At 39.1% G+C, this 107,194-nt stretch overlaps 3 protein-coding genes, 6 long non-coding RNA genes and 1 other non-coding gene across 11 annotated transcripts; 6 read left to right on the top strand and 4 right to left on the bottom strand.

Moving 5' to 3' along the window:
* The first annotated feature begins 9,758 nt into the window (after nt 1–9,758).
* On the top strand, nt 9,759–13,702 carry LOC120744368. The gene is made up of 2 exons (XR_005698347.1): nt 9,759–10,728; nt 10,803–13,702. It is a non-coding gene; the product is annotated as an uncharacterized LOC120744368 (long non-coding RNA).
* An 855-nt stretch (nt 13,703–14,557) lies between these two features.
* LOC120744379 lies at nt 14,558–17,600 on the top strand. The gene is made up of 4 exons (XR_005698352.1): nt 14,558–16,110; nt 16,241–16,269; nt 17,367–17,396; nt 17,474–17,600. It is a non-coding gene; the product is annotated as an uncharacterized LOC120744379 (long non-coding RNA).
* Nucleotides 17,601–17,640: 40 nt separating this feature from the next.
* On the top strand, nt 17,641–20,144 carry LOC120744378. The gene is made up of 4 exons (XR_005698351.1): nt 17,641–18,331; nt 19,216–19,264; nt 19,434–19,497; nt 19,899–20,144. It is a non-coding gene; the product is annotated as an uncharacterized LOC120744378 (long non-coding RNA).
* Nucleotides 20,145–25,643: 5,499 nt separating this feature from the next.
* Nucleotides 25,644–27,173, top strand: LOC120744317. Its single transcript, XR_005698339.1, has 2 exons — nt 25,644–25,757; nt 26,304–27,173. It is a non-coding gene; the product is annotated as an uncharacterized LOC120744317 (long non-coding RNA).
* Nucleotides 27,000–27,162, top strand: LOC120744414. Its single transcript, XR_005698357.1, has one exon. It is a non-coding gene; the product is annotated as a U1 spliceosomal RNA (small nuclear RNA).
* Nucleotides 27,174–30,798: 3,625 nt separating the features above from the next.
* Nucleotides 30,799–75,127, bottom strand: ror2 (receptor tyrosine kinase-like orphan receptor 2). Its single transcript, XM_040048616.1, has 9 exons — nt 74,669–75,127; nt 50,369–50,440; nt 46,078–46,365; nt 45,820–45,850; nt 42,580–42,701; nt 42,157–42,471; nt 40,957–41,211; nt 33,414–33,619; nt 30,799–33,280 (listed from the first exon to the last, which is right to left on the bottom strand). Exons 1-9 carry the CDS (start codon nt 74,730–74,732, stop codon nt 31,820–31,822), a joined length of 2,814 nt encoding a protein of 937 aa, XP_039904550.1. The 5' UTR covers nt 74,733–75,127; the 3' UTR covers nt 30,799–31,819.
* On the bottom strand, nt 61,060–67,271 carry LOC120744319. The gene is made up of 2 exons (XR_005698341.1): nt 66,440–67,271; nt 61,060–63,534 (listed from the first exon to the last, which is right to left on the bottom strand). It is a non-coding gene; the product is annotated as an uncharacterized LOC120744319 (long non-coding RNA).
* Nucleotides 75,128–80,659: 5,532 nt separating the features above from the next.
* Nucleotides 80,660–94,970, bottom strand: sptlc1 (serine palmitoyltransferase, long chain base subunit 1). Its single transcript, XM_040048620.1, has 15 exons — nt 94,849–94,970; nt 91,909–92,016; nt 91,739–91,833; nt 90,010–90,103; nt 89,568–89,640; nt 87,709–87,841; nt 86,339–86,468; nt 86,099–86,188; nt 85,732–85,839; nt 84,415–84,510; nt 83,382–83,478; nt 83,169–83,223; nt 82,819–82,936; nt 81,491–81,564; nt 80,660–81,177 (listed from the first exon to the last, which is right to left on the bottom strand). Exons 1-15 carry the CDS (start codon nt 94,900–94,902, stop codon nt 81,081–81,083), a joined length of 1,422 nt encoding a protein of 473 aa, XP_039904554.1. The 5' UTR covers nt 94,903–94,970; the 3' UTR covers nt 80,660–81,080.
* A 770-nt stretch (nt 94,971–95,740) lies between these two features.
* On the bottom strand, nt 95,741–102,312 carry LOC120744315 (chondroitin sulfate synthase 3-like). 2 transcript variants are annotated; one of them, XM_040048617.1, is made up of 3 exons: nt 101,722–102,312; nt 101,047–101,330; nt 95,741–99,967 (listed from the first exon to the last, which is right to left on the bottom strand). In XM_040048617.1, exons 1-3 carry the CDS (start codon nt 102,284–102,286, stop codon nt 98,393–98,395), a joined length of 2,424 nt encoding a protein of 807 aa, XP_039904551.1. In that variant the 5' UTR covers nt 102,287–102,312; the 3' UTR covers nt 95,741–98,392. The 2 variants fall into 2 exon arrangements, with proteins under 2 accessions (XP_039904551.1, XP_039904552.1); XM_040048618.1 differs by having other exon boundaries at nt 101,842–102,312.
* Nucleotides 101,863–102,642, top strand: LOC120744318. The gene is made up of 2 exons (XR_005698340.1): nt 101,863–101,971; nt 102,194–102,642. It is a non-coding gene; the product is annotated as an uncharacterized LOC120744318 (long non-coding RNA).
* Nucleotides 102,643–107,194: the final 4,552 nt, after the last annotated feature.

The following is a 107,194-nucleotide window of genomic DNA, read 5'->3' as shown; positions in this document are numbered from 1 at the left end:
GGTCTCAAAATTGAGGAAGACAAAAAATTTTCGTTTGAAAGGGTGTTGGAGGATTCTTACTGTAAGAAATACCTGGGTGTGCAACTGCTTTTATTTGAAAAAAGTTGAATTTTATTTAGTCACATTGGAAAGGGAAAATTGAGGATCGGGACAATACTGTGGCCAGATTACTGTTTCCTTAATCAGAACAATAATTTTGATCTGAACTAGAAATTTTGAAATGGGTTATTTTCTTTCTTCTCTACTGATCACTGTGTTTAAGGTTGAGTTACTTGTCAGTCTACATTTATGTTAAAGGTACTTTTAAAAAATGCAGTTTATTCGTAATTTTGTAGAAAAAGGCTCCGCACCTGTGTGAAAAAAAGAAAACAGGTATCCACACCCCCAAAATTGCTGTAGATCAGAGTAGCTAAGCCCTGGTTAACTGCAATTATATAACAGGAGATGAAAAATATTGGAATGATTGAAAGAAACAAAGATTGCTTTAGGGTTTGAAGATTTGACTTTCTTATTGAAAGAGACGAAAACTAATCCATGTGTGACACTGAGAAAAAAAACTGAAAGCTTAAAAGATCTGGAGGTCTGACTACTGTTATTCAACTGTGCAAACTTGTTTTAATGACATTAGAAAGAAAAATGGGATGTTTAAAAAGGTAATATATAAAGATGATTTTTATATTACTTGAAAAAATGATGTTGGTTAGCGCTTCTGTACTTAGAAAAATGCTGGGTCACTAGTAAACTGAGATTTAATGTGGAAAACTGAGGAAAGGTAATATAATCTACACACTCGCTATTATTGTTGTAATCCATACAACAGTTAATATTTAATCAATCATCATTCATAATTGGTGATCTATGCATGTTTTAAGGAATAATATTTATTTGCATTCCCAATTAATTTGCAAAATCTAAAAGTGAATCTTGGTTTTTTAAGAAAAAAAGACGTTTCTAACTGACTTCAAACTTTTTTGAGCTGTAGAGTAGATTGATGAGCATGCCATAAAGTGAACATGCTAGGGAGAGCTTGCCATGAGTAGTTATCTATTACAGAAGAATATATAGAAGTATGAGGACAGGGAGACACTGTAAAAAAGTTATGAGCTGTCTTGCTGCAGAGAAAGTGGAGTCTGTCATCCTTGAAAAGCTCCCAAGATAGGCAGCTGGCAGGTTGAATGATGCTCTGCCTCTGTGCTCAAGTACAGACATAGGCCTTAAGCAACCATGAGCCACTGATAAGTGTGAGAAATTAGTGCACTTAATGCATGTTTCCTAATTATATACGTATGAGCCACTAATAGGAGAAAATGAGCACGCAATAAAGTGGACTTGTTAGGGAGAGATTGCCATCAGAGTTAAAACACTCCAACTCAATTTTTGATGATAGACACAGCTAAAAAAATGAGCGTTTTGTTGACACTGATGACAAAATCCTGATCAGATACAGACAGACACATGCATACAACACACACTGCTGCTCAAAAGTTTGTGGCAGTTAAACAGTCGTCTTTTAATTAATAATTTTACATCTAACATAATATTACATGAAAATACTAGAAATGTACCACTACCAATTTTGTAAAAAATACGCATAAACACATACATTAAACCACAAACGAAATGGACCACAATTCACGGCGCCCACGTAATAAAACCGAAATGCGCAACTTGACTAGTGTATAGCGTACGTATTAACAGAGGAATATAAATAGAAGTATAGGACAGGGAGACACTGTAAAAAAGCAGAGATAGCTAGTCCTTGTCAAGAATGTCTTCATCCTTGAAAAGTCCCAAGATGGCTTTTACGCAGAGCATAGCCCACTCAGGACACCTAAATCAACAACAGCAACACACTAACACAACTATACCAAGCTAAAATCGAACACTACCATACGAACTCCACATAAAAGCAACAAAACTTGGCATCACCTAAAAGACAAACCTATACACAATAACCCTCTCACAACTCTCTAAAATGCAACAAAAACATCCGAATAACAAAACCAACTGAAAACATGAACACAACAACAAACTACACGCCTTGACAACAGTTCATACACATCTATATCAATGGGCCCATTTTTAGTAACAAACTCCTTGTGGACGATCACATGTTATAAACAGGTGAAAATTGACAATTCAAACTTTTGAGCTGTAGTGTAGATTGCAATGATAGTGTATAGTTATCTATTACAGAAAATATATAGAAGTATGAGGACAGGGAGACACTGTAAAAAAGTTATGAGCTGTCTTGCTGCAGAGAAAAGTGGAGTCTGTCATCCTTGAAAGCTCCCAAGATAGGCAGCTGGCCGGTTGAATGATGCTTGCCTCTGTGGTCAAGTACAGACATAGGCCTTAAGCAACCATGAGCCACTGATAAGCGTGACAGATTAGGAAACATGCATACAGTTCATTAGTTAGACTCCTATGAGCCACTAATAGAGAAAATGAGCACGCAATAAAGTGGACTTGTTAGGGAGAGATTGCCATCAGAGGTAAAACACTCCAACTCAATTTTTGATGACAGACAACAGCTACAAAAAATGAGCGTTTTGTTGACACTGATGACAAAATCCTGATCAGATACAGACAGAACATGCATACAACACACACTACTGCTCAAAAGTTTTGTGGTCAGATTTCAAACAGTTGTCTTTTAATTAATAATTACATTAACATATATTACATGAAAATGATCAGACATGTTTTCACAGATGTGTGTTTAATGAATCATTTAAGTTAAATCACCCATGATGCATTAGGAAATGTCTACACACTTATACATGGGCCCACTTTTTTAGTAACAATCACTCTGTGTGGACCGCGATCACCAATCCTCGCGTCTATTCAAACCAGCGTGCAGACACTAATTAGACCCTTCCCATCCCACTCCCTTTTGAGCCTGTAGTGTCCGCGATCTGCCATGATACGTTGTAGTCGTCTTATCATACTAATCACACAGCCCACCAACCGTACCACCACCATCCTGTCCCCTAATATTATCTACCCAAAGTATGAGGACCACGGAGACCTCACCCTGTCAAAAACCATGGCACATGAGCTGTCCCGTACATCTCAACCGCCCTGGACGACGAAGCCACCCTTCAAATATGTGGAGTCTGTCATTCCTTGAACGCGATCCCAAGCGTATGCAGCGGCACGTTCGCATGATGGACCTGTCACGCCCTGTTGGTTCATATCACCCGGAAGTATCAACCACGACGCACAGACTACCCCGGCCTTAAGCAACATGCAGCCCCTCGCCTCAGTCATAGCACGCACCATTCACCGTACCATAACCTCCTGTGACACAGCTACCTCTTCCCGAACAGCACCCGCAACGCTGTACAATCCCCCCCCCCAGGCCCCCCTCGGACCGCGGACTCACGCGTGCTTCGTGAGTCGTTGGTCCCCGTGGGGGGGGGGGGGGACGGTCGCGATGTTGAGCGGCTGCACGCAGCTACGACGCACCCCAAGCCACCTGTACTTGCCTGTTTTTGCCTAGCCGTTATCCTTTTTGTATCTCATCTCCGCTCCCCCTCTCGCACTCCCTGCTTCTTATCCTACTACTCCGTTTCTTTCCACCCCCCGTTCCGTCACCTACTCCCGCCCCACATTCCCCGCACGTCCGGCACTCCCGTTGTGTGGTAGCCGCCCCTCCCCATAGCCCGTACGACCTGCTCCCTTAGCCTTTACTCCCGCACCCCCACTCACCTCACCGATCCCCCCTTCTTTCTCTCACCCCCCCCCCTTCCGGCATCACCCCCCCTGAATATTTAGTTTTGTTTGTATTTCCTCCGCGACACCCTTAAAGGCCGGTCCGTGAAAATCTTGTCGGCTATAAACCGGTCGTTGCGCAAAAAAAAGGTTTGCGGACCGCTGACTAAATGCCATGTTTCTAATTAAAACGTATGAAGCCCCTAATCGGAGAAAAATGAGCACGCACTTAAGTGGACTTGTAGGGAGAGATTGCCATAGCGTGAAAACACTCCAACTCAATTTTTGATGACCGACACAGCTAACAAAATGAGCGTTTTTGTTGACCACTGATGACAACATCCGTCACTGATGACAAAATCCTGATCAGATACAGACAGACACATGCATACAACACACACTACTGCTCAAAAGTTTGTGGTCAGTTTCAAACAGTTGTCTTTTAATTAATAATTTACATTTAACATAATATTACATGAAAATGATCAGAAATGTTTTCACAGATGTGTGTTTAATGAATCATTTAAGTTAAATCACCCATGATGCATTAGGAAATGTCAACACACTTATACATGGGCCCATTTTTAGTAACAATCACTCCTGTGTGGACCGATCACATGGTTATAAAGCAGGTGAAAATTGACTTCAAACTTTTGAGCTGTAGTGTAGATTGCAATGATAGTGTATAGTTATCTATTACAGAGGAATATATAGAAGTATGAGGACAAGGAGACACTGTAAAAAAGTTATGAGCTGTCTTGCTGCAGAGAAAGTGGAGTCTGTCATCCTTGAAAAGCTCCCAAGATAGGCAGCTGGCAGGTTGAATGATGCTCTGCCTCTGTGGTCAAGTACAGACATAGGCCTTAAGCAACCATGAGCCACTGATAAGTGTGAGAAATTAGTGCACTTAATGCAGCGGTCCCCAACCCCCGGGCCTCGGACCGGTACCGGTCCGTGAGTCGTTTGGTACCGGGCCGCGAGAGTTGAGGCTCAGGTGTGAAATGTATGGTTTTCAGGGTTTTTATCAGTTTTCAGCGTTATTTTTTTTATCGTTTTTATCGTTAACTCGGTGTCCCTGGGTCTTTTCAAGTGTGTTATGAATAAATCTTCTTTTCTTCGGTACCGGTACTAGTTTTATTTTGTTGTATTTATCCCAGCACCTTAAAGGCCAGTCCGTGAAAATATTGTCGGGCATAAACCGGTCCGTGGCGCAAAAAAGGTTGAGGACCGCTGACTTAATGCATGTTTCCTAATTATATACGTATGAGCCACTAATAGGAGAAAATGAGCACGCAATAAAGTGGACTTGTTAGGGAGAGATTGCCATCAGAGTTAAAACACTCCAACTCAATTTTTGATGATAGACACAGCTAAAAAAATGAGCGTTTTGTTGACACTGATGACAAAATCCTGATCAGATACAGACAGACACATGCATACAACACACACTGCTGCTCAAAAGTTTGTGGTCAGTTTCAAACAGTTGTCTTTTAATTAATAATTTACATTAACATAATATTACATGAAAATGATCAGAAATGTTTTCACAGATGTGTGTTTAATGAATCATTTAAGTTAAATCACCCATGATGCATTAGGAAATGTCTACACACTTATACATGGGCCCATTTTTAGTAACAATCACTCCTGTGTGGACCGATCACATGGTTATAAACCAGGTGAAAATTGACTTCAAACTTTTGAGCTGTAGTGTAGATTGCAATGATAGTGTATAGTTATCTATTACAGAGGAATATATAGAAGTATGAGGACAGGGAGACACTGTAAAAAAGTTATGAGCTGTCTTGCTGCAGAGAAAGTGGAGTCTGTCATCCTTGAAAAGCTCCCAAGATAGGCAGCTGGCAGGTTGAATGATGCTCTGCCTCTGTGCTCAAGTACAGACATAGGCCTTAAGCAACCATGAGCCACTGATAAGTGTGAGAAATTAGTGCACTTAATGCAGCGGTCCCCAACCCCCGGGCCTCGGACCGGTACCGGTCCGTGAGTCGTTTGGTACCGGGCCGCGAGAGTTGAGGCTCAGGTGTGAAATGTATGGTTTTCAGGGTTTTTATCGGTTTTCAGCGTTATTTTTTTTATCGTTTTTATCGTTAACTCGGTGTCCCTGGGTCTTTTCAAGTGTGTTATGAATAAATCTTCTTTTCTTCGGTACCGGTACTAGTTTTATTTTGTTGTATTTATCCCAGCACCTTAAAGGCCGGTCCGTGAAAATATTGTCGGGCATAAACCGGTCCGTGGCGCAAAAAAGGTTGAGGACCGCTGACTTAATGCATGTTTCCTAATTATATACGTATGAGCCACTAATAGGAGAAAATGAGCACGCAATAAAGTGGACTTGTTAGGGAGAGATTGCCATCAGAGTTAAAACACTCCAACTCAATTTTTGATGACAGACACAGCTAAAAAAATGAGCGTTTTGTTGACACTGATGACAAAATCCTGATCAGATACAGACAGACACATGCATACAACACACACTACTGCTCAAAAGTTTGTGGTTTAAAACAGTGCTTTTAATTAATAATTTACCATTAATATTACATGAAATGATCAGAATGTTTCACAGATGTTTGTTTATGAATCATTAGTTAAATCACCCATGATGCATTAGGAAATGTCTACACACTTATACATGGGCCCATTTTTAGTAACAATCACTCTTGTGTGACCGATCACATGTTTATAAACCAGGTGAAAATTGACTTCAAACTTTTGAGCTGTAGTGTAGATTGCATGATAGGTATAGTATCTATACAGAGAATTACAATTGAGGACAGGAGACACTGAAAACGTTTGGCTGTCTTGCTGCAGAGAAGTGGGTCTGTCATCCTTGAAAAGCTCCAGATGGGCAGCTGGCAGGTTGACTGATGCTTGCCTCTGTGCTCAAGTACGAATAGGCCTTAAAACCATGAGCCACTGAAAGTGTGAGAAATTAGTGCACTTAATGCGCGGTCCCCAACCCCGGCCTCGGAGGTACGGTCCGTGAGTCGTTTGGTACCGGGCCGCGAGAGTGAGGCTCATTGTGACTGTATGGTTCGGGTTTAATACCTTTCCGTATTCTTCTTTTTATCGTACCGGTTTTTTGTTCGGGTTTCAACTGTATCAATACAATTCGTACCGTCCATTTATTTTGCTGTATTTTAGCACTTAAGCCCCCTATGTAGCTATCTGTGGGTAACCACCATGTTCTGTGATGCCCTATCAAACACTAAAAGTTTGGATCGTGAGACGCTTTCTAGTACTTAGCATGTATTCCATATGCATAGTTGCTCACTCATGGCAGCAATGGCACCAATATCGTGGAACTTGTTGAGATTGCCTATCGCGTTCCAATCATCACTCTTGATGTGTATCACAGAACAATGAGCGTTTCAGGAATTGATCTACATGACGCACTGACAACACACTCTACTCTCAAGTTTGTGGTGTTTTGTTTCTTTATTTCAATATTGAGGACATGTAGGCATAAATTACAGTATACGTATGTTAGAGCATGATCACCAGTGTGTTGTTAATCTCACATAAAGTTAATCATCCCAGGTCGCTTGAAATGTGCCTTTACCCGCACATTAAATCCCCATTTGTTCGTACACAGTTTGTGTTGGCGACTCCATGTGTGTATCACAGTAGCAACTACTACAACACTTTATGAGCTGCAGTTGTAGCTCTATTGTATGTTTTATACTTATTTATTCAGACTTTGAGATACATTTACATATGGCGACAGGGAGCTCTCTAATTCCTGCTTGTGTCAAGTGTCATCGCGAGCGTTACTACAGAGAAAAGTGATTCTAGTTCCTTTAAACAGCTCCAGTAGGCGCTGGGTTGATTTGTGCTCTTGCATCTGGCATCAAGACATGCCGAATCGGCTTAATGAATGAAAAGCCACCGAAGTTGTGAGATCGCCTTACAGCGTCCCCGGCCATCAACTCGTACCGTCTAGTCATGTTTACCGGCGCGAGAGGAGCCAGTGAAAAGTGGTTTAGTTTATCGGTTCAGCGTTTTTTATGTTTTCAAGCTCGGTTTTTTTGGTCCTTGTCATTTGCTGTTATTACAATCATTCTTTCTCGTCCACACACAACCCCCCCCAGTACTTATTTGCTTAGTCCTCAGGCCGCTTACTACTGCTACGGCACCTGATCTTGATCGAGAGAAAGGCCATTCTTCGGTCCACGTGTCGTCCAACGGAAACGGTACGGTAGGCCCGCCGCTTTTGCCCTTTCTTGCACTAATTTCTCCCACTATCAGTGGCTCATGGTTGCTTAAGGCCTATGTCTCGTACTTGGACCACAGCAGGCAGAGCATTCATTCAACCTCGCCAGCTGCCTATTTCTTGGCGAGCTTTTCTCAGGATGACAGACTCCCCTTCTCTGCAGCAAAGAGCAGCTCATAACTTTTTACAGTGTCCCGCCTGTCCTCATACTTCTCTATATTCTTTTATGCTTAATAGATAACTATATCATCATTGCACTCTACACTACAGCTCAAAAAGTTTGAACGGTCAATTTTTCACTGTTTATAACATGTGATCGTCAACCACATAGAGTTGGTGGTGACTAAACATTGGGCCCATGTTTAAGTAGTTGTAGACATTTCCTAGATTGCATTCATGGGTGATTTAAATTAAATGATATAATTAAACACCAACACAGTTCTGAGCTGCCTGCCTGAGGAAAAGTGAGTCTTCTCCTTAGTCCCAGACGCTGCGTTTCCTTGAATTGCTGCTCTCCTTGCCGTCAGACGGCTTAGACCAATGATCCACGATAATGTGAGAATAGGCACAATGACGGTTCCAACCGCCTCGGGCCGGTACCGTCCTGAGATTGTTTGGTACGGGCGCGAGAGTGATGGTCGATGAACAGATGTCAGGTTTTTATCGGTCTTTTAGCGTATTTTGTTATCTTCCTATACTCAACTCGGTTGTTTCCTGGATGCTTTCACGACACATGATTTATGAATAAATGTATTTGCGCACTTTTGCTGGGACGACTAGTTTATTTGTTGTATTTATGCATAAAGGCCGGTCCGTGAAAATATTGTCGGGCATAAACCGGTCCGTGGCGCAAAAAAGGTTGAGGACCGCTGACTTAATGCATGTTTCCTAATTATATACGTATGAGCCACTAATAGGAGAAAATGAGCACGCAATAAAGTGGACTTGTTAGGGAGAGATTGCCATCAGAGTTAAAACACTCCAACTCAATTTTTGATGACAGAAACAACTAAAAAAATGAGCGTTTTGTTGACACTGATGACAAAATCCTGATCAGATACAGACAGACACATGCATACAACACACACTGCTGCTCAAAAGTTTGTGGTCAGTTTCAAACAGTTGTCTTTTAATTAATAATTTACATTAACATAATATTACATGAAAATGATCAGAAATGTTTTCACAGATGTGTGTTTAATGAATCATTTAAGTTAAATCACCCATGATGCATTAGGAAATGTCTACACACTTATACATGGGCCCATTTTTAGTAACAATCACTCCTGTGTGGACCGATCACATGGTTATAAACCAGGTGAAAATTGACTTCAAACTTTTGAGCTGTAGTGTAGATTGCAATGATAGTGTATAGTTATCTATTACAGAAGAATATATAGAAGTATGAGGACAGGGAGACACTGTAAAAAAGTTATGAGCTGTCTTGCTGCAGAGAAAGTGGAGTCTGTCATCCTTGAAAAGCTCCCAAGATAGGCAGCTGGCAGGTTGAATGATGCTCTGCCTCTGTGGTCAAGTACAGACATAGGCCTTAAGCAACCATGAGCCACTGATAAGTGTGAGAAATTAGTGCACTTAATGCAGCGGTCCCCAACCCCCGGGCCTCGGACCGGTACCGGTCCGTGAGTCGTTTGGTACCGGGCCGCGAGAGTTGAGGCTCAGGTGTGAAATGTATGGTTTTCAGGGTTTTTATCAGTTTTCAGCGTTATTTTTTTTATCGTTTTTATCGTTAACTCGGTGTCCCTGGGTCTTTTCAAGTGTGTTATGAATAAATCTTCTTTTCTTCGGTACCGGTACTAGTTTTATTTTGTTGTATTTATCCCAGCACCTTAAAGGCCGGTCCGTGAAAATATTGTCGGGCATAAACCGGTCCGTGGCGCAAAAAAGGTTGAGGACCGCTGACTTAATGCATGTTTCCTAATTATATACGTATGAGCCACTAATAGGAGAAAATGAGCACGCAATAAAGTGGACTTGTTAGGGAGAGATTGCCATCAGAGTTAAAACACTCCAACTCAATTTTTGATGACAGAAACAACTAAAAAAATGAGCGTTTTGTTGACACTGATGACAAAATCCTGATCAGATACAGACAGACACATGCATACAACACACACTGCTGCTCAAAAGTTTGTGGTCAGTTTCGAATATTCTTGTCTTAATTGTAAAATTATATTTGCTTTAACATAATATTACGCAAAGTTTACCAGTAATGTTTTCACAGATGTGTGTTTAATGAATCTTTTATTGGTTAAATCACTCATGATGCATTAGGAAATGTCTACACAGTTATACATGGACCAAATTTTAGTAACACTCACTCTTGTATGGACACATGGAACACATTTGATTTAATCAGATTACAAACAGAAAATGGGATGATCCATCACAAACCTCGATAATTTACTGTTTTTAATACGCACACTGATTTTGGTTTGTGCTGATATCTTTGGAAACAGGTTTCTTGACTGACAAGTTTGGATGTAACATCACAAACTGACATCTGGTGGCACGATGTACCAAATGAAAATGGGCCTCAGTAGATGTCATGGTTCCCTTGCCCTCTTTTTCTGGCCTGCTTCTTTCTCTCTCTCCTCTTTCGGTGTATGCCTGTGTTCTTGTCCGTGTTCTTGTCTTTTTTAGGGAATGCTCCTCCACCTTCCCATCCCTCAGTCACTTGTGAAGAATCAGCTGATTACTCGCCTGTTCCTCGCGAGGTCTTCATGCTGGCTTCTAAACAACCAGATCATTGCAGTACCAAGGTAACGTATCATGCCACAGTCATGTCACATTTTCCATCAGTTCTTGCCTTTGCTCACTCTTTGTTTCTGTGCAGACGTTTCAGCGTTACGGATCTCCACGACCTTCTGTGACAGTGTCTGAGTGTGCCTCCAGACAACCTTCACTACCTCTGCCCTGTCTCCTGGAGCCCATAGTGTTTATCCTGTATTGATAACTATCTGCAAATATACCTGTAAGACTTTACCACAGTGTCTCATCATCATTCTGTTGTTTTCATAACAGTACACTGTAGAAATAATGGACTGTGTAATAGGTATTGAGGTCATAGTGAATGTAGTTTATTAGTGTGTGTCGTAGTATGATTTTGTTGTTGATAGGATTTAAGATTACAAAATAGAAAATAGTCCTGGGATGGGAACAAAGAACTGGGGTGCAGGGAAGTGGGGCAGTTAACCCCCAAACACAGGACAGTAGCAAGATTTACTGAGGGTGAGGGGCAGACAATTGCCAATGTACATTACCTTAAAAGGAGATGGGGGTCAGGGTGTCAGCACCCCAGGCCACTTTACCAGTGTTTTTCCATTGTGGGGGATTTACTGTAGAAATTGGAGACCAGAGACTATAACTATAATTGTTGTGTGAAACCCTTCAGATCAGCCTTTAGAGTAGGACTGCACAGGATGCAGTGTGCTGATCTCCAGATGCATCTGTAAGGAAAATGGGTAATAAAAGGATTGTGTGAAATTTGGAAACATCTCTGCGTGATCTCTACCAAGACAAAAAGAATCGGAGAGACCGACGTCTCAACAACACTAAGTAGATATTCCACTAAATCTCATTTGTGATTTATGATAAATGTTACCGTTAATTATTTATATTTCTTCACGCTTCTGATTAATTTAGTAAAACATCAAAAGATTTTCACTGTTGTCAGAAAATAAGACATTTCTAATTCTCTATAGACTTTTGAGCTGTAGTATAGATTGCAATAATAGTGTATGGTTATTGTTTATAGCAGATGAAATAGAAGTATCAGGACAGGGTGTGAATAAAAGTTATGAGTAGTGTTGCTGCAGAGAAAGTTGTTCACTCTGGTGAGGTCTAATGAGTCTAATGGGAGGCTGACCCTTCAGCTTTCCTGTCCCTGTCCTGTTTAACCAGAAACGCTCTCGTCTTTTAACATTAAACTCATAACTTTCCTTTTTGATCAGTCTTACAGCTGCAGCTGGATCAGCTGACCCTGTCCCATCCTTTAGTTATGCTGTTATTGGCCACAACTGCTGATTAACTTCCCATCATGCACTGAGCACTTCTGTCTTTTACTCTGTGTGTTAATATATCACTACTGCGTGTCAGTAACGTTGGTCCTTTTCCTCCCATCATGTGTTTTGTCTTGTCCTCGTATGCTCTTGATTTTTTTCTTATTTTGTCTTTTCTGTCATCCCCAACCAGTTGCTCGTCCTTGAGCCTCATTCTGCCGAACATTTCTTAAAAGGGTTTTTTCCATCCCACCATCCCCAAGTGCTTGCTCATAGGGGATTATTTAATTGTTGGGGTTTTGTCTCTATTATTTTTAAGGTCTTTTATTTATTATATTTAACAATTATCATTGTAAAATGGTGCTACATAAATCAGCCAGTCCAGCCTAAAAGAATACTACAATATCAACCAGAAATTAGAAGCATAGCCAGCAGCTGTTATATCATGTATATATGAATAATTCAGTCATAGAAAAATTAATGTACTGAGATCCTGCGCTCTTACATGGAGATATAAAACTATTTTTGTTAAACAATGACCTCTTTATTGCTTGATAGTATAAAATCAAACTATTTTGTCCATACTTATACTCCATATGAGGACATACTTTTAAAAAACTATGTAATGGCACCAAAGTAACAACTTCCTGTTAGAAAGAGGTTTAGTTTTTAGCTTTATGAAACCGGCTGTCACTGTACACTCGCTCAATCATCATCATCCTTTTCTAATTTAGAGATGTATCCTGTTTAATGGTGCCAATCTGAGGATGTAGCAGTTGTAGCTCCAACTGTCAGAAAAAAGGGCTTTCACATTGCATGAGTTTCTAAAACTCTGTGCCTCTGTTTCCTGTCACACTGACTGTGAGCCTTTAATGTATTTCCAATGTAATTTAGAGAAACAAAGAAACATATGTCAATACTAAGCTGTTAAGAGGCTGCTTACAATAATCTGTCTCCTTGAACTGAAACCTGTATACAGTCTGTGATCAGCTGATTTGACCTGAGGTTTACTGCTTTTTGTGTATTTACACATCTGAATCCAGCAAGATGTACACAGATGTTTCATGATTTCCATCCCATACACTGTCTTTACACTGTTTAAGCCAGAGATGTTAAACTGATTTTTACATCGAGGGCTACATACATGCCACCAGTGAAAATCTCCTGTGTAAAGTAGTTGAACTGCACATTTCACTTCTGAGCTATCTCAATATTGGAAAAAGAAGTGCAATTTCAACAGTATGTCTCAGTTTTCTCTACATGATAAAAAAAAAAATGCTGTGGTTACTAACGAAAGAAATCTCTCTTGTCCTTTTGTGCAATAAAAAAAAGGAATTTCAATATCCAGGCTGTATACTGCGCTAACATTTTCCTCCCCTGGTGCATGACCTCTAATCAGCTGGTTGTAGCTGAAATGCAAGTGAAACCGGTAAGCAGGTGTCTTTATTAAATGTTTTTGTTACTACAAAGTCAAAATGTTATGATGGTTTCAGTATTTTAATGATTGCAAGCCCTGCATGTTTTCTGGAAGAAGAAATGAAGATATCGTTAATTAGATTGTACGACATCCAAATCAGATTTTAGAGGAAGAATTCGCTCCAAAACGAAATTTTTTCACTTTCCTATGTCCTATAATGTTATGGCTTCATTCTAAGACATCTGCTAAGGAAATGCCGGCCTTCTCTCCAATAAAACTGAAAAAAAAAAAAAAAAAGATTAAAATGCTATTTCCTCCATGGCTCTCAAAGCAGCAAAAATCAAAAAATTAAAAAACATCTGTTAAAACTGAGCAGCAATATCTCTTTGCAGAAATGATAAACTGGTGACTTAACATTTAAAGGCTGGGGATTGGGTGGGGTGCTCCAGATAACTGTCTTTATTATGTAATTGGATTGCACTTTGTCAGGCTTCTACAGACCTAACCAACTTGGGTGTCGCACCTGAAGGCTAAGCTTCCGCTGATCTAGCTTTTAGGGTCACTGAGGGACGCAAACCCCCTGCGATGGATCGGTCATTGAAAGAAAGTCAGGCACAGGTTAAAGTACAGTGGCCCTGAGAAGCCAAACGGACTGCAACCAGCTGTAAGAAAAACGCTGCCAAAGCACACAAAACACAACGGAAATAGAAAAAAACCAAAACAGAAATAGGAAAAAGACAAGGGGGAAGGGAAGTGTTTCTGGGGAGACAATAACCTGACGGACCAGTTGCAGGAAGCGAAAACATGGTAGGCGTGTTTTATCATGATTCATACGATGACGAATTTTTAGGCTAATAGTTAGGCTAACACACTTACCTCTCATCTTTTCTTTCCTCACAAAACCGATAGATCCTCCACTTCTTTTAAGTGTCTCCCAGCGCAATTCTTACCATATTTTGGTTCCTGCAACTGGTCCGTCGGGTTATTGTCTCCCCAGAAACACTTCCCTTGTGCTTTTGGAAATCTATTTTTTCCTATTTCTGTTTTGTTTTTCCTATTTCTATTGTCGTTTTTCCTATTTCCGCTGTGTTTTGTGTGCTTTTGCAGGGTTTTTCTTATTGCTGGTGTTTTCTTAAGTTGCAGTCCGTTTGGCCTCTCAGGGCCACCGCAGTACAGTCCCCCCCAATTTTTTTTAAATTTAACCCAACAACATAGTTGGTTAAATTATACAAAAAAAAAAATCATATGTGCCCATAAAAGAGGTCAAAATAACAGAACTCTACTCAAAGTTAACAACAACCAATACTGATACCTCAAACAAACTGACCTCACTAAAGAAGACAAAGGGGGAAACTTAAATAGTGGCTGATCAGCCCACAAAAATCACAAAAAGGGGTAAAACACACAAAAACCTAACTGAGACCAAAACCAGTTATTTATTATCCTGTAAATTAAACCTTATATTTAAAGAAAGACCAATGTGGATGCAGTGTTGTGTGTAAGCCTCTACACTGATATTACCACTGTGTGGCTGTAACTGCAGCCATCACACCGCCTGACCACGTTAAGGTGGTAATCTCTCAGGGGGAAAACAGAAAAACAAAACAACAAAAAATAAAATAAAATAATGCTCATCAGATTCTAACAAAACATGACATTTACCTTAACTGGATGACCTATATAATAAATATATTCGAACCCAACAATAGTACTTCACACTATTGCCAATATTAACAAAACCAAAAAGGGTAAGCCAAGTTATTTAAAAAAAGACAATTCACAAAGTCTTGAAAAATAGAAATAAAGAATAAAAATCCTCAATCCACTCTATAACAACAGTCTCCTGCTCCCCTGCAGATCAACACGTTCTCACTCCTAACTCGTCATATGTGCGACGCCCATACAGCATGTATCACTTCTCAGTTATTTATTGCACTTCTTGCTCGTCAGTGAGGCACTTTTAGTGCTTTATCTATGTTTGTGTGGGGACTTGTTATAAATCAGTCTTCAACCTTTAATCTCTCTCTGAAAATGACTGGGATTAAATGCAGTATAATAAACTTTCCTGAACGTGTGTCTTGTCATGATCTCCAGTGCTGCCATTTCATAGGATCTCCTGTCCAGGGCTTCTCAGACGTTGGTTGTTTTTATAACTCCTCTCACCTTCTGCTCTTGTGTCTGCTGTGATAAGCCTTTTATACTCACCCATTTTATTTCCATTTCTGTTTCTCACTATTTTTCTTAACAAGATTAAACCAGAATCAAGGTATGACTCAAGTATGTGAGGAAATTCTACACTAATTGGTACCTGCGGTCTTTCTTATGTTACATACCACACCCCAAAGAAAGGGCACACATAATGCAGACACATTTTCAGTGACCCAAATAACATTCAAACACGCTCCGTATCATAACCTCCTTTTTGTTTGTGTTTATTTTAAGCAGTTGATTTAACATAAGGATTAAAATAGAAAGAACAATCCTTGAAATAACACATGTGTGTGAAATACATAATAAAAAACATAAAATAAATAAATATGTCAAATCCCCTGAGATCCAGCCTCACAATCACTTGTTCTATGACGACTAAAGGAAGTTTATTTACTTCACAGACCCAGTGACGCCCATTCAGTTTCATTATCCAGGAAATAACAGCTGATGCTCACTTCTGTTTAAGACACAGTCCAATCTTAGGTTCCTCATCCTGAGTGGAACAATGGGTCTATGTGAGTACAGCTGCCTTTTTCACATCATCTCTACATTATATGAGTTGATGATTCTAGCATTACAGAAAATGTCTTAATATTTCCAGACTGAGCTGTGGTGAGATCTTTAGTTTTCTTTCTTGTGTTTCAGTGACAGCCTTAGCCATCACAGCCGGGCAGGTAACAAACCTATTTGCTTATTTATTTATTTTTTATCTCTAAAACTCATAGGTAAATACATATCAATACATGTATTCATTGTGAAGCATCCTGATGATCAGTAACCAAGTGTTTCTTCCTGAAACAATTACATGTAACTGTGCTGCAGTCAGGATAATACGATGTAGTATTAGGGCAAAGTTAAGAAAGGTATTATCGATCATTTTGAGAATAAAGTCAAAATGTGGAGATTACAGCTGTCTCAAGGCAAGCTGCCATGGTTGCTACTGTATATCATCTGAGTTGGTGAAATCGTACTTCAGAATTGGTTTTAGCAAGAAGGAAACATGAGCTAAAATAACCAGAACACAACTTTAAAATGCTTTTCACCAGGAGTTTTAGCTCATGAGCTAAAACTCCCTGGTTTTAGCTCATAAACGCAGTGTGGTGATAAGTATTAGGTTGTACCAAAAAAAGGGCTGGTAATAATAATAATGGATTGCATTTATATAGCGCTTTTCAAGACCCTCAAAGTGCTTTACAATTCCACTATTCATTCACTCTCACATTCACACACTAGTGGAGGCAAGCTACAGTTGTAGCCACAGCTGCCCTGAGGCAGACTGACAGAAGCGAGGCTGCCATATCACGCCATCGGGCCCTCTGGCCTCCACTAGTAGGCGGTAGGTGAAGTGTCTTGCCCAAGGACACAACGACCAAGACTGTCCGAGCCGCAACCTTGAACCGGCAACCTTCCAATTACAAGACAAACTGCCAACTCTTGAGCCACGATCTAATGGACAGATGCAAGGTTATCGATGGTTACATCCTCGTGCAATAAAGAGGTTGAATGTTGTATCACACAATGGCTGATCAATTTGTTTCACTAACTCATCTAAATAAGGAATTTTGTAGCAGAAACAGTAATTATAGCAGTTTGTTGTGGAACAGTAATGTCCATATCAACAACTTTTTTCTTGTGGCTCTAATACTCCATCGTAGCATAAAGCCTCCCCGTCTTCTCTGTAGCTCAGTTACTTGATCTAAATCCTTGATCAGCTGTGTGCTGAGCTATGGCCCAGTTAGATGTTAATGTGTGTTCTTATGTTGTGTTATAGTGACAGCTGTGTGTACTGCTGCAGGAGCAAGTAAGCAGTTTATTTATCTTTAGCTAATTTGAATCAAAGCCCGATCCATGTCTGATACATGTCTTATCTTCCTGCAGTAGGTGCTGTAGTCACTGCTCCTGCTCTTCTGGGAGCTGCAGGTTTCAATTCAGCTGGAATAGCTGCAGGCTCCTGCGCTGCAGGCACGATGTCGTCTGCTGCAGCTTCTAATGGAGGAGAAGTGGATCAGCCCAGCCGGCATGGAGACCAACTGAACCCGCAAACCTGAAGCTGCAGACTCCAAACTAACCAAATTTAATGTTTCCTTAATCAGCACAGTCATTTTTAAGTCTTTATGTGTTATGTTTACTCACAGTTTTGATGCTTGCTTCTTCGACTTGATCCACGATTAGCTTTGCACCATCGCTCTGCTGTTTTCTCTCTCCTCATGCTTCTCCTTCATGGGTCCTGTCCTCAGATATAATCCAACCTGCCTCCTTGTTTCCTCCTTGACTTGCATTCGCAAAATTTCCAGTTAAATTAAGAGTAATCCAGAAAAGTTTTCCTGCTTCAAAAGCTCTTCCACTTGCCTGTCTTCTTGTCCTCCTTCAAATGTGCATTTTATGAATTTGTATTTATTTGACTTCATATTGCCATGACAACATAACACAGAGCATCATGGTAGATTAAAGCAGGTGGTTCTGTCCTCTACAGAAATGCTGATAAACTCAATTTATTTGAGTTGTCTTAACTTAGAAAAACTAAGTAAGATGGAAGTTTTTCTTCTCAGTGTGGAAGGATGAAAGATGTGTTTTGAAAACTACATGTCACTACCGTCCTCCTCCCTAGCACGGATCAGTCCGCATGTTCATGGTGCCAGCATTTTTTATGGAATATGTTGAGCAAACCTAGAAAAGCGTCAGCTCAAGAGATTATTGTTGTCATTGCTGTGGATCTTTACCTGATACACTGACTTGGTGAGTAAATGTTTACTCTTATTCAAACTGATTTTGTGGCTTCTCTTAGTTTAGCACCAGGTTTATAATCGTGCTAGCTAGTTAGTGTTAGCCTAGCGTTGCTGCTGCGGCTGGGCTCATGTTACTTAAAAATTAACACCACAGCCTTAAAAACCTTATATAAAAATATGTCTGTGAAATTTTCTGTAGATTGTTTGAAATAAAAAAGTGAGATAAGAGCCCAGACAAAATTCTTCGGGGGGTGAAAACAATAAGCCAGGAGTTAGCTGTGCTCGCGGACTCTTATCAAGCCTTGACCTCCCGGTCAGCTATCGCGCTGGTGGATGACAGAGCTCTCCGAAAACGTGGAAGAACTTTTGCAAATATGTGATATTTTGATAAATTAAGTAGATATTTGAGCATTACACAGCTACATTCTCCGCTGAAAATATCTTAAAAGGTTATTTTGTGACCCAGAAAGGGTAGTCTGGGGGAAAGGAGGATCGCATATGTCGGCCACGGTTGTCGGAGCCTGTGCGTACTTGTAAGCGCGGCAATGGCGGAGGAGCGCGGCTAAAACACTTATTACTTTTTCTGGGTCACAAAATCAACTTTTAAGATATTTTCAGGCGAGAATGTAGCTGTCGAAAGTTCAAATATCTGCTCGATTTATCAAGACATCACATATTTGCAAAAATGCCCCGACGTTTTCCCAGACGTCCATTTATTTTCATGCTTTGTGGCACCTTGAACATCTGTGGCATCTATTAATGTCAAATCTAGCCTTTATTTAACAACATAAGCAAACTCTATGTTACAATGATTGCACAGCCATTAAGGATCAAATCGGTTTCTGAAAAATGTTCTGTTTTTTCTCCCTCTGCTTGCTTCATACTGTCTTTGAGGCTGGGGACCAGCACTCCTGCTGTTGGACAGAAAGACATCAACTCAGTGGTAAGTATTTTGGTTTTCCAATATATTAGCAACTGTCAGTGACATTTATATTAATCAGGCTGAACTTTAATCATACTTTAGATCAGCCTGTTTTACTTATTGTTTTATTTGTTTTTTTGGTTTGGGGAAGTTGTTTCTTTACTGATCTTTTCCTGTCTTCTGTTATTAGACTTGAGATATGACTGCGCGATGCTGTTGCTGGTGACTCCAGTTAATTCTACAAGACGTGCTGTGTAAGTAAACAAACAACAACAGTTTGGTCTGCATTTCTTGAAAGATCACATCCCCTAAACTTAGTTTAGAGGGTCTACACTGTATATAGTGAAGTCTGCAAGTTTTCTAACAGCAAAATTTGTTTTGTGCCCAAATCATTTTGCACATCATTAGAATGAAAGTTATTGGCCATGTTTGCATAGCCCTTTTTAAAATGATGCTTTCATGACATTATTGTGTGTCGGGTGGGGGTCAGGGCTATCCAGACTGACAATTGGGACATTGAATGTCACCTCTCCGGTGGGGAGGGAGCCTGAGATTGTCCAAATTGGAGTCTGTTTTATACCAAATGCAGAAAAAAATGTTTTAAGAAAGCAATTCAGCAGTTCATGTTCCAAAAAATATGATTGTTTGCTTGTAGGACACCAGGAGAGATGAGTCCTCCGTCACAGATGGTGTGGTCAGTGAAGATGGTCGCCTGCAGGTTCAAGCTCATTGCATCTCCAACCCACATCCACTGCCACTGTACTTAAGGGAAGTTAAAGACTTTCTTCTGCACCTACATTTGGATCACCTCGATCCATGATAGTCATTCAGGCAGTAATGCCTGGACTGGAAACAAGCCATCCTTAAAATATTACAACATTCCAGCTCATGTGTTGGAATGCAAAACAAATGTGTTGTTTAAATTAGAGACTGCATTTGTGACAGAACAACAAATATTTTATTTTGATTATATAAGTAAAACAAAGTTGTGGTAGGCCTAAACTTATTTTCAAAATAATTACATCTGAGACTTTGTTTCATTGTAAGATTGTAACAGTGATGGCAATATAATTGTTTGTTGTTCAGCAGAACAGTGTCCAGTATGTTGGCTGTTATACTTTGTTGTATTTGAAAATAAAAGTTGGGCTGATTTTAACATCATTACAAAAAGTGTTGTTAATTATTTTTAATCATATTCAGGTTACCACAAATTGTTTTTTCATTTAGTTGAACTTGAAATGTTTGTCAGTAGGTAAACAATTAGCACTGTACAGTCAGAAATATCAAGTTATTCTTAATACTGCAGACTTGCAATATTAGTCATCTTAAGTAAGCTTTACTTAGTTTTTTTTGAGGCAACGAGTTTCCTTAATTTTTTTTAGTTCTGGGAACTAACAAGGCTGTACAGTGTACTCAAAATGAGTAAGTTGCCCTAACTTGGTCATCTTACGTAAACTTGATCCAATTTTCTTGAGTTCTGGGAACAAATGAGCTTGTACAGAGTACTCAAAATAAACAAGTTGTCCTAATTTAGTCATTTTTAGCTAAGCTTTACTCAATTTTTTTTGAGACAACGAGTTTCCTCAATTTTTTTGAGTTCTAATTAGATTTTACAGTGTGTAAGAGCAGGAATTTAACTACAAACCCTCATAGTTCCCATCAGTATCATTCATTCTGCTCTGCCTCAATGGTCACAGTGGCTAGTTGAAGTACGTTTGCCCCATAGAAATCCATTGAGTCCCTTTGATACATGTTTAGACCTTCATAATTTTCAGGGTGCATGAGTGTTATATCTCCATCTCATCCTAAACATTTTACCAACATGTAAAAGGCACACGTCCACAAGATTTTGATTTGTTTAATTTTAATTGAAACTTGTTTTATTCTGAATAAATGTGTGAGATGGCCCTCAGGCCTCTAAATCCACGTCCAGGTTTGGGTGACTACTTGGATTAGGGGAGTATTATTTAGAGCAATGTTTGTCACTTTGGTTAATTGCTAAACTCAGGCCGTTTTTGTTCAGTCTTTTTCTAACTGAACTTTCACATTTAACATGCTAACTGAAGCCTGTAGAGTCTGAGCTGTAGCTCTTTTATTTTCTGTATTGTACAGTCTGACTTAGGGGTGGATTTGCTGGGATTGGTGACTGTGTTGCATGTTTTGAATAATCTTCTTCAGCGTAGACTTTTGGTGTAAGCTGATAGTGAATGAAGAAAACTATAAAAAGCTGCTGTGGTTTTAATTTTCCAAGAGAGTTAGTGCACATAATGCAGAGACGAGCGCACGGGGGATATCCAAATTCTAGGAAGGCAGCCTGCTGCTGTACACAGGCGGATTCTTCTCAGTCATAGTTCTTAACAACTTGACTGTTTTCTCCAACCACACAAAGAGTGCTGTTTCCATTCTGGGAAGTCTACTCATTGGTGTAGGCAGTTCTTCAAATTATAAGTAGCTATATATGAGCAGCTATATTAGCTTTGACTTAATATATGTTAAATATTATACTTTCCTGGTTTAAAATTTATGATGGCTCAAAATTCAAACCTTACAAATTAAAACCCTGAATCATCACCACCTGTGTGAACTACAAGGGTGCCATCATTTTTCTTTTCAATCCATTAAGTACCACATTTTACACACTGAGCAAGAAAGGAAGTAAGCTCTTCATGGTGACCCCAGAAATTTTAATGTATCACTTTCTAGCATACTACTGACACTGCTCGACATCTCTTTTTTTTTTTTGCCTGTCCCGTTTGGTTCTTTTGCCATCAGAATTATTGTGTAAAGACAAAGAAAGATGCCCAACAGGTTTACTTTACCAAATGGACCATCCCAGCCTTGCCGTAATGATCTATTTGATTCACCTTTGCTCTTGTTGTTTATTTTGTTTTATTTTCACTTGCTAAACATGGGACAGATTTGACTGGGGGAAAGAAAACGGAGAAAGAAAGAGGAAAAGAAAAACAGCGGGGAAGAGGAACGTGATAAAGGACAAAAAAGAAAAACCAACAAAACAAACAGACAAAAAAATACATATATCAATCACCTGGATCACCTGTCAGGAAAGAAAAAAGAGAAAACGAGCAAAAAAGAGAGAGCAATTTAATAAATAACATCATCGCGATGATCTATGTGAATATAACAGTAAACACTAAATATTGAATATCATTGTGCAGCACGTAAGATCGACAGCGCACAGTGTGCTTTGAGGTAGGAGCCAGAGTGACGGGGGTCACTGCTCGACATCTCACAGTACAGTATAAGAGTCCCGCCACAAGGAGACACTAAAGGCTTTCAAACCAACAGTTTCAAAGTGGCGCCAGCCGTCACCGCTGATCATCATACTTATGTAACATAGACTGTGGATGCATGTTTAAGTTGATACATCACTTAAAGCCACCACTGTTCAGGCATCACATCTGCCCATTAGGTTTCCCTTTCATACTCAACATTTTTATCCCTGGGTACTAACTTTTTTGTTTTTGCTGACTGTTTATTTATTTGTTTGTTCGTCTAATGCTCTTGTTGCACTGCTAAATAGGCTGTAGCCAACATGATTTATAAAGGGATTATAAAATCTAAGAAATTACTGCATTATTTCACCTACTCTTATTAAACTCACTTTCCTAAAAACTGATTGCAGCTTCTACTTTGTTTAGTCAATGTTATGTCTCTAAATTATTTCATATCATTCATGGGAGATATGCTTGATAAATGATAAGTTAACAGGTCACTGCTACCAGCTTAATCAATTCATTGGGGCGACCTGCGTGTTGTGTTGCATTGTCTGATTTGGTCGTAGTGTGTAAACACCTCTAGAGGCCACTGTTGTATAGCTGCTGCAAACTGAACGTGCCCGTACCAGAGGTTATACTTAAAATGGCAGCTGCCAGGAAGTCTCTTTGGACATTTGTGTTCGCCCTTTATGAAATACATATGTTGTATTACAAGGGACTAATGCACCCTTGCATTGGTAAAATAAATTCTACTAGAATAGCTGATACTCCCTTACAGAAGATTTATTTTGACCTTTCTAAAGCCTTCTTTAAAAATTAGAAAATAAAATGAAAACAGGCATATCAAAACCAGCCTACTAGAAATACTTCTCTGCATTACATCCTAACACTTGGCTAAATCCTAATATGTAATTCTGGTTTAATAGTTTATTACACTACATGTGATTATGCACTGAAAAAAAAACATGTTGGGTTTACTTAATTCAATAGTGGACACTGGTTGCACACAGATGTTTTGCTTTGGCAGGAGCTTAAACAACTGAGGTGAAGTTATTCATATTCAATAAACCTGTGCAATTTGTGTTGATAAAATATGATTGAAACATGTTTTGGTGAAGTAATTTGAGCTCCTGGATATTTTAATCCTTCACAATTTTCACACTTTATTCCAACACTATTCAGTAACTTTTACCCAAATACTATTTGGTCACTGAAATACTATATGTTATCTTCAAATGACATGTTGGTATTACATTCCAAATACACAATTTTCCAATGAAGGCCTTATAACATATTGTATTGTTCTCTTCCAAGATTGTTGCCAGCATCCACTAGTAACCTTTCAAAACAAAAACAGTAATTTCACTATAGTGACAGTAGGTGAATCAGCGGTCTGAAACACACGGCCCGGGGGCCGACTTGCGTGAGGCCCACATCACCCCTACTTGCCACCCCTACTGTTGACGTGAGGAAATATTGTGCATTTTGGCCCTTGAAGTTAGTTTTTGTTACGGGGGATTTTGTTGTTGAGTGCAATTTGAAAATAACTTCTATAAAAAGCAAAAAATGATTTAATATGAAGGCAATATGAGCAGAGAGTAAAACCATGTTGAGGGATTGGCTGTGTTAGTTCAGTGAGAGTTATTTGTAAAGAAAACAATTTTCACTAGTAGACATAAATGTACACTTATGTCTGCATTTTTATTTTGTTAAATAAAACAAAAATTATAGCAAAGTGCTGCCACATGTCTGAGTGTCAATTCTTTTTTTATTCAATGAAAGGTTTTAGTTAATTAAGAGTGAGGAAAAAGAATTTGCATTCACATTTGCAGTTTTGCCTTGTTATACAATATTTGAAAATTAAAACAAACAAAACACTACATTTTCTGAAATATTAGTGAGTTTTTTCTTGTTTAAAAACAAACTTTTTTATACTACTTGAACACTAAAGTGACCCTCCAATGTGATGACAGTGCCAGCAGTGGCCCACAGCTCTTTTAATGCTTTCTCCTAATTGACTCATAATAGTCTCTCATATGTATGAACTATGTAGGCTATCTCTATTTTAAAATAATGAGTGGGCAATGAGAGCATCTCCTCACTGTGTACAACAGGAATACAGAGAACTGACTGAGGACTTTGTCAACTGGTGCCAGCAGAACCACTTCCAGATCAACACTCTGAAAACCAAGGAGCAGGTAGTGGACTCCACCTACACCAGTGAACATCCAGAGAATGGGCATTAAGATAGCTGACTCATATAAGTGATCTGATTAATAAACGGATCTGGAGTAACAACAGAGAGTCCATCTACACAAAAGGATAAAGACCGTTGTATTTGCAACAGAGAAGTCTTTTGGAAGGGAGCAGGGAGAGCTCCTGAAGACCTTCTCAGACGCTGTGGTGGTATTGTCCATGTTTTATGGTGTGGTCTGCTGGGGATAGGAAGAAACTGAACAGGTTCATCAACAAAACTAGCTCTGTTCTGGGATGTCCTCTTGACCCAGTGGAGGTAGTTATCCCTGTCAGATAACAGCTCCCACCCCATACAGGTCACCCTTCAGTGACAGGCTGTGTTCCAAGTGGACATTTTGGAGGCCTTTCCCTCCAGCTGCTGTCAGACTGTACACTGCACAACAGCAATGAATGTACACCACATATTCACACACTGGGGTCTTTGCATATATCAGTGTGCAATACCTGTCAATACCTATTAACACCCAACCACTGCACTATGAAATGACCATGCCAAGCAAACAAACAATGTTTGGGTGCTGCAGATGGAAACAGATCATAGCTTCATGGTGAAATTCCTCACAAAGAGCAGAATCTACCTTGTCCTTTAAAGTTTTTATGGCCACCACTTGGGTCTGCTCACCAGGTACTGTGCCATATAGGTGGCCCTTGTACACCTTGCCAAACCGGTCCTCACCGAGCCCCTCCATAAATCGCACTGCTGACATGTTAATCTCACGCAGCTTCGCCTGCAGCCATGAAACAATAAATACATGTCACCAAAAACTCTGGCCACCAGAATTCAACAATACTTAAACAAATGTATGTAAATCACATTTACTGTGACCATATTTAATGTTACCTTGTTATTATTATTGCTACCTGTTGTTTTTGATGATTCAGGGGCGACAGCTCCGTGTCCTGGGAGGGTGAGCTGCTGAGCTGGGAACGAGGTGGTGTGTCATTTGAAGCCTTATGTTTATTGCGACACAAGCAAACCAGAAAGAAGAGGCAAGCGATAACCAATGGGATGGCAACTGCAGGTATTAAAATAAACAGGATCTCCTTCCTGGGGTTTTCTTGTGTTTCATTCTTCTTCTAATAGTAATCTGTATTATTACATCATATATAAGTATATGTATGTATGTAGATATATATAGATAGATGGCTATGGATATAGATATATAGACTTACATATATAAGTACTTATCTATTTCTTAGTCTATATTTCTTCTATTTTTGCATAGCATTATTGCTGTTAGGTATGCTGTGTGTGTTGATTTGTTCCTGCCTTGTGTACTCTGCTGCAGTAACAATTTGAATTTCCCAACTCTGGGACTAACAAAGGTTATCTTATCTGAAATGTATCTAAACCCAGCTGATATCTGGCTACATTTTCTGCTGAGCATCCAAATCACACTGAAGTTTACACACTGTATAAAGCCTGATTTCTTGTAAATATTTAACGATGGCCTTATGAAATATATATTGATAAAATGTTTATCAGGCCACAGTGAACAATGAAAAATAAACAAAATTAAAACAAATAATTAAAAACACTGAAAAACACTCAAAAATATATTTTTTAGAGATGTCTTAACCTGGTTATGCTGTACCATCCAGACGTGTATGTGCGCCGGACCCGCGTGATTTGAGACTTCCTGCCATCTTTAGCAGGTAATAAACTCCCGCCAAAGCAAAAATTTGCTCTGAGTGAATTCAGTCGTTGTTAATGAGTAAATTTTTAGTTTTTTTTTATTTGGATTGTTTTCTGGTTGTTTGTTGCACTCGGACATGTTCACAGACGTGTTTTCGTGAGCAACGCTGTTCATACTCCGAGACCATAGCGGGAAACTGTTGGTTGCCTAGCAGCAGTTAACGAAAAGACCGGAAGTGACTGTGCTTCAACTCGAAAACTTTTACGTTTATCCTCTTTTCCCCGAGTATCAGACAAACTCGTTTAGCAGCGTGCTTGACCTTTGAGTTAGCTGAACTTCCTGGTGGTCTGTTGGTGGATTTAAGGAGGTTAAATGAATGAAAAAAGTTATCTTTCAGCTAGCTCTTGTTGCGCAGATACAGCAATGCATGATGGGAAATTCTCCCGGTATTTGTAAAGCTAAATAACCTTATGGGGCTCTGTTGGAAACTGCTTCATGTGTATATATAAATAGTGTGTAGTCCCAGCTTCCTATAGGCTGTGTTTGTGTTGATTTTGAGATTGTGAGTACCGTGAGTGTGCAGGGTTTGTGTGTGAAAGACTACCCCATGCGTGAGCTAAGGAACTCATACTTACCTGGTAGGAGAGATACCATGATCAAGAAGGTGGTTCTCTCAGGCCGAGGCTCAGCCATTGCACTTTGGCTCTGCTGACAGCCTGCGAATTCCCCAAATGTGGGAATCTCGACTACATAATTTCTGGTAGTGGGGACTGCGTTCGCGCTCTCCCCTCATCATATGTTGAAAAAAATTTGTGGGAGTATTTGTGCTTAGTTTGAATAACGAGGTCATTTAATCTTCTGGTTTTGTCCAAAATCACTACCCTTTCAGCTTGTTCGTGGCCAAAAGTGGCCACCAACAGATTAGGTCTGTAATTTTTATTATTTTTATGTTTTTTTTGCCATTTTATCTGCATAAAGCTTTTAAGTAACTTCAGTTCTTTTCATAAATATAAAATAATTATTACTTTTTACATTTTAAAACACCAGTTTGTTTGTCCACTACAGTAGTGCAATTCATCCTGATCGGTGATTGGTCAAAAGTCTAGAGTGAAAGGAGAGGCTTGTGATTGGTGGAAAATGTGCAATGAAGAAGCCTTCTTTCATTTATTCAGTCTGTTGTCTGTTTTTTCTTCATCAGGTGATGTTTCCAGCTCCTTTATCCCACCTGACGCCTGGACTGCTGTCTGTGGTCTTCAGCATGATCACAATGTGTTATTTATGTATTTTGACTGGTTTACAATGACAGGACAGTAAGCATTATCAGTGTATATTCCAATAAAAGCATCTAGTTTTTACTCCAACATCGATGAGGATTTTCTCTTGGCTCTTTTGAACCAACAGGTTGGAAAGTCTCCTGAAATTAAGTGCAATTGAAAATCAATTCCTTTCTTTACTTCTGTGATTATTATGTGCAAAGACTAGCCATAAGAGGAGTCTTTTATGTTCTCCTGATGAGACAATGTAATTGTTTTACTTTTCTACTGGTAAAATCTGAAGGATTATTCATGCCATGACACTGTCATTTACAGACAGGCAAGAAATTAAAGGCATGCCCTGAACTCTTGACCTCTACACAGAGAGACATTGTTGCACTTTGCTGCCATGTTAGGGTTCACTTGTCAAAGGTAAAAGAGTTGTAAAATCATTACAAAGTTGCTATGAGAGATTATGTTTGTCCTGTGACAAATAGACTGAGTAGTTGATTATGAAAATGGCGTGATCATACACCATGGCTTTCACAGTCACCTGATGTCAACCAAGACTATCTGGGGAAATTTGACTCCCATAACAGATAATAGCTCTATTAATGTTTCCTAATCAATTCCAGGAAACACTGAAGTTGTTGCGGAGGCATGTGTTGTACAAATACTTCCAAAACTTGTCTTTGCCTGCGTGTACACATTGCTTCTTTGGTTCAGGTCTGTTATGTGTTTCTACATAGTCGTGTCTTCTAAACCTATTGGCAGAGAATAACTTAATAATAAAAACAAGTAAATCCACAACTCATTGTTACTGTAACACAGGACACTTTATTAAAGGGGATGAATACAGGAAAACAGCACTGCAGGATAGTCAATCAGTGAACTGAACTACAAAAAGTCAAAAGTGCCCATCAGGTAGGCTGAAATCATACACGTTACCATCAACAATATAATTGTGAATGTTACACATACTTAAAGAAATTTTACAACGAGCGAGATGTACTGACAATAGCCAAACACGGGTAAATGTGTAGTAAACGGCAGTGCGGTAAATCTGCCTAGTATGACATTAAATACACTTACTACTTCATATATCTCAGATCGTTTGTAACGAGCCACGGAAAGCAGTTGTAGCCACTGAAAAGACTAGAAATGGGCGTAATACATTAGATGTCGGCTAGCGCGCGGCTAACATTTACCACAAAGAAAAGGGGTTAAACGCGTTATTCAGCGTCGTGTAATTTCCGCTAAATCCAGACTCTGTAAGTTAACGTAAACACAGAAGAAATGCCAGTTTCCATTAAAACAAAATAGCGGACTTGCCGGCTTCTTCGCCCTTCCGCTTCTTGTTGTTGTTGTTTTGGTGACGCAACTTCCGTCGAGCAGACGATTGGTCGTCTACAGTGGGATTCGGCGCTCCCATTGACCCGAGTCTACAGTGTCTACGCTCACCGTAGACTCCGGGCCAATGAAAACGACGTAACCGTCTACAGTCAGCGTAGACTTTGCACTACCGTAGACTCGATTGCTACTGAAATTTCTTGTATTATTAATAGTAGAGTCTGGGTCATGTAATTGATTCACATCAACATTGATTATAATGCATTGTTTTTTTTGTGCAGAGAGAGCAAAAACATAAAAACTCCCTCTCAGCTTGTTCGTGGCCAAAAATGGCCACCCCTTGTTTACAACTACAAAATGCTATAAAATTCATATATATTAAGAAAAATTTCCACTTTTTTTGACATGATTTTTTAGATTAGCACCAGTGCTGTTCATGAAAATCAAAATTTCATTCAAATTCAGAATCCTAACCCTTTAAATACCAGTTAAATCAAATAATCCTAGGAACTCATAAATGGAAAAAATCACAAAACCCCAATTTTTTTCCAAATAAAACATGTCATCTGATTTATTTTCTAACAATGGTGGAGGTTAGATATATAGCAATAATTAACAGTATCAATGAGTTTTATGCATCTTTGTTTTTTTGTGCAGTGACAGAAAAACAAAAAAACTCCCTCTCAGATTGTTTGTGGCCAAAAATGGCCACCCCTTGTTTACATTTACAAAATGCTATAAAATTCATATATATTAAGAAAAATTTCCACTTTTTTTGACTTGATTTTTTAGATTAGTATCAGTGCTGTTCATCAAGACCAAAATTTCAATCAAATCCAGAATTTTAACCCTTTAAATACCAGTTAAAGCACATAATTGTAATGATTTAAATAGGGACAAAAGCATAAAATCCCTATTATTTTCTAAATAATACATGCAAACTGAATTATTTTCTAACCATGATGGAGGTTAGATGCATAGCAATAATTAAAAGTATCAATGAGTTTTATGTATCTTCGTTTTTTTTGTGCAGTAACAGAAAAACAAAAAAACTCCCTCTCAGCATTTTCGTGGCCAAAAATGGCCACCCCTGTTTACGTTTACAAAATACTATAAAATTAATATATATTAAAACATTTTTCTACTTTCATTGACTTGACATTTCACACCTGAGCCTCAACTCTCGCGGCCCGGTACCAAACGACTCACGGACCGGTACCGGTCCGAGGCCCGGGGGTTGGGGACCGCTGATCCAGATGAAGACGTGAGCCAAAGATCCTTTAAGTTTCATCTGATGAACTTACCTTTTCCTACATATGAGAAATGATCTGGTGTGAAGTAAATCGGGTTTGTATATATGTAGCCTCAGATGAGCATGAAATTTCATTTTTGACCTGCTTAACAGGAGTCTCAAATATTAAAGTCTTGGTGTTACAAAATCAATTAACATGTGCAGCAACTGAAATAAGACACCAAAGGCCACTCTTAATACAGACAGAAGTCAGGTAGTCAAAAATCTCTTATTCTGCTTTTTGTATTCTGAACTTCTTGAGTGGACAGCCAACAATCCTACAAATAGACTAGAGGATGTGCCTGAAATGTTTGTTAAAACAAATAACTGGACCTTAGTTGTTAAGCTCAATGTTCTGACTGTCACATGGAGACTTTCAGGTTGTTACACTTGTTATACGTTTACTAGCACAAATGAATGTTTTTGACTAATAAATATACATTAATTTTAGGTCTAAAGTGTCTAAAATCTGTAGTGTTTGAACTTTGAATGTGGGATGACAAAATAAAAAACAAACAAGTGATACATGTGATGAAGGACTGACATAATTTGATTCATAAGACTTTATTTGATATTCACATACTGTAAGCAGAAAACAGCTTTAACAAAGCAAACTTGGTGGAAAGGACTAACACCAAGCTTATCCATCGTTTCCTGTAAAAAAAACCTAAAAAAAAAAAAATCAAACCAAAGTAATAAATTACAGATCTATTCAGCTGGGTATAAAAGTTAATGTTAACAGTACCAAATTCATGGAACACGTGTCATGAGGAATAAAAACTGTCTCTGGCCCGAAAATGATCAAAATAAGGGTGTAAACCTTTATTGTTTTGATGGATGGAAATGTGTGTTATACGAAACCATTTTAATGAAAGAAAAATCAATTCTGAATCAGTTCTATACACCATAAACTGTTGTTCTGCATTCACAGACAATACAATAATAACATAAAAAGCAAGCATAAAAATTGGGGGTACAAGAGTTGCAAAACACTTGTTCAGCACAGTAGAACCTTTTCACTTCTGAGTTATCAAATATCCATTTTTTCATTTCAATGAACAAAGTCATTTAGGAATCATCTCAGCCTTCGTTTAACAATCAGTTTCCATGAGTAAGTCGAAGGTATGGCATCCAAGAGTTAATGGTGGCACTGATGGCAAGATCATCATCCATATTACACTCCACACAAACTGTCTCACTGGCACGTGAAAATTAAAATCTGGTAACACCGTGAGCATTAGAGAAGGTAAACAATCTACCATTGTAAGAAAAATTCTAAAATACTTTTCTAAAGTTAAGAACAAGTTTTATGTTGCACAGCAACTGAAAGAATATCACTTCTTCCAAATGGCAACATTTAAAAAAGAGGAATAGCACAATTCATTTTACTTCATCACTTACACAGGGGTTTGAGAGGTACAAACATGGGACATTATATACAAAGACATTTATTCACTGTTGTGGAAAAATGGCTCCCTTCATTCAATGTGTTCATAGAATTTTGGGCAAAAATAGCACAGCTGGCATATTATTTCAGATCGACTGTCCTTCAGTTATGTGTCAGACAAGTGGATCACCAATTCGTCAGTCTGAGGAGCCTCACTTTCACCTAGTAATTCTGTTTCTGGCACTGCCAAGTCCTGGTTTTGGTTCAGTTCTTCCTCTGATGCCCCATCAGCCAATTCTTCATCGTTGGTCTTAGAGTCCTCATTTACCATTGCTGTTCTCTCTGTGGCAGAAGTGTTGGAAAGGACAGTGGTCACATATCCTGTAGATGTGGATCCACTGCCACTATGCTGAGAACCTGCTTTGGTAACCATTTGTTGTGGGTGGTGGATCTGCTGGTGTGGCATTGCCATCGGTATTTGCATGGGGTAAAAGTTCTGCAGGTATGGGTAAGCTGGAATTGGGTGATATCCATTGACAGGGATGTAGAGCTGTGGGGGCACCATTGGCCGATGTAGTTGACCCTTTATTGGCATGAATTGGGGCTGATGGAATGGTGAGCTCTTTTTAGGGCTGGTGTATCTTGATGCACTTGTTGTATTTATGCTAAGGTTGCTAACAGGGCTGGTGCTAAGAGAGCTGGTCTGGGTAGTATTATTGCTAGTGCCAGACACCTGAGCAGAGCCATTATAGTTGGACAGGCTCTCCCAGGAGCGCAGACGTGCATGGATGTCTTTGAAGCGAGTTCTCCGGGCTGGGACTTCACTCCAACACTCCAGCATAAGGTTGTAAATCCAGGATGGGCAGTCATCTGGACAGGGCAGTAACTGGTGGCTGCGCACCATGTCAATTACATCCTGGTTAGAGTAGCCACAATATGGCTGAAGACCATAACTGAATATCTCCCACAGCAACACTCCATAAGACCAGATGTCAGAGTCGGTGGAGAATTTGCCATGCTTAATAGCTTCTGGGGACATCCAACGAATAGGGAAAGGACTTGTTCCCATGAGACTGTAGTAATCAGCAGAGTAAACATCTCTGAATAGCCCAAGATCCAGGATTTTGATACCGAGTTTTTCAAACACAAGAATGTTTCGAGCAGCAAGGTCTTTATGGACTATCTGGTGGCTGGAAAGGTACTCCATTCCAGAAGCAATCTGGGTGATAACATGAATAAAATCAGCTTGCTCTAGAGTGGATTTGATTGTCTTGTCATCATCTGAGCTGCCAACATCTGAGTTAGGGGAGCGCATTACCAGATACTCATGCAAGTCACCAAGGCTGGAATAGGTGAAAATCATGCTCATTGGCTGCTCTTTGGTGACCACGCCAAGCAAACAAACAATGTTTGGGTGCTGCAGATGGAAACGGATCATAGCTTCATGGTGAAATTCCTCACAAAGAGCAGAATCTACCTTGTCCTTTAAAGTTTTTATGGCCACCACTTGGGTCTGCTCACCAGGTACTGTGCCATATAGGTGGCCCTTGTACACCTTGCCAAACCGGTCCTCACCGAGCCCCTCCATAAATCGCACTGCTGACATGTTAATCTCACGCAGCTTCGCCTGCAGCCATGAAACAATAAATACATGTCACCAAAGACTCTGGCCACCAGAATTCAACAATACTTAAACAAATGTATGTAAATCACATTTACTGTGACCATATTTAATGTTACCTTGTTATTATTATTGCTACCTGTTGTTTTTGATGATTCAGGGGCGACAGCTCCGTGTCCTGGGAGGGTGAGCTGCTGAGCTGGGAACGAGGTGGTGTGTCATTTGAAGCCTTATGTTTATTGCGACACAAGCAAACCAGAAAGAAGAGGCAAGCGATAACCAATGGGATGGCAACTGCAGGTATTAAAATAAACAGGATCTCCTTCCTGGGGTTTTCTTGTGGCTCTGAAATAATAACAGAAACAAGGTCAAATTATATACAAAATGAAAATTATTTTATATTCACTGCCACTCGCGCAGTTAAATTACTGGTGCGCGGAACTCTGAAGACACGTGGAAGTGTCTGCTTTACGCATGCTGCTGCAGGTAGCTGCAACTGACTTTTAAATGTCTGGAGGTGGAGCCCAAAGGAAGGAGGAGTGTCCTAATATGATTGGTTATGATGGACACTTCACCATGGCAGCAACATCAGCGCTGTTTTACACCGCATTTGTTTACAATTTGGAAAATAAAGTGTGCCGAATTAGATATCAAAAGTTATTGTTTGCTGTGCAGCACGGGAAATACTGACAACTATCACTAAGAAGTCTTTAAAGCCGGAGATTTCAAAGGCATGTTCTTAACCATCCACACTGCTTTCCCATTAATCTGTTAATTTTACACATTTATCATATCAAGAAAGTCAGTTGTACTTCTTTAGCCTATATTAAGAAATCTCATGGATTAAATGTGTAGTTAAGCATCTTTATGTTGACAGAAAGTGGAGTTTCACCCATCTGGCCCAATTAAAATCAAAGCAGGTTGTACGTGGTTTGAGTAGTATGGTATGAGTTTGTCATCCATGATTTAGATATTTTAGATTCTCTGTAACAATTTTGTGTAACAATATTACACAACATCTTTGCAGCTGCTCCATACCAAATACGCTACGTGTTATTCTTTGTGGTTGTATCTGTGCAGCTAACCAATCAGATTAACTTTATTTACGTCTGTTGTAGACCCATCACTCTAGTTTTCTGTCCTGAACCTAAAGACCACAGGGAAACGCCACACATCTAAGGTTGATAAGTTTATATTTTTGTTTATTTAGAAATCCAGAAATACTGTTCATAAAGAGACTAGCAAAAAAACCCATTAAAGAACTGATTTGGGTAGGTACTTCCATCTATGGTTATTGGCAAAATTATTGTTCACTTTTTTGAAAATTAGTGAACAAATGCTGATAAGTAACTTTTTGCAATTGTGGAACAAGTACCGTCACTAAATCCCATGCTTAATTAAAAGCAATAATGCTACAGTATATGTTGTACATTTTGTAAATAAAAGTACAAAGGTTTTGCATTACAATATACTTTAAATTCTATATAAGAATCTGCACAACTGAGAACTAATTCACTGTAGCCAAATTACACCATCATTTATTAGCTCATTTGTATTTTATGCTAATCTAATTCTGATAAATGGAGTTCACAGTGAAATATTTGTCTTTGTATAGTATATCTTTTCATGAATAAATAAAAAAATTTATAAGAAAGATTTGCTCTGTGATTCACATCAGTAACTTGTGTTCTCGATTAAAGTAAAGTTTGCCAGTCTGCATATAGCTGTTGTTTCTATTGTACTGATTTATCACTGACTTCACTTTGATGGTATGTGCAGTTACATGTGTCCGCTGCAGGCTGAGCAAAAACGTTTTGTTGGCAGGTTTAAATGTCTCTATTATTATCATTTCTAAGTACCTGGGTAGTTTTCCTTTTTTTTTTTTTTTTTTTTTTTTTTTAACTAGAATTTAATTTTCTGCTGACCCTTGAAATGTTGGAAAAATACATTAAAAATTATTTTCAGAACAGACTATTTAGCAAACAACAGCTTCTAACTTTACTTGCTTCCACTCTAAAAGAAAGATTTTTGATCTAATCAAACAAAAGAGTGTCTGTTTCACACATTCACTGAGGGACAGAGATGCAATAAACTGTTCCTATTCTACTGCAGCACCTTTTGTTCACACAGGTCATTTTTAACACAATTTGACATTCACACACAATCGACTGGTAACACTAAACTACGCTGCACACATGGTGACAAAAGATCATTATATATAACTGCCCTATTAGCTATCATGTGCCTGGAGAGATTTGGACATGAGATTTACCACCATCATGTAGCTTTTCACATTACTCTGGCAAAATGCCAATACCCACAAAGACTAACCCCAGTTTTGGGGAAACACACATTTGTTACTTACCCTTTCAATACATGAGTACAGTACAGTCTTAAAACTGGGTTTTCTTGATGGGGTCTACATTGCAGAAAAAATGCTGCAGATTTCTAGTCATGACGATCAATGTTTTGTATTATTTTTCTTAATCCTACGTTCTTTTGTTATAGCTTTAAACATAATCGGAGAAAATATCTGTTTTGTAGGATATTTGTAATATTTCAAATATTGTGTGAATAAACATTAAAAAAGTATTTAAGTATTTCTGAAATATCTGAAAAGTGTACCTGTCAAAATGAGATTCATGGAAAAAATCTCAAATGATGCAATATCAAAACCCATGTTGTTTGTTTTGTTTACAAAACAAAAACAAAAATGATACCACAGCACCTTCCATTTCACAACATTGCCCATGTCAGTGGGCTAATTCCTGTAAATATTTTTGGGGGATTTTGCTTTTGCCTGCCCTTGCTGGATTTGTTTGCTTAGCTGCTTGCCTTCCTGTGAATGACAACTGGCTGCTTCTAGATTAAAAGATTTAGAACGTGATAATCCCCGGACGAGATGGTGGACACAGAAGATGAAAAGAGCCATTAAGGAGAAGACGTCATCCTATCAGGCATGGCTAGCCTGTGGGACTCCTGTGGGACTAGCAGAAACAAACATTTTGTTGGCCTCTAAACAATTCTGGTAAACCGTCTTAGTAGGGGTGACTTAGGAGGGGATGGGAATATGGAATATGGATGTTCTACAGACATAAACTGAGGATATAGCCAAGTGGTGGAAGGAATACTCATCTCTTTAATTGCACATTCAAAACTTCTCTAGAGGAAAGTTTGAGGACAAGGGGATGCCTTGCTCATCACTGGAGGGAAGGTCAATAAGGGAGGTTAAAAAACAAACAAAAAAAACTCCCTGGTGGCATGGGCCCAAAGGGGTGTATGAGATTTTCTTAAGTAAGTTCGTTAAAGCTCTGGGCGGGACATCTGGATTGTTGGTTACCATCTTTAAAAAAGGAGGACCAGCGGCTGTGCTCAAGTCATAGAGAGATTGTGCTATTCTTTGGGTGCCTTGAAAAGCGCTATATAAATCCAATCCATTATTATTATTATTATTATTATTCGGCCACCTTGATAAGGTATACACAAAGGTATACAGTGGGGCAAAAAAGTATTTAGTCAGCCACCGATTGTGCAAGTTCCCCCACTTAAAATGATGACAGAGGTCAGTAATTTGCACCAGAGGTACACTTCAACTGTGAGAGACAGAATGTGAAAAAAAAATCCATGAATCCACATGGTAGGATTTGTAAAGAATTTATTCGTAAATTAGGGTGGAAAATAAATATTTGGTCACCTCAAACAAGGAAAATCTCTGGCTCTCACAGACCTGTAACGTCTTTTGTAAGAAGCTTTTCTGTCCCCCACTCGTTACCTGTATGAATGGCACCTGTTTGAACTCAACATCTGTATAAAAGACACCTGTCCACAGCCTCAAACAGTCAGACTCCAAACTCCGCCATGGCCAAGACCAAAGAGCTTTCGAAGGACACCAGGAAAAGTATTGTAGACGGGCACCAGACTGGGAAGAGTGAATCTACAATAGGCAAGCAGCTTGGTGTGAAAAAATCAACTGTGGGAGCAATCATCAGAAAATGGAAGACATACAAGACCACTGATAATCTCCCTCGATCTGGGGCTCCACGCAAGATCTCATCCCGTGGGGTCAAAATGATCATGAGAACGGTGAGCAAAGATCCCAGAACCACACGGGGGGACCTGGTGAATGACCTGCAGAGAGCTGGGACCAAAGTAACAAAGGTCACCATCAGTAACACACTACAACGGCAGGGAATCAAATCCCGCAGTGCCAGACGTGTTCCGCTGCTGAAGCCAGTGCATGTCCAGGCCCGTCTGAAGTTTGCCAGAGAGCACATGGATGATACAGCAGAGGATTGGGAGAATGTCATGTGGTCAGATGAAACCAAAGTAGAACTTTTTGGTATAAACTCAACTCATCGTGTTTGGAGGAAGAAGAATACTGAGTTGCATCCCAAGAACACCATACCTACTGTGAAGCATGGGGGTGGAAACATCATGCTATGGGGCTGTTTTTCTGCCAAGGGGACAGGACGACTGATCCGTGTTAAGGACAGAATGAATGGGGCCATGTATCGTGAGATTTTGAGCCAAAACCTCCTTCCATCAGTGAGAACTTTGAAGATGAAACGAGGCTGGGTCTTCCAACATGACAATGATCCAAAACACACCGCCCGGGCAACAAAGGAGTGGCTCCGTAAGAAGCATTTGAAAGTCCTGGAGTGGCCTAGCCAGTCTCCAGACCTCAACCCCATAGAAAATCTGTGGCGGGAGTTGAAAGTCCGTGTTGCTCGGCGACAGCCCCAAAACATCACTGCTCTCGAGAAGATCTGCATGGAGGAATGGGCCAAAATACCAGCTACTGTGTGTGCAAACCTGGTAAAGACCTATAGTAAACGTTTGACCTCTGTTATTGCCAACAAAGGTTATGTTACAAAGTATTGAGTTGTATTTTTGTTATTGACCAAATACTTATTTTCCACCCTGATTTACGAATAAATTCTTTACAAATCCTACCATGTGGATTCATGGATTTTTTTTTTCACATTCTGTCTCTCACAGTTGAAGTGTACCTCTGGTGCAAATTACTGACCTCTGTCATCATTTTTGGTGGGGGAACTTGCACAATCGGTGGCTGACTAAATACTTTTTTGCCCCACTGTAATAGGGGGAAATCAGCTTTCAATTTCAGGAGGAACAGTTCAGTTTTCCCCTCGGCCGAGGAGCACTAGACTAGCTCTTTAGCCACTCTATAATAGGGTGCATGGGACTTTGCTCAACCAGTGTACATGTGCTTTGTGGACTTGCGGAAGGCATTTGACTGTGTCCTTCTTGGGACCTGTGAGGGATTATGTGACTCAGTGACCCATTTGATGCCTGCTCAACTACACAGAACTTGAGCCCCATTACTTGCAATGAGCCAAGGATCACATCTACCTAATGGACTCCCAATTTATTAATGTAAATGGGGAGTCCTCTTCACACACAAAGTTTAATTATGAGTACCACAGGGTTCTGTGCTAAGACCAGTTCTGTTTACATTATACATCATTTTTAAGGCATATCATTCAAAGGTCTAGTATACATTTTGACTGCTTTGTACAAGATCGCTTCATTGACAGCTCCAAATGTCAATGAAACAAGATGACATACAACAATTAGTTAAACTGTACAAATATCTTAAAAGCATAAAGATGTTGATGACAATGATGATGTTGATAATTTACTGCTTATAAATTCAGATAAAAGTAACGTTGCTGTACTCAGCCCTAAACATCTTAGAAACATGGTGTCGAACCAGATATTTACTCTGGTTCGACACCATACTGTGAAGAATCTTCACAGTCATAGGTTCTTCAATCCATATTAAACAAATATGTAGGACTGCTTTCATGCATTTGTGTAATATCTCTAAATTAGAAACATCCTTTCTCAGAATGATCCTGAAAAACTAGTTCATACATTTATTGCCTCTCAGCCGGAGTATTGTAACTTAATATAATCGGCTGTCCTAAAAACCTACCTTTTTGATAAAGCATGTAGTTAGGGCTGGTTCAGGTGACTTTGAATCCCCCATTAGTTATGATCCACTGAGTTTTTCTTACTCACTCAACTTCTTCATTCACTGTTTGTTTACACACCACTCTGTATTTAATCATTAGCTATTATTAATCTCTAGCTCCCTGCCCTCTTTAATCCCTATTGGGGGTTTTCTCTCTCTTATTGTAGTGTCTTTACCTTACAATATAAATCACCTTTGGGTGACTGTTTTTGTGATTTGGCACTACATAAATAAAATGTAATTGAATTGATTCTTGTGTCTGCCTTTTGTGCATAATGTGATTCTGTTGGCTCTGTCAGGTAGTGGCTTCAATCTCACACTGGGGCAGTTTGCAGTCAAGTGCAAAGTGGCAGGAATAAGAATTAGCACCTCTAAGGCTGAGGCACCTAAGGCACTTCTATGAGCTCTGGGTAGACTGAAAGATTAAGAAGTTTTATTTGAAAAGGTTGATTAGGCAGCCAAGGTTTCAGGTGAACACATTGTGAGACCTAGCACCATCTTATCTTGTGATTTAGTGAGATCACGTGGCCCTGGATGTGAGTGGGCATTAAGGCAACTGGGAAGGGATCTCATAACTGGAGTATAGATGGCAGACAGTCGTGTTGTAAACCCCGCCCTCTGATCAAAGATGGCCGTTCACAATGGACATACATGGCTCCACTCCTCTTTCAAACCATCTGTCTTCTCTGTCCAAAATGTGGACATTGGCATCCTCAAAGAGCAACGTTTGTCCTTTAGATGCAGATGTACAGCTGAGTCTTGCCCTGTTGAGGTGGCTCTTGTCTATGCTGTGCCATGCATTTATGAAGTGGCTGTTTGGTCTCGCCAATGTAGCATTCCTCGCTGCACTGAACAGCATGTACTATGTAGTTTAATTTGTGTTTAGGAGTTTTGTCCTTGGGATGAACCAGTTTTTGTCTGAGTGTCCCAGTGTACTTCAGACCCAGCCATAGACTCAGACAAGAACTGGTTCAAAAAAAAAATGACAGCCTCTCACAGTAGATGTCAGGTTCTCAGATCTATCATCCTTTTGACAGGAGGTTAATTTATTCCCACTGTTGAAAAGTGCTTGTTCATAGGAGAACATCTGATTGTTGGGTTTTACTCTTTAACATTGCAGGACCCTTACCTTGCAATATAAAATCACCTTGAGGCACTCTAAAAAAATAAATTAAATTTAAATGGATAATATACAGACAGGTCAGGAAAACCTTGAGCCCTCCCATGAGGAAATCCGGTAGGTCCACTTTGTCACTTAGAGGGAAGGGTCATTGTAAATCAACACAGAGTTGTTCTAAGTGATCACCTGATGGTTGTAGCTTCTTGATGGATGATAATGGCCTCATTCACAGAGCAAGAAAGCTCACTGAATTGTCTTATGAGAATGAAAATGATGTGATTCACATGCCATAGTCTTCATAGTCAACTTTAAACACCAAGGTATCAAGAGAGCACTTTCCACAATCAGAATCAAAACACTAATGAGGGAATAACCTATGAAACAATGATGTTCCACCCCATCAGTATAGGTACTTTCAAAACTATGCTTGAAAAGTTAATGCCTAGGTGTATTGCAGCACTTCTGGAAACAAGGGGTGGGATAAAACCAAACCAAGACACTATATATTTTGGGATTTCCTTAAACAGCTGATAACTTAGGAGGAAATTCCCTTATGATACTTACTGCAGGGCTGGATTTCACACAGGTCCACCCTGACCAGAGGGTCCAGGGTGAAGCACCAGGGTGCCTGCATTAGGCCTCCTGGATTACGACAGAAGTTGTGACTTCCCCAGAGCTCAGGATACTCCTGGGACAGGTGGTGACTGTGCGGGTACTGAGCGCTCCATGGCTGGCAGTAGTGACCAGATTTAGTGATGCTGATTGTGCCCTTGTAGTCAACTCCACTTCCATTATAGCAGCTGTGATCTGAGGGGGAATCTGTAGAACGGACAATGACAGACAGACAATGAATTTCAGGTGTCTGAAATTTTGAGAATTTAATGAGTGCTAAACGATGTATTAATTATAATTTAAAGTAAAATATATGATCCTCTGCTCCTAGTTCTATGTTTACCCTTGCAGGTTATTTATTGACTCAATTTTTTAAAAACACAAAAATTTTATTAATTTGTGAAATAAAATTCTGTTCATAAACAAACAACATTTTCCCTTATTAGTATAGGTGCAACATAATTTCTAAGGTAAATGTGAACCGCTATATTTATGAAATGCATCAGTCTCCCATCAGTGGTTTAGACAAAAATGCACTTTTATTTAGGGAAATTTGGTGGTTTAAAATTAAACTGTGTATGCCACTGTAGACCTCTTGTGCATTAAAGAGATAACCACAATAACCAATCAGAATATAAAAATATATAAACAATTAAAATGGTACCTAGAATTACAAACGCAGGGCTGGAAGTTATGTCTACGATACAGCTTTGGTCAGTTTTACAGTGAGTGAACCTCCCTGCTTAATACAGTTAGGTAAGTAAGTTTTTTGGACAACACATAATTTTCTTTAATTTTTCCTCTCTACACTACCAGATTAGATTTCAAATCAAACAACCAATATGGGATTGGCTGGTTGGCTGGTTAACAGCTATGAAATGCATCCATATGAAATCATCTCTAGATCTTTTATCTGCTTATTTTATCATGTAATAGTCCCTGCTTATCAGGTAGATGTCCAATTAGTTTGAAAATATGACACTATGAAGAAAAATGGTGGTGTACAGAAGAACATTTACAAAAATAATGTCAGTATCTAAATATTTATGACCCTAACTGAATATAGTACGCAGTAATGGGGTGTATGCTTGCACATTTGTTTCATAACTGGGGTATTTTTACATATTTTTGTGTGTGCATTCATCCACCTACATGAACCCAATTTTTCTGGTGGTACTCCTATCCTCATACAGGAAGCTGCAGCAGGTGTTCCTGGCTGTGGCAGCAAGTGACAGCTTGGGAGCTCAAGCTGCATGAGTAACATAGGATTCGATCTGGCAATGGTGTACTCAGCAAGACAAAGGTCATTCTCCAGAGCCTCGCACTCATCTCTACAGAGTTGACGGCGCCGAGGGCCCCGAGATTGCTCATCACACAGAGGGAAGACATAGTAGCAGAAGGATGGGATGGCGAACTCAGAGCACTGATCAGACAGGTGGGTGGATGTTCCAATCATAGTGAGGGCAGCTTAAAAAAAGTGGAAAAAGTTTTAACTGTTTGCTTGGAAATTTCAGATATTATTAAAGTTTAGAATTAAGGAATATATCAACCATGAAGGATGCCTAATTTCCTCACCTGTAATGCGGTTTTCACTCTCCCCTTGCATCTGCAGAGACTCAACATAGATACTGCGGTTACCGATGAATCGAGCACAGGCAATGCCTCGATATGGCTGGCAAAAATGTTTTTCACGTGACCTAAAGAGAAAAAAAACAAACAAACAAACAAACAAAAAACAAAACAGGTTTAAATTCTTTAAATGACTTCAGGAGAAAATGTGATGTAATATGATGTCTGGCCTTTATACGCCCTGCACATCTTTGCTGTTTGTGGATGTAACCTTTTGCTTCAAAAATATACGTAGTCTGTTGCAATGTAAGCTGCACATTACACATGCATACTGGTCTTCTGTAATAAGCATATTTAAATAATCCATATCAAGCATGAATGTCAGCTGATATATTATACAGTTTTTGTAAACTCTTAAACGTTACCCAGAAATTCAGTATAATTTAGATTCCTGTAATTAACCAGGAAAATGTTTGGACAAACCTTCTCGTTTAATGTTTTTTCTTTATTTTCACTACTTTCTACATTGTAGATACTTACTGAAGACATCAAATATATGAAGCATGATCAATGGAATTATGTAGCAAAGAAAAAAATTGATAAATAATTCTAAATGTGTCTTATATTTTAGATTCCTCAAAGTAGTCCCCCTTTGTTTTTTTGATGATGTATTCACCTGAAATGTTCTCACTTCACAGATGTGAGATTAGAAATTAGACCAGTGGAAATCTTTGAAATCTGTTTTTTGGTCTGATGAGTCCAAATTTGAGATCTTTGGTTCCACCCGCTGTATCTTTGTGCGACAGAAAAGGTGAACAGATGGCCTCTCGTGCATGGTTCGCACCGTGAAGCATGGAGGAGGAGGTGCTTTGCTAGTGACACTGTTGAGGATTTATTCAAAATTGATGGCACACTGAGCCAGCATGGCTACCACAGCATCCTGCAGCAACACGCCATCTCATCTGGTTTGTGCTTAGTTGAACAATCATTTATTTTTCAACAGGACAATGACCCCAGACACACTTCCAGCCTGTGTAAGGGCTATTTGACCAAGAAAGAGAGTGTTGGAGTGCTGTGCCAGATGGGCTGACCTCCACAGATACCTGGCCTAAACCCAATCAAGATGGTTTGGGATGAAATTGACCGCAGAGTGAAGGCGAAAGGGCCAACAAGTGCTCAGCATCTCTGGGAACTTCTTCAAGACTGTTGGAAAACCATTTCAGTGCTAGTTAATGAGCACAGAGCCGACTAGATGATGTTGGTCCCTTAGGCTAGCCCGATGAAGTCTGTATGTTATTGTTTAGCCAGAGACTTTCACACCAGTGCCTAGTGGATGTCAATTTGAAGGGTTCTGGCAGTGCTCATCCTGTTTGTTCTGCCATCATGAAGGAGATGGACTACCTGTAAAACATCTTTAGGGTCCAAGTATCAGCTAATGCTAGCAACAGTGACACTAGCCCTAGCCAAATGCAGAAACTAGTGAAAAACAGAAAGGAGCAGCAAAAGAGGTCAGTGGCTTCCACCACTATTAATTTACCGTTCATACTTTGAGCTATTCAACCTCCTTATATAAGACTTTCCTCAACAGTAATTTCAGGTCACCTAACATTACAAAGATTTATGACACAAAAGTTTAATGCAACACAGTTGACAAAGTAGACAGAGAAAGCTGTATTTAAGGTAAATGCACTTGGGGCAAAAGATTTATATACACTACACTCATCTCATGCTAATTTTGGGCTTTGAATTCTTTGAAATGTTCTTTTAGGGTGTAATGCTTGTACGGCATCCATTTTTAATCAACTTTTCTCTAATATTGTAAGTATGCATATATACTCAAATATATGCATACATTTTATATATTTTAATAAGTGGTGCTAGAGGTTGTACAGGTTCTTTTAACTTATCAAGACCAAGGTGTACTAACATCTTGTTAACATCTTGTTAATGATAATGATTAACTACTAGTTTCTTTTTGCCGGCAGTTTGCCAGCAGTTTGAAAGCACTCATTGGATTGACCACTACTCACAAAGTCCAAGGAACTCAGTGATGATCTAAGAAGGAGAATTGTAGATTTATACAAGTTGGAAGTTTCACACAAGTTTAAACCACTGCAGATTCTGAGACCAGCAGTTCAAACAATTGTGCCCAAGTTATTCAGATGTGTCACCACATTGCCAAGGTCTGAAACAAGATCCAAACGGTCACTCAGGATAGAGGAAATTGGTAGGGATGTTTACAAGCAAGGCTCACACCTAACATGAACTGAAAACTGCTGGAATACTACTGTCACTCTCCACAGTGAAGTGAGTTTTACATCACCATGGAGTGAGAGTGTACTGACCATGAAAGAAGTCCCTGCTCCAAAATGGACACCTTCAACCTTAACTGAAATTTGAATCTACCCAGAAGAAGCCAAATGCCTTCTGGAGAAAGGTTTCATGATCAGATGAGACCAACATTGAGCTATTTGGCTGCAATGACAAAAGCCATCTCTGGAGGAGCAAAGGTGAGGTTTTTAAACTAGTGCAAGCACAAATGCCAGCAACAACGGCGTCCACTTACAGCTGCAGAAGTCTAAATCAGACATTACTGGGGATCTATGCTTCAAGGGGAAATCTGCAATGTAGCTATGTCATAACTGCAAGCCCACAACCCCGCAAACCCATCAAAACAATGTAACTACATGTCCAGTCAATGCCGCATGTGGCTACTGTTATTGGCTTGGTCAATACTGTCAATTTTTCTTGTGCATTTTTTCACTGCAGTTTTGGAATTTATCAGTCAGAGACAACAATCTTGGTCTTAATACAAGCACTAACAATCTTAGCATTGCTTGAGGGAGACTGCTGAAACTAATTTCAATTTCCATTAAATTTTACAAAAGTATGCAGGGAGTTCCTGAAGGACAAATAAACTGATACCATCTGGCCACAGTTGCTAATGTCCATCAGCGACTGTACAAACACATAAAGGCAATAACATCTTATAGCCACAATCTGTGTGCTATAGGTTGACACTTAAAATTCGCTAATTTCTTCTTTCCCCCCCGCTAATTTCTAAAAAACAAAAAAAACCCAACCCCCCCCCCAAAAAAAACAGCAACAACAACCCCAAAACAAAAACAAAAAATAAAACAAGCAAAAACTGTTAAAAAAAATACTTGATTAAAAATATTTACAAACATATAAACACAAACAGACAAACACACGTAACACACTATTAACAAGAAGATGGCCACTTACGGTTCAGCTGGGCCTCGTGTGGGCATCTGTCCTGTAAATCAGAAAGAAAACAAGTACATGAAAATAAGGAGTGACTGGCTCTACAGTCAGAAACATTGCCGTTTTTATGATTAGTAAAAGCTTCCTGCACAAGCCACTGACCTCACTGAGACTTGTGTAAACAGAAGTTGTATAAATAAACACTTAATATTAATTATTTAACCCATACAGTTAAGCCTTAAAATTAAAAGTTATAGTACAAATAAACTTCAGTCTTACCTAGTTTGACATAAAGAACACCTGTGGCAGAAATGACTTTGACTGAGTTAGATGCAACACACTGATAATAGCCCGTATCTGTTGTGTCCAGGTCCTGGATGCGGAGCTTTGAGCCTGCCTCTGTCTTGCGGATGGTTAGGCGTCCCTGTTCCTGTACTACAGGGGCATCATTCTTCAGCCAGCGGATAGACGGTCGAGGATTTCCTGCCACTTTGCAATGAAGGGTGGCTGTCTGCCCCTGAAAGAGGGTGATGTTGTTGACTGGCTCCTGGAACTCCAAAAAATATCCTTGAAGAAGTAAAACATTGGTTTTAAGCCTGATAGTAGCATTCTGTCTAATAAAACATCTGGAGCATCAAGTTTGTTGCATTTGATTGTTAATTGGTACAGTGTGTCTCTGATTTTATTCTTTGCAGTGAAACCTATTTTAATAATTGTGAGCACACAAGCAGACGGCTCCCCTGAACCAGCAGCAAACTGGGATGCAGCCAGATCAACCCCTGAACCATCACATAATCATAGTATTACTGCTCCAGCTAGGGGGTGTGAGACAAGGGTATAGGAAGATGTTGGAACATCCTTTGTCCTTTCTAGTGTGGTTCTATGGAGAATTTCGTATTGGACAAGTTGTAAGTTGGGGCTTTAGTCGTTTTGAAGGTGTTTAAGCATATTTGTGTCTAGAAGTTTTGATCTGGATTGATGGACTTATCTGTGATGGTTTATTTTTCCATAAAAATTTTGTTCGTTTCAAAGCTCTGCAAAGCTTTGAACCATACTTGGGGTAATTGTCTTCATGGTATATAAACCCATGACCAATCAATTTCAGTGTAGAAGGGATGATGAAGCACTAAGATATTGTGGTAGACCATCTTGTTCGTGATACCATCAATTTTCATTCATTTGCCCATGGAGTTTACAGAAATGGAACTCCATTTCCGGGTCTTAAAGTCTCTTTGAAATGAAATTTGAATGTCAGTGAGATTTTTACCTGGATAAATAAAGGACTAATAATAATTTTTAAAAAAATAATTCCACATTTGAATCTCCACTGTGTTTCACTGTGGGTGCAGGACATCTATAATCAAAACACAGTCTCTAGGTTTACTGCGGACATAAACATGACAATGCTGACCAAAGAGTTTAAATTTGGACTCATCTGTCCACAGCACCTTCCTCCAATCATCTACAGTCCAGTATTAATGAACCATGTACACAATTTTTCAAAAAAACCAAACAAACAAACAAAGTAAATAACTAATGTATGGTTCTTAGTTTATTGTTTATACTTTATTGTCTCTACTCACTTGGTATCATGGTAGCCTTAGTTCTTGTTATCTGTTTTGCTCATAGTAACCCACTACGAGACTAGCAAAGTAAACCCTAACTTCTGAGTTTTCCTTGATATCCCATTATATCAAGTTTGTAGGTTAAATCTCCGTCTGTGATAGGTTTTAACTTCTTAATTACTTGTTGTTTTACTTTGAAAGTCTTTTGTCTTGTGTACTGAGTGTCATTTCCCTTTTTTTTTTTGTATCCCTGATTTGTTCTCAGTGTGTTTTTCCCTAGGCTCATTATCTTTTGTAATTATGGTCCGATTCTCCGCTTGCCCCTTGTCGCATCGCCCCTTGTGGTTGTGTGTCCGTTAGTTCATGGGTTCCCTGATGATTCCTTGTATTATGATTCCTTGCTCCAGCCCTGCTAGGTCTTTTGTTTGTTTGTTTGTTTTGTTTTTTAATTCTTTGATTTTAGCTTTAAAGCTTCTTTTCTGAGTCAGTTCCCGTTTCTCGAGTCTTGCACTTGGATCCACATCTCGTCTGCCACACACCCACTCATGATAGAATTAAGCTTAATTTTGGAAGATGTTAAACTGTATTTTATGAGTGTTTTTGTTATTTAGCCCAATTTCACTGGAATAATGGGTGGGACAAAACAGAAACCCAATCCATGTGAACAGCCTCACATACGGCAACTTTCAAAATTACCATAATTGCACGGTATATCAAGCTCCTTTCAGTAAACTAAAAATAGTTTGATTCTCTGGATAAATCTGGACTGAGGATATTTACTAAACATGATAGTTTTGCATGACAGTCTTCACTCTAGGAACTGTGAATTGTTGTACAATACCTCAGTTATTTGCTTATAAAAACACATAACAACAACAACTGATCTTACTGTCCCCCACCTGCTGCGCCCCACTTTTTTAAAAACACCCGACTGTACTCATTTTTCTGTTTAGATGTGGAGGCAAAGTCACCGGCCAAAATATACACAACAATAGTTCTTTTTAAAATTTTCTCTTTTCACTGTGTCCTACATAATAAATTCAATCTTAGAAAATTCATTAAAGTTAGAATTTAGATTCCAATAACATTTGTTTGTTTGTTTTTTTGTCATAACATTTTGACCTACTTTTTACAGTCTGTATCACATTTCAGAGCCTGAACTTTTTCAGTTCTACTTGAGTAAATAAGTTGATTCAGGACTTTTACCAAAATATTTTTTAACACAAGTAAAGAAAGGGAATAAAAAGGAATAGGTGCAGAGATAATGATAAATACACACTAAGATTACGGCTATTGGTACTTCTGCTTTATGAGCAGCAGACAGATTCTGGAGCTCATGCAGTGGAAAAACAGATCTGTGGCCTATTTCCCATCCTGACACAGCACTTCTATTCACAGGCTACAGAAGAGTAATGTTATCATAAAGCTCTTTAATCACAAATAGTTAATTTATCTGTTATGAAAATAAGTGTGTAAGGGCAGCGCAGTTAGGAAAGGAGAAAAAAAGCATTAGTGATTAAAGGAGTCAAAACAAACACAATGAACTGCACAGTTGCCTCCCACACCCCCCAAAAAACAAAACCCCACACTCCCTTGTATGGGCCAGTCACAACCTCACAGTTCTTTATCATTTCCATGCAGTCCTGGCTGCTACTCCAGTGACTGCCTGGCTTGAAGTTGTGGTGTGACCAGAGGTCCCTGCACTATGACAGTCTTGGTCCAACACTCAGAAGCTAACCTCTGCATAGTGTAAGGGCATCGCCGGCTTTTTAGGCTAATTTATTCTTTATTTTGACAAATGATAATCTGTCAAAAATACACAACTCTGCTGCAATTCACAACACAAAAAATGGAAACATTAAGGCCACAACTAAGATTCCGGTTCAAGAGTGTTGCCGCATAACTTTATTGTGAAGCAACATTTTTAATTCTCTTATCAGTCACTTACAGAATGTAATATAGTCCAGCACAGGTTGGGGCAGAATGCCTGCCGGCCAACACTCGGTGATCCACAGGGCCATCATCATTCTTGGCTGAAGTCCAAACTACTTTGGGACTAGTAAGGTATCAAATATCAAAGCTCAAGTACTTGATTGATTAGGCTTATCCCTGCGAGACAGAAGTAATGAAAAGCAGCTTTCTAACAAAACAGACTTTCCTGCAAGTTTCAAAAGCCTGGTCCACTAAGAGCAATAGCTTGTTTGTCCCAGAAACAACTACTCAAGGAATGCAGCTGATAACTGCACAGAGGAGCTATTCCTAAATCAAAGATACTGAGACAGCAACAGAAATTGTGAATTATAATGTTTTGATCTGCTGATGGGAGTCTGACATATTACTATGAAATAATTATTTAAATCTGCCATGTGCTTTACTCAGAGTTTGGGTGAGCTCAGGGCCTATGGGTCACAAGACAATGCTGTATATATTCTAATTAGGAATGGAAACACTCTACTCAGTCTTTCTGCAACAGTGTTGAATCTTTCCCTTAAAGTACTGACACTACTTGCAACATTCCCAACTAATTGTTAGCATACAGACCAATGGGTCCTTCCTTGATTAACAGTTTATCTGTCTAGTCACTACTTCTGAGTAGCTCTCCAGATATAATCTACATTGTCAGATGTAGCTCGTGCCCACAGCATTTGATTTTAGTCACTAGACAAGCTCAAAAAACCCATATGAGACATTTTGATGTGATGACAGAGGTCAGTAGGATGAAACCAAGTCATTGGGTGAAACTATAAAGTGAGATTATGGCTTGGTGAGCTATGTCAAGCTTAAAGTCAGAGTTTTCTGTCTCTTGAATGTGGCTCTCTTTTAAATTGGCTAAATCACTGTGAAAATCACAACAGAAAGAAGTGCATAGCAACAGCAAACAGCAAAATACTTCTACAAGTCATTTTTGATATGGATTATACAAACAGTCCAATAGTAATTGAGCTTTAGGTGTGTACATAACTGACACAAACAGCATCAGAAAACAAAAGGAATTTCAATCTCACCTTCGACTGTTGGCGCAGCTCCACTCTGAGCTTCAGCCACACCACCTATGCCTACTGAGAGGCCCGGATTATCTGGAGGACAGAATTTGAGGGAATGAGTTCAAGTGAAACCTAAAATAAAAACAAGACCATGCAAACTGGTGGAGGTTCCAAGATGTTGCAAAGACTTAAAAATACAGACTAAAATTTTGCATTCTATCCTTGAAATTTCCCCCTCGTGGGACTAATAAAGGTATATCTTATCTTATCTTAAGGTGGTGCTTAAAATTCTGCTTTGTCCCAAGTACTGAGAATGTAAAAGTGCCTCCCAGAATTTTAAATGCGGAACTTTCATTTGATGTATATGAAGGAGGCCCTCTGCAAACTAAACTAAAGTGGATGCCTGCAAAACTGTCTTTTTGGCAAAGAAAAACCCCTCCACAACATGTAGCCCATGCAAAAATATGCTTGAGGAGGTAGGCATATCATTGTTAAAGGTAAGAAGTGCCTTGATAAATGTGAATATATTTTTCATGGTATACCAAGATAGAGTGACAAACCAACAAATATGTGCTATGTCTGTTCAACCATTTATAAAAATAAAATAAAATAAATAATAATAATCAGCTATAAGAGGGTCGTTGACCCACTATTAATCATGTGCTTCATCACATAAGTCAAGGTGTGAAAACAGGTGTGAGCCATTACCACTACAGGCTGGATGAGAGGTGAAACATCTTCGATAATTTAAAAAAAAAAAAAAAAAAATCCAGTCACTTTATTTCCAAGTTCTTTAGACTACCATGATCTGGATGACTGATAACCTTCACAGACAAGCTAGTACAATGTTGCAATTTTTATTTTTGATTCCTGCACATTTGTGTCAAACGAGAAATGCCATTTCTGTTAAATCACATTCAGTCCTCAATTTACATTTTACATCATCCACTACAAGAATGAAAGACAAAAGCCTAAGAAGACAAAACCATCATCATGCAAACCTCTAGGATCCACTTAATGGGGATACAGTCAGGTTTAATAAGTGCTGTCTAATTGTGTTCCGAGTAGTATTAAGGACTCTAATAAACTAATGTTTTTTGCTGCACTATAGTAAAAACCAAGAAAACCAAAAACTGAGTTAAGCTTCCTAAGGCCTGGTCAAACCAGGCAGCAGCTGTGATTGATTACATGTATCAAATGCCTTGGAAAATGAGGGACTTGGGGCAATGGGATGCTTTTCCATCCGCAGCTGAATAGGGCTGCTGGCTGCTGCATTCCAAGAGCTTGCTGCCTCTGTCATGAAAAGGCCCTTTGAGCGCTAAGAGGCCAGGCTACGGCTCTAAGTGCTGGGGTTTTTGACTGAGGGCTGTCTGGCACACCACAACACTTTCCTTCACTCTCCTGGCTATCTTGCTGAAAATGTGTGTGCTGATCTCCTCCTGTAGCATAGTGTATTGACCCTTGTCTTTGTTATTATTCATCCTACACTCATCTACACTTTTATGCCTTTTTTATGTCCTACACTCTTATTCTTTGAGATTTCTGATATTTTCAGAGAGCAGGCTGGAGTTCTACAAAAATGTACTGAAAGCAGAGCTACTTCAGAGAGATGTTGCTAGTTGAATAAAATCTCAAGTTTAGTAAGGAGAGGTAAAGAACCACAGAAGCAAAGGAGGAAATCATGATTTGAAATCTAATCACTGTCTTCATTCTCACAAAGAATGCTTGTGGTTGAAGGAGTTCTGCAAAGGCACAAGGAGCATACTGAAAATGCAACAATACATATTTTTGTTTAATTAATACACATTCCAGAGAGCTACTGAGATCTGTTGATCAGCTAGTATGGTGTCATCTTGTCACCACCTGATGAAATTGTCAAGAAGTGATAATGTCAGCTAAATAAAAATAAATAAATAAACACACACCCAAGGACAGAGAGGAAACAACAGCAGTCAGTATGGTGATTCACATGGTGAGGATGTCCCCATTCCCATCACGACCACCCAAATCACCAAAGACAGAACACTAAAACCTATGGTGGTGACAGACAGCCACAAAAACCTAGAGACCTCAGGCCTTGCGACCCACAGTGACGATCAAGATCTAACAAGCCAGACAGCTCATCGAAGACCCACATGGGAAGCACAAACAGCCCAGAAGAACAGTCCAAAGCACTGCAAAGAGCCAAGAGACAGCTAATAAGAGCCCAGGAAGGACATCATTTGGCACAACCCCATTCATCCCCGGTGACCCTGCCATTAGGGGAGGGCAAAAGCAGCATGAGCAACACCCTGGCTCTAGCCCAGCCCATCCAATTCACCCAGCATCCAAGGGAGCCTACAGCCCCACGCAGTCCAGCAAGAGCAAATTGCTCTTGGAATAAAAAGTTCTTATCAGCTTTATATATGAATGAGCATCATGCTCTTCAGTAAACGTTGACACTGTTGTTACTTAGATCTGTAAGGTTATGTATATATCACTTTGAACTCAATTAAATTAAATTTTAGTGATGTCAGCGGTAATCTCTGCACGGGGCTGCACGGCGCTAACGAGCTAACCGCGTTGACGCCGTGCAGTCCCGCACATGGGCCGATCTACGCTAACTCACTAACAGAGATTTGCAGCGTTAATGCGGTTATAGCGTTAACGTCATTTTAACAAGATTGACGCTGACAGCACTATTCAATTTACATAACACCAAACCACAACAATAGTTACCTCAAGGCACTTTCTAGTGTAAGGTAAAGACCCTACAATAACCTACAGAAAAAAAAAGGAAAAAAAACAACAAAAAACGGAGAAAACATTGACAATCAGAAGAAACACTATGCTCTATCTATAATCATTGTCAAGAAGGAAAGTTTTAACCTAACTTTAAAAGTAGAAAGGGTGTCTGTCTACCAAATTCAAAATGAGAGCTGCTTCCACAGAAGAGGGGCCTGAAAACTCCATTCCACTTTTAAATTTCCCAGGAACTACAAGTAAACCAGCAGTCTGAGAGTGAAGTGCTCTATTGGTGTCATACAGAAATATGACGTCTTTAAGATAAGCTGGGGCCTGATTTTTCAAAACCTTGAATGTGAAGAGCAGGATTTTAAATTCGATCATGGATTTAACAGGGAGCCAATATAGAGAAGCCAAGACAGGAGAAATATGCTCTCTTTTTAGTCCCATGCAGTACACTGGCTGCAGCATTTTGGATCAACTGTAGGCTTTTCAAGCAGTTTTTAGGACAACCTGATAATAATCAATAACAATAATCCAGCCTAGAAGTAATGAATAGATTAACCAGTTTTTCAGCATCACTCTGAGACAGAATGTTTCTAATTTTAAGGATATTGCACAAAATGAAGCAAAGCAGTCCTGCATATTTGAAGTACAAGAAAATGACTCAAAGGTTTTTCAATGTGACTGGAGGCCAATCTAAAGTACATATCTGGTTAGACACCACGTTTCTAAGGGCCAAGTGCAATAACCCCAGTTTTATTTGACTTTAAAAGCAATAAATTAGAGGACATCCAGGTATCACTATTATTAATGGAGGCCGAGGAGTGGGTAAACATCTTACACACTGAGCAGAAAGGTAGATGAGGGACAGGTGAATAGTCCATCAGCTATGAGCTGTGAATATAATTAGCAGGTGATTAAAAAGAGTTTGCATTGGATAAAGTATGTGAAGATTGTAATATAAAATACAAGCTTTTACATAAAAAAATTATTTTAAAAAAAAAGACTACACAAAACACCGCTGTGCATTGTAACAGAAACATGAAGCAGTACTTTACCGCAAAGAGAACCGGAACCAAGTCTGGTTACATGATTTTATATACATGATGTCCAGTGACTAAGGTGAAGGTGCATGACATCCACTAATCAAAGGGTCCATAGGCACTAATAAACGCCAAATTGTCCGTGATATATTTACTAGGGTTTAGCATTTTAAAAGGTAAAAAATACAAAATAAACAACAAAAAAAAACTGTTTGAATATCAGTCCATTTACTATTTTGACCAAAGTAATCATACACAAGCCTCAAAGATACTACTTTGTATTTGGTGTTGGGTGCCATCTCCAACAACAATGAGGCGGCCTACATGGATGAAGTGAAGAATCTGGCATTGTGGTGCCAGGACAACCACCTCCAGCTGAACGTCGGCAAGACCAAGGAGCTGGTGGTGGACTTCAGAAGGGGTCAGCACAGAGACTACAAGCCCATTATCATCAATGGAGCTCCAGTGGAGAGGGTGCAGTCCTTCAGGTATCTTGGTGTCCACATCTCCTCAGACCTGACATGGGCTGCCCACATTCAGGTCCAGACCAAAAAGGCTAGGCAGCGCCTGTATCACCTACGACAACTGAGGAAGTTCAGGGTCTCTCCAAAGATCCTCAGGATTTTCTATACAGGCGCTGTGGAGAGCATCCTCACACAGAACATGACATCGTGGTTTGGGAACAGCTGTGTGAAGGACCAAAAAGCTCTCCAGAGAGTGATCCGTACAGCAGAACGCTGCTGCAGGATTGCGCTCCCCCGCTTCAGGACACCTACACCAGGAGATGCCGGACTAGAGCAGCGCAGATACTGAAGGACCCGTCCCATCCTGGCAACAAACTGTTCCAACTTCTGCAATCTGGTAGAAGGTTCCGCATCATCCGGGCAAGAACAGAGAGACTCAAGAGGAGCTTCTATCCCCAAGCCATCCGGGCCCTAAACACACACACCCGCCCTCTCACATCATCTATAATTGACTGAGACAGGACTCTCTTCCAGACACTCTAAACCAAGGCACAATGTACATTCTAAATTCCTTTAATTTTAAATATGTTTATATTGTCTATTCTGCAAAATAGTCAGATGTCTATTCATATTAATGTACAGAATTCACCTGCTTGCTGCTACTACTGCACATTCACCCAATGTGTGTGTATTATTTTTTATATATATATATATATATATATATATATATATATATATATATATATATATACACACACATATACACATACACATACATACACATACATACAGGGAGTGCAGAATTATTAGGCAAGTTGTATTTTTGAGGAATAATTTTATTATTGAACAACAACCATGTTCTCAATGAACCCAAAAAACTCATTAATATCAAAGCTGAATGTTTTTGGAAGTAGTTTTTAGTTTGTTTTTAGTTTTAGCTATTTTAGGGGGATATCTGTGTGTGCAGATGACTATTACTGTGCATAATTATTGGGCAACTTAACAAAAAACAAATATATACCCATTTCAATTATTTATTTTTACCTGTGAAACCAATCTAACATCTCCACATTCACAAATATACATTTCTGACATTCAAAAACAAAACAAAAACAAATCAGCGACCAATATAGCCACCTTTCTTTGCAAGGACACTCAAAAGCCTGCCATCCATGGATTCTGTCAGTGTTTTGATCTGTTCACCATCAACATTGCGTGCAGCAGCAACCACAGCCTCCCAGACACTGTTCAGAGAGGTGTACTGTTTTCCCTCCTTGTAAATCTCACATTTGATGATGGACCACAGGTTCTCAATGGGGTTCAGATCAGGTGAACAAGGTGGCCATGTCATTAGTTTTTCTTCTTTTATACCCTTTCTTGCCAGCCACGCTGTGGAGTACTTGGACGCGTGTGATGGAGCATTGTCCTGCATGGAAATCATGTTTTTCTTGAAGGATGCAGACTTCTTCCTGTACCACTGCTTGAAGAAGGTGTCTTCCAGAAACTGGCAGTAGGACTGGGAGTTGAGCTTGACTCCATCCTCAACCCGAAAAGGCCCCACAAGCTCATCTTTGATGATACCAGCCCAAACCAGTACTCCACCTCCACCTTGCTGGCGTCTGAGTCGGACTGGAGCTCTCTGCCCTTTACCAATCCAGCCACGGGCCCATCCATCTGGCCCATCAAGACTCACTCTCATTTCATCAGTCCATGAAACCTTAGAAAAACCAGTCTTGAGATATTTCTTGGCCCAGTCTTGACGTTTCAGCTTGTGTGTCTTGTTCAGTGGTGGTCGTCTTTCAGCCTTTCTTACCTTGGCCATGTCTCTTAGTATTGCACGCCTTGTGCTTTTGGGCACTCCAGTGATGTTGCAGCTCTGAAATATGGCCAAACTGGTGGCAAGTGGCATCTTGGCAGCTGCACGCTTGACTTTTCTCAGTTCATGGGCAGTTATTTTGCGCCTTGGTTTTTCCACACGCTTCTTGCGACCCTGTTGACTATTTTGAATGAAACGCTTGATTGTTCGATGATCACGCTTCAGAAGCTTTGCAATTTTGAGACTGCTGCATCCCTCTGCAAGATATCTCACTAGTTTTGACTTTTCTGAGCCTGTCAAGTCCTTCTTTTGACCCATTTTGCCAAAGGAAAGGAAGTTGCCTAATAATTATGCACACCTGATATAGGGTGTTGATGTCATTAGACCACACCCCTTCTCATTACAGAGACGCACATCCCCTAATATGCTTAATTGGTAGTAGGCTTTCGAGCCTATACAGCTTGGAGTAAGACAACATGCATGAAGAGGATGATGTGGACAAAATACTCATTTGCCTAATAATTCTGCACTCCCTGTATGTATGTATGTATGTATGTATGTATGTATGTATATAAAATGTTCTTCCTCTACCCCCCCCCATTTTTGCACATGTCGAGGAGCGTGTCAGGCTACATTTCACTGTGTGTTATACTTGTATAACTATGCATGTGACAAATAAAGAACCTTGAACCTTGTACAGTTTCTTTCTTCTTTTTCAACATGTGCTACAAACTAACCTCTGTAAATGCACTCTTTTTACTACCTCACTCACACTGCCCAATCTTAAAAGTTTTCCATCTACTAGAGTTTGAAATGCTTATAAAATACACCATTAATACTAATATACTATCCATCCATCCATCCATTCATCTTCTTCTACTTATCAGTGGCCGGGTCACAGGGGGCAGCGGCCTAAGCAGAGAAGACCAGACCTCTCTGTCCCCTGCCACCTCTTCCAGCTTGTCCGGGGGAACACCAAGGCGTTCCCAGGCCAGCCAAGAGATATAATCTCTCCAGCGTGACTTGGATCTGCCCGCTTTTACATACTCCGCAGGTCTGGTGATACGATTACAAAATCGATCATTGACCTGCGGCCTAGCATGTCCTGGTGCCACGTGCGCTTATGGACACTTATGTTCAAACATGGTGTTCGTTATACCAAATTACGGTTTGCGCAGAAGTCCAACAACAAAACACTGTTTGGGTTCAGATCCAGGAGGCCATTCCTCTCAGTCACGCCCCTCCCGGTCTCATTGCCATTGCATACATGAGCATTGAAGTCTCCCAGTAGGATAACAGAGTCCCCAGGCGGAGCACCCACCAGCACCCCACCAAGGGACCCAAGAAGGCCGGGCTCCAAGAAGAGTGGCGCACTGTCGTCATCACTTATGCGCCGAGTGGCACATAAGCGCAGACGACAGTCAGGACCCAGTCCCCGACCCGAAGGCACAGGGAACAAACCCTCTTGTCCACTGGGAGAAACCCCCATGTACAGGCAGCAAGCCGAGGGGATATTAGGATACCCACTCCAGCCCACCGCCAGGGGCAACTCCACACTGAGACCAGCCCCTCTCCAGGAGACTGGTTCCAGAGCCCAAGCTGTGCATTGTGGTGAGCTCAACCATATCTAGCCAGTACCTCTCAACTTCACGCATCAGTTCAGGCTCCTTCCCCACCAGAGAGGTGACATTCCATGTTCCAATTGCTAGTCTTGGTAGCCGGGGATTGGTTCGCCAAGGCTTCCTCTCCTGGCCGTGCACAGCACACAATACACGCAAAAACTACGGCACCTCCTGTGGGTAGTGGGCCTGCAGGAGGTGGGGCCATGTCCCTTTTTTGGGATGTGCCCGGCCAGGCCCCATGAACTAAGGCCCGGCCACCAGATGCTGGCCCTCGGGCACCCTCCCCGGGCCTGGCTCCAGGGCGGGGGCCCCGGTAACGCAATCCTGGGCAGGGTGAACTGTCCCCTTGGTGTTCTGTGTGCCATGGGAGACCCTACCATGGGTCAGAAGCCCTCGGACAACATAGCCCCTGGGATCCCTGGGACACCCAACCCCCTCCACCACGATATGGTAGCAATTCACGGAGGGCTAGAATAATGACTTACTAATACAAAGAAAAAACAAAAAAAGAAAAAGAAAACAAATAAAATTTGTGTTTAGGACATTAACAAGAGGCAAAATTATGTTTTGTTGCTTTCAGCCTATTTTACATGTCCAAGGCTAAAGACTTATATGCATTTACACATATGGCACAACAGTGGTAACGTCACAAATTACTTTTAAAAAGTTATCCTGATCACAATCTAATATCGTCAGGCAGGTGAGCTAAGAAAGAGTGACAGTTTAATTTACAAACTGTGTGTTCATTTAAGCATTTTGATTTACTGAAATGAACACCATTTATTATTTACATATAATTACATACATAACCACACATACTCTATAATTAAAGCAAATGCCAAAAGAAAGAAATCTTCATACTGTCAGTATTGTGGGATAACGCTTTGAGGACCCAAGCCAGCAACGTTATGTATACATGGTACGTATCACATAAAAAAAACAAACAAACAAACAAAAATGGTTACATTGTAATGTTGGTTCTCTGAATGAGAGGCTCCCTCTTTAGTCAGTTACATATTCCATAGGTATGAAGCAACTCTTTAAGACACCCAGAGAGGAGGGAGTACTGGTCAGCTGGAAGAGTAAAAGGAGTGAAGGTATAGAAGATAGTCAGTGACCCCTGCCCACTTTGATTTACTGAAAATTGGTGCGTTCCAAAACTCTTGACCATTAGTCTAAGTTAGCTGTTTAAAACTACTCTTTCAAGAACTTTTCAAATAAAAGGAAGGTTGGCGATTCACCAGTTAGCTAGAACATCTATGGCTTTTTAAGTAATGGTCTAATTACTGCCACCTTAAAGGCCTGTGGTACATAGCCCATTAATAGAGATGGGTTGATCATTGGTAGGTCATCTTTAAGCTTCTTTGGCAGAATGGGGTCTAATAAACATGTTGATGCTTTGAAAGAAGTAATTACTGAAGTTAACTAACTAACGATCAACTGAAGAGAAAGAGTCTAGATAAATATCAGAGGCAATGAAATGTAAATGGATAATTGATGGAACCCGTCTCCTAGATATTACACATTGAACTGAACCAATCACTTTCCATTTCTGGTAACAATACAAATCCAATTATATCTATTCAAAGCACCCGTATACCACAGTTATTAGGTCATCCATGGCTGAGTAAATATAAACATCATATTGACTGGACTTTTCGAAAAACATTTAGCACTCTCGCTCCCGCCACGCTATAGACCTGTTTCCTAGTGCTTCAATTCCTACAAGCTGTCTTCATAGATACCTCCAAAGACAAAATTCTCCCTCAGTTCAGCATTACTGGCTCCTTAAGATGGAAGCACAAATCTCTGAGGAGAGTTCATGGATGGCATGGTCTGCTATCCCTGACAAAACCAGAGGCATCCCGATAAGCCAGGGATGCTGGGAATCTCCTATAATGAGGAAGATACTGTCATGGTTCCCCAGTCTAGAGCCTTGCATTGGGACTGGGATCAGACCCAACGCACATTTTGCAGGAGCGGTTATAGGGTCACCACAGGCGGTAGCAGGCAGCTAAAAATAGATAGCAGGTCCCAAGATTGTTAGGAGGATGGAGAGTGCAACAGAAATTTAAGAGACCATAAGTGCAACAACATTTTTGGAGTATAAAACTGGAGAGGTTGGAGAGTATAAAACTAAAGAAAAGAGGAAAATTGGATATTTGGAAAGATTTTTAAATCGCTATAAATCAAGTTCAGCCATGTGACGAGCTTGCTATCTTGGTGGGCAAAACTACTTCACCATGACCGCAAATAGAGGACAGTCAGTAGTACTGCAGGAATACAGTGTATTTTTTTTCCACCTGTCTCGAGGCAAGAGTACTTGGATCATCTATCCTTGGAGGAAAAACAAAGATACGAAGGGAAAACATAAATTTTGCGGTCTTGTGATCGATATTCTGCCCCGATAGCTTTAATTAAATCCCTGAAAGTGGCAACATCCCTCCCAGAGCTCCTTGTTCAGTGACATCTACATGTATGTTGTAGAGAATCTATCACCTTAAACTGCTGCCAGGATGAAAGCTAAAGTACCGACAGCTACTTGCATTTTCGATCTGAATGGGTAAATAATGCCACTATGTAGGAGGGAAAGAACAAGGAATCGTTCATCCGTATATAAAAAAAAAAGATAAGCGCTACTTAACTAGCTTAAGCAAACTACCAAACGTAAATCTTACATTATGTTTGCCTGGACATTTACAGTTTAGGGCCAGGAAAGTTCTGGTAGTATTAATTTTTTTACATCAATGTTGTGCCATAACTGTAAATTGACCAAGTATTTTTCTCATGTCTGTAGATCATTTCTACAGTTTAAATGAGGCACCACTGACAGTTGGGGTCTCTGCAGTGGTCTTCTGGCTTTGATTGGTGTGGAGAGATACTGTGTGGACTGGATAAACATGTCTGAACATGTACCTAAGTGTATCACATACATCTAGATGGAAGATTAGGTAACCACAGGATCAAGAATTTTCCAATGATTATCATGAGATGAAAGATCTGTTTTGTCTTTTGTTCATTTTCCCTCATTTTTTTTTGGTAGAAACTGGAGCAAAAGTGCTGTGTAATTAGGGTAAGCACACAAAATGGGTTCAACTTTAATACTGGTTAAAAGCAGGAAGCAAGAAATGGTCATTTACCCTTCCAAATTAAAAGGCTATTTTTATTCAGAAGTCATTTACACACATGCAACATCCAAACTGCTGAGCTGAGCTACCAGGGGACGAGGGTAAAATCAAAAGCCAAATTAGACAGGGAAAAAATGAGAGCGGAAATCCAAAATTGTTACTCCCCTAAGCCAACTGTAGACTGGAAACTCCGAATCTAACGTGCCGGAATGTGTGGTAGTACAACAAATCATTTCACTTGTCAAACATTTATCAACTCACCACTGAGAATAAGGACACATAAATGATTATGATAATTCATAAAAGTTTAAGGTTAGTGTGGCTGACAAACACACCACAATACCCTGAAGCATCATACCAAGTAGCCACTCGGTCGGGTTGCTATGTGGCTCCAAAAGAAGACACATCAATTTAAAAAAACAAAACAAAACAAAACAAAAAAAAAAAAAACACTACTGTGTGCATTCATGGTTCTGTTGCCATTTACCCTGACAAATTACTACTATTATTACTACTATGTCATAGCAGCCTGTTTATTATTTGCTGTTTGTTAATGTCCAATTGTTTAGTAAATTCTATATTTAATTCATCTACTTCTACACACACTGGTAGATGAAGCTAATTTAAGTTCAATCTCTGATCACTGATTTGGGCAGTTCTTTTAAAGCATTTTTTCCAAATCACTTTAATTTCCGTTGTCATTAAAGTTGACAGTTGTGATTCTTTGTGTATTGTTCGCTCTCTTTATAAGAGAAAACTGCAAAAAAAACAAAAAAACAAAAACATATTTAAGCGAATTAAATATTTTACTTTTTAAATCTGAAATATATTTATAATGGTATTTTGCTGTTGATCTTAGTTAATTATTGCAGGTGAATAATTTGCTAGTTTTTAATCCATTTTAAAATGTATACTATACAATAAAGATGTGTGCAAAATGTGAAAAGGGGATGGAAACTTTTAGACAACTGTATATTGTGAGCACTTTGAGATTGTAGGACTAAATTCTAACTGGAAATCAAAGGTGGTGAAGTTCTTCTTTTGCACAAACTATTTCCAGATGTGACTAACAGGGTCATTCACGCTTATCATCTACACATAAACATGTATGAAAAACTATGTTGCAGTCTCTCTCACATAATGTATCATGGATTGTCAGATGGTATCACTTGCCTGCAATGGAATTTCCCCTTTCTCTGATGCTATCTTTCCACCCTACAAGCCCTCATCATTGAAGCTTACACAAGAGTAACCCCATCCCCATGACTGAGTTAAAACAACAAAAGACAACTCATTTGAAAAACAACAACAACAAAAAACACCAAAGAGGTTTTTTTTTAATTTAATTTACCGTTTGGGTAATCAAATACAAGACAATACATGGCACTGGGAAGGTTGTGATGAGGACTAAGCCGAGTTATTTCCATTTCATTGGATCTTAGATAAGTAGGTGCATACCATTTTGGCTCTGTTTAAAAGCCAGAGTTAGCTGTGGAAAAGAGGCCGTTTTGATGCACATGAAGCACTAGTATGTGCCAATTGTTTATCTTTCTCCAAACCAGTCATTAGTCATTCTTTCCTTTCCATCCAAATAGTTTGAGGGAAGAACAGTAAAGCAGAACTGAAAAGCAGCAGCAGAATTTCATTTAGTTGTGAACAAAAACTCTTCTCCTATTTTCTTTAAAACCCTTTGGCCCAGTCTCTGACCTATGATTAACTAAGCATCTGCTGGATGTTTTGGAAGAGCAGCAAGAAGAAGAAGCATCCTTTCTACAGACTCCTGACAGACAGTAAAGGTGACAACCACAGGATTTTTCGGCTAGAAAGGAGAATTCATGATTGATAATGATGTCCTTTTTATGCAATTTTGTGTTAGTTTTCCACCATCCAAAAAGTTCTTTTTTCCCCCCTCTCTCCACAGAATATTTTCCCACAAGTCTGTGGGATCATCAAGATATTTATTTTAAGAAATGTGAGATAACCCTTTGGATTCTTTTTGATTAACAGTGGTTTTTGACTCAGGACTGTCCGATGGATCCCTTTTTACCCAGCCTCTTTCTTTCTTACTGTTGGGTCATGAACACTGACCTTAACACGGCCTAGATTTTAGTCATCAACTAATAATTATGCACCTCCATGTGTACATCCACATGCCTGCCCTTTTTTCTGTGATTGCACACATGTTTCCATGCAGAATTTACATTATAAAGGACTAATGTACCTCAAACAGAAAAATTCAAGCGGACATCGAAGTAGAATAATAGGAATTCCTACAAAACTGCTCAAAGAAGTCCTGCCATTAATTAATTCTTCGATCTTAAATATGATCAACCTATCTCTAATGATCGGCTATGTAGCACAGGCCTTCAAGCTGGCTGTAGTTAAACCTTTACTCAAAAAGCCATCTCTAGACCCAGCAGTCTTAGCTAATTATAGGCCAATCTCCAACCTTCCTTTCATATCAAAAATCCTTGAATAAGTAGTTGTCAAACAGCTAACAGATCATCTGCAGAGGAATGGTTTATTTGAAGAGTTTCAGTCAGGTTTCAGAGCTCAGCACAGCACAGAAACAGCTTTAGTGAAGGTTACAAATGATCTTCTTATGGCCTCTGACAGTGGACTCATCTCTGTGCTTGTCCTGCTAGACCTCAGTGCAGCGTTCGATACTGTCGACCATAATATCCTATTAGAGCGATTAGAACATGCTGTAGGTATTACAGGTACTGCACTGCAGTGGTTTGTATCATATCTATCTAATAGACTCCAGTTTGTGCATGTAAATGGAGAGTCCTCTTCACACACTGAGGTTAATTATGGAGTTCCACAGGGTTCAGTGCTAGGACCAATTCTGTTTACATTATACATGCTTCCCTTAGGCAGTATCATTAGAAGACATAGCATACATTTTCACTGCTATGCAGATGACACCCAGCTCTATCTGTCCATGAAGCCAGATGACACACACCAATTAGTTAAACTGCAGGAATGTCTTAAAGACATAAAGACCTGGATGGCCACTAACTTTCTGCTTCTTAATTCAGATAAAACTGAGGTTATTGTGCTCGGCCCTGAAAATCTTAGAAATATGGTATCTAACCAGATTCTTACTCTGGATGGCATTACCTTGGCCTCCAGTAACGCGGTGAGGAACCTTGGAGTCATTTTTGACCAGGACATGTCCTTCAACGCACATATTAAACAAATATGTAAGACTGCTTTCTTCCATTTGCGCAACATCTCTAAAATTAGAAATATCCTGTCTCAGAGTGACGCTGAAAAACTAGTTCATGCATTTATTACTTCCAGGCTGGACTACTGTAATTCATTATTATCAGGATGTCCAAAAAACTCGCTGAAAAGCCTTCAACTAATCCAAAATGCTGCAGCAAGAGTCCTGACAGGGACTAGAAAGAGAGAGCAGATTTCTCCTGTTTTGGCTTCCCTTCATTGGCTTCCTGTTAAATCCAGAATTGAATTCAAAATCCTGCTCCTCACATACAAGGTCTTAAATAATCAGGCCCCATCTTATCTTAATGACCTTGTAGTACCATATCACCCTATTAGAGCGCTTCGCTCTCGCTCTGCAGGCCTACTTGTTGTTCCTAGAGTATTTAAAAGTAGAATGGGAGGCAGAGCCTTCAGTTTTCAGGCCCCTCTTCTGTGGAACCAGCTTCCAGTTTGGATTCGGGAGACAGACACTATCTCTACTTTTAAGATTAGGCTTAAAACTTTCCTTTTTGCTAAAGCATATAGTTAGGGCTGGACCAGGTGACCCTGAATCCTCCCTTAGTTATGCTGCAATAGACGTAGGCTGCTGGGGGATTCCCATGATGCATTGAGTTTTTCCTTTCCAGTCACCTTTCTCACTCACTATGTGTTAATAGACCTCTCTGCATTGAATCATATCTGTTATTAACCTCTGTCTCTCTTCCACAGCATGTCTTTATCCTGTCTTCCTTCTCTCACCCCAACCGGTCGCAGCAGATGGCCGCCCCTCCCTGAGCCTGGTTCTGCCGGAGGTTTCTTCCTGTTAAAAGGGAGTTTTTCCTTCCCACTGTCGCCAAAGTGCTTGCTCATAGGGGGTCATATGATTGTTGGGTTTTTCTCTGTATCTATGAAGCGCCTTGAGGCGACTTTTGTTGTGATTTGGCGCTATATAAATAAAATTGAATTGAATTGAATTGAATTGAATTGAATAACTTAAACATGGACAACTTTGGGTTTCCAGTTGTCCATGTCAACAATAGAGTTTAATAGCTGAAGTAAGTTAACATTCGTTTCCGCTATATTTAATCAGGCTGACAACAAGACTTAGGTATAATAAAAGCTTACTAACAACAGTTACACCAAACCAACATCCTCCTAGCATCTTACATAAGGTCTCTGAACATCAAGAGAGTGAAGGTAAATGAGCAAAGAAAAACCAAAACATCATCATTAGATCTTTTCTCTTGTGTAAGCTTACTTTGACCATTTTGCAGTTAAGTGAAAGACTGTAAATATATAAAAATAACCTGTTGGTGTAGCAGTCGGAAAAGCCTCGCAACTGTTATTAGCGTCCTCCATTAGCTCTGCCACAATATGCTGTTGACTTTTGTATAAGCAGAGTTGTTAATATTAATATATAATAATCTTGTTAATAATTTTGGCTCCTCACTGCGTATGATTCTGGATACCGTAGCTCCTGTGAAAAAGAGAGCCTCAAATCACAAGTACTTGGCTCCCTGGTATAATTCTCAAACACGTACCTTAAAGCAGATAACTTGTAAGCTGGAGAGGAAATGGCATATGACCAATTTGGAAGATTATTTAGCCCGGAGAAATAATTTGCTGCTTTAAAAGAAAGCCCTCCATAAAGCTAGAACATCTTAGTATTCATCATTGATTGAAGAAAATAAGAATGACCCTACGTTTCTCTTCAGCACTGTAGCCAGGCGGACAAGATGTCAGTGCACTGTTGAGCCAACCATCCCTTTAACGTTAACTAGAAATGACTTCATGAACTTCTTCACAAATAAAATTTTAACCATTAGAGAAAAAAAATACTCATATTCATCTTACAGATGTAACAACCTAACATTCTACAGCTGCTTTCAGTACCATTGATATTCATTTAGTCTTTTTCTCCAATTGATCTTTGAGAGTTAACTTCAGTAACTACTTCCTGCAAATCATCAACGTGTCTTTTCGACCCCATTCCTACAAAACTGCTCAAAGAAGTCCTAACATTAATGCTTCAATCTTTAATAGTCAGCTATGTAGCACAGACCTTAGCGCTGGCAGTAGTTAAACTGTTACTTAAAAAGCCATCTCTAGACCCAGCTGCCTTAGATAATTATAGGCCAATCCCCAACCTTCTACTCACCTCAAAAATTCTTGAAAGAGTAGTTGTCAAACAGCTAACAGATCATCTGCAGAGGAATGGCTTATTTGAAGAGTTTCAGTCAGTTTCAGAGCTCATGACAGTACAGAAACAATTTTAGTGAAGGTTACAAATGATCTTCTTGTGGTCTGACAGTGGACTCATCTCTGTGCTTGTCCTGATAGACCTCAGTGCAGTGTTTGATACTGTTGACCATAATATCTTATCAGAATGATTAGAACATGCTGTAAGTATTACAGCTAGTGCGTTGCAGTGATTTGTATCAGATCTATCTAATAGACTCCAATTTGTTCATGTAAATGAAGAGTCCTCTTCAAACACTAAGGTTAATTAAGGACTTCCCTTAGGCAGTATCATCAGAAGGCATAGCATACATGTTCACACCCAACTTTATCCATCCATGAAGCCAGATAACACACTCCAATTAGTTAAACTGCTGGATGACCTCTGATTTTCTGCTTGTAAATTCAGATAAAATAGAGGTTATTGTAGTTAGCCCTGAAAATCTTACAAATATGGTATCTAACCAGATTCTTACTCTGGATGGCATTACCTTGTCCTCCAATAACACTGTGAGGAATCTTGGAGTCATTTTTGACCAGAATATGTCCTTCAGTGCACATTTTAAGCAAATATGTAGGATTGCAGTCTTCCATTTACACAACATCTCTAAAATTAGAAATATCCTGTCTCAGAGTGATGCTGAAAAAAATCTAGTTTATGCATTTATTACTTCTAGGCTGGACTACTGTAATTCATTATTATCAGGATGTCCTAAAAACTCCCTGAAAAGCATCAGTAAATCCAAAATGCTGCAGCAAGAGTACTGACAGGGACTAGAAAGAGAGCAGATTTCTCCTACATTTGTTTCCCTTCTTTGGCTCCATGTGAAATCCATAACTGAATTCAAAATCCTGCTCCTCACATACAAGGTCTTGAATAATCGGGCCTCATCTTATCTTAATGACCTTATAGTACCATATCACCCCATTAGAGGACTTCACTCTCACACTGCAGGCTTACTTGTCCTTCCTAGAGTATTTACAAGTAGAATGGGAGGGAGAGCCTTCAGTTTTCAGGCCCTTCTTCTGTGGAACCAGTTTCCAGTTTGGATTCGGGAGACAGACACTATCTCTACTTTAAAGATTAGAAAAAAGGACATTTTTAAGCCTAAAACATATAGTTAGGGCTGGATCAGGTGACCCTGAGTGTTCCCTTAGTTATGCTGCAATAGGTGTAAGCTGCTGGGGGATTCCCATGATGCATTGAGTATTTCTTCTTTGGTCTTTCTCACTCACTATGTGTTAATAGACCTCTCTGCATTGAATCATACTTGTTATTAATTTCTGGCTCTCTTCCACAGCATGTCTTTTGTCCTGTCTTCCTTCTCTCACCCCAACTGGTCGTGTCAGATGGCCGCCCCTCCCTGAGCCTGGTTCTGCTGGAGGTTTGTTTCTTCTTGTTAAGGAAGTTTTTCCTTCCCACTGTCACTAAAGTGCTTGCTCATTAGATGATGATTATTGTTTTGTTTTTTTCCCCCCCTGTATGTATTATTGTAGCGTCTACTTTACAATATAAAGCACCTTGAGGCGACTGTTGTGATTTGGCGCTATTTAAATAAAATTGAATTCAATTTACCGAAAGTCAAATGTAATCAAAATACTACAGTTCTGATAACCTTTGACATCAACTGACAAGTTCATCAACTTAAAAACTTAAAGCAATGAGTTCCTTAATGTTTTTAGGTTCTGCTAACTTTACCTATTAGATTTTCAGTGGGACTCAAGCAAACAGAAACGGTTTGTTCGTTTGTTTTTAAACCAGGAGTAACATATATTTCGGGTCATTGTCATGTTGGATGACAAAGCAACAACTCTAACCGAATTCTACTGTTTACTACTTGAGGTTTTTTGTTTGTTTGATTGTTTTGCAGTATTTTGTTTTATGCTGCGTTTCAGTTTGGGGAATGTGTTGTTTCAGTTGTGTCCTTGCCCTTCTTTCTCCAAACATAAGCAGGGTCTCTATGGCCAAAGAACTCTAGATTTATCTCAGGTGACCAAAAGACGCTTTTATACATAATGTTTCTCCAGATTGTCCTTAGCATACTTCAGTCTGGTTTAAAGGAGTCTCTTCTGCAGAAGTTGAGCTTTTCTTGGTTTCAGTTTTTCAGGGGACTAATAATATTGACCCTGGTAATTTTTTGTATTGTTCTAAATAATTCTTTTATTGTGCAAAGAAAAATAATGTATGCTTTCTAAAGAAAACTAATATGTTCAGAAATGCTATGTTGAAAATCCCTTGCTCTGTTAAAAACTCACAAAAGAAAAAGAGTTACAAAGGTAGAGAAATATGCACCATAAAAAATAAGAACACATCCTGGGACACTTTAACAGGATAATTACGAACAGGCTCAACAACAGTGCCTGTGGCTCCAAATATCTTATAATGTAAACAGACATTGGCCAGGCAGATGCTGGACTTCAGCAAGACTGAAAACATCCGTAATCTCTTCCTGGAGACACAGACCTGACAATCCACATTTCAGTTCCTACAAGCAACATATTTTTAATTGTGTGTTCTGATAAGATGTCATACACATTCAAACTACTTCACAAAAGCTCTGGCCTTGAATGGATGTGTTGATGGGATGGACCCTCTCTTACTTAACAGACAGATTATGTAGCACATTTTAACAGCTGATCCAGCCAGGTAACCAAAGAATTGAGAAAACCTCCCAAATGCAATAAGGGAGTATAATCTATGATGTGTTGCTCTGCTGCAGACTAAATGTGTATGTCTAAGGAAATCAAGCCAGACTGAGAAATACATGCTCTACCTTCAAGTCTCAGCACTCTATAGATATATTTATTTTCATAAAGAACTTTCTTGGGAGGAGGGGTGCTGGTGGAAAATCCACTGTAAACTAGAAAAATCGAAATGATCTAAAGGTTCCTCCAAAGCCCAAAGTAAGAAATCCATCTGCTTACAGCCTCTTCACCACCACCAGCCCCACTTTTTGCCAAAGGCCATCATATTGAACGTGACTGAAGACCCTCACCAACTTTAGTGGGGTGGTCCAAAAAAAACATTTATCCATTTGCAAAAAATATGTCTTTGGTGCACAGCTGTCGTACATATTTAGCAGCACAGGTAAATGAAACTGTATATCATTGTAAGTTGGAGCCTTGAATCTTTGTGTAAAAGAAGATTTGTGTTGTCTGGATATTGAACTGGTAGCAGTTGGAATATGCCCATATTACAGAAATTATTATCATTATTACCCTTGACTTTAAAGATGTGCTACTGGACAGAACATAACCTTTTAGCAGTATCCCAGCTGTCCCACTAAAGAAAACAGAGTACTAGACATGTATTCATGTATGCCACCAATGCAAACAGTGCCATTTCAATCCCTCCTTTGCATTTCTGACCAGTCTAGTCCAGCTGACCCCAAAGTATCTTCCTCTAGTTAATTGAAAAAACTGTATCCTCAAGAGTTGCTAGGAGGTGAACAAATGAAACTATTGGGGCGCTGTAGGAATGCTTTGAGTACCTACTCAACTCGACTTGACTCTTAGGGTTTTCCTTTAAGTGGTACAACCTGTTACCAGGTACTTTTTTTTTTTTTAGCACCAAGGTTTTTAGGCCAAGGTTCCAAGTGATCCGAAAATGTGACATCAATAGACTGCATGCCACCTATTGGCTAGTCACTGATGTCACTCAAGTCATGAGAGCAATGACTTCACAAAAATCAAAACCACCATTTAAAAAAAAAACAACAAAAAAACAAAACAAAATACAACAAAAACACAAAACAACGTAGTGGTTCCTGAGTCTGACAAAAAGCCATACACCTAGCAGCAGGTATAGCATCGCCTTGATGTGCTCCATTGTTTTGCTGTATTTGTGTCCGGTGCAAATGACTTTATGGACTTTTGCCCGCATTGCTAATAACGACATTAGGTGGTACTCAACTGTAATATAAAACAACCAAATCAGAGTAGAGTTGAGTCGAGTCAAGTCGGGAATACTGGAAAAGGGCTATGTGTGAAACACATGAAGAGGACATTACCAGTTTTACTGGATCTCTAACAAAAAATATGAAATTCCGTGAACACAAACTCATACCAGCTCTGACTGAGAACAACAATCCCTGTATCAAATTCATAGACTCCTACAGGAGGAAGCGGGGGGCTAAATTTGAGCCAATTAGCACAAGGGATTGGTGGAATTTTATTTTATTTTCATTTTTTATTAGTCCTGTATTTATCCAGGTAAAAAACTGATTGAGATTAAAAATCTAGTTTCCAAGAGAGACTTGGCATCATGGCAGCAAAAGTCAAAGTGTGAAATAGCCTGAAATAAATGACTGGGTTTAAGGTGAGAGACAACCAGTGAGCAGCCTAGAGAGCAAATAAGCTAAACAATTTATTTAAAAAAAAAAAAAATCTAACAGGATTAGTTCTGCCTCCTTCCAACCACACACCTCAACTGCATTCAGTGATTTTGACCTTTTCCCCTCAAAGTGAACAGATTGTACTGGAAGGCCAACACCAAAACTGGGGTTGTATACAAGAAGGGAAAGATCCTTCAACATGTGCACTATTGCAGATTTTTTTCATCAGTCTGTTGTAGCAAGTTCTGTAGTCTGCAAGAAGAGCAGCACAGAGGCTGACGTCACCAACAAACTGAAGAAAAGACAAATTTATCAGAAAAGCTGTGCCTTGTGGTTTCTAACAAACTGGATACATTTGATGATGTGGTTGACGTCGCCGAATAAACTGTTTTTCCATCAAGTATAATGCCTAAATTATGCTTCAGCAGGAAATCTATGTCATAACCAAAACCCCTTTAAACACCACCTTCCAAGTACCCTGATGTGCACCTCCTGAGAAATGTAAGGACATGTCAGGTCAACGCAGCCTGCAATAACCGAATAGCACGGAAGGTTGCGGTGTAGGGTTAAGAGGGGTTTCCAATTACCTCGCAAGTTACAACGTAGATTTCCGCATAAGTCTAAACTGGGTTTAACTCTCTGAACAACTTACTGGACAGTCAGCAGGGCACTTCCCATAACAGGCTGATATAGCATTGGGGCTACAAGGACAGCTACAGGAAACTTTTCATACCTACTGCAATAACTCTGTACACTGAAGCACATCTGTTTGGCAGATAATCATCTGTTCTTTCAACCAAGCCACAAGTGTGATTTCTCGTTTGTATACAAAAAGCTCCCTACTTTGGGAAACTTTCTTTTGCAGCCTTTTCATTGTTCCTGTTAAACTAGTCAGTATATTCCCTCTGATACAAAATGTCTTCCTTGTTTATACTCCACACATCAGCACTCAGACATATACAGATTGCTGAAGCAACACATTTTAGCATTAGGCCTCAACAGTCTGACTATTTCATACTGCTTTCACTACTACAAACATGTGTTTTCCTGATCCTCTGGTTCCACCTAGTCACTAGAGTAATGGGGAGATGTGAATATTATACTTGCATGGTTCTGTATGTCTGAAATAATTAAAAAACAAAACAAAACACAACTAACAACTAACATATGGACCGATACATCTATTTTTTTTTAATAATCAACCATCTTTATCCAGCTCTTAAAAGTCCTGTTGTATTATTCTGTCCAGAACAATGAATGATGTGTCCATCTATATTTAAGGATCTGACAATTCAATCACAAATAAAGATCTTTAAGCCTCTGAATCTGTTGTATTTCAGTAGAAAAAAAATGTTTTGTGGCTGGAATACATTTGACATGATTTGTTACCAGGACAACAAAAGAAAGAGAGCTGTCCACTCCATTTTATCTAAAACTTGCATGTTTTCTAATCTTAATCAAGTGGGTTTGGTACCTTGATAGCACCGAACAACTAGTAAAACACACTTTTGTGGAGATAGTATAGGGCTGTTTTTTCTCCAACTGCCATGAAAATAGGGTAAATATTTACTGAGGATATTTAAAAGATTGGTTATGATTGTTTGTAGTTTATTTGCTCACATCTCAGCTTCTTTTACGTGAGGTTGCTATCAATTAAATAATTTCTTATGAACATTCACTCCGAAAGTGGTATCAGTGATCATTGGCTGCAGGCTAAAAACATGCCCTTGAGGCCATAGTAGGTTTGAAATGAATTAGGTTTTGTAAGCGCTTACACAACCTAACTAAAATTATGGTTATGGGTGGTTCTATGCTTTCTGAAAGACTACAGAAGATGGCTAAATTAAAAATGTACAGAATGATTTTTAAATCATTCTGTAAGTTTTACAAAACAAATTCAGACAGTTCTCAGATGCTGTTAGCCGATCCAACAAACACTGTTTCAAAGCACAGTCTTTACACCTTTTACTTTCACAAGCCTGTTATCAATGAATCTGTGGACTCCTCTTAGTCTCAGTAATTCCAAGCATGTTCCTTTTCAGCCTCCTGTGTTTAACTTTAGATAAACAGCCTGTTCATTTCATACAATCCCTGCTCTCTCCAAATATGAACTTGAGAGACATGAACTGTTAACATAGGATACATGTCTGTAGCTTTGCAGTACAGATGCAAAAGGGAGGATATTTCAAGTCCTAAACTTTACACTCGATTTCCTTGTAATACAGCTGTTTGACAAGGAGAGGGGTCAGAGGGCATCAGACTGACAAAATAATAATGCAACCCCATAGTGTTTCTGAGGATTTGGTATGGCTCGTCACCCTAAAATGCATCCAACTTAACTAGTTTTTTAGCCTGACATCAATTAAATATGCTCGTGGATGCATCTAGAAATGTAAAATTGAACTCTGCTCTGTGTATTGTCAGAGAGACTGAGATTTCCATAATGAAATAAAATATAGCAGTTTTTCCTTTAAATTCTTCTTTGAAATCTGTTCAGTATCACATGCATTGTTCTTAGCACATATGAAATTCCTTAAGAATGTCAGAAAATATATCTTAGTATGGTTAAAGCAGGGATCCAACACATTGCAATGCCTCCATTTTAAAACTTTAAAAAGTCAAGTTAAAACAAGAACAGAGTAAGTCGAGGCTTATGTATGTACAAATGTATGAGTTTTAAAACTACTAAAAGGAAAAATGGAAAAAAAGAACTCATTTTCCTTATCCCCACCCCACGCAAAAAAGAGTAAATCCTTAATGTTCTCATCTATTTATTTATTTATTTTGAAATCGGAGACCTCTGCACAGCTTCTTCATCCTAGTAGCCAGAGTTAAAAAGAAATGCCGCGACAACACCAAACAGCAGAGAGCAGGAGGAGAATGTGCTAATCATTTAGCTCTCTGCACCCCACCCCCACCCTTTTCCCTTAATACCAAATGGTAAGTCCTCAGAGCGAAAGCTGAAAACAGGAAATCTGCAGAGCTCTCACCTCCCACAGGGGGAGTAAATTAATTAGCATGACTGACAAAGACGTGAGATCACCTCGAGCTATGCGTTCAATTAACATGACAACTACATAGTGGTCCTTTGAGTCCAACACAAGCACCCCTTTTTATGAAGACTAGGAGCTGCAAGAACACACGTCAACAAGCTGAAAGAGGACAAAGAGTGCTTAAGTGGTCACAGATACTTACGGGAGACCCCCCCACCAATCCAACACACACACGCACGCACGCGCACACACACACACACACACACACACAAAATCCTTCCATTTAAAATCGTGAAACGTGTATATTTAAAAAATATAAATACACAACTACAACATTCAACCAGCATAAAGGGCAAAGTTCGAAAGGATTAAAGGAGAGAATGTATAAAGAGATTTAGAGAAGAATCTTATATTTACTGTGTGTGTCCAAGTTTGGGTAAAGTAGGAAATTTAAGCGGTAGTAAGCCATCCGTGCTCTCTGCGAAAATATTGATATTCTCTTTAAACAACGGAAACTCCATTTCTAAACAGATCTCTTTTAACTCGGACTGCAAAAGCGGTCAACAAAATCTATTGTGTGTGGAGGAGTGGAAACAACGTGGAAACATCACAAACTGTTTTTCAAGCCAGAGAATTCTAAATGTGTAGGACTCTTAAGCAAATCTTTACCCACTGACCGGTCTTTATGTTGTGTAGCCCATCACTTCTCACCTTAATCCAAATTCTTTTGGAGTCTGAAAGAAACTCACCTTCACATTTCAGACTGGGCGACAACACAAGTATCCAGAGCAAACTCCTTAGGAAGGTGACCATGGCGTACGTTTTCACTAAGGAAACTTTACAACAAGACTGATAACTTTATTATCCCACTGTTTGAGCCGATGCTCTTCTTTTGACTTCTCGTTTTCTGTCCACAGTCGTAGCTGGAGAGAAAGCTTACTTTCCAAATCGTCAGAAAGTCAGACACGAAGGTGCAGGACAGATGCGGGTTCGGAGAGGGAATCAGGCGGTCGTTCATCCCATTTACAGTCCACAAGAGAGACGGGCTGAGCGGCTGCCTCTGAGCTGCTAGTCCTGCGTTGGCCTCTGTCCTCGCGTTGAAATGCGAGCAGTGACGCGCACATGAAGTGCAATATGGCAAACCACGTTTTTGGAAGAGTGCACCATCTAGAGACAGAACCCAAGAATCCTAACAACCAGACTGCCAGATCTACAAACCTTATCCTGTTAATAGCCTATTTACAAATAAAAACATTAACACGAGGAATCTAGAGTCTGCAGTGCTCATTTTGGGAAAGCATATATATGAGACACAGCGTAGCGTTCAGACCACACCTTTGCTTGTTACAACTGCTGGACAGAACAGGTTTAAAAAAAATCTGGTAAGTATTTCATGGTTCTATCATTTTGCATTATTTTAACTCTATTTTATAGTTTGGCATCTGAGTTATTAGTAGTAGTTTCTTGGTCAAGTCACAGTTATTTTCACTGTAGTTCCTGACTTCTCCTTTAGGTCATTAGGTCTCACTTCTGTTCTTTGTTCTTGTTATTTCTAATATTCATATTTGTGGATTTTCTTTGTTTCAGTTGTCAGGTTCTGTTTATTTCCTTGTGTCATCCTGCCTCCCCTTTGCCTTGTGAAGTCTCAATCACATTTTTTGTTATTTTTATCTCATGTGTTTCATGTTTAGCTTTGCTTCCTCGGTTTTGTCTTTCTTAACTGTTACCAGCTGTTTTTCCACTGGCTTCCTGACCACTTGTTATCCCATACTTGTATGTATGGTTTCACGTTCCCTTTGTTTTTTGTTATGTCCTCCCTCATGTTGTGAACTCCATGCATCTGTATTGATTCCACGTATCTCAGTAGTGATGGCAGAGATAGAACATTATTTTGAAACATTTTAAACACATCACTTAAAACATATGGTGACAAAATAAATGTGATTTAAAAACATTGCACTCAATAAACTGTAATGTTTTTGTGTGTCTTGTGTCTTTTTGTCTCTAACCTTTGTGTTGGTTTATAGTATTATTTCTATGGATGGATATTTTATTTGAACCAGTCAGTATTTGTATGGGGCTCTTCTATACATTTGAGTATTTTTTATTAAGAAAGATAATCTGTTCAACAGTACTCAAGCTGAGAAGGTTTCATGTCTTGCTCTCTCCTGCTTTGGAGAACATTCTTTCACAGGGGGACTGATGTGGCTGGAGTGGAAAGATATGTCTTGACCAGGTGGAATAGATGAGAGAATATGGTGGTATGTTGGGTTCAGTAATCTAGAGGGTTATCTCCTCTTGGTAGATATGAGGCTGAGGGATAGCGCTGAACCTCAACAGAAGCATCAGCAGTAAGACTCTGTTTTTGGTTGGTTTCATCTACCCTGCGGTCAAAAACATCCCACAGCCTCTCTTGATGATGTTCACTTGCCTCTTGTACTGTGGTGGCTGATTTTGATGGTACACAAGCACTTGTTTGCGCTTGAGAAGTTGACTGTTTCTAGGTCAGCACTGTTGAAAGGAGTCAAAGTTGTTTTCAGGGAGGACAAGGCTGCTGCAGCTCGTTCACAGGCGCTGAAACCTATTTAATGTGCTGTTCCATCTAGTCTCAACTTCCTGTAGGAGTTTCATCACAGGTTTTCCCATTTGCTCCTGAATGTCTAATAGCTTCTGCTTAGCAGTGGTACTAGATGCAATATATCAATTCAAGGGTTTCTTAAATGGATTTTTTCACAAACAAATTCAGTGTGTGAGCAAAATAAGGCATGTGTCACACTTGTAAAAGTTGTGCATAGGCTATCATGTTGAGCACATCATCAGTGATTTAACATGTAACCTCGTTCTGTATCCCCCCCATGAATGCAGAAGAACAACTTTGGCTTCCTTCAAATGCTCAGTGGTGTGCATCACCGAATATGTTAATTGAGGTCCACATATACATTACCAGCCAAACAATTTAGAACACCCCAATTTTTCAAGCAGGGGTGACATGGTAGTGCAAGTGGCCCCTGGGCCTCAAGTTTGAGACCCCTGATGTAGAGGAAGTGGCTGATGATTGTGCCAGTAGTCAGTATCTGTAGCCAGTCTTGTCAGGGATGTCACTTACGCTCAGGCCTATGCAGAACGGCAGTGGGGACTGAGCATCTCCTGGGTAAATCTAACACTTGTGCTATTGTGCTAACTAGTGTTTTTCGCCACATCCCCACTGATTTCCTGATGAAGGATCTTAAGGGCTTGTTGATCTTATACAGTTCTAGGCACTCCAGAGTTCATGTGTGAGTCATAGACTTTCTTGTAAGCAATCCAAGAAATGTTTTGCCCCTCTGTTTTTTCTGTTAATTCCTTTTTGTGCCCCGCTCATGTGTTGAGTCATATGCCTATTCATCTTAGCCGCTATGATGTCTGAAAGAGCTCCTACTGAGTCAGGTTGTTGGCTGGTATGTAACTAACTGCACTCCACTCATGGAGTGCAGTTAGCTTCTTTAGATAGGTGTGAATCATATCAGGGCCTAGTGCTGACCAACTCTTCATGCTTCAGACCCTTTCTTGGATGTCTGGCATTGTTCAGAGAGGTTGCTGTTATGATCTGCTCTAAGATCTGCAAGCCACTGAACATTAATGTTATGGATGGATTACTCCATCTGAGCACTTAAAGCGCTTTACACAACTTGCCTCACTCACCCATTCACACCCATTCACACAAGCAGTTTTTTCTATGCTTTGTCTAAGTGCTTTCTATCTAACATTCACATGCATTCATACTCTGATGGATGCATCAGAGAGACTTGGGATTAGTATCTGGCCCAAGGATTTTTGGCATGCAGACTGGAGCACACGGGGATGAAATCACCAACCTTTTGGTTAGTTGGTGAACTACAGCCACCTCAGGATTATGGCAGGAATATGCAGGCAGTCCCTGGAGTATGAAGGAATTGATATCATGCATGATATCAGATAGTTAATCCAATAGCTAATATAATAGCTAATCCATGAGCTAACTGGAAAAGGAAAAGAGAGTAGAATTTTAAATGTCAGAAATAAATCTTTGATTTTTGAAAAAATTTACTATATTTCTTTTTTAAATTGTGTTTGAAAAACAATTTTGAACACCTGTTTTTTTTAAATTTGGAATTCAAAAATGGTTTTTGAAATGAGGTTTTTATTGAGAGTTTTTTACTGGTATTGGGTGGGCTCTGAATAGCCACATGAAGTGTTCACTTCACAGGAGTACTTTAATCCCTGGTAGAACTCACAAACTCACGCCTTAAAGCAGCAGAGGTGGCAAAACATTGACAGACATTCCGTATTTAAGTAGAGGTACAGATACTTTTGTCAAAAAAATACTCTGGTAAAAGTTGATTCAATTACTTTAGTTAAGTAAAAATACAAACCACAGGCTCTGAAATTTACTCTAAGTAAGAAAGTAAAGTAAGAAAGTAAAAAATAGTTCTTTTAAGGATGTTTCTACCAGCAATTTTTGTGAAAAGCTAACTCAACCTTGTGCTATATAAATACAATAAAAGTGTGGCGGGCTGTGCTTTGTGGCTCAGCTGCAGGGAAGGGGTGGAGCAGTGGGTTAAGGGTGTGGTGTCAGGGGAGGCCGAACCACATAGCTGTCCTCCATCACCAGGTTATGCCTATTTCAGTGACTGAATCTACGCATCATCAGCTTAAATTCAAATGAATCTCTGCTATCCAGTATATAACCCAGAAACACCGCATCCATAGTACACCAGTATAACACACTGTTCTTTACTTTAAATTGCAGTTACATCACAAAACAGAAAACTAACCTGTTTATACTGCATTAAACTGCAGAATATTTTCATGCAACCCTTCAATAACAAACAGTTTGTTATATATTAGTGTGTGTGTTGTCTCTAGTAGATACACTGTGCAACAAACTTCACACAAAGAGTTTGCTGATATTTGCTGATATTTGTTGAGCAGACAGAAACATTGCATTTGATATTACCTGCCATGTTACTTCCTTTATGTTCCTCTTTTTTTGGAACAAACTAAATGCTGGAGTCATTTTGCTATCTGGGTATACATTAAATATGATTTTTTTTCTCTTCTCTTTAGGCTCAATTCAGTCTGATGTTCTAAGGTCTGCAGTCATGTTAAATAATAATAATGCCTTTTAAATGTCTCAAATCAAAAGTAACAAGCCTGTTTTGAAAATTTAAGGAAAAGAAAATACAGATATTTTTGTTAAATTGTAGGGAGTAAAAGTAAAAAGTTGTTAGAACAATAAATGTTGAGGTAGAGTACAGGTTCTTGTAGAGAATCAGTTCCCAGTGGTTCACTTCCTTGGAATTGTTCGTTCCTATCAATCGCCCTTATTGGTTTTACTTGCACTTGCAGCTGATTTCTGTCATGGTCTGGTGAGTCACAGTATTTTTCCACACTGTCTGCTCTCCTTTTCGGGGCGGAGCAGTCATCGCTCGTCCAAGTATAACCACCTGGAACTGAATTTGAGCTGTATTTAAGACCAGTGTTCTCCACCAGCCTTTGCTAGACTGTCTGCTAACCTAAGTTAGTTGATGGCTTCATGTGTCTCATGTTTATTCATAGTTTTCATACCTACCTTTGCTCTCGTCTTCTCAGGTGTTCCCTGGAAAATCATTCATCCTCGCAATTTAATTATTCAAACTTGCTTTAATAAATAATAATAAAAAGAGGAAGTGTTTTACTGGTGATTCCTCAAGGTGGATAAACAAACACATGAACCAAATATCTCTAGAAACATCCCGTCTCAGAATTAAAAATAAATATGCTAATGCTAATATGCTGATAAAAACGATTTTATTACTTCTAGGGTGAATTATTGTAATTCGTTATTATCAGGTTGTTCTAAAAGTTCTCTGAAGAGCCTCTAGCCAGAAAAGTTACAGGACATTTCTATTGGATTCCTTTTATTGGCTCCCTGTTAAATCAAGAATTTAAAAATCCTCCTTACATACAAGGTCTTGAACAATCAGGCCCAATCTTATCTATAAATCATAGTACCATATCACCCTAACGAAGCAGTTTGCTCTCAGACTGCAGGTTTACTTGTGGTTCCTAGAGTATTTAAAAGTAGAATGAGAGCAGAGCATACAGCTTTCAGACCCCTCTTCTATGGAACCAGCTCCCAGCTTGGATTTGGGAGGCAGACACTATCTCTATTTTTAATATTAGGCTTAAAATGTTCCTTTTCAATAAAGCATATTAATTAGGGCTGGATCAGATAAACTCTGAACGAGGGATAATAAATCACATTTAGGCAAATGTTGTTGTGATTTGGCACTTTATAAATAAAACCAAATGGAACTAAAATGGTTGCACAATTGAGAAAGGTGAAATATTGTATAAAGAAACCATAAACATGTGAGAAGACATCTAAAAATAAATGTTCACAGGTAGAAACAACAGCCAGTCAGTTGTTTTATCTGAAATATTTCAATTCAGCACATCAAAATATTTTAGTAGTTGGACACTGTGTCTTCAGTGTTGCTATTTTCTGAAAAACTGTTGAATAGTGTTATTAGCAATAAGAACTCAGTTTCTACTCCAGTCTTCTATGGATGTCCTCTCTGTGACCTCAGTTTGGGCCTTGAGAAAACTCAAAGCTAGTATTTTCACATGTCACATCGAGTTATATGCTGGACTCCAAGCAACATCGAGATTTCTCTTTGAAAACAAAGAGCTTTCCAAAATCTGTTATGTGTAATCATAAACTACACAATGCAATCATCTCAATTCTCCTGAAAATGATCCAAGGTGTAAAAATCTGTATTTATTTGTTACAAAAGTGGAACAACTGTGCACAGTTCAAGTAGGAGTAGACTGCAGACACAAATCAATCAAAAAGTACAACAGGCTTTTTTGGTCATTAAATAGAAAGGCAACAAGTCATTTGTTTTGTGGAAATCAACTTTAGTTCTAACTGAAAATGTTCTCTAACAGTATTTGGGGGGCATTTTTATTCAGAGCAGAAAGGCCCACACTAACTTTCAACATGTAGAACATATAACACAATATTAATAAGGAAGAAAATTAATCATTAACATTCATTCATTAGTAGAGATCTCACGAGTCGGTCCGCATCTTGCGGATCAAACTGTTGTTTTACCCAACCAGTGGTGTAGACTTCTGTTAAAGCTCCAGTGATGTCTGCTAACTTATGAGGAGCGCTGAAGCTGCCTCTCTGATACAAGCCACAGCCTGCTGGATGTCTTCCTCTGTTTGTTCAATGGTGACCACCACTCTGATACTGGAGACACACAGGTGGAGCAGTGAGACACACTGAGACTGTGTAAAGGTAATGTTATTTACGCAAATTATTTCAATCAAATGTTTGAATGCTTCAAACAAAATAACCATCAAATGAAACTTTAACCCATCAAATAATAAAGCACGTACAACCCCAACGGGTCATGGCAGATGGCTACCCCACGCTAAACCTGGTCCACCGCCAAAAAAGCTATGGACCATTGAGATACAAATGTATTAAAGTACTAAACAACATTAAACCCCATGACAGAACTCATAATGTGCCAGGTGCATAGAAATGTAGGGTCTTTTACCTGGGAGGTGGAAGAAAGCGCTCCTCTTTTTCCAGACACCGAGCTAGGGTCAGAGCCACGTGTCTTTCCATACACTAAGACAGAAATCATGGAAACTCGATGAGAAACTAAACATATTTTTATACAGTATTCCATCACGTGATCGATGGGAACTCGAAAGTGAATTATAAGAATGTTTTGGGCATAAGACAATACAGATACTAAAAACACTGTGTACTACTGATCAAATGATGAAAGCACTACGTAGTCGCATCCTATTACAATGTAGTCCCAGTCTTAACCATATACCATACTATTCACACAAGTAAATGGTAAATGGACTGATTCTTATATAGCGCTTTTCTACTCTCCCGGAGTACTCAAAGCGCTCTATACAACATGCCTCATTCACCCATTCACACCCACTCATACAAGCACTTCTAAACACAAGTGCAAACTATTCTACATTCACACACATTCATACAATTTGGGGTTAGTAGCTTGCCCAAGGACACTTGACATTCAGACTGGGGAAGCCTAGTATCGAACCACCAACCTTCCGATCAGTAGCTGATCAGCTCTACCACCTGAGCCACAGCCACCCACAAGTGCTTCCTGGGTTCATATTATGCGGAGCAATAAAACCAGCCTTTCTGTCAAGCTATTAGCAATCTACAAAACCATTGAAGAGTGTGAAATAATAAACATGGTATGGCAGTACTGAAAAAAGCAAAATAAGTAAACAGATTGAATTTGTTAAATTTTTCTTTCCTCTTTTAGTGACTACCCCTGATCATGTGGTCCACAGGTACAAGTGTATTATGAAAAGATACCAGAAAGCCCAGAGTCTGTCGCAGAAACAACCAAATAACCAAGTGTGAACAAGACAAGCCTAACACATACCAGCAACAAAACAAAACTATATTTGTGAAGTTATGGTACTATCTTGCGGTCTTCTAAAATAATATGTGCCAATGACATGTCCATACTTTTGCGTTTTGATGGGGACGCCCCTTAAACTTAACCCCATTGGGGATTAAGTGTAAGAAGGTAGTTACAGTGAATTGTTTCATTGTTTCTTGTGTATTTGTGCCTTAGTGGCAGGTTTTACAGTGAAAATTGTTTTATTGTTTTCTGCAACAACCTGACTTGTTGTCTGCAAAATGCACACAAGTACAGGGTACTTGCGCCTTATTCGCAGGTCGTGTTATAAAGTGTTACCGGATTTCATCTTGACTTTGACACTCTCAGTCTGAAGTTATATATGAAATCCCACAGAGGTCTCCAAAAACTTTAAATAACAGTTTCAGTGTGCGTCTGATGGAATCATCTGGTACTGTTAGACTTACATAATCGACAACTGAACGGAGCTGCTTCATGTCAGATTCCCTGGAGCCAGAACTTCTCTCTAGCTCCAAGTGAAGAGCTGGGGCCACTGGAACTCCAGCTAACTTTAGACCTGGTGTTCTGTTTCACATAGAAAATAAAGCAAACATACACCAAAACACAATTTATTATGGACACTGTAAAGGAAGACAAAGCCAGAGCATAATTTGCGTTTCCTATGCGTTTCCTCTATGTGTGAAAGGCTGTAGTGTCTGGGGATGCAAATAATGATACTGAATCAGAAAACTGATGTGGAGGGACACCTCCCCCACCCACAGAAGGAAAAAAGAAATCACCATTAACACAAACATACCCTTGTAAAGCGTTGTAGACATGTTTGCACTTTTCTCTGAGGACTCGAAAAACATCTGCAAAACAGAAGAATTTTTTTTTTACAAAATATCTAATAAAACATGCTTCCCAATGAGTAAGAAGTAGAAATGGAATGCTCAATCTCCAAGAACAGGTTATCAGCTGAGATAATGTATTTTTCCGGAGCTGGAGTGGATGAGAACAGATTGTGTACCTGGGTCCTCCTCCATGATGTTGAGAGCCTCGATAGCAGCAGCAGCCAGCATGGGAGGCAGAGAGGCAGAGAAACAGTAGCCTTGACCTGAGAGACGCTACAAAATACATTAAAAAGTTTTTAAAAAGTTTTACTAAATCATATCTTCATGATTAACACGCAAAAATTGATCACCTTAAAAATACCTATTGATTAATGGAATAACAAACCAGCAGTTCTGGCCCATAGCAGTATAATTTCAGCTTACGTTTCCCCAGATTCACTTCACTCAGCTAGGTGTAATGACTGAGGTCTGAGTTTACAGTTAGGCCTAGAAACTGTTGGCACCTTATTAAATGTGTCTTTAAACATTTCCCAAAAGATTTGAGAACACATCCACAATGAAAGTAGTTTACTTTTGTTTCATATTAAAAGAATTTAGATACCATCCAGGAAAAGTACAGAGCATTACGCAATAATAATTATGCATTCATTATAAATGTTCATATTTTCTATCATAAAATTCGACCAATTGAGATGGAATGAGAGGAGAGACACCATCCCGTTCTAGGTGCTCGCTTCAAAAGCCTGCATCTCTACTTCACCTATTAAGACAGCAAAGCTTCATAATAGAAGAGTTCTGGAGCTTAACCGGCCTTCTTGCAGTCCAGACTTTTCACCAATTAAAAACATTTCGCAAAGTCACAGCAACTGGTCTCCTCAGTTCACAGACATTTGTGGCGCTGCTACACAGTAGGGGTGATGTGGGCCGCGAGTTTGAGACCCCTACTCTATATCGATTAAAATATGGGTCAATGAGATTTGCATCATGCAATCATTGCATTCTGTTTTTATTTAAATTGTACTTTAGTGTAAAATGTAATTAGGCTTGTAAGTAAGTGAAACGTTACAAAAAAGCAACAGATATATACTAGATATAATGATTTGTCAAGCATGGGATTAATCACTAATCTTGACAACGACACGTAAAAATGCTGGCTGATTATCTGATGATGCATTACAAGACAGACTCCCAACTCGGTTGTTACGGTACCTGGTGGTCGATGACAAAGGAGCGGCCGCAGCAGAAACCTCCGATGGAAGCCAGAGCATTTTCCATGTTAGCACTTATCAGGTCAATGTCATCTATCTGCAAGAAACAGTTTTTTTTATTTTGCTAAGATAGATTTAAAATGAAGCAATCAAAGTGCAATTTAATGACAAACTGTCATATTTGTTTTAAAAAGTTAAATAAAAACAGATTTTCTTCATTTTTGTCACTACAAATTTCACTTTTCACACATTTTATTTTTGCATCATTGTGAAATAAAACTATACACCACTCAAAACTGTCACTAGCTGTCTTTTGCAATGTGAAGTTTATTATTAGTCCCTCTGCAAAATACAAGACTGTAGAGGATGGATTTAAAGTTTTTGTTATATTTTAACAAGTCAATTCTGAGCAACTGATGCATCTATTGATCTGTCGTGATTCACTCCCCTTTCTTACCACTAAAATGAAAGTTTGAGACTTTTATCTTTAATAGCTTTTGAGACATTCGTGTTCAAACATTGCCTCAGATTTCAACGTGGGAGGAAACTGCCTGAAAGTAGGCTGACAGGGCATTTTTCAAAAATGCTCTGTCAACCGTACACACACGCACACCAGATACTTGGACCACAACATTTTTATGGCAATCAGAAAATGGTTGAGCAGAAGGCCCACATTAGATTCACTAATCTAAATGAAGCAGGCTATCATTAGACCTAGACAAACATCTACAGGCCTACTAAAGAAAGTTCAGAAACTTTAAGCGTGGCTGTAACCGACTGGTACACCACGGTACGCCAAAGTGCTAGAAGACAGCTAAAATGGATGGCTGCATAACTTTTCCCTTTGCAAGAAAAACCCCTTCATAACATACAGCCAAGTCAAGAATACTGGCGAAGAAGAGGTACACATAAATGAGGAGACACACATTTCTTTCTTTTCTTTTTTTCGTTAGTGCAAATCACTAGTCTGCTAACCAAAGATTCAGATATTGCCATTAACAAAAATGAGTCCAAAAGGATTGTGCATTTGTGCAAGAAGCTCAATGTAATGGTAAATCTTACAAAGCTTTACAACAAATAAAATTCTGCATTTGATCATGTCCATAGATTCCAGACGTTACATAGCCATTGTCTGCAAAGAAACCTATTTTATTTATATTTCAATCACTTTTATTTATTTGATTGCATCAGCTGACCTAGACTAGTTTGACTATGGTAAAGCTACCAAGAGAGAAAGATAGTAACACATTTTGAATCAGCTGTTAAACTGTTTACTGCCAGTATTAAGTATTTTTGCATTTCAAGCTAAACTACTCACATTGACCCCAAAGTGTTCTGTGACTCCTCGGCCATGGTCTCCCAAAACACCAAATGACATGCTCTCCTCAAGAAAGATCCGCACCTTGTATTTGTACTTGAGTTTTACCTGGAAGTTAGAAAAACATAAAAAACAAAACATAAAGTCAATAAATGGCAAAAAGTATCTATGTGTACACTATCTGGTATAATCAAGAATCAAGCGAGTGGTGAATGATTTAGTCTACTGTAGTAGACGGACATCAGCTCAACTACAGAAGGTGAACGATGTTAAGCCATAATATTTGCCTGTGCTTTGGTGGGGTTTTTAAACTTTTTTCTGCAAAACAAACAAAATTAAATTGGAAACAAAATTGTTTTCCATTTACCAGTTCAGGCAGAGGACAGATATCTGCAGTGTTGATGTAGAGCCCCTCCACTACAATGAACTTCCGGGTCACTCGAGCTTTGCGAGGATTCTACAAGAGAAACATTCTTATTTGGAGATTTTTTAAAAACCCAATGAAAATAGAGAGAGAGAGAGAATGTAGAAGCATTTAACATCCTGTACCACCTGTAACACCATTACAGCACATTTGTGACACTTGAGTTTCTCAAACGGTCCTAACCTTCAGGTCCTCTAGCTCCTGCTCCTTAAGCAACCTCTCCAAGTCCTCCATGTCATTGTGTTTGAAGTACTTGATTAAGCTGCGGGATGCCTGAAGACCTTTTTGTATAGCGAAACAGGCTGCTTCATCTCTGAACAGAAAATAAAAGAGAAAACATTAAACTATGGAACCAAAAGATCACACACTTGGAGTCAGTCAGACTTACACATTTGCGGGCAGGTAAATCAGTCTGTGCAAACAAAATCCGACTGACAATCACTTCATCCAATCCATCAACATGTCTATGAAACCCCACCCCTACAAGACTCCTCAAACAATTCTTAACAGTAATTACTGCCTTTCAGTATTATCAGTTTATCTTTAATAACAGGTTACATATTACAGGCTTTTAATGTGGTTAGACCATTACTTAAAAAGCTCTTACATAATCCAGCTTAGTCAAATATAGATCAATTTCACAGACCAAAACCTAGTGAAGCTTAATAATCGTCTTATGGCCTCTGGCAGTGGCCTGAAAACGGCTTGTCCTGTTACACCTCAGTGCCGCATTCAACCGCTGATCACAACAGTTTACAGAGACTAGAATACACTGTTAGCTATAAAGGCAAAACACTGTGCTGTTGTCTGACAGATTAAAATTTGTACATTTAAAGAAGAAGTCTCCTTCACATACAGAAGTTAGTCTTGGAGTTCCACAGAAAACTTTATGTTAGACATGCTTTTCTTAGGCAATTTATTTAAAAAAACAATTTACACATTTCTGTTGCTGTACAGATGATACCCAGTTATTATCATCTAAAATGTTATCCAAAAGTTTTGAGCAGCCCATGATTTGAATGATTTGACTTTTTTTTTTTTTAAATTATTTTGTTTGATCATATTAGTTCCTCAAAAAGCCCATCCTCGGCCTGGCGGTAATTATTCATTTTTTTCATCTAAAAACACTCCTCTTTTATTGATTGATCAGTTACATCTAGCTCTGGCTCATGTTTACGTGTAACTAGTTTCTGTGGATGGTATTACACTGACCTCCAGTAACACTTTGAGGAGTCTTAGGGGCGTTTTCTTGTCTAGGATGTGTTCTTCCATATTCACATTAAACTAGTATGTAGGAGACTGCTCTAACACCTCTATTTAAAGCTTTCACTTGAATCACAATGTCACAGTAAGGGTACTAACATGGACTAGAAAGACACCTTAGACATGTTTCCTTTTTTAGTTTCTTTTTGAGTCCCTGTTAAATCCAGAACTTAAAATCTATGTCCTCACAAAGGCCACATAAAATAAACAAAACTAAAGCTAACTGAAGATTGGTTTAATTGAGTGAGGGGTGTTATATTGGTATACATATTATGAGAAACAACACTCACACAAAGATGATGTCACCCCTCTTGGAGTAGGCAGGTATTGCACTAGCAATAGTCGCAAAGCCATATGAATAAAGAATGGCCTCTTCAGTTTTCATGAATTTGGAGAGACGACTTTCCAGCTCCAGGTGAACATCTGGGGGCAAGGAAACATAACATTAGTTACTAATTGGTTAAATTTTTTAGATGTCACTTACCATTACCTTTAGTATTTCTGAGTTTTTAGTGGATGTGGTTTAATCAGAGGTGAAAAACTACTGCACTTTGAAAGAAAGACTGTCAAGACACCAAACAACAGTATGATTTTAAATATTTGTGCTTGACTGAGAAACGTCTCAGTTCATCACTTAGCATTAGATACATTCACTTGCTTATCCCTTGACAGCTTAACAAGGCTCATTAAAAAAATATGATAAGGCTGTCTATCCCATTTATCATGGCAGAAAGACTTAAGGATAATGACAAAATTATAATACCAAGAGAAAATCTGAGAAACTGCAAACTCCAGTGAACTTAATAAGATATACTTGGATATATAGTTGTGCAAGTGACTCTAAAACTATGGTTTGCTCTGAACAGTGAATGTTTCTTGGTGTGTGAAAGAAGTTGCTGCAGTGATGGAAAGTAAATGTCCATACTAAGGTAGAATGAGTATGACTATTGGTATTTGCTTTACTACTGTGGTTTCACTAATTCATTTGAATTAATCAATCAATCAATCAATCAATCAATCTTTATTTATAAAGCACTTTTCATACAAAAAATGTAGCACAAAGTGCTTTACATAGTTAAAAGCAGCCCACCCCACCCTCCAACTCACTCCCCGCACTCTCATTAACATAAATGATGTGAATACACACATATCTCCCCCCCACCCACCCACACACACACTTAAAGAGTAAAAATTGGGCTGGGTTCACATGAGCCAAGTGAGGAAACACTATAACAGGGAGCCGTCTGCACCGAGAGCCGGTCACAGACCGCAGCCTCCAGGCCGGGCACACAGCAGGAGGGAGGCAAAGGAGCCCCCCAGCCAGGCTGAGAGGACCCCCAGAGACCCAGCAGCCACGGTTGATCACAGCCCCGGTGCAGAGAGCCCCCTCCGAGGAAACACTGGAGATATGCCACAATAGGCTATATACAGGGTAAAATAAAATTAACTTGTTGCATGATCTGATGATTGAGTCATTAGGTCTTTTTCCAAAATTATCCTCCTTGTATTATCCCTAGACGGCTGGAATTTCGATTGCAAATCAACAGCTAACATATAAATGCTTAAGCTAACATAACGTAACTAATGTCATGCCCCGTAGTAATTAGGCTACTCAGCAGCCATCCTAATATTTCGGTCTTTGTCGTTTCAAAAAAATATAATGTTAAAATCTCAAATAAATAGTCTGACACCAATATGTCACAGATTTAAAAACGATCTTCAGTTTTCGTGTTTGCAACATCTTCTGAAAACCTGACCTCTGACTTTAAGTTCAATCCAATCTAAGACTTCTAAGAAATGGTGTCAATTTAAAAATCCTTACAAAAGCAGGTGGCCATGCCGCTCAGTCGTTTAAGGCTGAGCTATAACTGCAGAAAATAAGTTGTCCTATAGTTAACCCTTGAGGTAAGCCACATTTCTGTATAAATGGGTTTGATTTCTCTGACAACACATCGTTTTATGTCAGCGAGATATTCATTCAAACCAAGAAAAGAATAAATTAAGGGCATATTTAGGAAATAATTAGATTATCAAAGAGTTTAATTACTTTTCTTGCAAGTGTAGCTTAACATCAAATGGTGGAATGTTAATAGAAGATAAAAGTACCCCATCAGCCTTTTACAGCTGAGGGGTGAAAAGCTGAACTCACCAAAGGTCCCATAGAAGCCTCTTGGACCACAAGTGCCCACGCCATATTTCTTCAGTGATGCCAAAGCCTTTTGCTGTAATGAAAAATTAGCTTATAATTCTAAAATTAGAACAAATTCAAGTTTTAATAAAACTCATTGACTGAGGCATACTGTCAATGTCACACTGTGTTTGTGCATAATTCAAAGAATTATTGTTGCTAGCAATAATACAACTTAATAGTTGCTTCTGATAAAAACTGCACTGCCCACTGGGCAAGTCATTCACTGGGCACACCTAGCTCTGTGTGTGGCTGTTTTAAATGAGGGGTTTTCCCTTCAAAACATAAATGTTGCCTAGATAAAGATTTAGCTATAACAACAGTAAATGGATAATTTAGCACATTAGAGGAAGAACATATCATACTGAAATTACAAGGTTGCCTTTAAATAATAAATACTGACCTTAACCCGCTCATTATCAAGGAGACCCAGGAAGTTGAACGATGCAAAGTTTATGCAGTCTTTTCCATTGATTGTGATTTTGTGGCTGGGAGGTCTGCAACAGGAATTTTGCATTTGAGTCTTTATTTTATCATCTTACATACTCAAGGCACAAATCAGATATTTACAAAAATCTGATATTTTCATTTTCATCCAAGCTGTCAAGATGTAATTTAAGTTCAGATTGATTTTTTTTTTCCTTTTACTTTCTCTCGAGTATATGAAAAACATTATCATTTAGTTTGAGATCAAGTAAGTGACTCAGTCATTTACAAGTATTCAATTTTTGCCTGAATAAGGCCTTGGTCTGCTTTTGTGAAGGTCATTTAGCTGAATCTCAAATGCTACACGCTTCGTATTATCCTGCTACTATCAGCAGTCACACAGCAGTTTTAGATATTATATAGCAAAGACTAACCGGGGCTTCCTGTTCTCGAGCGTAAGCAGTGGTTTACACTTTGTTTTAAATCTTCATTCATTATAGTGACTTTTGATTATAGACTTTGGCAAAAATATGCTCTCTACATCGAGTATACAATTTGAATAGACAGTGTCATGTTTTTTCTTAACCAAGTAAAGACTTCTCCAGTGATGCTCTTCATCTTCTGTGGTCTTTTAGACATTTTCGTCTGTCTGAGCTTGACCAGTTAACTCCTTGTTTGTATGAATGTGCTAGATAACTGATTTGGCCACTTTAAATTTTTGGATATCTACCTGATAGATTTATTTGGGGTTTTCAGCTTAGGCATCTCTTGATACAACTGCCTATTACTTACAATTGTTCCTTACTTCCCTACCTGTTTTTATTGTCTTTTTGATATAGCCCTGTTAAAATCTTGTACCATTTCTGATGGGTATGTTTAGCAACTTAATTTTAGCCTCTTACACTTGCATAAGCTTTGGACTGCATATTCAAAGCACCTATGATCACCATGTGTGGAAAGGCAAAAAGATAAAAACTATCTTTGTCCAACTGCTTGTGGACTTGCCTAGCAGATTACCCATAATTATATTAAAGAACTTTATTTTTCTTAAGAGTATCAATGAAAAATCTTTAAAAGTAATTAGGGAGAGATGTTTCTCAGGATCCCAGAGCAACTGCCAAGACACTACTGAATCACTTAGCCAAGTCAAAAATCGTAGTCTTAAAAAAGGCAATCACTTGAACCCTGAACATAAATGGACTGCAGATCAAGAAAACCCCTGCTTCTGCAGAAGAAACATCTTCAAGCTAGACTGACACATGCTAAAGATAACCTGGAGAAAGGTTAATCACACTGGAAGTACATCCTTTGGTCAGATGACCAAGGTCCTTTCCAGAAGACCATAAAAGAGTTTGAGAGATTTGCCAAAAAAACAATGGGATGTGATTGCTTAGTAGATAAGTGCAGGACTGCTTGAAAACAAAAAGAAACTGCCACTAGGCTGTCATCCAGCTAAAAAGAAACAAAATTAACTATTAGCATTTTGGGTGGGATAATTCTGTTGGCAAATTAATGTAAGCATGCAAACTAAAACTAGTATATTTGGAAAAGTCATGCTAATCCTGGTTCAGAGGAAAAAAAAAACCTAATAATATTATTTTCACAGGGGGGCTAATATTTCTTTCGTCATCTGACTCTTATAGACATTTAGATTTAGTGAATACTTAAAACCTGTAAATAAAGCAGTGAGGTAACAGAGTGTTTACCCTGTGACAACATCATAGTTGAGGGTGGGATAGTCTTTGGAAACGGGAGGAACTAGCGCCTCTGGCTGCCATTCCTCAATCAGTTCCTCCTTTTCCTGTAATGTAGAATCATGTGAGAAGAGTTTGGTAACAAAAAAATAATACTGTTTGATTTTCACCGCACAGTTTACCTTCTCTGTCAGTTTATACGTCTCATGAAGTTTGTAGGTCTTAGAGAACAGAAGCCTAATTATCCACAGTATGAGGATTCCCTCCAAAATAAGGTGGTAAGCAGGAGCCTGAGGGGGAAAAAAATACTTGTTTTTGAAACATGCTCCATAAAAATGCATTTTTACATAGGAAAGAATTAAAATAAGTGGAAACATTTCAGAAACATTGCAAATGCCTGAATGAAATTTAAATGCAACATAAACAACTAAGCTGTAGAGAACTTAATACATCCATCGGATAGCTTTATAAAATCCCACCTCTAAATCTTTGAATTCCTGTTTTCAGTCGCATTGCCACAAGTGTACAAAAAGCAAGTACCTAGCCAAGAAATGGGCCTTTTCAAACATTTACAAAAGAATGGGTTGCTCTAACGAGATTACTGAATTTGAGCATGGTACTGTAATATGATGTAGCAATTAAGTTTGTGAAATTTCTTGCCTCTGAGATATTCCATAACTAATTGTAATTGGTATTAGTGCAGAGTAGTAATGTTTATAAACCAAAGAAATTTAGCTGCGACGCTGCAGACCATGTAAAGTTCTAGAGCGGCAGTGTTAAGTGCTAAGGCACACCACTTGTAAAAATTGAGCATTCCAAACCTCCTCTTAGCACATGAACTGTGCATCAGGAACTTCATGGCATGTATTTCCACAGCCAAGCACCTCTTATAAATGTAGTTGGCACAATACTTTTTGATGTAGTAAAAGAGGACATGTAAGGGGTAAGTGTAACAGAGTAGGATGCTGACCAGGAGGATGAGGAAGAAGAGGAAGAACTGAAATGGCAGTAAAAACAAGTTCAGCACTGTTGAACACTCATGTCTTCAACCCAATCATGCTGGCTGCACCACCATGTGCAAGGTTACAAAAATTAAGAGGAACACAATCAGCTAAAGCAACAGTGAGGTCCAAAGCATACTGCTGCATTTTTACTAGGGCTTCAACAAATAAAATAACTCAATTATAAAAAATCCTCAACACAAATGTTTTGCTCCGATGCTTCGTTTAATACATGGCACTGTAGTGTGCAGTTGTTACCATGTAAACGCGAGCTTTTCACCCATGTTTGTGACTAAAAATAGACTTGCAATAGGAACATATCTAAGAACAAGCATGTGAATAAGTAGTATGAAGACATTAAGCCTACGCAGCCCCCAATTTTTCAACAAAAAGACTTATAACACAACAGCAACAGTGATAAAGTCAGGAAGAGTGAAATAAAACGTTTTTCTAGTGTTCAAAACAGCAGTGCTGCTCCTGTAATTGCCATTGAAACCTTTACTGGGAAAGGGTAGTGGTCCTTAATGAAAGCACCAGATCAACAAACTCTGACATGAACAAAAGTGAAATTTGTAGCTTCTCCATCCACCACTGTTTGCTTTATACAGCGAGAAGCTACAGTAAAGCTGCAGAAATTATATTAAAATATGCAGATGAACTGTTAACTTAGTCTGACACATGTTTAAATTAGGCAGCCTGTTGAAGGCTGATGGCAGCCGTCCCACTTTCTATCGCAGTGATAACTGCAGCAAGCAGGGGGGAGTCAGTTGACAGTTGAAATGTCCTATGTCCAAAATTAATGTCTTATGTTGGACACTGAATTATTATTAACATTCTTTATTAACCTCATACACCATCATAACAGAAAATTAAAAATATGAAGATGTGACAAACTGAGGATGAGGATACTTGCATGTCCAAGACAAGTCAACATTTTTCTAACTGCCTAGATTGGTAATCTAGAGCCTAACTGACATAAAGAAAGAAAGAGGCAACAATTCACAAATACAGCCAATTTAAAATCAACAATTAATGTAGCTTGCATGAATGGACTGATTCTTATATAGTGCTTTTCTACTCTCTCTGAGCACTCAAAATGCTTTATACAACATACCACACTCACCCATTCACACAAGCACTTTATTTTATGCTTTAAGCTCTTTCTATCTATAAGCATTCACACACTCAAAGTAACTTGGGGTTAATATTTGCCCAAGGATACTTGGCATGCAGACTGGGGCAACCTTCTGATTAGTAAGTGACCTGCTCTACCTCCTGAACTACAGCCACCCCACAGGACCATGCAAACTTCTGCAGAAAGGCCACAGCTGGCTCTCTTATTCAAATCCAGAGCCTTCCTCTGAAGTGATAGCACTAACCACTGTTCTACTTGTCATTGCTTAAAAAAATGTAACATGGACACTTGTGAATAGTTGAAGAGATCTCAAAGATAAAGTATGCTCCTACTTCATTCCATCATGACAGTGCCCTACGAAATGACGGAAGAGACGACCTGTACACACACAAGTAGCCGATCACTCTGATAAGTTTCCCCGATCACTAACCAAAAACGTGAAGGAAGACAGAAATCTACAGTCAGACCACAAGAGTAATTCTAACAATAATAATAACAACAACAATAATAATAAAACAGCCAATCATAGCACTGATAAACAAAAGCTACAACACCTCCAAAAGTTGATTCTGTTCATCTGGACGTAGCGTTTTGTGAACAGAATCAACTTTTGGAGATTTACTTACCTGGATGATTGAGCAGGCATCAAGACGTTAAAAAGCTACAACAGTTAGCCTAACATCGTCAGCATAGTTTGAAGCTCTTATCGTAGCAGCTCTATCGTACTATGTGCATTTAGAAACTTAACTCCAGCGCTGTAGCTCACCTAATGTGTAAGTAGTAGCTAGCTACTACATACTTCCTTGATGAGTTACTTCTTCGCTGAACAGCTACGGGCTAAGCCTTTCATCGGGTCGTAACCGAGAACTTTACAGTTAACAACCTGGGACAAATTTAACAGCACCAACGTATAGCCAAGCATAAGAAAAATCGAGTAAACGTCAGGGAATAATTCGGCCCAACAACTGAGGAAAAGAAACACTTACCTCATAAAACGCCTGGACCATTTCCACCAACACCCATTGCTGTCCGGTCGCCATGTTTGACTTCCTAAAACGTCACTCGCAATCATGCCACACCCCTATTACGTCACCCACCACTGCTACTGTCCTTATCTCACGATAATGACTTTCTTTTTATATTTCTTAAAAAAAATAAAATCAAATAATTAAACCACCCAAGTATAATTGCACAGCTTTTTATTATAATAAAAATAAAAACTCTTACTCTATGCAATACTGTTCTAAATGCCACTTTAAATCTTGTACTGCTCTAAAAATTTGCACTGCTGCTCACTCTTGCCACTTTATCTCATGTGCAATCACGTTGTCCGACCCCACCTCAATACATGAATATTGAGGTAAGGTGGTCCATCAATACATTTCTATTTTCTTTTATTTCTTGGAACTGTAATTTTAGTGTTATATCGCATTATAATTTTAACTTGCAATGCTATATTGTACTATGCTGCTGAGAGACTTGTCTTCTGCTCGTCTAACACATTTCATTGCAATGCTGACCCTGTGCTAACCTGCTTATGACAAATATAGCTGGAAACTAATATCAAAAAGGTGATTGAATGATTAAATTTAATTAAAATGAATAACTACATAAAGCATTAGTGTGATTAATGAATTTACTACTCGAAACTGACTGACTGTACTGAAACAAATTATCAAAGAACAAAAGTAAAATTTAGTAAATGCTGGTTTCTACAGGCAGTGCTTTGGCACAGGATTTGAAAAACAAAAACAAAAACATTCCAACGAACTAAATTTGGGTCAGAAACTTGGGTCAGATTTGTTTTAGTCCAGACGCAGTAATGACACACAATATTATCTCTGTGATTGATTGTAGATATAAATTCATCCAAATGGCTCATGGCTAACAAAGTGTCCTTTTTTTAGCCCAACAATTTTCTGTGGCAAAATACAAAGAAAACATACAAAGAGAAACTGCAGCATTATCAGAATGCACCATCAGAAGAACATCCCATGCGTGAAAGACGCCAGCGAAAAATAGCTTTATTACAGGTGCTAGAGGTCTGCCTGAACTGACAGGAACAGGGGTGGCTCAAAATATTTATACCAGAAAGTCAACCAATCAAAAGGCTTGGCCAAGAACTCACCAACTTCAAGCTTCAAAAACCAGCTGTGACATCTGGTGGAGAGCTTTGTTTTGCCACCAGTGCAGGCAGAGCCTTTTGGGGCACTCTTTTGAGACTGTGCAAAAACTAGCAAGTTAAACTAACTGTTGTAGTGGGCAAAGGAAGGAAATAGGATGACACTCAAATTTCAGTTTGTTCCAGATCACTGTCTTGAAAACTGAAAAGTTGATTTGTTTAATTTTAGCTTTTCTAGAGTCTGTCCTAATGACTTCTGTAGTCACATTTAACAACAACAAAAATAAAAATAGAATCAATAAAGGATAATCACACATCTTCTATTAAGAATTAAAAGTCAATAATTTACACTAAGGATAATTACAATAAAAATGGTCAATAAAACAATAAAGATTTTTCAGATTAAATTAACAGCATTCAAACTTTGCATTTCCATATGAACATCATTAAATCAACGTGAAATAATAAAAAATTGAATTTTCAACCAACCCTGTACTAGATTTACCTCAAATGTCTAAATGATTTTAAAGGTCACCCAATCATTGCTTAATCAGTCAGGGGAGAACGCCTATATTTAATTCAGAAACAGGACTTCAGTCTAAAACAAGATTTAGACATTTGCTTATATTTTACAATCAAATCTCATTTTTATAATAAATACTACTGCTTATATCAGCTCTAGAGTTACAGAGAGCTATAAACTTTATGCTGAAATTGATCTTGAACTGTACAAAAGTTAAAATGTCTGTTTTGAAATGCAAAAACTGTTTGGTTAGCACAGTACTGTAATTCTTCATATTAATAAAACAATACCTCACCATCTGGCTGCATGGCAAACTTAAAGTGCATTATAACACATAATTATCTAAGCTTATAAATGCTGTGTCTGAAATTGTAAGATGTTTTTGATTTGTTTTGCAGAAAAAAAAATCTTCTTTTGTACATGAATAAGAAAGTATTGTGAAAGTGGTTATCCTGCCTTTAACTGAGTATTTTATTTATTGGTAGGTAGTGCATTCCACTTTCAAGCCTTTAGATGCAGCGTGTCACTTTACCTTTGGTTTAATCACAGAAATTATTATTTATTTATTTATAATGTAAAAATATAAGTGTGATGGAGGTTCAGGGGGTAGTGCCAGGGAGGCTGGCAGGCCAGCTGAGATCAATTCGTTAATCACTCTCTCCCTGTTTCAGTGATACTGGGACTTGGAGGTGGCAACAACTGGGAAGCTGCTGGGGCAGCAAAGTGAAAGGCACAGTTGTACATAAACGCACACAACATGCAACGCTGAGTGTCTCGGGTCCTTCTGGTGTTTACAATAATTTTTTTAATTTATAAAGCTATAATATCATTTTTCATTGGTATTTGATTTAAGCTGTGCCTACATTTATTGTATGCATCCTGGGTAACTGAGAATGAGGTTCTGTCTTAGTGCATCTTCCTAGGTTTTGATTGAGTAAAATGATGGCAGTGAAGCTGCTGAATTATGATACTCTAAAATTAATGAAAGCAACATTATATTTAGACTTGAGACTGGAAATAAGACTTATTTCTAGAACAGAAGCACACAAGAAATGTGGACAAACAGTAACTACACGGGCTCAGCTTCAGCTTCTGCACGAGCCTATTTCTAAACTGCAGTGGGAGATTAAGGTAGATTAGTTTAGATCAATACAGCAGTACCAAATCCCTCACCTAAACATACACACAGATTGTTGTTTCTTTCCATAAGTTCTCATTGAGCAGCATGGTGTGCTGCGCTAAACAAATTATCTGATTCACTGACTCACTGAGTTGTAGGCAACATAATTGTTGTAGGCAACAATTATGCTACAGACTCAAACTTGTAGCAAAGTAAAATATCACTCTATGAATAACTTCCAGCATTTACAAATCTCACTTACCATATCAATAATTTCTGTTGATTTCATTTTCTGATAGTACTTTTTAATTGCCAAGTATTTTGAATAATGCAACTTGTTCTTTGGGTCATTTAATTAATTCCTCAACTTACCCAGCTTAGCAAGTAGTTAATTTATACCGGTATAAAAAGGAGACTAGTAGAGAGTGATGCATAACTGTACAAATAACAATCAGCTACATTTAGCTATTACATATAACAAATGTTTCTTTTTCTCATTTTTTCCAATTTTCCAGCTGGTTTGGAATAAAGTAAAGAAGCAGATAGTTGGCCTTGCTTCTGCACTACATTGGGTGCAGATCTGTTCTATCTCCTTTTGGTGTCTTCAACATTGGTCTATCTCCTGCTGGTTAAGCTGTGTCTAGTACCATTTCATTGGTTAGAGTACACTCAGTTTTAGAGACATGACTGCCTTGGGCCCCACAGTGCATAGCTATCTGCGTTTAAGCAGAACAGAAAGTAGAGGGGTCCTGGAAGGTTGAAGTATCAGGATGAAGTTCTGTTATAGCCTACCTCTATGTGTTTCTCAAGCCACATCTCTGCTAACTGCACAGCTGATGCAAATGCACTTGCTCTTGACCCAAGACACATTTTATATTGCTTCTGTTCAAGGCTTGAATTGCAATTGATAGGATGATAAATGTGGACAATTCCTGGTTCTTGACTGCGTAAAACCTTTAAACCAGAATTAATAACCTTGGTGTAGAAGTCTACATCTTCCAATCCCCAGCCTAGGATGGATGTATCAAAACCTCCAGCTTTTAGTAAATCGCTCTTAAAAACACAGGTGGTTCCAAAGCCATAATCACGCCAAAAGCCACTTTTCTTGGTGAGCACAAAGTTGTTTTCACTTGGGGCTTTTTCACCGTACACAATCTTAGGGCTGTATTGGCTAAAGATAACAGGAAAATAGACCTGTCTCCCTTGAATAGCATTATCTCTGCAGCGCTGCAGAGCATCACCACTAAAGATTAGATCAACATCACAGAGGAACAGTAAAGTGTCATTATCAAGCTGTGACGAACCCAGCTCTAGAGCCAGCCCTCGTGAAAAATTTCCTGTCATGGGGATTACAGACATATCAGCTTTAGGATACTTTCTCTTATAGTCCATTATTAAATGAATATGCTTTTTTATATTCTTATTGTTTACATTGTCCACCAAAATGATGCAGAGCTGAACATTTTGTTTAGGTATCAAACACACTTTCTCAAAGTTCTCCATAAACCGAATAAAAGTGCCATAGCGACCAGACAGTGGGACAAGAATGCTGATCTTTTTCTGGCTTTGCTCCCACATTTCTCTTGTTGACTCATAGAACTGGAAAGGTGACAAGAACTTCAGAGAGTTGGATAGGAATGACAGGGATTGGGATTCAGAGTTGATGGCAGCCATAAGTTCTGAAACATTTAGATCTTCAGCTTCACTAAAGAAAGGTCGGCTGAAGGACTGTTGAAGGTAAGCATGCCGCCTCACAGGCAGAGTTATTTTACGTCCCTTGTGTTTTTTGTACAGAAGCAACAAGTCTAAGACGTATTCTGCACCATGTATTGGATCCACCCTGTAGTAGCCATACTGAATCTCTTTAAAGTCAATTACATGGCCACGTGTCTTTGAATTTTCATTAATCATTTCCATGACCTCTAGTATAATATTGTCTTCAAGGGCAGTCCGAAGCAATTTTCCAAGGCTTTGCCTAGCCATCTTGTTTTCAATGGCAGAATAAATATGTTGGCCTGTCAGGAAATCCCACTCAGTGACATCATTTCTCTCACTGGGCACATAGCGCATGTAGGAAGGTGGAGACCCCAGCTGTTGGTCCTCCCACAGTATTTCTGTATCACTAAGATAACTCATATGTAGGCCTTCACGATGGAGTAGGATCGTGCGGTAACGGAGCCTTGAGATCTCACAGCTGAGCATGTAGTTGTGGAGCCGGTACTGGTAGGCAGGACTTTTGTTGGGATGGAGCGTAATGGCATTGTGGATCTTGCGACTGTGAAGTTCTTCAATGAAGCCTTTTTTGTTGTGTTCATAGTTTTCATAGAACAGTTGCTGCATCTACGGGAAGAATTTAAAAGTAATAAGAGTATGGATGTCCAAGCATCAATACACACAACATTGTTGATTAGAGCTGGATGATATATATCATTAGCAATTCAAATTTGTTAAACAACAAGACAATTACTTTTCTTTCACGAAACAAAATACATTCCATGTCCTAATTGCTTGCTGGCCTTGGTAGCTGGGGATTGGTCTGCTAGGGTCTCCGTCCTGGCTGCCACCCAGCACTCATTGCACCTGACGCCTATGGTGCCTCATGCAGGAAGCGGGCCTCTGGAAGGGGGGCCTATGTCCCTTTTTCAGGCTGGGCCCAGCTGGGCTCCATGGACTAAAGCCGGGCCCTCGGGCACCCTCTTCGGTCCCAATCTCTAGTGTGGGGATCCAGCAACCCTATCCTGGGCAGGATGAACAGTTCCCTCAATCCTCTGCACATAGGGGTTTTTGAATTGCTCTTTGTCTGTTCCCTCTACCAGAACTAATTTGCCATAGGAGACCCTACCAGGGCAACACAGCCCCTGGTATCCCTGGGACACAAACCACTCCACTACGATAAAGTACCATTTCGCAGAGGGACAGTACAGTTGGGTGACCTCCAAGAAAATATCAATTAATATCTGTGATATCTGTGAATATATAGGAAAATACTGACTGGAAGGATCACTCACAGATTTTAGAAGTCTGACAAAAAAGAAATAATCCAATATGCTAAGAACAGGGGTGGATCTACATGGGGGTGTGAGGAGCACACTGCCCCTCTGCTGTAGAGGCCCACCACAACTTTTATGTCTTTAAAATACTTGTAAAAACTAATAGTCTAAACCTACCGACTCAAAAAATGTCTTTGTTTTCTTAGAAGAATGATATAGCAAATAGTTTTAAAGTGTTTTTGTGGATATTTTCTTGACTCCATGTACATATAGGGGATTTTCACATACCCCACTGAAGAAGGGTGTGCCACCCTGCCTACACCTCTGCCCGTCCTTTGCCTCCCCATGTGAAGTTTTCTCGATCTGCCACATGCTAATGATGTGAAACACAATCTCTCACACATACACACACGCAGATTCAAGTCTTACCTCATAAGACCATACACACTGTGTGCCTCCAAAGCGTCGTACACAACGCCCTACTTCCACATCCTCATGGGTGGTGTACATCTCCCTTAGACAGGTACTGATGTGAGGGACCATCCTGCGTAACACCTCTCTACTAAAGATCATCCCAGGACCTCCCATGCAAAAGTTTTCTCCGGGTTCTAGAGCCAGTCGTCCTAATTCTTCAGCTGTGCCCAGCCCTGTCTGGCCAAGGTAATGGGGCTGACTGCTGTTGAGTGACCGCAAGAACAATTCCAGCTTCCCACCTAGCAGAAAGTGAGTTGTAAGAAATAACTGTTATCAAAAATGGTAAAATGTATGTATTCTAGACATGTGTATGTGTGCATGCTTAAGTCTTTATCTTACTTATCTCTCAAGATAAAGACTCAAAGTATGTCAGCATGTAACCCACTGTTTTTTTATTAAAACACTCTTTTTACACTTTGTAGCTGGATGAAAAATATTAACAACTTAGCAACTTGTACAATCGTAGCTTTGGTTGCCTAAAATGAGACTACATTAATTTATCTCAGTAATTTCAAAGAGATGTTGTTTTCACTAAAGCGACACAATATTGCATAATGCATAGCATGTTCCATTTTTCTGTGACAAATAAACAAACTGCACTGGCATCAAATTCACTCCCAAAATAAGCACCTCTTATATAAACATCATCATCTGCCCGCATGAACCACTCGAATTTATCCAGGTAATGGTCATGGATGTACTTTAGCATCATGAATGATTTCTTCTGTGGTGGATAGGAATCATCAACACCTGCCAGTGAAACCACAGGGAGGGGAGCAGGCGCGTGGACGGTCCCAGACCCAGCGCTCGAGAAGAACTCCACCTTCCCGGGTATAGAAGCCGCCCATGTCTCATACGCAGCCCGTGCTCGAGACGTCAGGTATTTTTTGGCTGTCATCACGCCAACATAAATGAAACGCTTTGGTTTGCTTTGGGTTCTGCCTAAATATCCACTGCTGTTCTTCGTACTGAATAACCGGTTCTCCTGCGGACTGTCCAGATCTTTGACTGACACGGACTTCCCGTGGATGTCAGCACCTATAGCAACAGCGGAGTCACTGTAGTACAAACACATGGCGGATCTTTTCCTTTTACTTTCCAGAACCTGAGGTAAAATGAGCCAAGAGGACGCTGTGAATCCGAGAAAGACGCCGAAGATCACGGTCGTCCACGATCTTCTGGACTTAACAGCCATTTTCGTATCCTACGAAGAGTACAGTTCTGCGGTTAACGGGGACCAAATGTATGATTGCTGACGCTGTAAGGGTGGTGCTAATCTGTGAAGCATGCTATCCCTATGGAACACGAAGTTTCCGTTTTAGTAGCATAAGGCACGGAGCGGGGCATTTCCTTCACAACATTAAGAAACATGTTAGCCTGTCCCCAGCCGTCCCAGGACGTCTGCACTGAATATTTGTATTTTAGTTTCTTTGGGGGTTAAATGATTTTGTCCTCATCTGGGACCGCTATCTTGTCGCCCGTCAACAAAAACAAATCGACTTCCAGTCGTATTTCCTTTTCAGAATAAAAGCAAATATCCATAAACTTGCAGCAATAGTTTTCTTGTTTGTTTGTTTTAATAAAAACCAACTGATTAACCACGACATACAAATTACAACGGTGTATAAAACCTTCAAAAATTAACATTGGTCTAAGGAGTAACAAATATAACAAAATGTCAATACTTTTGTTTTGAAAGTTTCCTTTTCTCTAACAACTTTTAAAATGATTGCCAATACAAAATAAAAGCTTTATCACCGTAGACTGACGAATCATACAAATATATATTTTCTCTGATATTTGACGTGCATGAGCATTATAAGACCTTACCACGCCACAATTTTATAACCATCTCTTCACAATAAACCCGCAATATTCCAGTTGGTTAGGCTGAAAAATAAACGCATTATCAGCTGTGCTATCGCGCAGTCCGTTTCATTCGTGCGGAACTGGTCGGTTAAATGGAATGGTCGAGGCGCAGGGATCTGGTCTCATTTCAGCGGATCTGGGCTAAAGCAGATCGGTTAAATGGAAGAGTCGCGTCATCTCCGTTTACTCCAATGGACCTTCTTTCCTCTCTTTCTTTCTTTCTTTTTTTAAACTGCAATTGCGGATCATGGAGCCTCGTAATAGTTCCGGTGTTCCAGGTGGTTCCAACTGGTTTTTATATTAACTGGTTAGATTGGTTTACATATTCCACTCTCAGTGTTTCAGATGTTGGATCCGCAGATTCGTCATTTTTACTGAATGGGCTTCTGTCTGTCAGTGGTGTCATGCGGTTTGACAAGATTCATTCCTTTTAAATTCCGTTTGGCATTTTTAAATTAGATCAGTCAGTCTGAGGGCAAACACAAGCTGCTGGAGCTCTGCCCTGAGGAACAAGCTACATTTACTGATTTTGTGCAGAATTTTGCCATAACATCACGTTATATAGAGTAGCAGCTGCCCACGTAAAATCTTTACATCACCAAGTATCGTTTGCGTGTTTCCTGAGTCAGTCAACTCGAGGGACGAGTCAAAAAAAAAAATGTTGGCTCGTTTTTTATGTTATAGAAAGACAAAGGTAGGAGACAGAGCAGAAGACTTTTTGATTTAAAAAAATAAAATAAAATAATTTCATTGTTGCCTGAAGATAATATTTGCATGAGCTGGAGACCTTTTGTCAAACCGCATGACACACTAACAGAGAGAGACAGAGAGAGAAGACCAGGATCAAACATCTGGAACTCAGAGCATGGAATATGTAAACAAATCCAACCAGTTAACCTGGAACACCGGATAGGTTTTCTGTATTTAATCTATCACAACACCTGTGGCTCTCACAGATTTAAATATATTAATCTTTCCACATCGAAAGGAGCCAGTTGAGGTGGTTTGGGCATCTGACAAGGATGCCCCCTGGGCACCTCCTGGGCGAGGTTTTCCAGACCCAGGACACGCTGGAGAGATTATATCTCTCAGCTGGCCTGGGGACGCCTTGGTGTTCCCCCGGAAAAGCTGGAGGAGGCGGCTGGAGAGAGGGAGGTCTGGGCTTCTCTGCTTGGGCTGGTGCCCCCGCGACCTGGCCCCGGATAAGTGGAAGAAAATGGATGGATGGATGGATGGATGGATGGATGGATAATCTTCCTTACTGTATTGGATTGATGTACAAAAATATAATTATTAAAATATAGTCAATTTATTTTCCACTCAGATTATGCGATTTTGATTAAAGTTTTTGTGCACTATGCCTTTCCATAGCTTTTTCTATCAAGCTATTGACAATCTACAGAACCAATGCAGATGGAGAAAATGATTATACATGTTGTAGAATCAAATCTGTGAAACATACCAAAACAAACAAAAAGAAGTGTTTAATTTTTGTTTCTTCTTATAGATCTTCTTATATTTATTTTATTTCCACAGGTACAAGTGAATTATGAAAAAAACACTGAAAGTCTGTTGAATGTAGAGTCCATTGTTTTTGAGGTTATTTAAAAGACAAAAGAATGCTGTACTCATAAATATACATAGATTAAATGGTAAGTAGACTGTTTCTCATATAGGGCTTTGCTACTCTCCCGGAGCACTCAGAGCACTTTATACAGGATGTCACATTCACAGAAGCACATTTTTCTATGCTTTTAAGTGTTTTCCAGCTAACATTCACACCCCGAAAGATACATCAGAGAGCAACTTTGGCTTAGTATCTTACATGTACCAAGGATATTTGGCATGCAGCCATGGATCAAACCACCAACCTTCCTATCAGTAGATGTCCTGTTCTACCACCTGAGCTATACAACCACCACAGATCAGCATGCAATTACATCTTCCAAGAAAATGATGCATCTTCATAAACTTTGAATTAATCCAATAAAAATACATAGCAATGTGGAAGCCGCCACATTGCCCTGTAGTTCTGAATAGAGTGGAAGAAATGAAATCACTCTGCATATGTAGCACACAGTACTATTGTTGCAGTTACTTGTTGTTAGTAGATTAGACCCTACAATCTCTGGACAGCTGAAAATGAGTCAGAAAAACACATGGATATATTTTTCGTCATTATATTTTCTGGTCATTTAGATATTTCACAGTAGTTTTTCGAGGTCCTAGCACACACAGGGAGATGTTGATGTTTGTTTGAAAGACAGCATGGAATTTAAATCGTACTGTAAGTTTGAAGAAAAAGAGTCACAGGATAGTTTTTTTTCTGGAAAAGAGAAACACGAGTGTAATGCCTTAATATTTACTCTCTTTACTCTTTACTGTTGCTCTTTAAAAAAAATATTTTCTAATGCTTGTTTGACTAACTTTGCAATCCTTCCCTAATACAAGAAAGTGTGGCATGTAAATATGTTTAAACAAAAAATTGTGCCATTAAACTATGGGCATTCCTGATTATGATTATTGATTAAAATGGAAAAACTGGATCACTCCATAATAGCTGTACTGCCACTACCTGACTACAGTTCATTACTCCGTATTTATATATATATATATTTATTATAAAAACAAAATCAGTCATGATAAATATAGTTGTATAGTTGACCAGTTATAATAAAAAAGCATTATGACAATATGTGAAATGACTATTAGTTAGAGAGCCTATCTCAGCTGACATACAGCAAAGGCAGGGTACATCCTGGATAGGTTTCAACTCTATAGCAAGGTTAACACATAGAGACAGACAACCTTTAATAAAATTATTTAGCTACAAAATTAGATTTTTGCTTCTAGGATGGGTTGATAACATACAGCTAAGTTAAATTTTAAAGTATTACCTAATAACAAGCTTAGAGACTTGCCTTGCACAGCATAAAAATTAACCCTGTAACTTTTCTGAATTGTTAAATGATTAAAGTAATATTATTAAATTCAGATTTTTCATGTCTAGAAAAGAAAACTATCAAATACTGTTGCAGGGACTCTGATTGTGACGCCATAATACGACCCATGCCCCCGAAAGTACAATGTACTTACAATGTAATTATGTCATTGTTTCCTGTAAAAACCTGACTTGCCACTTGATATTAGGCACAATTACAGGATACTTACGCCTTAGTTGCATGTCTAACAGTGTCATTATTTCAGTGTTTACTGTAAAAACCTGACTTGTGACGGAAAATTACATGTGGTTATAGGGTACTTACACCCGATTTGCAGGTTGTATTAACACATGGTAAACATCCAGGGAAAACAGGAGCTGCGCAAACACACAGAAAAGAAGAAGCCAGGGTTTCACTGTGTAGCTCAACAATTCAGCAAAGATTGACTGCCAGCTGAATTGCCAGAGGGGGAACCCTGGATTAGTCATGCCCATAAATGCAGAAAACAACATCAACAGACAGAGAGGGAGTGAGAAAGAGAGAGATAACCAAAATGGAGAGACAGAGGGAAAACAAACCGGGCAAAACCAGCCAGGGAGAAGTGAGGGGCTATCTGCTTTAGAGCATTAGGCTGTTATACCTCATGTTGAGAATAGCGTCCTTCTTTCTCCACAAAATAACTGATGAAAACAGCTTCTGTGTATACTGGGAAATCTTTAAATTTGAGTTGACAAAATTCCTTAGAACTATAGCAGTAATTTAACCTGAAACATAAAAAGGGAAGAACAAACTTTGATTTCCAAAATTGAATGTCTCATTACTCCAAATGATATCTCCTGAAAAAGAAGACGTAGCTATTTTAAATGACCAACTTAACAACCTTTATCTTTATAAAGGCAAAAGCTCATATGTGAGCTCTAGAAGGCAATGGTTAGCAGAGGGAGACCAAAGCACAGCTTATTTATTTTGTCTAGAACAACAAGAAGCACAATTTCATTCCTTCTAATCTGCAGCTTACTGTTTACTAGCAGATTACTGTTTTGCCTCTTACAGCAAACAATGCAATTCTATCTACTCACAATTAGGTTTCCTTTATTTTATGATTAACGTTAATATTTATTTGTTGAATACATAAATAAATGTGATGCTCCACTTACTCTGATCAATGTCAAAATGCATATTTAAAATCTAAAAAACCAACAACTCTCTAGGTTTAGGCTGTTTAAGTGTTGAATTTTAAACATCATTCTCTGATTTGCTGACAACAGAGACTATACGTACAAATTATTGAG

The sequence above is a fragment of the Simochromis diagramma genome, unplaced genomic scaffold, assembly GCF_900408965.1.
Source record: "Simochromis diagramma unplaced genomic scaffold, fSimDia1.1 OVJJ01000683.1, whole genome shotgun sequence".
Classification (NCBI taxonomy): Eukaryota; Metazoa; Chordata; class Actinopteri; order Cichliformes; family Cichlidae; genus Simochromis; species Simochromis diagramma.
This window is presented reverse-complemented; position numbering and strand designations above follow the sequence as displayed.

What these genes read in the sequence shown, in the direction of transcription:
- ror2 (XM_040048616.1), bottom strand. Translation starts at nt 74,732, where the DNA reads ATGGTCACCTTCCTAAGGAGTTTGCTCTGGATACTTGTGTTGTCGCCC. An exon ending in AGCTGCGCCAACAGTCGAAG is followed by an intron (nt 46,366 to 50,368) that starts GTGAGATTGAAA and finishes TACTTCTTCAAG; the next exon opens with GATATTTTTTGGAGTTCCAG. An exon ending in GAGTGAAAACCGCATTACAG is followed by an intron (nt 42,472 to 42,579) that starts GTGAGGAAATTA and finishes ACTTTTTTTAAG; the next exon opens with CTGCCCTCACTATGATTGGA.
- sptlc1 (XM_040048620.1), bottom strand. Translation starts at nt 94,902, where the DNA reads ATGGCGACCGGACAGCAATGGGTGTTGGTGGAAATGGTCCAGGCGTTT. An exon ending in AACTATGATGTTGTCACAGG is followed by an intron (nt 90,104 to 91,738) that starts GTAAACACTCTG and finishes TTCCTGTTGCAG; the next exon opens with ACCTCCCAGCCACAAAATCA. An exon ending in AGGGGTGACATCATCTTTGT is followed by an intron (nt 86,469 to 87,708) that starts GTGAGTGTTGTT and finishes TTTTCTGTTCAG; the next exon opens with AGATGAAGCAGCCTGTTTCG.
- LOC120744315 (XM_040048617.1), bottom strand. Translation starts at nt 102,286, where the DNA reads ATGGCTGTTAAGTCCAGAAGATCGTGGACGACCGTGATCTTCGGCGTC. An exon ending in TGATGATGTTTATATAAGAG is followed by an intron (nt 101,331 to 101,721) that starts GTGCTTATTTTG and finishes ACTTTCTGCTAG; the next exon opens with GTGGGAAGCTGGAATTGTTC. An exon ending in AGTGTGTATGGTCTTATGAG is followed by an intron (nt 99,968 to 101,046) that starts GTAAGACTTGAA and finishes TTCTTCCCGTAG; the next exon opens with ATGCAGCAACTGTTCTATGA.